General features: G+C 38.1%; 1 protein-coding gene across 9 annotated transcripts; it reads right to left on the bottom strand.

Annotated features, from left to right (window-relative positions):
• Positions 1–74,354: 74,354 nt before the first annotated feature.
• On the bottom strand, positions 74,355–138,347 carry LOC124144551 (protein sidekick-2-like). 9 transcript variants are annotated; one of them, XM_046514008.2, is made up of 35 exons: positions 137,705–138,347; positions 117,903–118,172; positions 116,877–117,173; positions 115,622–115,733; positions 114,833–115,056; positions 113,418–113,568; positions 112,964–113,091; positions 110,157–110,273; positions 109,138–109,305; positions 108,351–108,644; positions 107,880–108,020; positions 106,901–107,089; positions 105,773–106,396; positions 104,625–104,723; positions 103,688–103,879; positions 102,232–102,602; positions 101,638–101,878; positions 100,812–100,927; positions 100,138–100,324; positions 99,422–99,709; positions 98,849–99,047; positions 98,248–98,351; positions 97,750–97,820; positions 92,386–92,611; positions 90,806–90,921; positions 90,040–90,220; positions 89,452–89,589; positions 88,811–88,969; positions 87,889–88,014; positions 87,315–87,488; positions 86,656–86,664; positions 82,986–83,117; positions 79,746–79,896; positions 79,007–79,136; positions 74,355–78,745 (listed from the first exon to the last, which is right to left on the bottom strand). In XM_046514008.2, the coding sequence occupies exons 1-35, from the start codon at positions 137,826–137,828 to the stop codon at positions 78,470–78,472; spliced, it is 6,525 nt and encodes a 2,174-aa protein (XP_046369964.2). In that variant the 5' UTR covers positions 137,829–138,347; the 3' UTR covers positions 74,355–78,469. The 9 variants fall into 9 exon arrangements, 2 of the variants coding, with proteins under 2 accessions (XP_046369964.2, XP_046369965.2); XM_046514009.2 differs by lacking the exon at positions 86,656–86,664; XR_007219909.1 differs by lacking the exons at positions 74,355–78,745; positions 79,007–79,136; positions 79,746–79,896 and adding an exon at positions 85,569–85,898 and having other exon boundaries at positions 83,030–85,375; positions 86,028–86,664.
• Between the last annotated feature and the right edge of the window lie 5,832 nt (positions 138,348–144,179).

The following is a 144,179-nucleotide window of genomic DNA, read 5'->3' as shown; positions in this document are numbered from 1 at the left end:
ATTATCCCACTTCTGGTCAAGCTGATATGAGTCATAATATAGTCAAAAATCTCTTAAAATTAGAAATATTGACCCATTACATTCAGACCTTTGTTCATAGGTTTGAAATGTTATTTACTATCATCAACCGACAAGAAATCTTAAGATTCCATTAATTGTAGATTTTGCAAGGCATTATTCCACTTTTGGTCAAGGTGATACGAGTCATAATATAGTCAAAAATCTCTTAAAATTAGAAATATTGACCCATTACATAAAGATTCTGCTCACAAGTGCGAAATATTATTTACTATCATCAACCGACAAGAAATCTTAAAATTCCATTAAATGTAGATTTTAAAGGCATTATCCCACTTCTGGTCAAGCTGATATGAGTCATAATATAGTAAAAAATCTCTTAAAATTAGAAATATTAACCCATTACATAAAGATTCTGTCCACAAGTGTGAATTATTATTTACTATCACCAACCGACAAGAAATCTTAAAATTCCATTAAATGTAGATTTTAAAGGCATTATCCCACTTCTGGTCAAGCTGATATGAGTCATAATATAGTCAAAAATCTCTTAAAATTAGAAATATTGACCCATTACATAAAGATTCTGTCCACAAGTGTGAAATATTATTCACTATCACCAACTGACAAGAAATCTTAAAATTCCATTAAATGTAGATTTTAAAGGCATTATCCCACTTCTGGTCAAGGTGATATGAGTCATAATATAGTCAAAAATCTCTTAAAATTAGAAATATTGATCCATTACAGTCAGATTCTGTCCACAAGTGTGAAATATTATTTACTATCATCAACCGACAAGAAATCTTAAGATTCCATTAATTGTAGATTTTAAAGGCATTATCCCACTTCTGGTCAAGCTGATATGGGTCATAATATAGTCAAAAATCTCTTAAAATTAGAAATATTCACCCATTACATTCAGATTCTGTCCACAAGTGCGAAATATTATTTACTATCATCAACCGAGAAGAAATCTTAAGATTCCATTAATTGTGGATTTTAAAGGCATTATCCCACTTCTGGTCAAGCTGATATGAGTCATAATATAGTCAAAAATCTCTTAAAATTAGAAATATTGACCCATTACATTCAGACCTTTGTTCATAGGTTTGAAATGTTATTTACTATCATCAACCGACAAGAAATCTTAAGATTCCATTAATTGTAGATTTTGAAAGGCATTATTCCACTTTTGGTCAAGGTGATACGAGTCATAATATAGTCAAAAATCTCTTAAAATTAGAAATATTGACCCATTACATAAAGATTCTGCTCACAAGTGCGAAATATTATTTACTATCATCAACCGACAAGAAATCTTAAAATTCCATTAAATGTAGATTTTAAAGGCATTATCCCACTTCTGGTCAAGCTGATATGAGTCATAATATAGTCAAAAATCTCTTAAAATTAGAAATATTGACCCATTACATAAAGATTCTGTCCACAAGTGCGAAATATTATTTACTATCATCAACCGACAAGAAATCTTAAGATTCCATTAATTGTAGATTTTAAAGGCATTATCCCACTTCTGGTCAAGCTGATATGAGTCATAATATAGTCAAAAATCTCTTAAAATTAGAAATATTGACCCATTACATAAAGATTCTGTCCACAAGTGCGAAATATTATTTACTATCATCAACCGAGAAGAAATCTTAAGATTCCATTAATTGTAGATTTTAAAGTCATTATCCCACTTCTGGTCAAGCTGATATGAGTCATAATATAGTCAAAAATCTCTTAAAATTAGAAATATTGACCCATTACATAAAGATTCTGTCAACAAGTGTGAAATATTATTTACTATCACCAACCGACAAGAAATCTTAAAATTCCATTAAATGTAGATTTTAAAGGCATTATCCCACTTCTGGTCAAGCTGATATGAGTCATAATATAGTCAAAAATCTCTTAAAATTAGAAATATTGACCCATTACATTCAGATTCTGTCCACAAGTGCGAAATATTATTTACTATCATCAACCGACAAGAAATCTTAAGATTCCATTAATTGTAGATTTTAAAGGCATTATCCCACTTCTGGTCAAGCTGATATGAGTCATAATATAGTCAAAAATCTCTTAAAATTAGAAATATTGACCCATTACATAAAGATTCTGTCCACAAGTGCGAAATATTATTTACTATCATCAACCGAGAAGAAATCTTAAGATTCCATTAATTGTAGATTTTAAAGTCATTATCCCACTTCTGGTCAAGCTGATATGAGTCATAATATAGTCAAAAATCTCTTAAAATTAGAAATATTGACCCATTACATAAAGATTCTGTCCACAAGTGTGAAATATTATTTACTATCACCAACCGACAAGAAATCTTAAAATTCCATTAAATGTAGATTTTAAAGGCATTATCCCACTTCTGGTCAAGCTGATATGAGTCATAATATAGTCAAAAATCTCTTAAAATTAGAAATATTGACCCATTACATAAAGATTCTGTCCACAAGTGCGAAATATTATTTACTATCATCAACCGACAAGAAATCTTAAGATTCCATTAATTGTAGATTTTAAAGTCATTATCCCACTTCTGGTCAAGCTGATATGAGTCATAATATAGTCAAAAATCTCTTAAAATTAGAAATATTGACCCATTACATAAAGATTCTGTCCACAAGTGCGAAATATTATTTACTATCATCAACCGACAAGAAATCTTAAGATTCCATTAATTGTGGATTTTAAAGGCATTATTCCACTTTTGGTCAAGGTGATACGAGTCATAATATAGTCAAAAATCTCTTAAAATTAGAAATATTGACCCATTACATAAAGATTCTGTCCACAAGTTTGAAATGTTTTTTACTATCATCAGCTGAAAGAAAATCTTAAGATTCCATTAACTGTAGATTTTACAGGTGTTCTCCCTTTTTCTGGTCAAGGCCATATAAGTAATAATATATACTGAACAACAAAAGTTCCTGTGACATTAAATAAGATTTAATGCAAAGTTATGTTTTTTACCAAATCTGAAACAATTTCTGTTTGCAACAGAACAAAAGACTCCTGTAAATGTTCAAATGGTTTAATTTGTCATACTAAATGTTTCTGAATCAGCTCCAAGTCATATGGTCTATGGCGAATGTGGTAGATACCCGTTATATATTTGTTCATATTTACGTTTACTCAGATACTGGCTCAAAATAACAGAGATGTCGCTGGAACGAATCCCAAGAAAATGCTACGAAATGATTGTCTATCGTGAAAGTGTTGGTTACGTAACCTGGGCATCAAACATTAAGCATTTACTCTTCTCTCTCGGATTTGGATATGTTTGGCTAAATCAAAGCGTTGGAGACAAAATGTATTTTCTTAGCTCTTTTAAGCAGGTAGCAATTGATATGTTTACTCAAAACTGGAGGTCGTCACTAGATAACAGTACACGCTACGACGTCTATAAAACCTTTAAATATTGTCTAACACCAGAGGTTTACCTGCATACTATAACAGAGATAAAAATTAGAGACACATTTATTAAACTCAGGCTAGGGTTAAATGATTTGATGTGCAACAGGGGTCGCTTCTCCTCTATTCCTAAGGATATGCGTTTTTGTCCATTCTGCGAAAACCATATTGAAAACGAATTACACTTTTTGTTTATATGTCCAATTTACGACAACCTAAGATTGAAATATATGCCTGATATCACTAAGAACCACTATTCCATGAACAAAATATTATCTTTTAATGGTATCCCTAGTAAAAAATTAACTAAGATATTACAATACATCTATCAAAGTCTACGAGTGCGTAGTAAATTACTTAGTAAATCCGATATGTCCAGAAATAATTAGTTGTTTTGAAACTTTCGCATCTAGATCAGGAGTATCTACATTTCATTTTTGTCTGTTTGTTTCTACTAGAAATGCATATACATTTAAATTGTCAAATTGTCATGACATGATGAGTATATTACTGATAGATCCTTTTGTATTGAACGTCGCGCTATGGCTGAAAGCCTTTGCGACGTAAAACTTCATATTTCCATTCCATTCCTTTTGTATTTTATACTACTACTGCTGCCACTGTGGTTATTACCACTGTTATTACAATACCTCTATTACATGTCAAGCATCATATTAGTTATCCAATAATTATATAATGCGCTGTACAGCTGTAAATGATATTGTTTATCTGTATGTGTATATGGGCCAATGGCCTTTCATACAATAAAGATTGATTGATTGACTTCAGAAAATGTGTGATTTCATAAATCACTTTCAAAACACTTTCAAAACACTTTCAAAGACATGTTAGGAGGGCTTACTTTGATCAGAAACATTATTCTTCAAGGTCAAATTGTTGGTTCTCAAACTTGCTCCAAGAGAGCATTGCTACCTTTTATTGGTGCATTCTCACGCAATTTATTTGGTGCCGCCCTGACAGCGACGTGAACATAATACGACAACATATCAATATCTTATCAAACAGAATGAGAGCTGAAGAAGCAGCTTTTAATGTGTCACAGGATTACATGGGTTCGTACATATCTAAGGCTAATGACAGAATGGATGGTTTGAAGCAAGGTATAATTCAAATAATTCCAGTAAAGTAAAATTATTTTTTTCTGCTACAACATTAACAATATGAGCTTATGACCTTGCTTAAATTTACACTGAAGTTCTCACACCCTTCATAGAGATAGTTCCTCCTTGGAATTCAAGTATCAACAATCTCCTGAGCAGTAAGAGATCTGAACAGACAACTACTCAGTAGTAATTAGGGAATCATCTTGTGACATGTTTATGGCTAGTGTGTCAGGTCAGTGCTAGCAGTAGCTTGCCTGTATTCAGTTGTTTGAGCCCTCAACAGACCAATGAACCCTTCAGTATAAACTATCAATTTCCACTTTCCCCAGTTTGGCTTTAGCAAGTCTAGAAATAGACAAATACACATATCCATGGAAGGTGGTAATACATCAATCTATACAGATGTTCACAGGTCATAATCAACCTATGACATTTTATACACAATATCATCATACAATCTACACTTAATGGAATGTTAAGATTTCTTCTTGGCTGATGATAGTAAATCACATTTCAAACTTGTGAGCAGAACCTGAGTGTTATGGGTCAATATTTCTAATTTTAAGAGATTTTTTGCTATTTTATTACTCATATCCCCTCGACCAGAAATGGGATAACACCTATAAAATCTACAGTTAACGGAATCTGAAGATTTTCTTTTGGCTGCGGATAGTAAATCACATTCTAGCTTGTGAGCAGATTCTGAATGCTATGGGTTAATATTTCTAAGTTTAAGAGATTTTTTACAATATCATTACTCATCTCCCCTCAGCCAGAAATGGGATAAAGTATATAAACTCGACAATTAATGGAATCTTAAGATTTCTTCTTGGCTGATGATAGTAAATAACATTTCTAGCCCGTGAGCAAAGCCTGAATACTTTGAGTCAAGATTTCTAATTTCTTGTCGGTTGATGATAGTAAATAACATTTCAAACCTATGAACAAAGGTCTAAATGTAATGGGTCAGTATTTCTAATTTTTAGAGATTTTTTTACTATATTACTATTCATATAACCTTGACCAGAAGTGGGATAATGCCTTTAAAATCTACAATTAATGGAATCTAAAGATTTCTTGTCGGTTGATGATAGTAAATAATATTTCACACTTGTGGACTGAATCTTAATGTAATAGGACAATATTTCTAATTTTAAGAGATTTTTGACTATATTAATACTCATATCACCTTGACCAGAAATGGGATAACACCTTTAAAATCTACACTTAATGGAATCTTAAGATTTCTTCTTGGCTGATGATAGTAAATCACATTTCTAACTTGTGAGCAGAACCTGAATGCTATTGACCAATATTTTTAATTTTAACAGATTTTTTGCTATTTTATTACTCATATCCCCTAGACCAGAAATGAGATAACACCTATAAAATCTTCAGTTAACGGAATCTGAAGATTTCTTCATGACTACTGATAGTAAATAACATTTGAAACTTGTGAGCAGAATCTGAATGCAATGGGTCAATATTTCTAATTCTAAGAGATTTTCTACAATATCATTACTCATATAACCTTGACCAGAAATGGGATAACGCCTTTAAAATCTACAATTAATGGAATCTTAAGATTTTCTCTTGGCTGCTGATAGCAAAGCACATTTCTAGTTTGTGAGCAGAATCTGAATGCAATGGGTCAATATTTCTAATTTTTAAGTGAGTTGGGTTTAACACCACTTTTAACATTATTCCAGTTATATCACGGTGTGTCAGCTTAATGTGGGAGGAAAGCCCAAAGTGATGGTGCTGACAAACCTAGAAGCATTATTGGGGTGAACCGGGATTCGAACCAACCATCATGGTTGCTGGCGGATCCAAGGGACGCAACTCTGCACAGACACGGCCACCTGTGCCCCCTCTAATTTTAAGAGATTTTTAACTATATCATCACTCATCTGCCCTTGACCAGAAATGGGATAACACCTTTAAAATCTACAATTAATGAAATCTTAAGATTTCTTCTAGGCTGATGACAGTAAATAACATTTCAAACCTGTGAGCAAAGCCTGAACACTTTAAGTCAAGGTTTCTAATTTTAAGAGATTTTTTTACTATATTACTATTCATATAACCTTGACCAGAAGTGGGATAATGCCTTTAAAATCTACAATTAATGGAATCTAAAGATTTCTTGTCGGTTGATGATAGTAAATAATATTTCACACTTGTGGACTGAATCTTAATGTAATAGGACAATATTTCTAATTTTAAGAGATTTTTGACTATATTAATACTCATCTGCCCTTGACCAGAAATGGGATAACACCTTTAAAATCTACAATTAATGAAATCTTAAGATTTCTTCTAGGCTGATGACAGTAAATAACATTTCAAACCTGTGAGCAAAGCCTGAACACTTTAAGTCAAGATTTCTAATTTTAAGAGATTTTTTTACTATATTATTATTCATATAACCTTGACCAGAAATGGGATAACACCTTTAAAATCTACAATTAATGGAATATTAAGATTTCTTCTTGGCTGATGACAGTAAATAACATTTCAAACCTGTGAGCAAAGCCTGAACACTTTGAGTCAAGATTTCTAATTTTAAGAGATTTTTTTACTATATTATTATTCATATAACCTTGACCAGAAATGGGATAACACCTTTAAAATCTACAGTTAACGGAATCTGAAGATTTCTTCATGACTACTGATAGTAAATAACATTTGAAACTTGTGAGCAGAATCTGAATGCAATGGGTCAATATTTCTAATTCTAAGAGATTTTCTACCATATTATTATTCATATAACCTTGACCAGAAATGGGATAACGCCTTTAAAATCTACAATTTATGGAATCTTAAGATCTTCTCTTGGCTGCTGATAGCAAAGCACATTTCTAGTTTGTGAGCAGAATCTGAATGCAATGGGTCAATATTTCGAATGTTTAAGTGAGTTGGGTTTAACACCACTTTTAACATTATTCCAGTTATATCACGGTGTGTCAGCTTAATGTGGGAGGAAAGCCCAAAGTGATGGTGCTGACAAACCTAGAAGCATTATTGGGGTGAACCGGGATTCGAACCAACCATCATAGGTTGCTGGCGGATCCAAGGGACGCAACTCTGCACAGACATGGCCACCTGTGCCCCCTCTAATTTTAAGAGATTTTTAACTATATCATCACTCATCTGCCCTTGACCAGAAATGGGATAACACCTTTAAAATCTACAATTAATGAAATCTTAAGATTTCTTCTTGGCTGATGACAGTAAATAACATTTCAAACCTGTGAGCAAAGCCTGAACACTTTGAGTCAAGATTTCTAATTTTAAGAGATTTTTTTACTATATTATTATTCATATAACCTTGACCAGAAATGGGATAACACCTTTAAAATCTACAATTAATGAAATCTTAAGAATTTCTTCTAGGCTGATGACAGTAAATAACATTTCAAACCTGTGAGCAAAGCCTGAACACTTTGAGTCAAGATTTCTAATTTTAAGAGATTTTTTTACTATATTATTATTCATATAACCTTGACCAGAAATGGGATAACACCTTTAAAATCTACAATTAATGGAATATTAAGATTTCTTCTTGGCTGATGACAGTAAATAACATTTCAAACCTGTGAGCAAAGCCTGAACACTTTGAGTCAAGATTTCTAATTTTAAGAGATTTTTTTACTATATTATTATTCATATAACCTTGACCAGAAATGGGATAACACCTTTAAAATCTACAATTAATGGAATATTAAGATTTCTTCTTGGCTGATGACAGTAAATAACATTTCAAACCTGTGAGCAAAGCCTGAACACTTTGAGTCAAGATTTCTAATTTTAAGAGATTTTTTTACTATATTATTATTCATATAACCTTGACCAGAAATGGGATAACACCTTTAAAATCTACAATTAATGGAATATTAAGATTTCTTCTTGGCTGATGATAGTAAATAACCTTTCAAACCTGTGAGGAGAATCTGAATGCTATGGGTCAATATTGCTAATGTTAAGAGATTGTTGACTATATTATTACTCACATCCCCTCAACCAGAAGTGGCATAAATGTTATGCTTTCAAGAATGAAAGGAATCTTGAGAGTTTTGTTTTCTGAACATTGTCAATCACATTTACAACCTTTGAGAAACATGTACTTTGACAATAAGCTTTGAATATGAAACTACATAGTTTTAAAAAAAGCTTCGTCCCCTTCACAGCTGTAATAGGCTAACTGATCATCATGGAGGGACTGACTGCACAATGTATGACATTGTGCTAGGTCTGTATCTGCCTTGATAGAAACCACAGAAAAAAGGTAAAAAGTAAAGGTATAATGACTTACCTACACATTCTCGTCTTTCAAAGAAATATTATCTTAGAAACTTCAGCCACTTGGCCTTCAACAGCAAGGACCAGACGACCATTTTGATCAAGTTGTAAAGGGAGGATAACTCTTACTGTTGCTTTGTCTTGCAAATTTTAATGTCAATGATGACAGAGCATGAGATAACAAGTTCAGTTCTCTATTAGTAATGGGTTTATTAAATATATGTTATCTGTCTTAAGTTGGTAATTTTGAAACCTTTCTAAATATTTCAATCATATTAAATAATATCATTTAGATTCCATATGGTCTCCCCAGAAATATGAGGGCATTTTGCTGGCAAAACGGTTTTGAAAGCTTCAACGTATATATGTCAATAAGCTACCAGGAATGGTTCAATGAGTTTCCCAGTTATTTTAATACTGACCAGGAAGGAGATTTTATCATACCGGTTATTACATATGTATTTTTTCCTTTAAAACAATGAGAAAAAGAATAGTGTTGTGGGTGAATCAAAGGAACATTAAAGAAATCTTTTTTTAACAAGAGAAATCTTTTTCAACAATTTCTACTCTAATATTTCTATATGTAATTAGTTTCTTTTATTTTTTAAGTTAGACTTCTAAGATGAAGCACAAACTTTCTCACATCCTGCATCTGCTATGCCTGGAAGCAGTTACATGTACCTCCACCATTAATATAAGAAAATAGTTGCTTTTATCATCATGTACACAATAATCAAATGGAGTGATTTTGAATAATTGTTACCACTAAAATCTAACATGATAATGATAGTAATATTTACAAAAAATGACTTTGGGACTTGAGAATACAAACAAAAATACACACATCAGTTGCCAGAGGGCTGTGAGGTGATGGGGCTTAGAAATCCCTTGAACAGTACAAATTTAACTGTACCCCTTTCAACTCTGACATGTTGAGTATTCATTGTTTGATGTTAAATGACACACTTAGTTATATTCAAAATAATTAATATTATTATATTGATGTACATACCCTCCCACATATATTTTGTGAACATCATGGCCTATTGTACAATGTCATGAGTATTTATTCCTAGACATTTACCTGCTGTTTTACTGTGTATGAGAAGAAATATGTCGAACTCTCATAACTCTTGCAAAATTGCATAACACAAACATCCTAGGAACTTGAATTATTACGCTTGTATCCCCACCAATGAGTGGCATAACAACTTTAAAATACATAAATTAGAGAATAATTTTATTTTCATTTGGCTTTTGCATTTTTGTAGGAAACACTGTGTTCAGAAGTGGCCAAGATAGCTATTTAACAGAAAATTTACTCTGTTATTAAACATGTCACCACCTCACAAAGGTTATGATATGATAGACAATTAAATAATACATTTGGGAGTGATATCATGGTTAGAAATTAAACATGGCAATGGGCAGTAATTACAGATAATAAGCAACACGACCATATTTACAGGAATTGCATTTTGTCATGAGCGATATTGTATTCCGCTTTAGTTCCGCATTACCACTTTTATACGCTGCTATATTTAGCTGCAAATGTCGGACATCGAGTCAGTAGCATTGCCATTGGCGCACTTTGCAGAACGGAGTAAAAATACAAAACACAAGAAGTACAGATGATTTTGCTCTTATTAAATGTTTGTCAATTAAACACATAGTTGCATGCCACAGATATAATTCTCTACGGTGTTTATCCCAGTTCTGGTCGTATCCCAGTTCTGGTCGCTACATACGACCAGAACTGGGATAAACAGTCCACAATTTCGCAAAACCCCATTTACTGCGGTAATGCTTTCGGTTAGCTCTAAAACACATGGCGATATATATGCGGAATATGATTTAGTTTATATTTTGGGTGGGACCGTACTGAATATGATCTTCTGTATATTTCCATGTCCCATTCCAAATAAATAACGCACATTACATTCTTCACTATAAATTGGAAACATCTTCAGGTATTATTATTATTTTGTTATTTTGTACTTGACAAATATTCACACGCCTTTCTGTGCGGCAATTCACATTTATGCACAAATGTCAGTGTCTGTGCGATATTTCTTTTAACAAATTATGTTATAATTAGATCAATAATTGAAATCAAGGATGTGTTTCTACATCACATTGTGGTCACAATAGTATATAGAATGGAATGGAATCGTCCATATTAAAAAAGTAAAGGCGGTGCTTGAGGGGTTTCTGAAATATTTCGGATTGTGGCCGTTAAATAAAAGAGCCTCGACACATTATGCATTCCATTTAGATTTTGTTTTGTTTGTAACTGTAAACAATTTTCCGTAATTCTGTTGTTTGTGGCCCAAATTAACGTGCGTTCTCCTCCAATCCCACGATGTGAATAGAAATGCAAAACATGTATCCTCATTAATTTATTTAATGTAACTGTGCTGAAGGGAATCCTTGTAATTCACACATGAGTAGATGTGAGAAATCATATTTATATAATTTCAAAACAATTATTTCACTTGCCTCTGCATTTAGACAAGCTCTTTCCACTTCTTTTAATTAGTTCGATGGGTTAATTGTATATGGTTTGCCAGAAGATTGAGGCGAAAATTACACAAGATGAAAGTGTTTTATCATTCCTCTTTACAAAGTTACGGGAAAGTACACAGGTACATCGGACATAAAATATACATTACTCAGAATGAAACGCGGGGTGTCAGACATGTTATATACATCATTATAAATGAAAGACGCGGGGGAGTTTGTATATCGGATATAAACTATACATCACTCAGAACGATAGATAACGATAGAGGGTTTGTATCGGATGTATTATATTATACATACTTCAGAAAGCTGTAGATGCAGACCAATGTAAGCTTTGAAACATGCTAAGAAGTATGCAAGCTGGATATTGACGATTGTTTCAGAATGGCATTCTACCCACATATACAAGTTAGTGGTAACCTCAAATACCTCCTTAACTTAACCCTATCACATATACATGATGCAGGTAATGCGAGCTCAGAAGTTTGGTGTGCAAATTTATAATAAATGTATAAATATAAATGTATAACTAACAGATATAAGCGGTAAGACGGATATGACTCCTCATGCATGCATGCACCGGTAATCCAGACCTAACAGAAAGGAGTATATAGTTACTCCATAGTGTTTTAGGAACCAGGCAGCTTCGATTTGAAATAAAGGAAAGATATATTGAAGCAAGTCGAAATAATATATTTATATATCTAGCCTAAAATCACGATGATCCATGGACAGTGCATTGTGTATGTCTATGTTGGGCATTGCTTAAAATATACCCACCGCTTCGCTTGTCATGTTAGGCGACAATCGATGGTTGGTTGGTTGGTTGGTTGTTTAACGCCGCACTGAGCAATATTCCAGCTATATGACGGCGGTCTGTAAATAATCGAGTCTGGACCAGACAACACGGACAATCCAGTGATAGACATCATGAGCAACGATCCATGCATTTGGGATACGATGACATGCATCAACCAAGTCAGTGAGCCAGAACACCCGATCCCGTTAGTTGCCTTTTACGAGAAGCATAGTCGCCTTTTAGGGCAAGCATGGATTGCTGAAAAGACCTATTCTACCCCGGGTCTTCACGGGCACCACAATCGATGGACCGGGTGGGCATGCTTGTATAGTGACTTCGTTAATTGTGTGTCATGTACCCCGATATAAATACATGTAAATAAACGATTGGTTTAAGTATGAACAACGTCCCACGCCGACATGTACGATGTCTCGCAATCAACCAAATAACAAACCTGACTACCCGAGGCTCGTTAGTCGCCTCTTATTATACGATTCTAAGCCGGACTCCCCATCCGATCATGGGAATATTACCTGCATGGTCAGCTTTGCTGTTACTGGTTCTTGCAGTAAAATGTTGGTCCACATGGGCAGAGAGCAAAATAGTGATTGATATTATAAGCAAACATCCAGCACGTCGGAGGACGTTGAACCTCCGATCCATGAAGTCATCTAGTAAGACAATTAAAATTAAGCATGTGTTGCTGGGGACCACTTCTACACGAAATCAACTGCCTGAGTGGTCTAGTGGATAGACGTCTGCATAAGGAGTGAGTAAGTGGGTGAATATGTATTTACACTGCTTTTAGCAGCATTCCTGGAGTATCATGGCACGGGACACCAGAAATAGGGTTTACTCATTGAACACATGATGGGAATCGAACCCGGGCCTTCGACGTGACGAGCGAACGCTTTCACCAATAGGCTAACCAATCGCACCCCTGACAGCGGAAGGTAAGGTAAAATACACGGAATAAGATAGTACCCGTGCTTGGCGATTGGCTTTACGTGGATAAACGTGGATAAACACAGTACATATTCTGTTTTACAAAACTCATGTAAGAATCCATGTATTACCTTCACCCTCACTGGGTAAATACAAGAATTTCTGAATTCTGACACTCCTTGTGTAACACACTTACTGGTATAATATTCCCTATAAAAGTACCACTCATGACCTCCCTCAATATTTGCTAAGTTTGTGGTCCTAATCACTTTCAAAAGCTAAAATTAATTATAAATATTCAACAGTTAATAAATTTTAAAGGTGTTATGCCGCTTCTGCATGGTTTGATTACAGTAATACAAGGGTAAATATCTAATCGATAATTAATAAAAATCAGCTACAAGTATTCCATTATTTGTACATGTGAAAGGGCTATCCCATTTCTGGTCAAAGGGACATGAGTGATTATATAGTAAAAGGTCTCTTTTAAATAGCAGTATTGACCCATTACATTAAGATTCTGCTCATAAGTGCGAAATATTATTTACTATCATCAACCGACAAGAAATCTTAAAATTCCATTAAATGTAGATTTTAAAGGCATTATCCCACTTCTGGCCAAGCTGATATGAGTCATAATATAGTAAAAAATCTCTTAAAATTAGTATTATTGACCCATTACATTCAGACCTTTGTTCATAGGTTTGAAATGTTATTTACTATCATCAACCGACAAGAAATCTTAAGATTCCATTAATTGTAGATTTTGAAAGGCATTATTCCACTTTTGGTCAAGGTGATACGAGTCATAATATAGTAAAAAATCTCTTAAAATTAGAAATATTGACCCATTACATAAAGATTCTGCTCACAAGTGCGAAATATTATTTACTATCATCAAGCGACAAGAAATCTTAAAATTCCATTAAATGTAGATTTTAAAGGCATTATCCCACTTCTGGTCAAGCTGATATGAGTCATAATATAGTCAAAAATCTCTTAAAATTAGAACTATTGACCCATTACATAAAGATTCTGTCCACAAGTGCGAAATATTATTTACTATCATCAACCGACAAGAAATCTTAAGATTCCATTAATTGTGGATTTTAAAGGCATTATCCCACTTCTGGTCAAGCTGATATGAGTCATAATATAGTCAAAGATCTCTTAAAATTAGAAATATTGACCCATTACATAAAGATTCTGTCCACAAGTGTGAAATATTATTTACTATCACCAACCGACAAGAAATCTTAAAATTCCATTAAATGTAGATTTTAAAGGCATTATCCCACTTCTGGTCAAGCTGATATGAGTCATAATATAGTCAAAAATCTCTTAAAATTAGAAATATTGACCCATTACATTCAGACCTTTGTTCATAGGTTTGAAATGTTATTTACTATCATCAACCGACAAGAAATCTTAAGATTCCATTAATTGTAGATTTTGAAAGGCATTATTCCACTTTTGGTCAAGGTGATACGAGTCATAATATAGTAAAAAATCTCTTAAAATTAGAAATATTGACCCATTACATAAAGATTCTGTCCACAAGTGTGAAATATTATTTACTATCACCAACCGACAAGAAATCTTAAAATTCCATTAAATGTAGATTTTAAAGGCATTATCCCACTTCTGGTCAAGCTGATATGAGTCATAATATAGTCAAAAATCTCTTAAAATTAGAAATATTGACCCATTACATTCAGACCTTTGTTCATAGGTTTGAAATGTTATTTACTATCATCAAGCGACAAGAAATCTTAAGATTCCATTAATTGTAGATTTTGAAAGGCATTATTCCACTTTTGGTCAAGGTGATACGAGTCATAATATAGTCAAAAATCTCTTAAAATTAGAAATATTGACCCATTACATAAAGATTCTGCTCACAAGTGCGAAATATTATTTACTATCATCAACCGACAAGAAATCTTAAAATTCCATTAAATGTAGATTTTAAAGGCATTATCCCACTTCTGATCAAGCTGATATGAGTCATAATATAGTCAAAAATCTCTTAAAATTAGAAATATTGACCCATTACATAAAGATTCTGTCCACAAGTGCGAAATATTATTTACTATCATCAACCGACAAGAAATCTTAAGATTCCATTAATTGTGGATTTTAAAGGCATTATCCCACTTCTGGTCAAGCTGATATGAGTCATAATATAGTCAAAAATCTCTTAAAATTAGAAATATTGACCCATTACATAAAGATTCTGTCCACAAGTGCGAAATATTATTTACTATCATCAACCGACAAGAAATCTTAAGATTCCATTAATTGTGGATTTTAAAGGCATTATCCCACTTCTGGTCAAGCTGATATGAGTCATAATATAGTCAAAAATCTCTTAAAATTAGAAATATTGATCCATTACATAAAGATTCTGTCCACAAGTGTGAAATATTATTTACTATCACCAACCGACAAGAAATCTTAAAATTCCATTAAATGTAGATTTTAAAGGCATTATCCCACTTCTGGTCAAGGTGATATGAGTCATAATATAGTCAAAAATCTCTTAAAATTAGAAATATTCACCCATTACATTCAGATTCTGTCCACAAGTGCGAAATATTATTTACTATCATCAACCGAGAAGAAATCTTAAGATTCCATTAATTGTAGATTTTAAAGGCATTATCCCACTTCTGGTCAAGCTGATATGAGTCATAATATAGTCAAAAATCTCTTAAAATTAGAAATATTGACCCATTACATTCAGACCTTTGTTCATAGGTTTGAAATGTTATTTACTATCATCAACCGACAAGAAATCTTAAGATTCCATTAATTGTAGATTTTGAAAGGCATTATTCCACTTTTGGTCAAGGTGATACGAGTCATAATATAGTCAAAAATCTCTTAAAATTAGAAATATTGACCCATTACATAAAGATTCTGCTCACAAGTGCGAAATATTATTTACTATCATCAACCGACAAGAAATCTTAAAATTCCATTAAATGTAGATTTTAAAGGCATTATCCCACTTCTGGTCAAGCTGATACGAGTCATAATATAGTTAAAAATCTCTTAAAATTAGAAATATTGACCCATTACATAAAGATTCTGTCCACAAGTGCGAAATATTATTTACTATCATCAACCGACAAGAAATCTTAAGATTCCATTAATTGTGGATTTTAAAGGCATTATTCCATTTATGGTCGAGGCAATATGAGTCTTAATATAGTCAAAAATCTTGTAAAATTAACAGTATTAACCCATTGCATTCACATTCTACTCACAAGTGCGAAATGTTATTTATTAACATCAGCCGAGAACAAATCTTAAGATTCCATTAACTGTAGATTTTAAAGGTGTTATTCCATTTATGGTTGAGCGAGTAAGTGACTATGGTTTTATGCTGCTTTTAGCAATATTCCAGCAATATCACTGGGGGACACCAGAAATGGGCTTCACTCATTGTACCCATATTGGGAATCAACCCAGGTCTTCGGCGTCACGAGTCAATGTTTTAACCACTAGGCTACCCGACCGCCCCCACTTATGGTTGAGGTGATATGAGTGATAAATAGAGGTTATCACGCGAGTGTGTTTTGGGATGGTAAATATCCTGTATTAGGAATAAACATTGTATTTAGTGAGCCTTGGCTTGTTAAATACATAGTAATTGATATTTCTCCAGATTCCCGATGGTTAATTCTGACTTGATCCCCGAATGACAAGGGCGATGCCATGTTTGTTTATAAACAGTGAAAGTAGTCCCAACTTGACCTTTGACAATTGCATCTCTATCCGCATATGACCCCAACGGATATCGTTTTTATCCATTGGCTTTATTCTGCTGAGAAACCTACCCATTATATGATAATACAGTATAAAATCTCATAAAATTAGAACTATTGACCCATTACATTCAGATTCTGTCCACAAGTTTGAAATGTTTTTTACTATCATCAGCTGAAAGAAAATCTTAAGATTCCATTAACTGTAGATTTTACAGGTGTTCTCCCTTTTTCTGGTCAAGGCCATATAAGTAATAATATATACTGAACAACAAAAGTTCCTGTGACATTAAATAAGATTTAATGCAAAGTTATGTTTTTTACCAAATCTGAAACAATTTCTGTTTGCAACAGAACAAAAGACTCCTGTAAATGTTCAAATGGTTTAATTTGTCATACTAAATGTTTCTGAATCAGCTCCAAGTCATATGGTCTATGGCGAATGTGGTAGATACCCGTTATATATTTGTTCATATTTACGTTTACTCAGATACTGGCTCAAAATAACAGAGATGTCGCTGGAACGAATCCCAAGAAAATGCTACGAAATGATTGTCTATCGTGAAAGTGTTGGTTACGTAACCTGGGCATCAAACATTAAGCATTTACTCTTCTCTCTCGGATTTGGATATGTTTGGCTAAATCAAAGCGTTGGAGACAAAATGTATTTTCTTAGCTCTTTTAAGCAGGTAGCAATTGATATGTTTACTCAAAACTGGAGGTCGTCACTAGATAACAGTACACGCTACGACGTCTATAAAACCTTTAAATATTGTCAAACACCAGAGGTTTACCTGCATACTATAACAGAGATAAAAATTAGAAACACATTTATTAAACTCAGGCTAGGGTTAAATGATTTGATGTGCAACAGGGGTCGCTTCTCCTCTATTCCTAAGGATATGCGTTTTTGTCCATTCTGCGAAAACCATATTGAAAACGAATTACACTTTTTGTTTATATGTCCAATTTACGACAACCTAAGATTGAAATATATGCCTGATATCACTAAGAACCACTATTCCATGAACAAAATATTATCTTTTAATGGTATCCCTAGTAAAAAATTAACTAAGATATTACAATACATCTATCAAAGTCTACGAGTGCGTAGTAAATTACTTAGTAAATCCGATATGTCCAGAAATAATTAGTTGTTTTGAAACTTTCGCATCTAGATCAGGAGTATCTACATTTCATTTTTGTCTGTTTGTTTCTACTAGAAATGCATATACATTTAAATTGTCAAATTGTCATGACATGATGAGTATATTACTGATAGATCCTTTTGTATTGAACGTCGCGCTATGGCTGAAAGCCTTTGCGACGTAAAACTTCATATTTCCATTCCATTCCTTTTGTATTTTATACTACTACTGCTGCCACTGTGGTTATTACCACTGTTATTACAATACCTCTATTACATGTCAAGCATCATATTAGTTATCCAATAATTATATAATGCGCTGTACAGCTGTAAATGATATTGTTTATCTGTATGTGTATATGGGCCAATGGCCTTTCATACAATAAAGATTGATTGATTGACTTCAGAAAATGTGTGATTTCATAAAAAACATGAACATGCCAAAATGTCAATTTACAAATCAATAGGGTGTGTGTCCACCTCTGGCTGCAATGCAAGCAACATGTCTTTGTCTCATGGAATAGACCAGGCGTCTCACAAAGTCCTGTGGGATATCTGTCCATATCTGCTGGAGCATGTTTGAAGTTCCTGCTGTGTCTGTGGAACACGTGGTTGACGTCGAAGGCGCCGATCCATCTCATCCCATATGTGCTCGATTGGTGAGAGATCTGGGGAGTGAGCCGGCCAGGGGATGACAATTACGTTGGTTGGTTGAAGAGAATCCTGAACAAGTCGAACAATATGAGACCGAGCATTGTCATGTTGAAAGGTAATGCCTGGGCCATGATGACGACAAAACGGTAGAACAACAGGGCCAGTGATCTCGTCGCGGTAGCGCTGTCCAATGAGATTTCCCTCTACCACTATCAAACAGGTCCTCTGTCTTGCTGTAATCCCACCCCATACCATAATGCTGCCGCCCCCGAACCAATCTTCTTCCATAACACAACGATTGAAGTAACATTCACCTTGACGTAGGTACACACAAATCCGTCGATCGCTTTGGCTGAGGTGAAAACGAGACTCGTCAGTGAATAGAACTTGTCCCCACTGCATGGCCGTCCAGCGTAGACGCTGTCTACACCAGTGTAGACATGCTTGACGGTGGTTTCCTGTCAAAATGGGACGTCTGGCGGGTCTTCTGGCGACAATCCCTGCACATCTGAGGTGGTGAGGTACGGTTTGTGAAGATATTCATCAAAGGCCAGGGATGCTTCTTGCAGTCACTGTTGCTGGCTGGAATCGATTTCGTAGGTGTATTGTTCAAATCAAGTTGTCTTGTCGATTACTGGTTACGCATGGCCTGCCACTCTGAGGATTGTGTCTGACTGCATTCGTCTGTTGCCAATGTTGCCATAAACACCAAATTGCTCACAGGCACTCATTTTCGGACAAGCGTGGCATTTCGTAATGTGGAATAATTGCGTAATTTTGTTGTTTTTCTGAGTAGTTGTTGTCAGCATGATGCTAAACAATGCACATGGAATCCAGTTAACGCACATGTTTTTATACCCATTCTTGGGTAGTGAAATGCATGGGGCTTGCATAAAAGTCAACTTTTGCATCGAATGCATGCTTTTCTGTAGCAGTTGCGTTTTTGTGACTAGATTCCATACATGTACTACAATATTGAAAACCAAACTTTACTTGTTTGAAAAATACACTAAAATATTGGTGTCACAGGAACTTTTGTTGTTGAGTATAGTACCTGGCAAATGAAACGAGAACAAAGAAGTACTGCTTATTACCATAGTTAATGTAGAGATCTACTTGAATGTTGAGGTAAAATGTACATATTGATAATCTATGTCAGGCAGAATAGTTTCTTTTTGTCTTTGCTTCAGGAGTTCAGACATGGTGTACAAAGTATTAGTAAGAATTAGTCTTCAGGCTAATCATATGTCCTGTGATGAAAATATGAGGGCTATATTGAATTTTACTTATCGCGTACATGACGACACTTTCAAAGACATGTTAGGAGGGCTTACTTTGATCAGAAACATTATTCTTCAAGGTCAAATTGTTGGTTCTCAAACTTGCTCCAAGAGAGCATTGCTACCTTTTATTGGTGCATTCTCACGCAATTTATTTGGTGCCGCCCTGACAGCGACGTGAACATAATACGACAACATATCAATATCTTATCAAACAGAATGAGAGCTGAAGAAGCAGCTTTTAATGTGTCACAGGATTACATGGGTTCGTACATATCTAAGGCTAATGACAGAATGGATGGTTTGAAGCAAGGTATAATTCAAATAATTCCAGTAAAGTAAAATTATTTTTTTCTGCTACAACATTAACAATATGAGCTTATGACCTTGCTTAAATTTACACTGAAGTTCTCACACCCTTCATAGAGATAGTTCCTCCTTGGAATTCAAGTATCAACAATCTCCTGAGCAGTAAGAGATCTGAACAGACAACTACTCAGTAGTAATTAGGGAATCATCTTGTGACATGTTTATGGCTAGTGTGTCAGGTCAGTGCTAGCAGTAGCTTGCCTGTATTCAGTTGTTTGAGCCCTCAACAGACCAATGAACCCTTCAGTATAAACTATCAATTTCCACTTTCCCCAGTTTGGCTTTAGCAAGTCTAGAAATAGACAAATACACATATCCATGGAAGGTGGTAATACATCAATCTATACAGATGTTCACAGGTCATAATCAACCTATGACATTTTATACACAATATCATCATACAATCTACACTTAATGGAATGTTAAGATTTCTTCTTGGCTGATGATAGTAAATCACATTTCAAACTTGTGAGCAGAACCTGAGTGTTATGGGTCAATATTTCTAATTTTAAGAGATTTTTTGCTATTTTATTACTCATATCCCCTCGACCAGAAATGGGATAACACCTATAAAATCTAAAGTTAACGGAATCTGAAGATTTTCTTTTGGCTGCGGATAGTAAATCACATTCTAGCTTGTGAGCAGATTCTGAATGCTATGGGTTAATATTTCTAAGTTTAAGAGATTTTTTACAATATCATTACTCATCTCCCCTCAGCCAGAAATGGGATAAAGTATATAAACTCGACAATTAATGGAATCTTAAGATTTCTTCTTGGCTGATGATAGTAAATAACATTTCTAGCCCGTGAGCAAAGCCTGAATACTTTGAGTCAAGATTTCTAATTTCTTGTCGGTTGATGATAGTAAATAACATTTCAAACCTATGAACAAAGGTCTAAATGTAATGGGTCAGTATTTCTAATTTTAAGAGATTTTTTTACTATATTACTATTCATATAACCTTGACCAGAAGTGGGATAATGCCTTTAAAATCTACAATTAATGGAATCTAAAGATTTCTTGTCGGTTGATGATAGTAAATAATATTTCACACTTGTGGACTGAATCTTAATGTAATAGGACAATATTTCTAATTTTAAGAGATTTTTGACTATATTAATACTCATATCACCTTGACCAGAAATGGGATAACACCTTTAAAATCTACACTTAATGGAATCTTAAGATTTCTTCTTGGCTGATGATAGTAAATCACATTTCTAACTTGTGAGCAGAACCTGAATGCTATTGACCAATATTTTTAATTTTAACAGATTTTTTGCTATTTTATTACTCATATCCCCTAGACCAGAAATGAGATAACACCTATAAAATCTTCAGTTAACGGAATCTGAAGATTTCTTCATGACTACTGATAGTAAATAACATTTGAAACTTGTGAGCAGAATCTGAATGCAATGGGTCAATATTTCTAATTCTAAGAGATTTTCTACAATATCATTACTCATATAACCTTGACCAGAAATGGGATAACGCCTTTAAAATCTACAATTAATGGAATCTTAAGATTTTCTCTTGGCTGCTGATAGCAAAGCACATTTCTAGTTTGTGAGCAGAATCTGAATGCAATGGGTCAATATTTCTAATTTTTAAGTGAGTTGGGTTTAACACCACTTTTAACATTATTCCAGTTATATCACGGTGTGTCAGCTTAATGTGGGAGGAAAGCCCAAAGTGATGGTGCTGACAAACCTAGAAGCATTATTGGGGTGAACCGGGATTCGAACCAACCATCATAGGTTGCTGGCGGATCCAAGGGACGCAACTCTGCACAGACACGGCCACCTGTGCCCCCTCTAATTTTAAGAGATTTTTAACTATATCATCACTCATCTGCCCTTGACCAGAAATGGGATAACACCTTTAAAATCTACAATTAATGAAATCTTAAGATTTCTTCTAGGCTGATGACAGTAAATAACATTTCAAACCTGTGAGCAAAGCCTGAACACTTTGAGTCAAGATTTCTAATTTTAAGAGATTTTTTTACTATATTATTATTCATATAACCTTGACCAGAAATGGGATAACACCTTTAAAATCTACAATTAATGGAACATTAAGATTTCTTCTAGGCTGATGACAGTAAATAACATTTCAAACCTGTGAGCAAAGCCTGAACACTTTGAGTCAAGATTTCTAATTTTAAGAGATTTTTTTACTATATTATTATTCATATAACCTTGACCAGAAATGGGATAACACCTTTAAAATCTACAATTAATGGAATATTAAGATTTCTTCTTGGCTGATGACAGTAAATAACATTTCAAACCTGTGAGCAAAGCCTGAACACTTTGAGTCAAGATTTCTAATTTTAAGAGATTTTTTTACTATATTATTATTCATATAACCTTGACCAGAAATGGGATAACACCTTTAAAATCTACAGTTAACGGAATCTGAAGATTTCTTCATGACTACTGATAGTAAATAACATTTGAAACTTGTGAGCAGAATCTGAATGCAATGGGTCAATATTTCTAATTCTAAGAGATTTTCTACCATATTATTATTCATATAACCTTGACCAGAAATGGGATAACGCCTTTAAAATCTACAATTTATGGAATCTTAAGATTTTCTCTTGGCTGCTGATAGCAAAGCACATTTCTAGTTTGTGAGCAGAATCTGAATGCAATGGGTCAATATTTCTAATGTTTAAGTGAGTTGGGTTTAACACCACTTTTAACATTATTCCAGTTATATCACGGTGTGTCAGCTTAATGTGGGAGGAAAGCCCAAAGTGATGGTGCTGACAAACCTAGAAGCATTATTGGGGTGAACCGGGATTCGAACCAACCATCATAGGTTGCTGGCGGATCCAAGGGACGCAACTCTGCACAGACATGGCCACCTGTGCCCCCTCTAATTTTAAGAGATTTTTAACTATATCATCACTCATCTGCCCTTGACCAGAAATGGGATAACACCTTTAAAATCTACAATTAATGAAATCTTAAGATTTCTTCTAGGCTGATGACAGTAAATAACATTTCAAACCTGTGAGCAAAGCCTGAACACTTTGAGTCAAGATTTCTAATTTTAAGAGATTTTTTTACTATATTATTATTCATATAACCTTGACCAGAAATGGGATAACACCTTTAAAATCTACAATTAATGAAATCTTAAGAATTTCTTCTAGGCTGATGACAGTAAATAACATTTCAAACCTGTGAGCAAAGCCTGAACACTTTGAGTCAAGATTTCTAATTTTAAGAGATTTTTTTTACTATATTATTATTCATATAACCTTGACCAGAAATGGGATAACACCTTTAAAATCTACAATTAATGGAATATTAAGATTTCTTCTTGGCTGATGACAGTAAATAACATTTCAAACCTGTGAGCAAAGCCTGAACACTTTGAGTCAAGATTTCTAATTTTAAGAGATTTTTTTACTATATTATTATTCATATAACCTTGACCAGAAATGGGATAACACCTTTAAAATCTACAATTAATGGAATATTAAGATTTCTTCTTGGCTGATGACAGTAAATAACATTTCAAACCTGTGAGCAAAGCCTGAACACTTTGAGTCAAGATTTCTAATTTTAAGAGATTTTTTTACTATATTATTATTCATATAACCTTGACCAGAAATGGGATAACACCTTTAAAATCTACAATTAATGGAATATTAAGATTTCTTCTTGGCTGATGACAGTAAATAACATTTCAAACCTGTGAGCAAAGCCTGAACACTTTGAGTCAAGATTTCTAATTTTAAGAGATTTTTTTACTATATTATTATTCATATAACCTTGACCAGAAATGGGATAACACCTTTAAAATCTACAATTAATGGAATATTAAGATTTCTTCTTGGCTGATGACAGTAAATAACATTTCAAACCTGTGAGCAAAGCCTGAACACTTTGAGTCAAGATTTCTAATTTTAAGAGATTTTTTTACTATATTATTATTCATATAACCTTGACCAGAAATGGGATAACACCTTTAAAATCTACAATTAATGGAATATTAAGATTTCTTCTTGGCTGATGACAGTAAATAACATTTCAAACCTGTGAGCAAAGCCTGAACACTTTGAGTCAAGATTTCTAATTTTAAGAGATTTTTTTACTATATTATTATTCATATAACCTTGACCAGAAATGGGATAACACCTTTAAAATCTACAATTAATGGAATATTAAGATTTCTTCTTGGCTGATGACAGTAAATAACATTTCAAACCTGTGAGCAAAGCCTGAACACTTTGAGTCAAGATTTCTAATTTTAAGAGATTTTTTTACTATATTATTATTCATATAACCTTGACCAGAAATGGGATAACACCTTTAAAATCTACAATTAATGGAATATTAAGATTTCTTCTTGGCTGATGACAGTAAATAACATTTCAAACCTGTGAGCAAAGCCTGAACACTTTGAGTCAAGATTTCTAATTTTAAGAGATTTTTTTACTATATTATTATTCATATAACCTTGACCAGAAATGGGATAACACCTTTAAAATCTACAATTAATGGAATATTAAGATTTCTTCTTGGCTGATGATAGTAAATAACCTTTCAAACCTGTGAGGAGAATCTGAATGCTATGGGTCAATATTGCTAATGTTAAGAGATTGTTGACTATATTATTACTCACATCCCCTCAACCAGAAGTGGCATAAATGTTATGCTTTCAAGAATGAAAGGAATCTTGAGAGTTTTGTTTTCTGAACATTGTCAATCACATTTACAACCTTTGAGAAACATGTACTTTGACAATAAGCTTTGAATATGAAACTACATAGTTTTAAAAAAAGCTTCGTCCCCTTCACAGCTGTAATAGGCTAACTGATCATCATGGAGGGACTGACTGCACAATGTATGACATTGTGCTAGGTCTGTATCTGCCTTGATAGAAACCACAGAAAAAAGGTAAAAAGTAAAGGTATAATGACTTACCTACACATTCTCGTCTTTCAAAGAAATATTATCTTAGAAACTTCAGCCACTTGGCCTTCAACAGCAAGGACCAGACGACCATTTTGATCAAGTTGTAAAGGGAGGATAACTCTTACTGTTGCTTTGTCTTGCAAATTTTAATGTCAATGATGACAGAGCATGAGATAACAAGTTCAGTTCTCTATTAGTAATGGGTTTATTAAATATATGTTATCTGTCTTAAGTTGGTAATTTTGAAACCTTTCTAAATATTTCAATCATATTAAATAATATCATTTAGATTCCATATGGTCTCCCCAGAAATATGAGGGCATTTTGCTGGCAAAACGGTTTTGAAAGCTTCAACGTATATATGTCAATAAGCTACCAGGAATGGTTCAATGAGTTTCCCAGTTATTTTAATACTGACCAGGAAGGAGATTTTATCATACCGGTTATTACATATGTATTTTTTCCTTTAAAACAATGAGAAAAAGAATAGTGTTGTGGGTGAATCAAAGGAACATTAAAGAAATCTTTTTTTAACAAGAGAAATCTTTTTCAACAATTTCTACTCTAATATTTCTATATGTAATTAGTTTCTTTTATTTTTTAAGTTAGACTTCTAAGATGAAGCACAAACTTTCTCACATCCTGCATCTGCTATGCCTGGAAGCAGTTACATGTACCTCCACCATTAATATAAGAAAATAGTTGCTTTTATCATCATGTACACAATAATCAAATGGAGTGATTTTGAATAATTGTTACCACTAAAATCTAACATGATAATGATAGTAATATTTACAAAAAATGACTTTGGGACTTGAGAATACAAACAAAAATACACACATCAGTTGCCAGAGGGCTGTGAGGTGATGGGGCTTAGAAATCCCTTGAACAGTACAAATTTAACTGTACCCCTTTCAACTCTGACATGTTGAGTATTCATTGTTTGATGTTAAATGACACACTTAGTTATATTCAAAATAATTAATATTATTATATTGATGTACATACCCTCCCACATATATTTTGTGAACATCATGGCCTATTGTACAATGTCATGAGTATTTATTCCTAGACATTTACCTGCTGTTTTACTGTGTATGAGAAGAAATATGTCGAACTCTCATAACTCTTGCAAAATTGCATAACACAAACATCCTAGGAACTTGAATTATTACGCTTGTATCCCCACCAATGAGTGGCATAACAACTTTAAAATACATAAATTAGAGAATAATTTTATTTTCATTTGGCTTTTGCATTTTTGTAGGAAACACTGTGTTCAGAAGTGGCCAAGATAGCTATTTAACAGAAAATTTACTCTGTTATTAAACATGTCACCACCTCACAAAGGTTATGATATGATAGACAATTAAATAATACATTTGGGAGTGATATCATGGTTAGAAATTAAACATGGCAATGGGCAGTAATTACAGATAATAAGCAACACGACCATATTTATAGGAATTGCATTTTGTCATGAGCGATATTGTATTCCGCTTTAGTTCCGCATTACCACTTTTATACGCTGCTATATTTAGCTGCAAATGTCGGACATCGAGTCAGTAGCATTGCCATTGGCGCACTTTGCAGAACGGAGTAAAAATACAAAACACAAGAAGTACAGATGATTTTGCTCTTATTAAATGTTTGTCAATTAAACACATAGTTGCATGCCACAGATATAATTCTCTACGGTGTTTATCCCAGTTCTGGTCGTATCCCAGTTCTGGTCGCTACAGACGTGTCGGCCTCTCGGATCGCATCGTTTCACTATACGAACTTAAACATTTCACGTTTACGTTTAACATAAACGTTTATTTCACCTTACATTAAAATTGGTTAAGGATCGGGCAATTATTTTCCAGGTAGCCCGCTCAAGTATCCGTTCATGTACCCTGCTGAGAAATCAATCGGGATACCCCTTACGTAACTTGCTTATCTCGGATAAGTGTCGTTGAGCTGAAATGAACCGATGTTTACACGAATGCATTGGGTAAAGGGAAGTACATCGGTTCGTTTGCGTCGAAACGTTTTACTGACGGTTCGGGATATATAAGCTCACACACAGGGTACATCACACCATATAACCCTCGAGATCGGTTGACAACTTCAATTGACAATATCAGTATCCAACACAATGGCTTGAGACTTTACCCTTAAACACAAACCCACCAAGGCAATGCTGTGTATATCAATATCCAACGCAATGACTTGAGACTTTTACCTTGATCACAAACCCACCAAAGCAATGCTGTGTATATCAATATCCAACACAATAACTTGAGACTTTTACCTTGATCACAAACCAACCAAAGCAATCAATATCCAGCACAATGACTTGAGACTTTTACCTTGATCACAAACCCACCAAAGCAACGCTGCGTATATTAATATCCAGCAGTGACTTGAACCTTTTACCTTGATCACAAACCCACCAAAGCAACGCTGCGTATATTAATATCCAGCACAGTGACTTGAGACTTTTACCTTGATCACAAACCCACCAAAGCAATGCTGTGTATATCAATATCCAACACAATAACTTGAGACTTTTACCTTGATCACAAACCAACCAAAGCAATCAATATCCAGCACAATGACTTGAGACTTTTACCTTGATCACAAACCCACCAAAGCAACGCTGCGTATATTAATATCCAGCAGTGACTTGAACCTTTTACCTTGATCACAAACCCACCAAAGCAACGCTGCGTATATTAATATCCAGCACAGTGACTTGAACCTTTTACCTTGATCACAAACCCACCAAAGCAACGCTGCGTTTATTAATATCCAGCACAGTGACTTGAACCTTTTACCTTGATCACAAGCCCACCAAAGCAACGCTGCGTATATTAATATCCAGCACAGTGACTTGAGTCTTTTAGCTTGTACACAAACCCACCAAAGCAACGCTGCGTATATCAATATCCAGCACAGTGACTTGAGTCTTTTAGCTTGTACACAAACCCACCAAAGCAACGCTGCGTATATTAATATCCAACACAGTGACTTAAGATCTGTCCCAATGTCATTTCAAAAGTCAGGATATCAATTACAGCAGTGGTGTTTGAACGTCGGTTCTTAAAATAACATTCTTGTCAGACGTTCATCAAACGCAAAGATGTTCAAGGTAATACGTGGCCTTCAGGTAAGAAGACGCGGCGTTAAACAAAAAACATATAGTATGTTACCATAAATATTCTCCTCATTTGAAATTGTTTATACATTTTCATTGTTTGACAATTTTCATATTGTATTGAAATCTAAATATGTTGAAGAGGTATATCAACAAAAGTGTTGACCTTGACTGTGGCTATAAGTATCTTCAAAGAACAAAACATGGAAAGATACGAGAGATAATTTTATACATACATAAGGTTTTACGATTAGATAAAACTGTAAGCTGTAATTTTAATGTCGGGGTCTCGAAAAGAGCTTTACCGATATGAGATCAATATCAACGCAATCCTGTTACTTGATTTGCTGAACAACCACACTCAATCTCGGTTAGTTTAACACAGCTTGACAAGGGTGAGGCGGATTATAAAAGTTTCAAGAACTCTGTTTTCTTTATGTAGAATGTCAATGTATTTCTGTTTAATTCCGATTGACAGTCACATAAAAATCATATGTTTCTTTGTAACACCCATGAGTATAAAATAATCGTGTCTGAGTGTTACTGTCACCGTCAATCCTACAGAAATGCCACACGGCAACAGACATTGATCAATTAGAGGGCAACTGCGCAGGATAAAAGCGATCGTTGAGAAAAATAGAAATTATCCATTGGAGAACTGGTCTGGCGAACCCTCAAATGATTTAAATCAAGTTGACACTCAGAATATGAAGTTTATTTTAAGATGTAATGAAGGCCAAATCCTGGCGTCATCCGTTACTGGAGCATGTTGATAACTATTTTCCCATAGAACTCCAGATATAATCCCTATGCGCGGATCCATAGAGGTACAGGGACGCGCCCCAACATAATTTGGTTTTCTAGAGTAACTATATAAAATGTATAAATGAATTATTTGGAAAAAAAACGTTCCCATGACAAATAACACCTCGACCAAACGTTGGGGTTTTTTTTATCTGTTGATCGTATGACTGGGCATTGGTTGAAGTAAAACTGGCATCACCAGAAAGGACTCTTGAGCTTCCGAAGTGTCAACAGGTTTGTTTCTTACCCTTTGTGCAAACACCTGGAGAGAAGTCTAGGCTTATCATTCTATGGCGTTGACGTTTTATATTAAACCATCAGTCGCCAGTCGTCATCAGGCGAATTAAACAGTGCTTACATTCATGAAGAGAGCCTCTGTTCACTTCATCAGTCTGAAAAGGGTTCGTGAGTGTGGAACTTTCTAAACACGGCAGTCAGCTATATTCAGGAAAGAGCACATAACATAATCGGATCTGAACCTGACTACGAACCAGTGACTAAAAGTCTGAACATACATCCTCGCCATCTTGACACGATGACACACAATCAGCCTCGTCACCAAGTCTGGACCACTGATCCTCATATGGTTGTCAAGTGATTCTGGGGCAATTAATATCTTTCCCGGATCCCTGCGGGTCAGCAGTCTGGGGCAGAAGGAAACTGAAGCTTGTCCCAGAAAACGTAATGCTATCATTTGTGTGCAAATAATATTATCGGACTAAATAAAAGTGACAAAACTATAAAAGCAGAGTCCATTGTACCATTGCGAGTGTTTTATAAACGCATTGGTGATTCACTGCTGAATATATTTAGGGGGTGTCAATAAAGTATACACCGTCAAGGCCAGACTATCTGCCGAAAGCGATATTCCAATGGGCAACATGGCGGTGAAAATTATATTAATGGATCGCACAAAGTGATGACACCAGTTGTTCGCGAAAAGGATTAGGTCCACTCACACAATTTGCATAAACAAATTGAGTAAAGGCCTGTTTGTTGCCTGACGCCGCACAACAGTAAACCTGCCTTGCACATAGTCCAACTATGTCCAGACAATCAAGTGATGGACCAGTGAGTGAGTGAGTGAGTACGGTTTTACGCCGCTTTTAGCAATATTCCAGCAATATCACGGCGGGGGACACCAGAAAAGGGCTTCATTGTACCATGTCGGGAATCGAACACGCGTCTTCGGAGTGACGAGCGAACGCTTTAACCACTAGGCTACCCGACCGCCCCAGTGATGGACCAGACCTACCAGTGATATCATAGCGTATTGTCAATTTTGAATTACGTCTGCTTTTCAACGATTCTGTCGCTTATTACTAAGGTAATTTTTAAGAAATATTTTTGTTTTGTGCTTAGGTGGCGGGAGGGGATGGCATTTTTAATTACTCACTCCAAACATTTCTTTTGTTGTAGACTCAGCATAGCTGATAATTGCTTGTGAGCTTTTGATGAAACTCGGAGACTTATAAACAAGTTACTTGTAACTAATAAATCCCTCAACGTAGAGGCTTGTGTATGTTAATCGGTGCAATTATATAATACTCTATGCCGAATTGCTCAGGGGTGCTTATAATCGTGTTTGGACTATCTACGCCAACAGCAGATCTGGGTTTAAGTGCAGAGGGAGCCTCTGATTACATTGACCCCTAGACACACACATACACACAAAAGAGAGAGCGGAAAAGAAGCTACAATTGCCTAGACATATTCAAGAATGAATTAATGAATTAATTTCTTTATTTCCTCCAGATGTTACATCTGAAGATTTACAAAATCGCTGATATTCTCAGAGCAAATGCATAGTGTTAGTATTTATACAGATAGGTGCATTAACACATGAAATACACAGACACACACACACACACACACACACACACGCACACACACACACACACACACACACATATTTTATATATATATATATTATATATATATATACCTATCATTACCTATGTTCACAAGTGAGCACTATTGCAATACAACGTGGTAAATAGGAGTTAATCTAATACATTTCTGAATTTAAGACATATTCACAGATATTAATGTTATGTTTTCCCATGTACATTGGTTCCTAATTCCAGATTGTATGTTTACTGAGCCCCAGAATAGTGAGGGTATATCAATCATTCTCTTCCAGAAGTTCAATTAGAGACCCGTGAAGATCCGGGGTAGAATAGGTCTTCAGCAACCCAGTTAAAGCAGTTAATATCACTGTGTCACATATGCCAGTTCTAGTTTTGATATTATGAGCATTCACTATGGCTAAGTATGCAAATATAATATGTTTCATAGGAGAGTTTGTGCACAGTCTTCCGAGGAGTAGTAGCCTAGTCTATGTATCCTGACAGCGTCCACATTCCAAGATTTGCTATGGTTGAATCAGGTTGTTTTTTTGTCTAGACCTTAGATGATTCTGGCAAAATACGGTTGAACATTCTCTATCTGAATCGTATCTTTACCACGTATGCTGTTTAGCAGCTCACACGCATAGAAGCTAGTAGAGAGAGTCCTTCGGTGGCATATTTTAACACATACAATAGGGTGGTGATCATAATTATTTAATCCTACAGATTTAAGTGAGTGTACTGTGCGCCTTGCGTTTTGGCAACATCGCACTATTATATTTGTATATGTCAGTTTAGTGTTCAGAAAGACTCCCCCCACATGTTACACAATCTGATGTTTTAATAGGAACACTACCCAGTTGAAATTTGAAGGGATTATGTTGGGTATTCAATCTACTGAATATAACAGTTTGGCTTTTAGGGGCATTGTAAAGTTCCACCCCTAAGCATACTGTGTAACAGTGTTAAGAGCAACTTGTAGACCTGCAGGTGTGGCGCTGACTAATGTAGTGTCATCAGCAAGCATAACAACTGGGGCTTTTAGTCCGTATACAATTATACCACAATCTTTTCTTCTCAGTTCACAGATCGGATTATTAATATAAACAAGAAAGAGCCACCAAGAAAGTAGTCGTCCTTGCCCGACACCCTTCTCAACAGGAAAAATATGTGATATTTCACCACAGTAGGTGACATATGCACTACTAGTGCTGAATCATTGATAGAGAAAATGCCACATCTTCCCCTTAATGCATAAGTCATACAGTTTTACAAATAGACCAGCATGCCAAATGCAATCAAATGCCATTTCATGTGATAAGTTTCGCGAGAAGATAACTGCTTGCAAACAACAAGTTTTCATTGCACACGTTATCTGGACCTGGACGTTTATTCTTACACAGACTGTGTATTTGTAAGCAGATTTCTCTAGGATCTATTCTTTTGTATTACTCTTCATCTATATCAGTTTGATCGCCATCCTGATTGTCCTTGATCTCCTTAAACTTGTCGCATATGTGACATTTGAAATTATCATTAAAACTATCAGAGTAGTAAGGCTGTGATAGGTCAGCGTAGTAGTCTCCCCAAAGTTTGCATATGCCAGAAGTAAGAGGGGCGTTCAATAAGTTTTGCAACTTCAACATAAGACCAAGTCGCAGAAAATCTTTTGCACTTTTATTTTTCAATATAATCTCCATTCACCTCAATACACTTATTCAATTTGTCCTTCAAGCTTTTAATACCACTTTTATAGAAATCCACAGATTGGCCCTCTAACCACGCCTCTGTGGCAGCCTTTATGTCCTCGCCATCCTGGAAGCGTCTTCCACGTTGGGCAGATTTCATTTGCCGGAACAGGAAATAGTCACTGGGGGCTAAGTCTGGGCTGTACAGTTATATCACCTACCCTACAGCCCAGACTAGGGGCTGAGATATCTTTTTTCTTCTGAAAAGAGGGCTGAGCTTTTTTGTACAGCACATTTCAAATTCAACCTATGGAAAGAATGCTAAAATTTTCTCACCGTCAATTAAAACATTATAACTGTACAGCTGTAGGTGATTTTGAAACAGAACAATGGAAAAAGCAGTATAATAAAAAGCATTTTTATGAAATAAAATACCGTTTTTACAACCCCATGTAGAACAAAGCCCAGTCAACTTGACATGTTTCAATTACTAAGATTGTGGATGATGGACATAAATAGCATAACTTTTTTTGTAAACTGACGAACAAAAAAATGTTTGCAAACTCAAAGTTGGATATGTTGGGTCCAAACCCAGGATACTAATACAAAATGGTTGAGAATCAATTGCCCAAACACAACCAAAACAGTTTGCTGAGTGATGCACGTGCTACAGTACCAAGATCAGTGGAACCTGAATTTAAAGTGAAACTTTTGCAGGATGCGAACCTACAAAGATATGGATATAAAAGGAACGATGTATTGTTCATTCACACCCAAACTGTTGGACAGTGACAAACAACCTGCTTAGATTAAGGGTACTGAAAGAACAAGCCATTTGTATGATACATCAAGAAGCAATGCATGACCAAGTTTTGGCTGTAGCCGAATGACATGTACAGTTACCAGGCTGATGGTCTGTTATAGGCACTTAGGATGGACGGGGGACAGGCGATAATTCATCGTCGACGTCGTTGGTGACTAGCCGTGCGCCATAACAATACCCCTGAACATCGTGGAGCTTTTGTCCCCAAAAGCATATTTAAAATATTGAAAGTCCAAGTATACAGTAAAATGCATTTCTCCAATCACAAAGATCAGTTTTTGCCTCAGATAGGTCAGAATTAGGACACGCTCACTTACATCATCACAAAATAGAAACAGGTGACATCAGACCCATAAGACAGGTGCAAGAAATGTTAGAAGGCAATATCATTCAGCCCTGTTCTTCTGAATGGCACTCTCCCATTGTCATGGTTAAGAACGTGATAGCTCTTGCCGCTTTGCAGTAGATTATAGACGCCTCAATGCAGTTACCAAGCCTATATGTTTCCTTCTACCCTCTACCTGCCTAAATGTTTAGCGTCCTTGATCCATCCAGATACAAAACACAAGTCGGCCTTCATTACACCCGATGGTGTTTTTTAATGGAATTGCACCCTTTCGGTCTAAAAAAGTGCTGCAATGGCATTTCTGCAAACCCTTTCAGAGGCAATAAAGAAATGAATTGGCGTTATTGAATAAACTCAAGGCAGTATTCCAAAAGATCAAAGAAGCAGGACTCCCTCTAAAACCAAGCAAGTCATCTGAATATCTTCGGCAAAGATGGCATCCATGTCGATATTCTGATGCATCTCAAATTGCAATAGGTGTCATTTAAGGCCAAAGTGATTCTCATGGAGTATCTTGCAATGGTGATGTTAATTCATGACTTTTGACCATGCAAGTATATTCCTGTCCTGTTTTTAGGAACAAACAATGTCGATTGGGAATGTTTCTTTTGCTCGTCAGTTTAGGTTATTGCAATAAAATCTTTATATTTTATATATATGATTACATAGTTGGGTTTTTTTAAGTAAGGGTACATGTAACTGTTATGGCCTCTTGCAATGGAAGACTTGAAATGATCATTAATAATCAAGTGTTACATGCATACTCTCTCTCTCTCTCATGGCTATGTCTCTCTGTCAAAGATTATGGTGAAGTACTCTGTATTGATGAGGATGGCCACATTGTGGTCGAGACTTTTTATTGAGACTTAGTTAAAAAGAATTCAGACAGTTGGAGGCTGAGTTTTCTATTTACACAAAATTATGAGCTGTCTAGAAATCAAATGGTCCGCCCCTCAGTATCTCCCATCTGACAACGTAACTGGTTCTTCATAACATGTGTTTGTGTTCAACTTTTTGTTGTATATACATGGATCGGCCACACACAATTGACATCGTACTTTTAACATGAATTGTATAGCAATGACGTGTATAATATACTATTTATGGACTTATATATATATAAATAGAATCGCTTTTCAGTTCACTTATCAATGGTGGAATGTAGAATGCCACTAGACCAGCTTTCCAGTTTAGAGTCACAGGAATTGCATTTCTCCATATGTTGAAAAATATCCTTTGTGTTGACATTCATCAACTATTTCATAAAGTGTAATTTGTATATGATTTACACAAACATGAAAATCAGTCCGTTATACTGCGCCCCATGGCTCATTCTCGTACACCGGGACAATTCAAATTAATATTTCTGATAACTTAATCGCATGACGAATGCAACTTACAGAGATGCTTTTCGGGTGTAAAAAATCACTTTTAACTGAATCCCCCGCAATTAATACCAATCATTCTGAGATGACTCTTAAAGTCACAGATTCTGTTTCTGTTTTAGCCCATGTGAGGAAACAATGATTCGATTGGCCTTTAGCTGTCATGGGAAACCTGAATATGCCGGGTAAGACAGACAGCAGATATATGGGCTTTTAAACAGGAGCAGCCATAAGTACACTTACAGCTATGGAAATAAGGTCAGAAAATAATTGATTGTGTTTTATCTGGTTCAGAGTCACAGACTGAACAAAAGCGACGACAACCCTTTCCAATATCATAGCTGTCTCTGCTGAAAGCAGGGTCCTTTGCATGACAAAGACTATATAACGTGTTTATTAATCACTATCAAATTGTGATGAATCCAGGTAACTGCCCTCATAGTGACGCCCGTCACAAAAACACGAAAGACAAATCAAGGAACAGAAACATAAGTATGTTACAATTCATCATTTTTATCACGGGTGCGTCAAATTTGGAAATGGCCTCCATATGTCCACCATAAAATGTTTTGAAAGTTTTACTTAGGTCTTGGATGCTGTAACCCTATCAAAGATCTTTTGAGCAAGAGTCGCATGACGTTCTTTGAAATCTTCGTCGAAAGTGCATACTCGATTGTACCTCAAAGGCTGTGAAATGTAGACATCAAAGGCTGGAGATGCTTGAATATTGATAGACATGAAGGGTAAGTTGAGAATAGGAATATTGAAGACATCCTGCTTGTTATACAGACTTGTGGATAGTTTTTTGTCGCTCTGAATCTTAAGATCTAAATAGTGAATAGTGTTAATTCACCATTGTTGATCATCTTTATCAATCAACAAGTGTCTGAAGTAGGGACAAGTGAATGCCAGGGAGTTTTTGTCAGTGAAGTTACTGAAACAATTAAGCTGTTGCTCTTTGCAGATGATGTTGTCCCACTTGAAGACTCGGTGAAAGAATTGCTAAGACAATTAGATACATTAGAATTATTTTGCAATAAGTTGGCAATGGACGTTAATGTGGACAAATTAAATATTATTGTTTTCAGAAATGTCGTGTATCTCAAAAAGTAAAAAATGGTTTCATAAAACTAGAAATGTCAGCAACTTCACATTATAAATACCTGGGCATTATATTTTCTTCGAGATTAATCTGGTCTAAAGCTATTTCAATACATTATTTCAACTTGTGAAAACTTATCCAGATATATCTTTGAAGACAACGGTTGCTTTATTTGACTCAGAACTTGCACCACTCCTATGTTATGGCATCTGGGGGTATAACACAACACAGAAAACAAGCATCTACCAGTGCCGCTTTGGGCGAAGTTGGCCGTGATAACCTGTGTATAAACTATTTCAGTAGGTGTTTATAATATTGGTGAAGACGTATTTGTATGAATCCAAAGCCTTACCCCCATGCATGTTATAAAGTGTTAATCTCACATGATGCGATTGGGGCTTTACAATGGGTTTCACGTGTCAGGATGTATTATTTCAAACAGGTTTGCATATGTCTGGATTGCACAGGATTGTGGAAACACTTATGGTTTCATAACTATGTTTAAACAAAGATGTTTAAATATAATAGTATAGAGATACAGAAACGGTTTCAAAAGATAACTAGCTCACATTTCCTGCCACATTTATAGTTCATACAAGTCAGTACTAGCGCCAAAGATGTATATCACATCAGGTGTTTGAGATAAGATTAGATCTGTGTTTTAGCTAAGTTTCTCACTTTTTCATAGTTTTAAAATACAGATTATTGTAAACATAGTTAAAAAAAACTAATGTTAACCAGCTGCTACTATACTGTGACCATTGTGATAAATTAGTTGTTGAGGACGAGTACTATCTTCTACTACTCTGTTCATATTATAAGCAAATTAGAAATACATTCCTACCACACTATTACCATAAGCATCATTCTCGTCAGAAATTAATTGAACTTCGGTCAAGTACAACACTTTCATCAATCAAAGGTCTTCCTTTGTATCTTAAGAGAAATGTAAGTAAATTTTATATATACGTCCCATCTAATACTCTAATAAAGTTGAAATATGAAACATATGAGGCGGTTTCACTGGTCTCTTTTTATTTCTAGCTACTGAGCATCACTGAACGATATAGCTGAAGCATAAGTTGAACTCCATGGCCAAATTACCTTGTTGTGACTTTGCCAATCCGACATCAACGTATCAAACAGATTGTTTCAGGGTTTGAATTGTCGAGATCTGAAGCAGCAGGAATTGACTGTAAACATGACCAGACATTAGTACAGATACACCCACAGTAGTGGAAACTATAACAGAAAACATCTGTTTTCGTTCAGACAGAAGCCATTTGATGTCAGTCCTGACGCCTGAAAAGAGTAATGGTGGGATTAGTAAAATATCCTAACAGACTTAGCCCGAGGCATACCTACCCCCATTACCGTATCAATCGTGGAATAATATAGCCTACGTAATCTCGGTAAAGTGTCACCAGTACACAGTGAGATCAATATTACATGTAGTCAGCAATCTTTCTGAGATGATTCCTCCCAGATGGCTCCTGAGGTTGACAAGAAGGATGCTAAGCTCTATATGTTACAGTGCACCATCGGGACAGAATGCGCTCACGTGCGTGAACACCTGGTATCATCACTTTTAGGTAGTGATTCATAAACACATACTACTGATATAATCGAAATGGTACAGTGGACCCAGCTTTTAGCAGATATTTCTTATGATTATGGAAAGGGTTTTGTGGTTATATTACATAGAATATGAAGTTTTCTGTAAGGATAAGTTATAAAATGCCCATTATCTTTTAAAAGCGTTGAAGATGAATTACACTTTGTGTTCTTTCGTGAGGTTTATGAAGACATGATTCTGATTTCTACGATCGATAACAACGATGATGTTTATCTTTTATCAATCTCACTGCCAAGTTATTTATGTGATGATTCTGTAGTCCTCCCACATGGTTCCTGAGTTTAACGAGAAGGACGCTAGGCTGTATTTGTACAGGCAAGGCGACTCTAGACTGTGATATACAAGAAGGATATCGTTAGTCAATCTTGTATCAGCAGTGTTGTAGAAGATGAGATACTCGAACGGTTTAGTGATTAATAGGCATCTGAACAACAAAGTTATAGAGTTCTGAAAACAAGAACACTGTCGTCATAAAACTGAAAATTAGTAAGACTGATCTCATGGGTTGTGGAACTCATCACATTTGATACGGTAGCAATAAACTGCGATCTCAATGCTGAAGAATACGGATCACTTAAAGTCTCTCACACACACTATTCTAACCTGATTTCGCAGTACAGTTGTGTGGTTAATGGTTAAATACAAATGTATTTAAATGGGATGAATTAGTTACTTGTACAGACATATTTTATGAATGTGGTTTTAAAGATCCAGGCGATTATGGTCTATATGTATTGCAATCATGAGTGAGTGGTTTTAAAAATCCAGGCCATTATGGTCTATATGTATTGCAATCTAGAGTGAGTGAGTGGTTTTAAAGATCCAGGCCATTATGGTCTATATGTATTGCAATCTAGAGTGAGTGAGTGGTTTTAAAGATCCAGGCGATTATGGTGTATATGTATTGCAATCTAGAGTGAGTGGTTTTAAAGATCCAGGCCATTACGGTCTATATGTATTGCAATCTGGAGTGAGTGAGTGGTTTTAAAGATCCAGGCCATTATGGTCTATATGTATTGCAATCTAGAGTGTGTGAGTGGTTTTAAAGATCCAGGCGATTATGGTCTATATGTATTGCAATCATGAGTGAGTGGTTTTAAAAATCCAGGCCATTATGGCCTATATGTATTGCAATCTAGAGTGAGTGAGTGGTTTTAAAATTCCAGACCATTATGGTCTATATGTATTGCAATCGTGAGTGTATGAGTGGTTTTAAAGATCCAGGCCATTATGGTCTTTATGTATTGCAATCATGAGTGAGTGAGTGGTTTTAAAGATCGAGGCGATTATGGTCAATATGTATTGCAATCATGAGTGTGTGAGTGGTTTTAAAGATCGAGGAGATTATGGTCTATATGTATTGCAGTCATGAGTGTGTGAGTGGTTTTAAAGATCGAGGAGATTATGGTCTATATGTATTGCAATCATGAGTGTGTGAGTGGTTTTAAAGATCGAGGAGATTATGGTCTATACGTATTGCGTTTCATGAGTGTGTGGTTGAGTCTTCAAGGGTTCTAGCAATGTTACAACGTTACTTAACCACAGATCATGGGGCATGGGCTTCATATATTGTACCTTAGAAGGGTGCTGACGGATATAAGATCATCGATATACCTGGCGCATAAGTTAAACTTCTTGGACAAATTTTCTTTTTTAATTTTGCCTAATTTTTAACATAAACCTAAGAAACACTTGTTTACATCAAAATGATTCTCTTCAGATTTTATATTGTTCACCGATTGTTTCAGGGTTTGAATATGTCAAGATCTGAAGCAGCAGGAATTGACTGTAAACATGATCAAGCATCAGTACAGATACACCCACGGTTGTGGAAACTATGTCAGAAACAACTGTTTGCGTTTTAGCTAGTCCACTCAGAAGCCATTTGATGTCTGACGTCTGAAAAGATCATGATCGGATTATTGAAATATCGCAACAGAGGCATGCTAACCCTATCTCCTTATCAATCTTGGAATATTATATTCTACGTAATATCGGTAAACTGTCCCCAGTCCAATTGACTGTAATTTTAGTAGAGCGTTCTTCTGATTATGGAAATGTTTTTGTCGCTTTTATTGATGTGAATTGCAATATCACATAGTTCTGAAGACACAAACACTGATCTCATGAAACTGAACATAGGAGTACCAATTTCATTTGCTATTGAACGCACAATTAATTATCCCGGGGCATCCTGATTTCAAAGACTGATCTCAAAGAATACTGAGCACATGGCCACTGATGCTTTTCCACATGAACATCATTATAAACACTGTGTTATAAAATTCTGCACATAAAATATTATTTGCCGAGCTGTAGTATACTGAATATGTAAAAACTTATTTGCTATTACCACTGATGTAATAAATAATGACCATATCGACACCGATGAGCTGGAACGCTGCACTGATGTCTTGGAATACTGAACGTATAAACACTGATGTCCTGGAATACTGAACATATAAACACTGATGTCCTGGAATAATGAACATGTAAACACTGATGTCCTGGAATACTAAACATATAAACACTGATGCCCTGGAATACTGAACATATAAACACCGATGTCCTGGAATACTCAACATATAAACAGTGATGTCCTGGAATACTGAACATTTAAACACCGATGTCCTGTTTTACTGAACATATAAACACTGTTATCCTGGAATACTGAACATATAAACACAGATGTCCTGGAATACTGAACATATAAACACAGATGTCCTGTAATACTGAACAAATAAACACTGTTATCCTGGAATACTGAACATATAAACACTGATGTCTTGGAATACTGAACATATAAACACCGATGTCCTGGAATACTGAACATGTAAACACTGATGTCCTGGAATACTGAACATATAAACAGTGATGTCCTGGAATATTGAACATATAAACAGTGATGTCCTGGAATACTGATCATATAAACACTGATGTCCTGGAATACTGAACATATAAACAGTGATGTACTGGAATATTAAACATATAAACAGTGATGTCCTGGAATATTAAACATATAAACACCGATGTCCTGGAATACTGAACATATAAAAACTGATATCCTGGAATACTGAACATATAAACACTGATGTCCTGGAATACTGAACATATAAACACCGATGTCCTGGAATACTGAACATAAAAACACCGATGTCCTTTATTACTGAACAAATAAACACTCATGTCCTGGAATACTAAACATGTAAACACTGATGTCATTGAATACTGAACATGTAGACACTGATGTCCTGGAATACTGAACATATAAACACTAATCTCCTGGAATAATGAACATGTAAACACTGATGTCCTGGAATACTAAACATATAAACATTGATGCCCTGGAATACTGAACATATAAACACCGATGTCCTGGAATACTCAACATATAAACAGTGATGTCCTGGAATACTGAACATTTAAACACCGATGTCCTGTATTACTGAACATATAAACACTGTTATCCTGGAATACTGAACATATAAACACCAGTGCCCTGGGATACTGAACATGGAAACACTGATATCCTGGAAAACTGAACATATAAACACTGATGTCCTGGAAAACTGAACATATAAACACCGATGTCCTGGAATACTGAACATATAAACACTGTTATCCTGGAATACTGAACATATACACCGGTGCCCTAGAATACTGATCGTATAAACACTGATGTCTTGGGATACTGAACATGTAAACACTGATGTCCTGGAATACTGAACATATAAACACTGATGTCCTGGAATACTGAACATATAAACACAGATGTCCTGGAATACTGAACATATAAACACAGATGTCCTGTAATACTGAACAAATGCAGTAGTATGTAATTATGTATATATCATCAAGTGTATTTTAAGGTCACCTCTTATTTTAATACCTAAGTTTTAGTCTGCCCTTCAATCTAACCTGCTTCACTAATACAATAGCACAGTCACCCATGCGCTTGCCTTCTCTATTGTTTCTCTGGTTTCTATTGTTTAGCCTCAGCCCCTTACTTTCAGTGACAGGGTGCATTATGGGACTGGTCAGTTTAAATTCACACTTGTAGTTGATTATGTATGGAGTTGTCGGTTAATCGCTGATAGAATTGAGTCAATTGTCACAGGTGTGTCCCAGTAAAGCAAATGTCTGATGTTGTGACATCATAGGGCACAGTGCCATACACCTGGGCCTGTTTTATTTATGTATTAAAACAACTGGCATCCACAAATCAACCTGCGTTTAGTGATTCATTCACCTAAACCACTCCGGTTACATTGGCGTCGTCGGCAGGATTGTTACAGTTGTTACAGTAAGGTACCCAGTGACAAGTGACAACGATGGACACTAGCTGTCCATGGATGAACGTGACATAGATCTGTGTGCTCCAGGACCCGTGATGTGCAAGTAATGTAACACCACATAATGTATCAGTTACTTTGTGCCATCATCTTTTCACGAGCTTGCCTCTTAGTGTATAGACAGCGATAAACTTGTATTGTGCAAGAGCTTGATTGACACTTTCGTTCCATTGTATTGTGCTTTCTGTGGATGACAGTTATTCATGTGAAGAGAAGAGGATACCACTGCTGTGATCATGTAAAACAGACATTTATCTTGTTTATATATAATGGGTTGTCTGTTGTCTATTTGACATTTACATAAAATATTTACTGCATAGATTTGTACAGTGCACTTGGTAGTCTTAATCATACCGGCCGGTCATTAGTTAGTTAGGACATAAGTTAGTTAGATCATTAGTTAGTTACCACATTAGTTAGTTAGATCATTAGTTTGTAATAACATTACTTAGTTAGGTCATTAGTTAATTATTCCTTTAGTTGCTATACAGAGTTGTGTCCCTTGGACACACAAGAAACCTATGATTATGGGTTCGAATCTCGGTTTGCCCCACTTGTGTTTCTAGATTTGGCAGCACCATACCAGTACTGAGGGTTTAACCAGCGTAGGTGTCTAAGATCTGCCTCACTTCGGGATTTTCTCCCACTTTGAGCTGACATGCCGTGATATGACTGGAATTTTGTTCAATGCGGCTTTAAACCCTCACTTACTCACTCATTTACTTAGTTAATTAGTCTACTGATTTTTATTTTATGGTTAATTTGTAAGTTTCTTAGTTAAGTAGTTAGTTAATTAGTGTTATAAGTTTAACTTGTATCATATTAGTACCCTTTATCTAGTTATGTAATATATCTGTGTTCGTGTGAAAGAAGTATGACTGTTTAGCACTTATATATTACTCAAACATTATTATAAGCAATAAAATCATAGCATAATTTAATAATAAAACATTTAAATCAGCTTATATATAATAGATAGGTCATAATTGTGTTTGGTTACATTCAGTTGGTCATAGAGTTATTGATGTTGTCTTGGTAAAGTTGTACGTGTTGGGACCTTGTCTCTATACATCTTATCTTCTTCTTCTTCTTTTTTCTTTGCGTTTGCAGCGGTCGCACAGCTTACACTTGCACATCGTTACTAACGTTTGTCAATATACAAGTATTTTATATCTTGTGTTCCATTCAAAACAACATTGTTTTGTTATAAGTTAGAATATACATATGCAGTTGCAATGTTGGAGATCCAGTCCAATCACTTCTCTGCTACTAGTGTCATAGATATATTTTTATTTTTTATATTTGGCGCTAGTTGTTAATACTATACACAGGCATGTCTGATCAAATGTCAGAAGAGGAAATTTCGCAACTTGTTGCAACATTTCAGCAGCTAAAGGTCAAACCTAATGCTGACTCACCAGAAAACTTGATAAAGTGGATGTCTGAGTTTTCAACTGGCTCTGTGAAAACAGGGGCGGTCGGGTAGCCTAGTGGTTAAAGCGTTCGCTCGTCACGCCGAAGACCCGGGTTCGATTCCCGACATGGGTACAATGTGTGAAGCCCATTTCTGGTGTCCCCCGCCGTGATATTGCTGGAATATTGCTAAAAGCGGCGTAAAACCATACTCACTCACTCACTCACTGTGAAAACAGAAGATGTTTCCCATGCCTTTGGAACTCAGCATCTTAGTCACCCAACAGCAGCTCAGGTGTTTACCGTATCTCACCCTCCAAGTTTACCCTGCTTCTCGGGAGATGAAGGTAAAAGTAATGTGTCATATGACTTGTGGAGATACGAAGTGGATTGCATATTGAAGGACAAAGCACATTCAGGGGCGACAATTGAACATTCCATCAGGAAATCTTTGAGAGGGGAGGCCGCCAGAGTTGCTTTGCGATTAGGTTCCACAGCTTCTCTTTCATCGCTTTTAGATAAGCTAAGGTGTGTTTATGACACAAGTGATTCTCCCGTCAACTTATTGGCAGCCTTCTACACAGCACGACAGCGGGACGATGAGGACGTCAACACTTGGTGTTGTCGTCTAGAAGACCTACTTAGTAAGGCTGTAGACGCTGGTGAAGTTATCTATCAAGACACCAACAAGCTCCTTCACTCCATGCTTTGGACAGGACTCAAGCCATCAATCAAGGATGTCAGCGGACACAAATTTGATTTATTCTCCGATTTTGATGTTTTGCGAAGAGAACTACGGCAGATTGAGCGGGAACACAATCAACGCAGAGGTGACGGAAAGGTCAAAGGTAAACAGTCTGCAACAAGTATGGCGGCTGTAACTGAGACAACCACCCAAACAGAGTTGAAGGAACTTCGAGGAATGATCAAGAGCCTTACTTCTGAAGTTGCATCTCTCAAGAAACAACAGCAACAACCACCACAGGATCACTATCAACATCCTACAGGAGAACAAGCTCGATTTCAATCGAAGTCTTATGATCAAACAGACAGGACCAACACTGGATGGTATCCTCAATCGACTTTCCAGACGCAACGATATGACCAGTCACAATATAGAGGCAGATCTAGAGGACGACCATTTGAGAGAGATGTGCTTTCGCTGTGGACAGTTTGGACACATAGCTTCAGGATGCAGGGTCAGGATGGACCATAGTCGTCAGCATTTAAACGGGAGATGGCCTATGCGATGAGTCAGGCATTCTATGATCAATATCTCTCCAGTATTCCTATCACCCCCATTACAAGTGTTTTGGATGTTGAATGTGCTGATGGACAGCCTCTTCCATATACAGGTTATATTCAGGTTGACCTTGAGGTCAACGGTATCGATGCTGAATCTCAGTCATGTCTTCTACTTGTAGTTCCTACTAGTAACTATAATTACAAGGTACCAGTTCTACTTGGCACCAATATATTATCTGTTTACTTGGGAACTTGCAGACATAAGCATGGGGAAAAGTTTCTTCAAGATGCGAACCTTCACACGCCTTGGTATTTAGCTTTTAGATGTATGGTGCTACAGGAACGCGATCTTGTAAGAAGACATTTTCAGCTGGGATTAGTCAAGTGCACAGGAGTTAAGAAGGTTATCATCCCACCCAACTCAGACGTCACTATCTCGGGCTATATTGACAAGGCGCTTCCCTATCGCAGTACATGTGCTATATTGCAAAGTATTGTCCGTTCAGCTATCCCTGATGACCTTGACATCTCACCCAGTTTGATCACTTACAGAGAGAAAGGATTCGTGGATGTCAACATTTCCAACATTACCACAAGGACAGTAGTCATTCAACCTCATGCACTTCTTTGTGAGATCCAGCCTGTCTTTGTTGAAGAACAGCCTACCTTGGAAGACAATTCTCAGGACAGCACTTCTCTCTAAGATGGACATAGAATCTTCAAGAATTTCAACCACTCAGCATGAAGAGGGATTGAAAGTCATCTCAGACTATTTAGATATTTTCTCTCATGGTGACCTTGACCTTGGACACACTAGTACAGTGAAACATAGGATCGACCTCATTGATGAACGACCTTTCAAACAACGACATAGGAGAATTCCACCATCCATGCATAACGAAGTAAGAGATCATCTACATCAACTATTAGCTAGTGGAGTCATTCGTCGATCACGATCACCTTGGTCTTCTAATGTAGTGTTAGTACGCAAGAGGAATGGATCTTTAAGGATGTGCATTGATTTTAGACAGTTGAATCAAAGGACAGTAAAAGATTCATACGCTCTGCCACGGATTGAAGAGATGTTTGACACCCTCAGAGGATCCAGATTCTATTCCACAATGGATATGAAGAGTGGATATAACCATGTCGAATTAGAAGAACATCACAAAGAGAGAACAGATTTTTCTGTGGGACCCCTTGCATTCTATGAATTCAACGGGATGCCCTTTGGATTATGCAACATTCCTGCCACTTATCAACGCCTCATGAATGACTGTTTTGAAGATATGCATCTCAAGATATGCCTTATCTACATGGACGATATCATCATCTTTGCTGATACATTTGAAGAATATCTTGACAGGTTGAAGAAGGTATTTAAGAGACTCAAAAACTGTGGATTCAAGCTTGCTCAAGATAAATGTAGTTTCTTTAAGGACAAGATCAAGTTTTTAGGTCATATCATTTCGGAACAAGGCATCGAACCAGATCCAGCTAAAGTTGAAAAGATAAAGTCATGGCCGCCACCAACCGAAGTGAGACAGTTTCTTGGATTTGCAGGGTATTATCGGAGATTTGTGCAGAACTTTGCTGCAATCACCAAGCCCCTGTCAAGTCTTATGCCTCCACCAACGCAGACAAAGAGAACAAGAAAGAAATTGAGTCAACAACCATGGACATGGGGACCTGAGCAAGACAAGGCATTCCAATACTTGAAAGAACTTCTGGTTTCACCTCCTATTCTGGCCTATGCAGATTACAGTCTACCATTTGAGCTCCATACAGATGCAAGCACACATGGAATTGGCGCTGTTCTCTATCAAGAGCAGGGTGGACAGAGACGAGTGATTGCGTATGCTAGTAGAGGACTGAACAAAGCTGAGAAGAACTATTCTGCACATCGTCTAGAGTTTCTAGCTTTAAAGGAGGCAATTACTAAAAAGTTCAACGATTACCTCTATGGTACCAAGTTCAGAGTTTATACAGATAACAACCCGTTGACCTACATTCTCACTTCAGCAAAGCTTGATGCGACAGGACATCGGTGGTTAGCAGCCTTGGCAGCCTATGACTTTGACATCAAGTACCGTCCAGGGATTAACAATGCAGATGCGGATAGTATGTCACGTTTACCAGGAATAACGACACTTGAAGACCAGGAGCATATGTCGGGCGAATCGGTAAAGGCTGTATGTAGCATCATTCATGTCCAACCTTATGTGGAGAGTTTATGTATGCAGGCGGACGTTACCCACGAAGAGAACCTCGACACTATTGGTGTTCCTCTAGCAAGGATGTCACATAGGGACTGGAGGAAAGCGCAGTACCAAGATCCTATCTTACGACAATGGACAAGATGTTTACAGTCTGGCAACAAACCAAGGAGACATGATTTCTGTGATTCCACTGATCATTCAGCTTTGCTCAAGATCTCAAGTAATCTCCGTCTTCAGCAGGGAATTATCTACAGAGAAGTAATAATCAACGGACAAACTAGACAACAGTTGGTATTACCGGCAGACTACATTGAAGATGCATTAGAAGGTCTTCATAACAGCGTGGGTCATCCAGGAAGAGACAGAACCTTGGCACTCTTGAGAGACAGATTCTTCTGGCCAGGTATGTCTAAGGATGTTGATGACTGGATTAAGAATTGCAGAAGATGCATCTGTGTGAAGACTCCAACCAACCAGAGAGCTCCACTCATTGGAATTGAGACTACTCAGCCACTAGAGCTGGTGTCCATGGATTTCTTGGACCTTGAACCATGCAAGGGAGGGAAGCACAATGTGTTCGTTGTTACGGACCACTTCACTAGATATGCACAGGCATATGTTACCAACAACATGACAGCCAAAGCCACCGCTAAAGCCTTCTTTGTCAACTTCATTGTTCATTATGGGATTCCACAGCGGATAAACTCTGATCAAGGTGCTAACTTTGATGGGAATCTCATAAAGGAATTGTGCTTACTTACCGGCATGAAGAAGTCAAGAACCACACCGTATCATCCCATGGGCAATGGCATGTGTGAGAGGTTCAATCGCACTTTATGTGACATGTTGGGAACCTTATCACCTGACCAGAAGAGTGATTGGAAATCACATATTGGGCTTCTTTTACATGCCTATAATTGCACAAGGCATGAGTCAACTGGACAGTCACCATTCTTTTTAATGTTTGGTAGAGAGCCACGTCTTCCTTTAGATCGTGCTTTTGGGCTAGAACTTGGTTTGACACATTCACTTGCAGAGTACACCAGATTACTCAGAGAAAGATTGAAGAAATCTTATGAACTGGCTGTGGCCTCAGCTAAAACATCTCGAGAGAGGCAGAAGAAAGGCTACGACATTAGAGTGAGAGGAGCCACACCACAGACTGGAGACCGCGTTCTAGTGAAAATATTGGCATTTGATGGTAAACACAAGCTCTCAGATAAGTGGGAAGAAGATCCTTACATCATTCTGCAACAGCCCAATCAAGATGTGCCCGTCTTTGTAGTGCAGAAAGAGAATGGTGAAGGTCGACAGAGGACTTTACATAGGAATCTTCTCTTGCCCATTGGTGCTCTTCATGACCCTGGAGAGATTGAAACATCACATGAACCAGAGCCTATATCATCCAGACCTGTACCAAGGCCAAGACGGTCTAAGCCACAACCAAAGCTAGAGACAATCCCAGATGAAGACATTAGTCAGGAAGACATCATTGTAGAGATCCACACCCCAAATAGAGATGCTGCAGCTGCTGGTATCCCCACAGATACCAATCAGGATCTTCCTGCAGATGTGGATACTGCTACTCAGGCAAGTGGTGACGATCATGAGGCTGAGGCAGCAGTGGAGAACATTTCTGGTGACGACGGTGACATCCCAGGAGAGGGAGAAACGGAGGTGTATCCTACTGATGATGAAGTGGATGAAGATGCTGGTGCTACTACTCCAGATCTACACGAAGATGATGTCATTCCTTCAGCTGAAGACGAAACTAAAGATGATGATACAGTTCTGGATCAAGTTCCTTCAGCTGAAGCAGAACATGTTGACGAGATGGATGTCACAGGTGATGCTGTTCCAGATACAGACGGAGCTGATGTTGTTCCACGAAGGTCAACACCTGAACGACACCCTCCAAGTTGGATGCATTCAGGGCAGTATGCGCTTAGTCAGGCAGCAGTAGAGCCAGATTGGATGGTTAGGGTTCGTTATCTGGAGCATTTAACGAGCGCTGGAACATAGGAACAGACTACACCGGACATCACGAAAGCATTTATATCTATTTTAACTCGCCAAAACTCAGAATGACGAAGACGTCATTTCCGTGGGGAGGGAAAAATGTAGTAGTATGTAATTATGTATATATCATCAAGTGTATTTTAAGGTCACCTCTTATTTTAATACCTAAGTTTTAGTCTGCCCTTCAATCTAACCTGCTTCACTAATACAATAGCACAGTTACCCATGCGCTTGCCTTCTCTATTGTTTCTCTGGTTTCTATTGTTTAGCCCCAGCCCCTTACTTTCAGTGACAGGGTGCATTATGGGACTGGTCAGTTTAAATTCACACTTGTAGTTGATTATGTATTTATGTTTTAAAACAACTGGCATCCACAAATCAACCTGCGTTTAGTGATTCATTCACCTAAACCACTCCGGTTACACAAATAAACACTGTTATCCTGGAATACTGAACATATAAACACTGATGTCTTGGAATACTGAACATATAAACAGTGATGTCCTGGAATAATGAACATGTAAACACTGATGTCCTGGAATACTAAACGTATAAACACTGATGCCCTGGAATACTGAACATATAAACACCGATGTCCTGGAATACTCAACATATAAACACTGATGTCCTGGAATACTAAACATATAAACACTGATGTCCTGGAATAATGAACATGTTAACACTGATGTCCTGGAATACTAAACGTATAAACACTGATGCCCTGGAATACTAAACATGTAAACAGTGATGTCCTGGAATACTCAACATTTAAACACCGATGCCCTGTATTACTGAACATGTAAACACTGTTATCCTGGAATACTGAACATATAAACACCAGTGCTCTGGAATACTGAACATGTAAACACTGATATCCTGGAATACTGAACATATAAACACTGATGTCTTGGAATACTGAACATATAAACAGTAATATCCTGGAATACTGAACATATAAACACTGTTATCCTGGAATACTGATCATATAAACACCGGTGCCCTGTAATACTGAACATATAAACACTGATGTCCTGGAATACTGAACATATAAACACCAGTGCCCTGGAATACTGAACATATAAACACTGTTATCCTGGAATACTGAACATATAAACACAGATGTCTTGGAATACTGAACATATAAACACCGATGTCCTGGAATACTGAACATGTAAACAATGATGTCCTGGAATAATGAACATATAAACACCGAAGCCCTGGAGCACTGAACATATAAACAGTGATGTCCTGGAATACAGAACATATAAACAACGATGTTCTGGAATACTGAACATATAAACTATGATGTCCTGGAATAATGAACATATAAACACCGATGCCCTGGAGTACTGAACATATAAACAGTGATGTCCTCGAATACTGATCATATAAACACTGATATCCTGGAATAGTGATCATTTAAACAGTGATGTCCTGGAATATTGAACATATAAACACTGATGTACTGTTATAATGAACATATAAACAGTGATGTCCTGGAATATTAAACATATAAACACCGATGTCCTGGAATATTGAACATATAAACAGTAATGTCCTGGAATATTGAACATATAAACACTGATGTCCTGGAATATTGAACATATAAACACCGATGTCCTGGAATACTCAATATTTAAACAGTGATGTCCTGGAATACTGAACATATAAACAGTGATGTCCAGGAATGCTGAACATATAAACACCGATGTCCTAGAATACTGAACATATAAACAGTGATGTACTTGAATAATGAACATGTAAACAGTGATGTCCTGGAATACTGAACATATAAACACTGATGTCCTTGAATACTGATCATAAAAACACCGATGTCCTGGAATACTAAACATGTAAACACTGATGTCCTGGAATACTAAACATGTAAACACTGATGTCCTGGAATATTAAACATGTAAACACTGATGTCCTGGAATACTAAACTCATAAACAGTGATGTCCTGGAAAATTGAACATATAAACAGTGATGTCCTGGAATACTGATCATATAAACAGTGATAGTGATGTCCTGGAATACTGATCATATAAACAGTGATTTCCTGGAATACTGATCATATAAACAGTGATGTCCTGGTATACTGAACATGCAAACACTGATTTCCTGGAATATTAAACGTATAAACACTGATGTCCTGGAATACTGAACATATAAACACCGATGTCCTGCAATACTGAACATATAAACACCGATGTCCTGCAATACTGAACATATAAACACCGATGTCCTGGAATACTAAACGTAAAAATAATGATGTCCTGGAATACTGAACATATAAACACCGGTGCCCTGGAATACTGAACATATAAACACCGGTGCTCTTCAATACTGAACATGTAAACACTGATGTCCTGGAATACTAAACATATAAACACCGGTGCCCTGGAATACTGAACATGTAAATACTGATGTCCTGGAATAATGAACATATAAACACTGATGTCCTGGAATACTGAACATATAAACACCGACGTCCTGGAATACTAAACGTATAAACACTGATGTCCTGGAATACTAAACGTATAAACACCGACGTCCTGGAATACTGAACATATAAACACTGATGTCCTGGAATACTAAACGTATAAACACTGATGTCCTGGAATACTGAACGTATAAACACCGGTGCCCTGGAATACTGAACATATAAACACCGGTGCCCTGGAATACTGAACATGTAAACACTGATGTCCTGGAATACTGAACATATAAACACGGGTGCCCTGGAATACTGAACATATAAACACCGGTGCCCTGGAATACTGAACATATAAACACCGATGTCCTGGAATACTGAACATATAAACAGTGATGTCCTGGAACACTGAACATATAAACACTGATGTCCTGGAATACTGAACATATAAACACTGATTTCCTGGAATACTGAACATATAAACACTGATGTCCTGGAATATTGAACTTATATACAATGATGTCCTGGAATACTGCACACAATTGTGAAATCAGTGAATAACCACACAAGACCACTGCATAATCATCAAGTTGTATTCCAATTCACAGTTAACAGGCCCGTCTCGGGTCTTGAATGCGGACTGTGTTAGAAGACAAGAATTCGGTGTTTTCAAACCGGAATCCAATCAGCGCTTGGCAAGTAGATAAGACGCAAGTCAGGCCGTGTAATGCCTCGAATCGCCAGCGTGTCGCTTTCACAAAGGTACAGACACCTTTAAACTGTCACATCACTTCATTTTACCAGTGCGTCAATCATTAGCTGCCACTGAAAATGACCACAAATACAACAATCGCTACTGCCTTAAAACTGTGTAGGTACAATGAAACACAGAAACAACAAATATCCAAACTGTTTCCGTTCCATAAATATATTATTTATGTAAGGAAATATTGTTAGTATTGCTAGCTTATTGCTAGCCTATAGAGAGTCTACTATTGTTTATTCTTAATTCATGTATATGATGTTGATGATGCCGAATCTTGTTATAACACATTGTCAACAATATTATACTCGAAATTTAAAACGTGACTGACACTAAAACAAGTACTGATCGGCTATTTGTGTTAAACTGCGGCATGGCATCTCAGTGGGCTGGCACTATAAAATCGGCATAAGTCCGGACTAGTACAAACAGCCAAACACACACACACGCGCGCTGAACTCCATTTCACCTTCAGCCTTCAGCCTTTCGTTCACTAAAGTAACATATATTACATACACTAAAACATGGTCAAATGAACCCCATAGGACTGGTAAAATGTGTCAGCCATTTTGGATTTCCCAACTATACATACAGGTATCATTAATGGTCCAGTATGCACAAACTTGCATAAAATATAGATTCCAAATTCATATACCAATTTGTAGTGCCAAGTGATTTGAAACGATGTCACTTTACACTGACGCATCAGGAACCCACAACAAAGCATATCTACTCAGCCATATGTGCATATTTATCGGAAAGTGATCGTCAGTTCACCGGATTGGTTTATAGGATCGATAGCACTATATACAGTATGTATGTTTGTCCTCTAGTAAATTCAAAACGTGTACGTTAGCAACAGAGAATTATCAGAAAATCCCATATTGCCAACTCGAGGCAAATTTTATGAATGGATCAGTTTAAATCAATGATGGCACCAGGTGCTCGCGAAAAGATTTGGCGGGTCTACCTCTTCAGGTAGCACCAGCTACTAGCTCCCACCACTTGTAACTGATGGACACCCACCTCCCCACGAGGTGACTAGCTTGAGCGACATTTATCGATCGTCAGGCTAGCACACGCGTGACTCAATCACCAAATGCTCAAACAGATTAATGATGAATTATATATGAATCTCAAATGAAAGGCAATGAGATGATGAAAGAGCCTTTTGTTCATGTCAATGCGCTCCCCAAAGTCTACCATGCCATTTCATAGACACCAGTTCCATGTGAATTGGTGAAATCAGCACATTTCTTATATTCTCTAACAAAGTTAAGCTTAACAAAGTCATGTGATGAAAATAATTTCATTACTTTTTCATAGTCATGTGATAATTGGTTTTACAATACACTCAAGGTAAAGCTATTTCTGAAATAGCAGATGAGGCATATGTTCCATTAGCTCCAGTTTCAGTCTCTGCAACTGATTAATTCATGCACATGAAAGTAGGTTTCTTACTTGTATGAGGAAACTGAATTATTTGTAACTTAAGCTTGGGCGTTAACCAAATTATTTATTCAACTTGATACGTTTCGACATTATATTACCAGCACACGTTTTGTCCATAACCTACTTGGCAAACAACTAAGTGATTAATTTTCTTTCAAAGAATCTGTTTCAAGTTCAGAAGGTTAAGGACTTCATTAAGGCAACTTTAAATGACATGTTGGGCCTTAAACTGCTGCAAGTAATACCTTTTAAACATTCCATAAATTAAAGCACGATACTTGATCACATTCCTGCGAGAACTTATAATGGTAACTTTATCATGCAAGGCACAAGACAATAATAAACACGTAGGAAAAGCGAATATCGTGTATTCATTGGTAATTTCTTCAACACGTGCCCAGAAAACACATCAATGGCTCAGTTTCGAGAACTATGTTTATTAATGATCTCATTTCCAAACACGAAATGAGGCAAAACAATTCGGAAACAAATTGGGAGACAGTTTATCAATGTGTGAAAAGGTTCCGAAGATTGAGTCAGGGAAAAATTGACTTAATGCCTCTTTGGACATACTTTTAGTGCAATTGTTAAAACTTGATGTAACAGGAATGCTTAAAGTGACGCAGGTTACAGAGATATAAAAAACAAACATATATTCAATATTTTCTGGCCTTGTGGCCATGCAAAGATCGAAGTCATCTAGAGTTCCCGTTTGTTCAGCATCACATATCGGTGTTGAATAATGGTTCTTTTTCTCCAAAGCGGACCTTCAGACTTAGCATCTGGTCTCAGCCAATTTCAGGGAATATGTCAGCGCAGTTCATGGGACGGTTCGTCAAATACTACAAATACCAGAGGTCGCTGGCTCAATCTATATGTCAACTCGTTTCTTGATCAGATTCATTTTCTCATCTTCCAGAAATAGATCCTCATTTTTAAAACTGTTCTTGCTGAATCAATTTGCAGAGTTGAATAAAAGATTTGTGATATTTTGGTCGTGTAGGTATTAGTAGTTGCCACATTATGAACGATGTCAATGGTTGGAAGTGACAAAAGGAGGGAGAGAATTAAGAGACATGATTAGTTTTATCCATGAAACCATTTCTGCATTTCAGTCCTAGTTCTTCAGGAACCTGTTTAATGTGAAAGCACTGAAAATACAGTTTTCCAATTACATGAAAAACAGGAGGTTGGTGTCAATTGAAGAAATCCATTTCTGACAGTGCCTCCTCGTGTGTGATGCAATATAGACATCTTTCTGTTTTTCTCCTTAGTTTAAGAGGCTGCAGACAAGGGGATCAGATTTCAACATATCTATTTTGTTTGAAGCAGAATTAAGAGAACATAGATATTAAAGGAATATGCTCATTGATAAAGAGCACAAGCTAGGTCAATATGATGACGATACCAAATGCTTTAGATACAAATCCTACATTGCGTTTTTATTGAATTAATGATGAAACCAAGGCAGTACGGTTTCGTTTAATAACAGGTAGTAGTATTAAATTAAGATTATTTTAGATTGGCATTCGGGTGTCTAAGTCTAGATGACTTGCGAATTATTAAGCCTAGCAAATAATTAAAACAATTCTAAATATTTTGGTCAGTTGGAGGAAAACAAATCTTACTTTAATTGCAAAATAACTGTTAAAAAACATTACCACTTTCAACTTTAGTACTCCTTTATTTCTCAGCCCTTACTCGTCCTCATAAAACATTTATTGATGGTCTAGCTATAATCTCTTTTTAATTTCACCCTGAATGGCAAACCTGATCACATTAAAATAATACATCTGAAAAAAGATTATGATAAAGGAGAAATTAGAATATTTGGTATTAAAACATTTATAGATTCATTGGGAATATCAAGCATTGGAAGATATTTCTTTTTCAGTAATGCAAATAATATTGAAATATTCGAACAAGTAATATTCTCTTATATTCACTTACAGAAGATATACCCATGAGACGAGAACACATCTTTGACTTCAGTGAAATAGGTATGGAATGAACTTGATTTCTTTTTCTAATTACATCTTGGAATTGGCATTATCCCCTCTGACTTTGCATTACTGCTGGGAATTGAAAACTGTATAAGATTTCATTAATCATATTACCTAGTCTGATATATGTATATTTCTGGTATCAAAGACAATACACTTTATCTTGATCTATTTCTTAAAGGTATTAAGGATTATATTCATATTGAGATGTATTGCAAAACACAACCAAACGTACGCACAGTTTGAGAGAAAATGGCCAATGCAACTGATAACTTTGATCTTCTCTGATAAAAGTCGCTTTTGTGTCTCCCATGCAGACGGAAGAGTAAGAATTTGGCAGCGTCGAGGTGATCGTTACGCTGACAGAAACGTTGTGGAAAGGGATCCATGGGGCGGACCTAGCGTCATGATATGGGCAGGGATTGGACTTAATGCGAGACTTGGACCCATGTGCTTTCTGAATGTTGGTCAAGGTCGGGGACACGGCGTCACTGCTCAGCGGTATATCGACCAAGTGATCAGACCCCACGTTGTTCCATTCTTTGCACAACATCAACAACACATTTTCCAGCAGGACAACGCTCGTCCCCATGTTGCCAGTGCTACCATGGCCTTTCTGCAACAACACAACATCCGTGTTCTACTGTGGCCAGTCCTCAGCCCTGATCTGAACCCCATCGAACACTTGTGGGATGAGGTTCAAAGGCGTCTGCACAATGTGCGCCCAGTCCCTACAACTGCCGATGAACTACTCACAGCTGCTCTGGATGTGTGCAGGAGGATCGTCTGATCCACTCAATGTACAGGAGTTGTGTGGCAGTGATCAATGCTAATGATGGTCACACCAGGTATTGACTGACATTTTGGGTATTGACCCGAAACTTTGTAAGCCCTTAACATTTGAAAAAAAACAATCATGTCATCTGCCTTTTAATCCATTAAACTGTCTTCAGTCAAATTTTTGTCAATCTTGCCCTATTAGTATTGCTTGTCTTTACTGTTGAAAATAAATAACATATATACTGCATACTCGACTTGCGTTTCTTTTGCGTGTGAGTATATAAAGATATTTGAAAAGAAATCATCTCTGACAATAATGTGTACCTTTTTTGCGGGTATATGTGAAAATACACAAAACTTTATTCAAGCATTGAAGGCGTTTGTCCATATGTAGAGAGGGGTGAACCATTACGGAACGTATTTTATCGCAAAACTAAGCCAACCGTAGTGCGAGAGTGGGTGTTCTTTTATTTTCACGGCTGTGGTTGAGATCATTCGTCCACGCCATCAGGGCTCGTTCGCGTCTTCGTAAAGGAACAAAATAGTTGACAGCGTGATCAAGGTCCCGGCACGACGGCACACAATCAGCCAGGTCACACACTGTAGCCACCCAATCCACACTATTATCGCTCATACTACACGCATGCTAGATTGGGAACCTATTTTGCTCCAGAATCCCCAGGGTAATATTGTGATGATGCATATATAGCAGTATTTGATACACCATTGCCATTTGATACAATATTTGTTTGAGCTGATGTTTTGTGATACATTATTTCATAAGAAATGTAAACGGATGATATGCACTGTAAGACGATTCGGAGTATCTTCACTGTGATGCTGTCATTGTAAGGACAATGTCGTGGGTATAATCTCCAAAGGTGGGTTTGTTTTCTTGATAGTGCGTTATTTAGAATGGGTTTCCTACTATTGGGATTTGACGCAAGCATGTAAAAATCTTGTTTTGATCATCAGTCTGTTGAGAATATAAAACCTCCACGCTAGAGCATAACAGTCTCGATCATCCGCCCAAACAGATCCCATTGGCTGTAAAAGGCAAAATTATGACTACTCGGAGTAAATAATGGTTGCTCCATACTCATAAGGTGAGTGAGTGAGTGAGTTGGGTTTAACGCCGCTTTTAACAGTATTCCAGTTATATCACGGCGTGTCACCTTATCGCGGGAGGAAAGCCCGAAGTGATGCAGGTCTCAGACGTTTACCACTTCGGTGAAACCCGCAAGCACGGGTATTGTGCTGACAAACCTAGAAACATATTCGGGGCGAACGGTTATTCGAACCCACAATCATAGGTTTCTAGCGTGTCCAAGGGACGCAACTCTGCACAGCGAATCGCGGCGCCTTAGACGACTGGGCCACCCGTGCCTCCCATACACATAAGGATGATACTTTACGTCAAGAGCCTGTTCTCAATTAATTAAGATTATTGCTTTTGTAGTACTGTATATATATAGTACTTGAGCAATGCTAATTACTCGTTAAGTAAATAATCTGAAACAACAGACATATTTCTTGATTCGTTTGTTTTTCATGTTTGTTTGTTTGTTTGTTTAACGCCGCACTCAGCAATATTCCAGCTGTATTCCAAACTGCGTCTGTAAATAATCGAGTCTGGACCAGACAATCCAGCGATTGATATCCTGTGCATCGATCCACGCAATTGGCATGCATCAACTAAGTCAACGAGCCTGACCACCCGATCCCGTTAGTCGCCTCTTACGACAAGCATGGGTTGCTGCAGACCAATTCTACCTAACCCGGAATCTTCATGGGACACCAGATATAGCCGACACGTACAAGCGTGTGTGGCTTTCTCCGGGGTTAATTTTCTTGTGTAACTTAGCCTCTTAGTTTCCTCCTCTGTACACAGTTATAAGTGTACCAGGGACATGCAGCATTACGTTTTCCCAGATGAAATCTGAGCGCCCTAGTAAGAAAGTCGGTATTTTAGGTGTTCATTGAATGCTGGTAAACCCTTTGATCTTGGCAATGAAAATTACAGATTAGTCTGTTGCGACACCTCATCATCTGAAGTTTCATTACATTTTCAGGCGCCATGATTGACATCAAATGGCTTCTGTCACTTTAAAGCAGATGGAGATCAAACACCTGTTTTCTGACCTAGTTTCCACACTGACGCCTGTTGTGATTACAGGAAACTACATCTGTGCTGGTGAGTTGTAACGTTTACAGGCAACTGTAGCTGTAGTCTGACTTTCCCGGCAGAGTCACCACCAATGGCGACCATAAACACTTCATTGTTTCTTCACATGACCCAAAAACTAGAGCCGGTGCTATCAAGAGTTACCTCTTCTTGTTAAACCAAAATACAATCTGAAATCATCATTGGCAGCTTCATCTTCAAAGTGACCAGAAACATATAATTACCACAAGGAACGAGAGTCCTAGATTTCCATTGATGCTAATATAGTCAGTTATTATTTTGGTTTGGGAAATTACAAACAAATTTGACTTCATGAAATATATAACATTCTTTGCAAACACATGGTAAAATTCAATTTCTGTAACATTGAACTATCAGTGACCTCCTCGTGTAGCAATGAATGAAAGTACACCCGACCTCCATGTTGATTATATATTTTAGGTCCGGTGATGAATGTTGCAGCCCATACATGAATAACAACCGAACGGTCGAAACAAAGCATTGAAAAGACCGTCATAAATCAGCTCCATTGTCACTGCCACATCACCAACATGGTCGAGGGCACGGGGATTGGGCCTTCATTGCACTTGAACCTAGACTCCGCCGATTTCTAATCCGTTTAAGTACCGACAGTGTCAGCTTGTTGATGCTGTATCTGAAATAATTGGAGGGTTTCTCAAACCAGTTCTCAACTGGAGTCCTTATATATTTTTTTCCAAGAGTTCTTGCATCCTGCGCAACTGCTTTCTGTAACTGATCAACGTCTGTTCAAGACTAACGCTTCCTTGATACCTGACCTGGCATATTATGGATGACAGTGATTTATGAGTATACAACACTCAGGCACGAATAATACTCATATTTCGAAGGAAACATTTGCACTTTTAATATGAGTGTTTGTCAGTCGGAATTAAACAGAAATAATTTGACGGAATAATTCCACCAAAAGAAATAAGGTTCTTAGAACATCTTTGACATCAGAGTCCCATGATCAGCTCAAAAGGGATTGTGTGTGATTTCCAACAGCACGTGTAATAGGATTATTACGAGGAGATTATCAGGTATATCATTATAGAGCTTCCTGGGACCCCGACGTCCTTAATTAGAGTTTACTCAATTTGATATCAATGTTATTGATTTGTACATGTAAATCATAATGTCACCTGCTATATGGATAAACTTATTTGTTTTCTTCTTCTGAAGTTTTCTTGGAAGTTAATTGGAGTAAATAGATAATCAGGGGATGAACTTGCTGGGGCTTTAGAGATCTCCATTTCTCGATATGTAAGGGTCAGTACATAGCAAAGCATAATCAATAATTGAAAATTAATAGCTGTAGAAAAAAGAGTAATCCGAGGTTAAAAAGTTTAATGCAATTATATTGGCATAGCTGATATAGAATTTTCTAGGACAGTCTGTGCAGTGTCACTTGTCAAGACACATATGTTGTATTGTGATTAATTAAATATGTACATATATTTGGCAAACACTGAAAAGAAAGTATTCCACCGAACGCTATCATATTTCGTCGAACCACTTTACCTTTAATAAGCAATATGAAGCAGCCTGTCACGGAACCAGAATCTCTTCCCGAGGGCCAGTTACTAATGTTCCAACAACATTGTTGGCAGGATAGTTCTAATTATAGGGCTCCTTTGAACGCAGGTCGATGTCATTTGGTCTTTATGTTAAAAGCTTAATGTTAAAATGTGATACACAGAGCAGACTGGCTGTTGTTGCTTGGTCAGTGTCTCGTTGTGTTTAAAGTTTAAAAGGTATGGGGTAAAAGGGAAGTGATGCGAAAGGGCGACAAACTGTGGCGGGGATATATCAGGAAGCACACCTGAGAGTGTCGGGGATATACCAGGAAACATATCTGACAGTGTCTGGGAAACTTCAGTTACCACTACCAACTGTGTAGTTATTATATATATAGCATGAAATGTTCAGGTGTATAAAACATAATACCTGAAAATTTGCCTAAGATAATAAGAGAACACAATTAAAACATCAATCCATTAAAAGTAAACATGATCTGGCATCTGAACGACAAAGTGATTGCCCGAATTATTGGAGTTGAAACACCTGACTTTACGGCAATAGTGTACATGTTATTGTGCAGGCATACACTACGCTCACGGTGTAATCACTACAGCAGTCAAACACCATATACAATTGATATACAACACATAATTTCACGACCCGTGAAGATCCGGGGTAGAATAGGTCTTGCTTGTCGTAAAAAGGCGACTATGCTTGTCGTAAGAGGCGACTAGCTGGATCGGGTTGTCTGGCTGGTTGACATGGTTGATGCATGTCATCGAATCGCAATTGCTAGGATTAATGCTCATGATGTCAATCACTGGATTGTCTGGTTCAGACTCGATTATTTACACACCGCCGTTATTTTGCTGGAATATAACTGCGGCGTTATACAACAAACAAACAAAACATAATTTCACACAGTATATATACTGTATATACACTACAGTTATACACTACAATGAAAAAATAACTGTAGCAGTTATACACTATCTACAATGTATATACACTACAACAATTATAAACTACATACAATGTATATATACTGTAGCAGTTATACACTATCTACAATGTCAAACACTACAACAGCTATACAATACATACAGTGAATATATACTATAGCAGTAATACATTATCTACAATGTATAATTATACACAACAACAGCTATACACTACAAACAATGAATATATACTACAGCAGTTATACACTATCTACAATGTATATACACAACAACAGGTATACACTTCATACAATGAATAAATACTTCAGCAGTTATACATTATCTACAATGTATATACACAACAACAGGTATACACTTCATACAATGAATATATACTATAGCAGTTATACACTATCTACAATGTATAATTATACACAACAACAGCTATACACTACACACAATGAATATATACTATAGCAGCTATACACTTTCTACAATGTATATACACAACAACAGGTATACACTTCATACAATGAATAAATACTACAGCACTTATACACTATCTACAATGTATATACACAACAACAGGTATACCCTTTATACAATGAATATATACTATAGCAGTTATACACTATCTACAATGTATATACACAACAACAGTTATACACTACATACAATGAATATATACTATAGCAGTTATACACTATCTACAATGTATATACACAACAACAGGTATACACTACATACAATGAATATCTACTATAGCAGTTATACACTATCTACAATGTATATACACAAAAAACAGCTATACAATACATACAATGAATATATACTATAGTAGTTATACACTATCTACAATGTATATACACAACAACAGTTATACACTACATACAATGTATATATACTATAGCAGTTATACACTATCTATAATGTATGTACACAACAACAGGTATACACTACATACAATGAATATATACTATAGCAGTTATACACTATCTACAATGTATATACACAACAACAGTTATACACTACATACAATGAATATATACTATAGCACTTATACACTATCTACAATGTATATACACAACAACAGTTATACACTACATACAATGAATATATACTATAGCACTTATACACTATCTACAATGTATATACACAAAAAACAGCTATACAATACAGACAATGAATATATACTATAGTAGTTATACACTATCTACAATGTATATACACAACAACAGGTATACACTACATACAATGAATATCTACTATAGCAGTTATACACTATCTACAATGTATATACACAACAACAGGTATACACTTCATACAATGAATATCTACTATAGCACTTATACACTATCTACAATGTATATACACAACAACAGCTATACAATACATACAATGAATATCTACTATAGCAGTTATACACTATCTACAATGTATATACACAACAACAGGTATACACTTCATACAATGAATATCTACTATAGCAGTTATACACTATCTACAATGTATATACACAACAACAGCTATACAATACATACAATGAATATATACTATAGCAGTTATACACTATCTACAATGTATATACACAACAACAGCTATACAATACATACAATGTATATATACTATAGCAGTTATACACTATCTACAATGTATATACACAACAACAGGTATACACTACATACAATGAATATCTACTATAGCAGTTATACACTATCTACAATGTATATACACAACAACAGCTATACAATACATACAATGAATATATACTATAGCAGTTATACACTATCTACAATGTATATACACAACAACAGGTATACACTACATACAATGAATATATACTATAGCAGTTATACACTATCTACAATGTATATACACAACAACAGGTATACACTACATACAATGAATATATACTATAGCAGTTATACACTATCTACAATGTATATACACAACAACAGGTATACACTTCATACAATGAATATATACTATAGCACTTATACACTATCTACAATGTATATACACAACAACAGCTATACACTACATACAATAAATATATACTACAGCAGTTATACACTATCTACAATGTATAATTATACACAACAACAGCTATACACTACACACAATGAATATATACTATAGCAGTTATACACTATCTACAATGTAAATACACAACAACAGGTATACACTTCATACAATGAATATCTACTATAGCAGTTATACACTATCTACAATGTATATTCACAACAACAGGTATACACTACATACAATGAATATCTACAGACTGATATACATGTTACACGTTTAGATACAGTTGCATGATTAGCTGGTGTGGAAAGAGTGTTGTATATATGATATTGTATACGGATTGAGTGAGGGAGTGGTCAGCTAAATGTTTCTGAAGAAGCCTTCAATCTTCGATATCAGTGTTGGCGTCTAATAAATTCATTAGCAACAGAACTGATTAACTTACTTTCTAAGAATCAGTTTACTAAGTCATATACCTTTGAGCATTGTAATCAAACAGTTTTTATGATTCTATTCAAATATGTAACAGCATTTCTTCAGTTGGTATTATTTTAACTTATCCCAAGCAATACACATATCAGACAAATAAGTGAACATGTTGGCTTTAACGCCGCTCTGAACCGCATTTTTTTTAATATTCCGGCATGTTGGCTTTATTGGCAAGAAAAAAAAAAGGACACAAATCAAGTTGTAGCCTTGTGCTTCCAGTTTGTCTTGCAATGTAGAATTATCAAACAGATGGGAATCATGTTGGCGCCATGTTCGAGATTGGTTTGTATTATGTTCAAGTGTTGTATAATGATTCCGTTTTTCGGTTGACCTTTTACTTTAGCATCAGTTTCAGGAAATGTCAGGTTCATTTGTGAGATGAATCGTCAACAATTGCAATCCACTGGCTTTAATATTTATCACGCCGTTTTATAATCAGTTTCATTTTTGGTCGTTGGTAATCTGCCTATGTCTAAAAGTGGAAACACCATAAGCTCTTTTTTGGGTGGTTCGTCAGATTCAGTTCTCAAGTGGAATCATGCTACCTTATATTGGTGGACATCTTTCAACACGCGCTAAAGATTCCTTGAAACCTTGACACTTGACCTGATTTATTGACGACAGCATCCCATTATGAACACTCAGACGCGATGTATACTAGTGGATTGTTTGACACTTTTATGTGACTTTCTATCACTGAAACAACGCTCATTTTCTGGAGCCTTGACTTTACAAATCGTGGTGTAGATAATATTGACAATTCAGTGGCAATGTTATCTATCTGATCTTGATATACTAGAATGCCAATGTTCCTGTGTATACGCGAACGTGCTCTCTTTTGACTGATGATGTTGTGTTCTTCGAGGATCTTTTCAAACATCCATTCCAGGAACTAATTGTCCACGCAGATAGAAGTCAACAATGGCTGTTTTCTCAGCGTGGGAAATCTTTCGGTTCACGATGCAGATGTACCCATGGCCGTCCGGAATTGGAAAACGTTCGTAACAAAGGCATAGAGTCCCATACGACATCGGATCCCCACACAATACACCTATGTCTGTAAACTTTAGGCTTTCGTCATTTCTGAAATGCATTTTCCGTAACTCAGTCAACTTTTATTCAAGTCAAGTACGAATGATTTTACCATTTCCCCAGTACAACTTAGTGTTGTAAATCGTCTTCTCGCTATGCCTATGAAACAAAGTCATCAGTTCAGCATACACTTCGCGTGACTGTGGGGAAGGCGATTCTTCAGGAGCCCTATCGCCATCGTTACCATCAATCCTAGTGTGCATTACGCTGCCTGACAGAGACGTCTGTTCAAGTGTGAATAATCGCTGTGATAGTTGCGGAACTCAGGACAGCCTGGGCTTTGCCTCACAGTCATAAACACACATGCTTTCTACTAATCTCGAATATTACTAAGTTAACTACATCTACACTAAACAAAACTAGCAAGAAGCATTGCAAATTCGTAAGCACACTTTTCAAAATGAGAATCTATTTCTAGAGGGTGAGAAGATTAATCTGAATTTGAAACCAGCGTGATATATAGATTGAGTCAGCGTGTTGCAGTCGTTGACGAATCATCCCATGAACTGACCTGACATATTCCCTGAAATTGGCTTAGAACAGACGCTGATCTTAAAGGTCAGCTTTGAAGAAAGAGACTCGATATACAACGCTGGGCATGATACTGACATGAACCAGCAATCTAGAATACTTCAGTTTGACAGGGCGGAATGGAAACAGGAGGCCACAACAGATAGATCATCGGTTTTTAGGATATTTTTGACAAAGTTGGTTGGTTGGTTGTTTAAAGCCGCACTCAGCAATATTCCAGCTATATGACGGCGGTCTGTAAATAATCGAGTCTGGACCAGACAATCTAGTGATTAATCATGAGCAATTGGGATCGATGACATGCATCAACCAAGTCAGAGAGCCTGACTACCCGATCCCGGTAGTCGCCTCTTGCGACAAGCTTTGTCGCCCATTACGGCAAGCGTGGGTTGCTGAAGACCTATTCTACCCCGGATCTTCACGGGTCTTTTGACAAAGTAGCGATAAGGAAGATGAAACTATTGTTCTGTATTTTTATGTGTTTGGAAATGATAATATTTGCACCTTCCAAAACTGAAACAGTTCGATGTATTTCTTGACACATGGTTCTATAGCTCATAGATTAGCTTTTGCTGGTTTTCTTATTTAGGTCTTCCCTCTTCTGAACCCAAGGTCATCTCCCCTTTTCAAATATGTCTGCTAAACAACAGTCAGACAAGAACTAATATAAGTGAGTGAATGTAAATTCAAAATTTGGAGAGGTGGTCGACACGCATGCCTGTCTCCATGTCAACATTTCTCACACTCTCTCACTCGTGATCTCTTATTTGATATTTTACAATCAGGACCTACAATGAATAGAGATTAGACAACATACTTGACTAATTATGCTTTTTGTGATCATTTCTTGTATGCGATAAATCTTTGCGTCAAGGATAAATACTTTGGTGTTCAGTTTAAAATCCATCAGTATGTGAGAGTGTGTTTAATATTCTAGGAGGTCGGCCTTTTGTGTTTAGTGTATCATGATCAACATTATTTCTAGTTCACAAAATATGAAACATAAATTCGTCAACATAAAACTTGCCTGTATCAAGAGTGTTCCATTGCAAAAATGTCAAAAAATGTGTGGTCCACGTGCAACACTGAAATTCCAATACATGATTAACAAGGACTAGAACTTTTTGTCAATTTTTTAACAGTTAAAACCACTTGTAGTATTATGGCTAATAAACACGTAACTATTTCAGGTAATCAAAGTACTTTTGTATTTAACCATTGATGATACAACTGTACTGCTTAACAAAACGGAATTAGGATCCAAACCCTTATGAGATCGATCTTTAATTAATATCCTCTGAAACAGGTGAGAATCTGTATTTATGTCTTGAATGTTGTCATTGAGATCTGTCTCCTGTTACTGTTTCCAGTTCAATGACGTCAGTGTTCGTGTTTTCATAATTCTAAAACATCGTTGTTCAGATGCTTATTTACCACTAAACCGTTCAAGTATCTCATCTTCTACAGGGGCGGTCGAGTAGCCTAGTGGTTAAAGCGTTCGCTCGTCACACCGAAGACCCGGGTTCGATTCCCGACATGGGTACAATGTGTAAAGCCCATTTATGGTGTCCCCCGCCGTGATATTGCTGGAATATTGCTAAAAGCGGCGTAAAACCATACTCACAAACCCATCTTCTACAGCACTGGTGTTCCAGTATCGGCAACTATTGATATCCGTCTTGTATATCACGGTCTTCAGTCGCCATGCCTGTACAAATACAGCCAAGCGTCCTTCTCGTTAAACTCAGGAACCATGTGGGAGGACTACAGAATCATCACATAAATAACTTGACAGTGAGATTGGTAAAAGATAAACATCATCGTTAAATCAGGGGAATTCGGGTTTTAGTTGTTTTGAAGTTTCATCAGCCATCAGCCATCATCTTAGTTATCAGAATCATGCCTTCATACACCTCACGAAAGAACAAAAAGTGCAATTCATCTTCAACGCTTTTGAAATATACTGAACCGCAAAGGAAACGTCACCACGGATGGATATATGAGAAACCGTATTTGTCCAAACACTGTAAACATACTTTGAGACATATCAAAAAGATGAACCTTGGCCATACTGACCATCAAGGTTGAAATTAAAGTGTCAAATGTTCTTAAAGTGAAACACAACACTAGTTTCCTAGAAAATAGCATCACAAGTCAGTATCTCGTGTGTCCGCCATGTGCATTGATGACTGCCGTGCAACGTTGATACATGGAATGGATGAGGCGGTTGATGAAGGCCAGGCACCTTAGCCCACACTCTGAGGAACGCCTGACGCAGTTCAGCTGCAGTTGACGGCCTTGGTCGGACGTCATTCAGCCGTCTTTGAATCTAGTCCTACAGCTGCTCAATGGGATTTAGATCCAGACTGAGGACAGGCCTCTGCATGGTTCCGATGCCATTCTGCTGGAAGAAGTTTCTTGTTGTTCTCGCAGTGTTGGCACGGGCGTTATCATGCTGAAACTCGTGGTTGCGGCGACATGCCAAATGGGGTATGGCGTGTGGTCTCAAGACTTGATCAATGTACCGAGCTGCTGTGACACAGTTGCCTCTTCCTCTCTCTCTCTCTCTCTCTCTCTCTCCCTCACTCTCTCTCTAACATCTGCTGTTGAGATACAGTAACGGCTCTCGTCTGAGAAGAGGACTCTTCTCCACTGATGGTGGCGCCAATGCTGGTGCTGTGTTGCCCACTGAAGACGGTCCCGGCGATGACGTGGTGTCAGAATGGGTCCTCGGTGTGGCCTGTGACAGTTGGGGTGTCTGCTCGTCAATCGTCGACGCACGGTGTCAGCACTAATGTGTCGCTGGTGTGTCCCCATGGTCTGTCGAGCAGTTTCCGCAGCAGTAACAAAGCGATCTTGGAGATGCTGTCGCACAATCTGACGATCCTGATGTCGGGTGGTAACCCTTGGTCTTCCACTACGTGGTCGGTCATCTGTAGTGTTGGTGGTCTGGTACCGTTGCTGGAGCCTGTATATGGTCCTTACGTGGACTTGAAATGCATTGGCTACATGCCGGGCGGTTTGTCCAGCTTCCAATCGTCCAAGGGCTTGGTGTCGCTGATTTCTTGTCAATCTTGGCATGTGGTAGCAATTCAGTAACGAATGAATGTTATCCGATCTGGGTGGATTTGGGCAAGAAATGAGGGAACGCATGTGTATTTCAATTTGCACGGAACTCTTAACTCATGCATCGCGTTACCATGGCCGTTGCCGTGATGCGTTTGGGCGATCGGTTTTATTGTCATCTGCTTTGGGGTTTTTTATCATCAAATTTCATTTTTCCGGACAAGGTAATGTTAAATTTTAGAAACTTTGACAAAAATTACCCAGATATTTAAATGACAACTTTTCATGCAATGTTACTTGGGGTGACGTTTCTTTTGCGGTTCAGTATACATAGGCATTTTATAACTTATCCTTATAGAAAACGTATTCTTCTTGTATTTAAACATTGTAACAAAGTCTAGCATCCTTCATGTCAACCTCAGAACCATTTTGAAGGAGAACAGAATCATCTCACAAAGATAGCTAACGAGGTCGGTAATATTGATCTCCCTGTTGACTGATGTCACTTTACCGAGATTACGTAGATTATACAATTTCAAGACTGATACGGAAATGGGGTTGGTATGTCTAGGGATAAGTCTGTTTTCATTAATATTTCATTAATCCGATCATTACATTTCAGGCGTGAGGACTGACATCAAATGGCTGTTGACACTTTGAAACCAGATAAAACACAAACAGTTGTTTTCTAACCTACTTTCCACAACTGTAGGTGTATATGTCCTGATACCTGCTCATGTTAACAGGAAAATATAGCTGCTGTCTGTCTTTCCAGGCATATTCAGGTTTTCACCTGATGGTCACATTACATCATTGTTTCTCTACAAACAGAAACAGACTTAGTGTCTTAAAGAGTCATCTCAACATCATTGTTATTAAAGATGGAGAACACCATTTTATTTTTTTTACAACTGAAAAGTATCTTTGGACATTGAATTAGTCACGTGATTTAGCAATCAGAATCATTCATTTTAAGTGTTCTCATGAGCAAGGAAGAGACCCTGAGTTCAGAGTGAGTCAGTTATTTTCCTGGTTGTGCAAATCACATACAAATAAAACTTTATGAAATAGTTGAAGAATTTCAGCACAATGATTACTTTTAAACACATATTATAATCAAATTGCTGTCACAGTGAAATAGAAAGCAGGGCTAGTGGCAATGGAATTTTATATCCAGAAATCGTTACAACCATTGACAACAACCAAACCCAGCCACATTCATGTAATCATGTGTGTACGTTAATTTGCAACAATGCCACCAACATGCAAGATCAAGTCGACTGACATCAAGATTCTTCACCAAGTGCCTCCCGATATTTGTTGTGTGTGATAATATATTTGAACTTTTATTCGAACTCTCAACGTGTACTTTGTTTAAACATATTCTCATGGACATTATTGTTCATATAAGGTATGTTATCTATCATCGTGTCATTGTAGTCGTTTGTGTTCAAATTTTCTCATGTTTTCATACACTGAGTGGCTATTGCAATCTATGTGTTGTTATCAGAGGTACATCCTTATCAGACTAAGCTTTTGAAATCGGCTAGGCTTTTTCATTATTACCTATCCTACACCCTACACCCTACACCCATTTAGTGCAGTTCCATGTTATCTGCGGGTTCCGAGTCTCTTCCCCCCCCCCCCCCCCCCCCCCCTTTGCAAAACAGCCTTCCTGTTTCAAGGGTTTTTCTTTATAATTTGTGGTTCTCTAATCATTACTATAGATAATAACTTTCCACAAGTTATCCAATACCCTATCATTTTCTGCTTATATCTTCATTTATTCCTTTCTGAGTATGTAAGCACGGAAATTATTTGTACTCATTGTAAAAACTGATGACATCACACAAAATACGATTCGTTCAAATATCTTCAGTTCAATTTCAAATGGTTGAATTTTTCATTACATTCCACTATAGATTTTTGAAGTTGGTTAGATTTTTGCATACACATTCTACTTTTTAGCGCAGATCACATCCCACATCTGCTGGCCTTGCCGACTCTAGGCTCTCAATTTCAATGATGTTACTGTTATCATGAAAATATTACTTTCCTATGAAAACGACAAAGCTTTATGCACATTATGTTTTTGTCCCTACGTCATCTGTGTACTTTACTCTAACAATGTTTTTTGTCTTTTTCAATGTGATACCTGTGATACTAAATGAATCAGGATGGGCAGGATGGGCCGATCGGTGGAAACGTCCAATATTTGTTTCATGTATCAACCGGAATCTCCTCTCAACTGTATTTTGTGTATACGAGCCGTAACCTACGCTCAACTTATTAATGTTATGTTTAAATGTTTGACCGATGTTGACAATGTTGTTATTCATATATTTACTTGTACGTGTCTGTATATCTTATCTAATGCCATTTCCATCCTCTATCTGTAGACTTGTCAACCTGTCCATGTCACATGCAATTTACTGTCTACTTGACTTTCAATATTGTCGCTATTTCTAAAACACTTTTGGGCACAAAAGCTCCATGACGTTCAGGATTATTGTTAAAGTGCAAACCATTTCAATACTTTTTTTTAAAACTTCATTTATCTAAACTACCTTATTGTTTCAATACGTTTCCAAAGTGCACCGAAATTTTATCCCTTTTGTATGCAGCAAAAACTCGGCGTATCCCTGATATCCCTAATCATGAGCCTCCTCCAGGCAGGACCCTTAATCTTCGGCGCTATCATAAATCTGAATTAACACCTCCTCGCGTCGCCAGATCTTATGTATGTACACGTACGTTGGTCATTGACCTTGCCCCACTTTATGTAATACCTCTATCTACATCACCTGACTGATAAGGGCAATCAGGGATACGGGCTCAGGTCATCGACAGAAGCGGACGGATTGCGCGGCTAGTCGTGGCGTCGGCCAAAGCCGTCGACGATGAAGAATCGCTGCCCTACTTCCTGCTGTGTGTAAGTGACAGAGCGGTTCTCCGCACCCGGGAAACATTGGCTACTCGGTCCTGGTGTCCTTTCTGTCACGTTATTGTCAACCTGAACCCTTTCGACTTATTTCAACCCATCAACAATAAACATGGCTGCTGTCGTTTTTAAACTTCACCCCTGAGTTTTGTCTTTTGTCATAACCCTCAGCTACCATCCAATGGCGAAAACGTACGCTCTTGGACATATGGTGGAGCCATATCCGATAGCCTGAGTATGCTGTGACTCACGCACGATCCCCATACCCTAACTGGCAGCAAAGCAAATGGCAGCTCAGAGGTGATAGGGGACAAAAGAAGCGTCAATCCGGCCACCATCTTGGCAGGAAATTGAAGAAGACAGACAGCAGCCCAGTCTACTCGATCCTCAGCAATAATACAGCAGCCTAAAATCAGCAATCGTGACAGTCATCGACAACAACAGCCAGACCAAGCAATATTCTTGTAATCACGAGAGTACGACAATTTGCAACAATGCTACCAACATTCAAGATCAAGACCACCAACACCAAGCTACCATCTGTGGGCGAAAACGTACGTTCTTTGAAAAAACTATATCGGTGATATCAAGAACGAATACATAACCAACATGGTCAAGCAATCGAGGATTCGGGGTTCTGGTCTTCGTTACATCTGAACATTGATTGCTATCCGTTTATTTCCTGACTTTGATATTGTTCTATGAGAATAATTAGAGGGTTCGTCAGATCAGTTCTCAACTGGAATCGTTTTCGGTTTGCCAAGTGCCTCTTTCATCCTGCACAACTGCATTCTGTAATTGATCATTGACTCTTCAACTCTAATTATACCTTGATGCCTGGCCTGGCATAAGTTGACAGTGACTCGTGCTTATGCGTAAACTCGTCAATGTTCAGGGATGTTTACAATTTCAGTTAATCTGTCATGACATGACAGATTCATTATAGTAATATGAAAACATCGTGTGGTCCGTAACTTCTTTTGAATAATATAGTTGGGGGGGGGGGGGGGGGGGGGGGCGGGGGGGTAAACATTTCACAAGAGGCCATATTCAGTAAGATACACAACTTCAGAAATATATCATCAACCGCTAGCAAACGTTGAAAAATATGATTTAGGATAGAAATGGTCTTCGGTGACAGGGATTGTTAGTAAGGAGAATGCGTATTCAACAATTTACTATATACACATATACATATACTACTCGAAAAACGTTATTAGGACCACCCGATTCTTTCATATTACTATATGTCATGGCATGACAGATAAACTATAGTAATATGAAAGAATCAAGTGGCATGACGATCAACTACACTGCTATGAAAGAATGGGGTGGCATAACAGATCAACTTCAGTACTATGAAAGAATCGGGTGGTCCTTAATTTCGTCTGAGTAGTATATGTAGGGAAACTTCAGAAATAGAATGATGAACATATCGACAGTATTTTATGTTACCAACAACATTGGAGTCTTGGATAAAGCAGCTTTCCTTCCTCGTTTGCGAACATTCTATATCTCTAAATACCAGAAGGTGAAGAAGGTTAAACTTAAATCGGCGTCAGATGAAAGTATAACGAAAAGTCACTTTCAAATCCTTCTGTTATACAAAATGTGCTGTGTTAACGTTTGTTTATAGCACCCGTTTTATATCGACATTACCTTTCTTTATTGACTTTATAGTTTTAAACCCTTTTGTGAGAATACTGAATTCGAGAATTCAGACTGTAGCAACTCATTTTCCAAGACTTTCATTGCAAACACACATCTGGTTGATACCAAAAATGTCAAACACAAAATAAGCATTGATAACGAGTGTCGATAGTTTTAGACCTTTCGGTGAAAAGGACTTGACATTTTTTTTCTGTGAGCTCATAGATATAAAGAAAGAGATATTTTCTTGGCACTCATGATCACGTGGAATTCAAGATGCAGTAACCAAATATTAAAGAGGTTCCATGGCCTGTGTTTATTTCCAGTAAAGGTCTCGACATTGCAACGAGCATCCTTAGCGAAACTCGGACACTGGCTCTTTGTAACTGGCATTTACTGTACCATTTATTATTTAACATTCAAGCTGAATCAAGTCGAGTTGGCTGTGTTTGACTATGTGTTGAATCAAACTTCCTCGTTCTGACAGGTGGCCAATGTGCCTTCTCATGATTTCTTCCGTTGCACCGGCTTAACAGTTTGTGTGACTGGGCGTTTTTGGTTTAACAGCGTGCCCAGCACAATTCCAACGGCCTGTAATCCAATCTGTACCTGACAATACAGTGATTGACCATCCAGACCACTAATAGGAAAACTTCAAGCTTTTCAGTGTAGAGCCGTTTTATCAGAATATTTGATAGGCCTAAAATGAAAAGTGTAATTGACTTACGCTGTTTCCGGACAAACCCATTACAGCGAGTGACTGGGTAAGGCTTCTTTGAATAGCATTTCAAGTCCGCTTTATGCGGGGGGAAATCACAAAATGATGCCTTTACCACTTTGGTACCCACGAGTATGACAAGCCAAGAAATCAGGCAGAACGACAATTAAAAAACATGATCGTACATTAATGGTACATTTGAGGGGAGCAACTAAGCACTGGGATTTGGGGTGCCTCAGATGACTGGGCCACACACCAATAATGATCAGATCACCAGTAGCAAGATGGCAAGCAAGGTAAATAAATCATCATCAGTGACGTTGTGACGCCACATACTGACAGCTTTCATAACATGCATGGTTCCAGTGTACCATAGTTAATTATTCAACAACAAGAAACACTGACAATTTATTGGTCTTTTATTTATTTATATGAAAAACAGCTCATGCATTGTTCCATTCTCTCAAGCACATTTTTCACAACCACCAGTTTTCAATATTACATACAAAAGGTATTTCAAACAAAACACTACTATGGATTATTCTAGACAAAAAAAGAATATATCTTCCTCCAATCCAATATTCTGACTATTTCATCCTAATACTCCTAGGTTGTATTTCAAAGGAAGCCATGTCCTGGGAATGGAATGCTGAATTATTTCATGGAATCATATTTGATAGTTTTCTTCCAACAGAGACCGGACAGGACAATCATCATATTGCACTAATTAGGAACATGTAATTACTTGCTAATGACATATATTCATGATGATATATTCACCATTACAATGTACAAACTGTTATGAATAATTGCCATTGTTCAAATTTCATTTCCTACATTGATTTTTATATGAGAGAAAGTTATGTCCAAAAGCTCTTTGTCCCATATATATACATGGGTATTATTGACCATTATTTAAGTATAGTGTATTGACTATTGTTTAAGTAAAGAGTGCATATTTAGAAAACATAAAAGTACTGTAAAGTCTGTTTAAGAAATATATTAGATAACAAATATGACATGCAGCCATACTCATACCAACATAAGTTTGTACTAGAATAGGCATAAACAACAGGCTTCTAATTTATCCTTGATTACCAGTTATTAACAATTAAGAAGAAAAAATCATTCACTAATTTCTTTGAGATATTGTCCAAACATTAAATGTACTTCAAAACTTAAGTGTACAGCACTGATGGTAAAGAAAGTTTCTTGTGCACAACTATATCTTGGAAATGCTGATATGAGTGAGTTAAAATTTAATGCTGAATCAACATCGTTTCATCCACATAGAAACAGGAAATGATGAAGTTGGTAATATTTTATGCATGTACAACATTTGTGCCATATTCAGTACTGTATCGCATCTGAAACCTTTACCAGACCGCTTACAAGCATTTGTATATGAAAGATGTGACATATGAAAATGACACAGTATAAAGATAAGGATCATAGAAGCTACATTTACATTTAGGAAAGATATCTATGGCAAAATTCTAATGAAAATTGGAGAACTAGAAAAACACAGTTCCAGATAAATATTCAGAAAACATACTTAATTAAACATGTCATTCATTGAAGAAGTTCATATTTCATGACTGACTTCTATTATTAAGAGTCTGTACATTTCATCATATTTATCAAGTTTGAATCTGATATCAGGAGTCAAACCTGGTCATTCTATTTGACAAGCAAACACCCTAACCACTGTGCTATCACACAGCCACTCACATGATACTATTTACCATGACAGTCATATCATACAGTCTAGCCATCCATTACTACTGTCTTATAAACACGGGTCATATATTGTAAAAATATTGCTTCTCTTAGAGCATAAAAATATCAGTTTCTATCATGTCTATGCAACTGTCAATGAATCGATGACAGAATATACTTTATCAGAAATAAAAAAGTCATGAGAAAAGAGTAAAAAGACAAAAGAATTAAGAATCTAAATAATTTAAGTAACAATAATACTTCAAACAGCAATGTAGTTTGTTCATGTACACCACAGTTTGTGAATAAAACAAACTGTAATATATTGCTGTTACATATAGGAAATCAAATGGTAATTGAATGGATATTATTTCTAATGTCCCTTCAATAGATATGCAGAGTGAGAAGAAGAAACTATTCTCACAAAATCCATTACGTAGTTATCATGTGAAACAAAACATCAATAATAGTTAAAAATTATTCATACCTTAATTTTGAATAAACTACATCCTGAAAATGATAACATTTAGCAATGTTTCATTCGGAAAGATCATCATGAAATATCATGGCTACTTGGCATAACATACAACTGAGGCCATTCTGTATTGCTTGGTGTAAATATTGGTTGAAGTAAACTATATTTGTGTAAGTGATCACTTAAAGAATTGTTGTTGTGTGAATGAATGACAGGTCAAATGGTTACATCCACCTTTTGATTTATTTTTATGTGTATAAATTACTATAATAATAACCTGACAAAAGATGATTTCTGTCCACATTTGTGTCATTTGTTTAGCGTAACTATACATAAACCAAGTACTAATGAATACACCCAACATCGTTCTGGTGACAAATTGTCATATCATTACCTTGGAGTCAGTGAGTTGGGTTGAACTGTACTGAAGTAATATCCCAGTCTGTCAGCTGGATGTGGGAGGGTAGCCCAAAGTGATGCAGGTCTAAGACATTTACCACTTTGGTGAAACCCACAAGCATGGGTATGGTGCTGACAAACCATGAAACAATCAGAGGTTTCTTGCAAAAAGTCACACTGCATGTGTCAAGGAACACATTTTCCATTTTATACTTTAATCTCATTGAGGTAACAAATACCATTTCACATTAGGCAACAAACCAAGAAACCTTGTGAACTGCAATCAAGAACAATCAGTGAACATGACAAGAGTAATTACAATAACATAAGTCTTCTCACTAAATATTTTATCACTCTATGTGTATCTGTGGTTATATTTGAGCAAACACACCCTAATGGTTTTATCTTACAACAATTGGACCGTGTAGGTCAAAGGGAGACAACTCCAAGAAAACTGGCAACTGTAAGGCTAATTCTGGGTATCCCCAAACGAACCACTGTGGTCTCACTATCACAATTACATCAGAATTAACTTAACATTCATATTCATGAATACAGAATAATTTGATTGTACAGATATATGAAACAACGTTTTTAAATCACACTAAGAGATTGAATTTAGTCGAATATATGACATACATAAAGATCCGTTTTGGGGAAAGTACTCTGATGTTAAAGTTCATAATAGGGGATACCCATGAATGTTACTCCTCCTCCAACTCCATTGAGACACCTGATGTATTCTTTCATCGTATCACAGGTAGACTTGATACAAATCTTATGACATTTGTGAGATCTAAAATGTTCAATATAGGTATTCTAAAATTAGTAATCTGAATCAAACTGCCATTCACATTAAACCCATGGCAACTATGTGCAATATGTATAAGTAAAAATAACAATGATATGAGAAAACTAAAATCACAACCTTGATGAGTGACTCAATGGTTATTTACAAATGTGTATGAGATGTCATGTATTCAGTGTTGTAGTACTGAAGACATGCATGACTGTTCAGGATACACACATCCTCAGGTGTGTCCAAGCAACAAATCTCCTAGCAACTGTTTCCTGGCAACTTCCTTGGTCCTACTTTTGCAACATGAACTGGTCGGAATGATGATGTCCTCTGAATGAGTATACACAAAGATGGCTAGATATTTACAGGAGGCACCGATGGTTCGTCTATCATGTATGGATTTGCATACACTCATCGTGAGAGTTAGTATCCACATAGCATATGACATTTTCTCCACACATGCTAAGATGATTGTGTTGCCCATTGTCTCAGAATTAATCCCTACATCAGGGTCTGAGCTTTTATTCACACATGCTCTTTGAATAGGTTGCAAATTGGACTGTTATCTGAGATATGGTCCATTCATATCCTTCTGATTAGTGTCCATTTGTCTTCTCAACTATCGTTCACATATATCCCTCAAAATTGTGTCCATGTATCTTCTGAGATATCTTCCATGCATCGTTTAAGATGTTATCTTTGATGTCTCAGAATCTTCTGACAGGTAGTCAATCACTCATACCTCACTGTCTTCATCAAGCGCACAGTAGTCTCATACTGACATAAGAACTCACTCATTTTATATAAGTTTTTGACATTTGCTTTAAGCTTCAATTCCTAGGGAATCATTTCTAATGACTTCTCGTTCACTCTGTACAACTGTAACAAACTCCCAGTTATCCTACCTTGTGACTCAACAACACACAACATGACTGTATTCTGCATCAGTCCACTCAAATGTGTACTTGACATAGCCATAACACAAACACACTCAGACTCTACCAGCACCATCTCGGTAGCATCGGTCCTCCCCACATTATTTGGGACTGGCTTTGATCATTTGGCTTTGTGAAGCACACATCTACATATATACATACACAAGTGTTAAAGAAGAAAGGTCTTCGTCATACAAATGATGAGAATCCTGTAACAGGCGCACGTGACCCAGCACGGTTGCTGAGCAAGTCCCTGTCTCTGAGAACATGTCCACCTTGTAAACTTATGCCATAATGGCTGCTCTCAGCTTCACTGTCAGTATATGCATAAGCATTGGAATTGGTGGGGTATTTCCAGGACTGCCGCACATCATTGTTGACGTAATGGGCGCCACCAAATGGCGGTGGGGGAGGAGAAGATGGACTCTTCTCGCTGTCATCAAACTCGCTGTCATCATCCGATGGCTTGAAGAAGAAACACATATTATATAATTTCAAAAATATTGAAAACATCCAGAAATTACTCTCTTTCTTTCCCACCTGAAGAACAAAGCCAACATACTGGGTGCAAATTCATTTCTTCAAAATTCATTTATTTCAATTTAAAAAATTTCTAGGCCCTAAAACTATTAAGGGCATTTAGATAATTTTTTGTGTCAACATATATAATGTGTCATGTTTTCAAAAACAGATTCCCAACTTCATTTTAGATAATAAAATACTCACTTCATCAGAATCCTCAAAATCTGACGGCTTCTCTGTGATGCTGCTGCAGTCATCATCAGGAAGAGGAGCCTTAGCAACAGCATCATCATCGGAGTATGTCACACTGGCAGGGCTAGGCCGCGGCGGCGATCTGGAACAGTCAGACTTCCGTGCAATATCATCCATGGTGAGTGTTTGATTGATCATGGTTTAACGCCAATTTGAACAGTATTTCAGTCATATCACAGTGTGTCCAAAGTGATTCAGATCTTAGATGCTTACCACTTTGGCGAAACCCACGAGTAAGTTGCTGACAAACCTACAAACATAATCAGGGCAAACCAGGATTCAAACCCACAATGATAGGTTCAGGCAGACCTAAGAAGGGACACAACTCTGACTTAGACAACTGGGTCATCTGTGCACCCTATATCATCCAAGGAAAATATATCTTTTCATTTGCTGTCAAACTTTTTACAACCATAATTATCAAGAAACATGTAATCGGTAGTGAATGAGGAAATGACATTGTTTTACACTTTGTCAGCTCTACCAAACTATTCCAAGGTGGCCTGTAAAAAGCGAGTCTGTTGAAATGGATGACGCTTAAACAAACAGGTCATGCAAAATGACCAGTCAGTCATCCTTTTGTCTTTTATGATAAGCATTGCATATCTGGAAATATTTCTGCCCCCAAATCCCCATGGGCTGTCTGTAATTAAGACAAACTTAGCTATGTCCATCAGGCATTCACACTTACCTTGCATAGATATTCTTGGCAGTGCCATTTCTGAGGTGCAAGCTGCGCCTTGAAACTGGTTGAGTCAATTCCATCGAGGGAAAGCCTCCATCTTCTGGCTCCGCTGGCTCTGACATCACAGTGGTTGAGGTGGCAGAGCGCTTCATCTTGTCTAGAGGCAGGACAGACATGTTGCAAAATAAGCATCAACACTAGTTTACTGGAATGTTTTAAAGTCCGAAGGATGTGTGACTTAAACACTTCTAGTTTCTTTGTAAGTTATATTTGATACATGTGCAAACAAATTAGAAACTTCTCACATAAACAAAAAATGAGACCTAACCATCATATTTGCCACCTCACCACTATTTTTGTCACCTAACACTCACGTTGGGCACCCATGCTACACATCCATAGTGGTCGCCTTACACCGATACTCTTCACCTTACACCACAGTGGTCACCTGACACCCATAATTGTCACCTTACACCCATAATTGTCATCTTACACCCACAGTGGTCACCTGACACCCATATTTGTCACCTTACACCAACAGTGGTCACCTGGCAACCATATTTGTCACCTTACACCCACAGTGGTCACCTAACACCCACATTTGTCACCTTACACCAACAGTGGTCACCTGGCAACCATATTTGTCACCTTACACTCACAGTGGTCACCTAACACCCATATTTGTCACCTTACACCCACAGTGGTCACCTGACACCCATAATTGTCACCTTACACACATAATTGTCATCTTACACCAATAATTGTCATCTTACATCCACAGTGGGCACCTGACATACATACTGGTAATTTTACACCCATATTTGTCACCTGACACCGATATTTGTCACCTTACACCCATAATTGTCATCTTACACCCATAATTGTCATCTTACACCAATAATTGTCATCTTACACCATGGTGGTCACCTTCCACCCATAATTGTCCCCTTACACCCATAATTGTCACCTGACACCCATATTTGTCATCTGACACCCATATTTGTCACCTTACACCCATAATTGTCATCTTACACCCATAATTGTCATCTTACACCCACAGTAGTCACCTTACACCCATAATTGTCACCTTACACCAATAATTGTCACCTTACACCCATAATTGTCATCTTACACCCACAGTAGTCAACTTACACCCATAATTGTCACCTTACACCAATATTTGTCACCTTTCACCCATAATTGTCACCTTACACCCATAATTGTCATCTTACACCCACAGTAGTCACCTTACACCCATAATTGTCACCTTACACCCATATTTGTTACCTTACACCAATATTTGTCACCTTTCACCCATAATTGTCACCTTACACCCATAATTGTCATCTTACACCCACAGTAGTCACCTTACACCCATAATTGTCACCTTACACCCATATTTGTTACCTTACACCCATATTTGTCACCTTACACCCATAATTGTCATCTTACACCCATAATTGTCATCTTACACCCACAGTAGTTTACTTACACCCATAATTGTCACCTTACACCCATATTTGTTACCTTACACCCATATTTGTCACCTTACACCCATAATTGTCACCTTACACCCATAATTGTCATCTTACATCCACAGTAGTCAACTTACACCCATAATTGTCACCCTACACCCATATTTGTCACCTTTCACCCATAATTGTCACCTTACACCCATATTTGTCACCTTACACCCATAATTGTCATCTTACACCCACAGTAGTCACCTTACACCCATAATTGTCACCTTACACCCATATTTGTCACCTTACACCCATATTTGTCACCTTACACCCATAATTGTCATCTTACACCCCCAGTAGTCAACTTACACCCATAATTGTCACCTTACACCCATATTTGTCACCTTACACCCATAATTGTCACCTTACACTCATATTTGTCACCTTACACACATATTTGTCACCTTACACCCATAATTGTCACCTTACACCCATAATTGTCATCTTACACCCACAGTAGTCAACTTACACCCATAATTGTCACCTTACACCCATATTTGTCACCTTACACCCATAATTGTCATATTACACCCACAGTAGTCACCTTACACCCATATTTGTCACCTTACACCCAAAGTGGTCACCTTACACCCATATTTGTTACCTTACACCCATATTTGTCACCTTACACCCACAATGGTCACCCTACACCCATATTTTTTTACCTTACACCAACAGTGGTCACCTTACACCCATAATTGTCACCTTACACCCATATTTGTTACCTTACACCCATATTTGTCACCTTACACCCATAATTGTCACCTTACACCCATAATTGTCATCTTACACCCACAGTAGTCAACTTACACCCATAATTGTCACCTTACACCCATATTTGTCACCCTTCACCCATAATTGTCACCTTACACCCATATTTGTCACCTTACACCCATAATTGTCATCTTACACCCACAGTAGTCACCTTACACCCATAATTGTCACCTTACACCCATATTTGTCACCTTACACCCATAATTGTCATCTTACACACATATTTGTCACCTTACACCCATATTTGTCACCTTACACCAATATTTGTCACCTTACACCCATAATTGTCATCTTACACCCACAGTGGTCACCTGACACACATATTTGTCACCTTACACCCATATTTGTCACCTTACACCCATATTTGTCACCTTACACCCACAGTGGTCACCTTACACCCATATTTGTCACCTTACACCCATATTTGTCACCTTACACCCATAATTGTCATCTTGCACCCACAGTGGTCACCTGACACACATATTTGTCACCTTACACCCATATTTGTCACCTTACACCCATATTTGTTACCTTACACCCATATTTGTCACCTTACACCCACAGTGGTCACCTTACACCCATATTTGTCACCTTACACCCATATTTGTCACCTTACACCCACAGTGGTCACCTTACACCCATATTTGTCACCTTACACCCATATTTGTCACCTTACACCCATAATTGTCATCTTACACCCACAGTGGTCACCTGACACACATATTTGTCACCTTACACCCATATCTGTCACCAGTCTCAATTAGCCACCAACATAGATTCCAATGGGCTTAAAAAGCAAAATAGGTATGAACATTCTATGAATGGATCACTGAAAATCAGTGTGACACTAGGTGTTCGCAAAAACCTATACCCATACAGGTCACGATACTGGTACACGAGAATGAAGTCAAGATCTATAGAGTCCTGGATCCCAATGCTATTTTCTTACCTTTGGAGTTCTTCCTTCGTCCAATGAGGCAAAGCAAAGAGATGATGACGAGGATGACGATGACCCCAGTCAGGGCAATGATGACCAGGAACCACCACTCGGAGTGGAAGGGTTTACCTACTGCTGCCACAGCTGGGGACGAAGAACAGCATGTCACAATCAAGTATACGACAATTCCCAGCCCATGTCAGGGGCTAGTTTATGGCATGGATAACTACTGCTGTGAAACAAACACCAGAAAGGAGCACATACTGAAATTGCTTACTGCTTATCACAATTATTACTGTGGAACATGTATGTTTATCATAGTATCTGCACAGGTGTTCATATAATTAATCAAATCATGACATATGCATGGTGATCGTTCAACTGCACTTTACATGATTGCAATAACAATGATATCTTCTATTATCTGTAACTATTATTTCAATGCATCTATTTGGGCAAGTGGATAAACATATTACATCTTCAATATTGTTGTTAAGACTGACAAAGATCACTGCAGTATCTCATCAATTTGATCAATTCCTTGTTAGACTTCTACAACTATGGCAGATGGTGTGCAGGAGCTGCTTGTGCATATAAAAAAGAATGAGTGCAAACTACACTAGACTCACACATGTTAACAATAAGTAGTTTTTGTGCCACAGCATTTAGATCTAGCCAATCACTTCCATGTCTAAGTAGGTCAGGAAACATGTTTTGCCACTTAATTATTTTACTAATCAATGGAAATTGGAGCCATTTGGCAACTTACATGTACCAGTGTGCATTACTGAACTTAGTAAAATGGTGTAACAAAAGGATGAATGGAAACTACTCTCACATGAACTCTCAGAATCTTTAAAACAGATATATTACAAGTACATCACATCAGTTACCAACATCAAGCCATGCATTCTTGATACCTAGGCATAATAATGATACCCATAATAATAAATTGAAAAACTAGCAAAATTTAAGTTTTAAGTTTTGATTTAACAAAACTTATGCTGCACACTTTCTTAAATGCATGTTAAGTGAATGCATATCACATATAGTCCTAACTTCTTCTCATTCAGACAGATAATTATTATTTATATTCAAGCTTGAATGACAATTTGCACACTTATCATTTTGCAACAATAGTCACAACAAAGCAAAACAACAAAACTTCCCTTGATATGTAATTTGTATATACATTGTATCAATATTTCTTAAACAGTAGAAACTTGACATTACAAAGTGTATAAAGTACAACAATCGAGCAGCACCAGATACAGCCTACACATATTAGTAAGTCGATATCTATGGTGTGTGAGACGATGCTGCGAATTAGTAGTGTTACAGCAATACACAACTGTACTGAATAACCAATATTATGAATAAATGTAAAAGGCATTAGGCATACATTTATCATTAACTGAGTTACAAACTTTTAAAGTTTTAAATTCCGTTCGTTTGTTCATTCGTTTATTTGTTCAATTGTTCGTTCAATCGTTCATTCATTCTGAAATGACTTGACTGCATAATGGCGGAAGGTCATTCAAAATACACTTTACTGTATAATATATCTCAGTCTACCTCAACATACAATTTAGATCGGAAGCATTAAAGTATATAATCCAAGTCAAAGATTTGTTTGCTGTTAACAAATTAAACAAATGTTAATCTTACTGTCTCAAGGATATTGATAGAACAGACAGATACCGAACAAACTCAATCAGGACAAAGCCATGCAGAAACCTAGGTCCTCTCACACGTGCAGTAGGGATGAAAGTAAATCAAATTTTTTTGGTGCAAGCTGAGACATTAAATATTACATAATACACAGAAAGTTATCTCAAACTTTACAGACATACTTTGATAACAAGCTAGTGATTGTTTTTTTACAGCTATAAATGTGGCCTTGAAATTGACAAAGCAAACCAGTGGTTGACGGCATGAGGGGTGACCAATATCAATGGGGTGAAATAATCAACTAAGTCACACTAAAGCAAGCATGGGACTTAGTCGGCCCAGAATGGCCACAGGGAGACCAGTGTACTGGGAACCTGTCCTGGATCAGCCACAGGGAGACCAGTGTACTGGGATCAGCCACAGGGAGACCAGTTTACTAAGATGAGCCACAGGTAGACCAGTGTACTGGGATCAGCCACAGGGAGACCAGTGTACTGGGATGAGCCACAGGTAGACCAGTGTACTGGGATCAGCCACAGGGAGACCAGTGTACTGAGAATTTGTCCTGGATCCGCCACAGGGATACCAGTGTACTGGGATCAGCCACAGGGAGACCAGTGTACTGGGATCAGCCACAGGGAGACCAGTGTACTGGGATCAGCCACAGGGAGACCAGTGTACTGGGATCAGCCACAGGGAGACCAGTGTACTGGGATCAGCCACAGGGAGACCTGTGTACTGGGAACTTGTCCTGGATCCGCCACATGGAGACCAGTATACTGGGAATTTGTCCTGGATCTGCCACAGGGAGACCAACGTACTGGGAACTTGTCCTGGATCTGCCACAGGGAGACCAGTGTACTGGGATTGGCCACAGGGAGACCAGTGTACTGGGAACTTGTCCTGGATCTGCCACAGGGATACCAGTGTACTGGGATCAGCCACAGGGAGACCAGTGTACTGGGATTGGCCACAGGGAGACCAGTGTACTGGGAACTTGTCCTGGATCAGCCACAGGGAGACCAGTGTACTGGGATCAGCCACAGGGAGACCAGTGTACTGGGATCAGCCACAGGGAGACAAGTGTACTGGGAACCTGCCACAGGGAGACCAGTGTACTGGGATTGGCCACAGGGAGACCAGTGTACTGGGAACTTGTCCTGGATCAGCCACAGGGAGACCAGTGTACTGGGATCAGCCACAGGGAGACCAGTGTACTGGGATCAGCCACAGGGAGACCAGTGTACTGGGAACCTGCCACAGGGAGACCAGTGTACTGGGATTGGCCACAGGGAGACCAGTGTACTGGGAAGTTGTCCTGGATCAGCCACAGGGAGACCAGTATACTGGGATCAGCCACAGGGAGACGAGTGTACTGGGAACCTGTCCTGGATCAGCCACAGGGAGACCTGTGTACTGGGATCAGCCACAGGGAGACCAGTGTACTGGGATCAGCCACAGGGAGACCAGTGTACTGGGATCAGCCACAGGGAGACCAGTGTACTGGGAACCTGCCACAGGGAGACCAGTGTACTGGGATTGGCCACAGGGAGACCAGTGTACTGGGAAGTTGTCCTGGATCAGCCACAGGGAGACCAGTGTACTGGGATCAGCCACAGGGAGACCAGTGTACTGGGAACCTGTCCTGGATCAGCCACAGGGAGACCTGTGTACTGGGATCAGCCACAGGGAGACCAGTATACTGGGAACCTGTCCTGGATCAGCCACAGGGAGACCAGTGTACTGGGAACCTGCCACAGGGATCCAAGGATAAAATACTGGGGGTCTATCCTGGAATTTCCATATTTCCACAAGGATCTACTTTAATAGGTAAGACAGGTAAGTAGGGAAGGTGTCTGAGCAAGCTCCTGGAGCCAGCCTACCTTCACACAAGTTGCTCGTGAAGAAATCTACCTCTTTCATCCCTAATGTGCATATACACACATAAATGCCAAACAGAATTTCACAGAAAAAGAAAGAGGAGTCACTAATACTGTGTTGGAAAACTCACAACTCTGATCTGGAAATTAAACAAATTCTCAAAATCAGTTAGTGAATGGGTCAGTGTGAGGGGAAGGTTAGGATGGCCAGAATAGACAATCAGAGATGGCTGGGAGAAACAGACTGGTATCTGCCATTTGTGAACTTGGAGACAACTGTTCAAAGGAGTAAATTCAGTTCACTTCAAACAATATTTCAGTTACATTATAGTGTATCAGCATTTTGTGATGCTTCCAAAGATGTTTGCCACTTTGGTAAAACCAAATAGTGCTGAGAGACATACAATAAAAATATCTGTAGCATGTAAATTTTATTACACAGATGCTTAATTTCATATTTAACTTTGAAAGTAGGTATGGAATTTGAATCAATGTCAATCAACTAACAATTGAAAATCCTTGAATGAATACTGATAGTAACTTTAAAGTTGTATTAAACTGATGTCAGATACCAGAGTGAACTGAATCTGGGAGGTACAAAACAGTGAAGAGCAACGATCCCCACTAGCCCAACGGGAGACATGAAGAGAGTACATCAACCTATTCTGCACCTGAATTCCAAAAGGGAGAAACATATAGGGGAACTATTTAGCCTTGGCATTCCCACAGGCAATGTATTCTGGAAATCTCCATAGAAGTAAACATCAGAGACAAAATTATGAGGACTCACCTGGGCCAGGGGTGCGCCTCAGGGCAGAGGGTTCACTGGGGGGGCTGATTCCATCAGAGTTGATGGCGATGATGCGGAATGTGTACTCTGTGTTGGGGGTGAGGCTCTGGAAGCTTACTTTGGCCGTAGATTCTCTGGAGTTCTTCTGCATGATTGTACTGTACTTCTCCTTACCTTCAAACAAAATTATTAAGATATAAATGTTTCCATACCAGTTTGTGCATTCACTATAAACATGGGTCAGATGTAAGTCCAATATTACAAGAGCATAAACCACATGTGTGTCTGGGTCTATGAGTGTACATTCACGGAACAGGATCATTGCTATGATTAACTACCTTTTGTGTTCCTTACACTGTTTACTGTTGTGCCGAAAACCTGTCTCATAATTTATCACATTAATTTTCAAAATTAACTGCATTTGTATAGAACATACATAGAATTCAACCAAATTTTGCCTTCAGCTACCAAATGTACACTATGCATCATGGTCATCAACATCAGCTGCTTCAGCACCTGTCAATTCAAACATGTAAAGCTAATGCAACATAGTGTACATCCACTGGGTACCTACTTTCTGCTTTGGCTTGAATCATGTATCCATATATGGCCGTGTTGCCTTCAGCCCCATTGACCCATGACAGGATGACCAATTTCTCCTTCTCCTCCAAAGTGGGAGCACTCGGGGACCCCGGGGAACCTGGAGGGCAGCAAGGATGCACATTTAGTTTGGACAATATCATGCACAGACAAGGCCAAGACTGGTCCTCATTCTGGTGCCCACATCAGTAAAACACTCCAGCACATGGTATATTCATATTCACAATACATTCTGAGGCTCCTTTGGCTCAAGTGTACATCTTCTTAAGTTGCTGTGGATTGGATTGTCTGTGTTTTACGGCAAGGCAAGTAGCATTGACGATAGGGGTGCGGCATCAATTCACATAAAATTATAACATGATGTGGGAGTTGCTTCATTTACGAAAGCATTTGTTACATCTTGCTAAGCAGTTGATTCATTTCACTGGCAATTTGTTCAAAGAAGGTGATGTGTCCAGCACAAGACTACCCCACACCTTCCACTGGATGAGATTGTCTGAAGACGGTGATGTGCTTTAAGGCAACACTACCCCACACCTTCCGCTGGATGAGATTGTCTGAAGACGTTGACGTGCTTTAAGGCAACACTACCCCACACCTTGCAATAGATGAGTTTATCAAAAGGAGGTGATGTTCGTTAAGGCAACACTACCCCACACCTTGCAATAGATGAGTTTATCAAAAGGAGGTGATGTTCGTTAAGGCAACACTACCCCACACCTTGCAAAAGATGAGTTTATCAAAAGGAGGTGATGTTCGTTAAGGCAACACTACCCCACACCTTGCAAAAGATGAGTTTATCAAAAGGAGGTGATGTTCGTTAAGGCAACACTACCCCACACCTTGCAATAGATTAGTTTGTCCAAAGAAACTGTCCCCCTTCAAGAGTGGCTTACCTGGCTGAGGCCCTGTGCTGACAGTGCCGTTGGTCTTGCTGCCAGTACCCTTGGCGGTCCTGGCACTGACTTGGAAGGTGTAGCTGCTGTTCTCCTCTAGGCTGTCTATGGTGATGTGGTGCTGACTGCCATCCAGGGTCAGCTTCACCAGCTTCGTTTCTATTTGAGTAAGAGGGTAGAGAGGTCGAGGTCAAAGTTATCTAGGCATAATGTCACAAACAGGTTGTATCAGTTACACTAAAATAGGATGAAATGTTGGCAGTTCTGGCTGTAAATGTCCCTTTTAAGTTTTAATTCATTCATTTTTGGACATATTTAAAAGCAACTTTACACCAAAAAATGCATAAATCACTTCTGCTTAATATTTGTACAAGAAAATGGTAACAACTTCTGAACCATGTAATTTGTTTCCAATGCCTACCACTATGCATGATACACCAAACAAATCAAGGCACATTCAACAGTTGGGTGGTAATAATGTTTCACACCATTATTATAGATATTCAAGCAATATCATGGTCAGGAAACCAGGATCCAATGTCACACATTGTTACCATGTTGGAATCAAACTCAAGTCTTCAGGGTGACAAATAGATGCTTCAAGTCAATGGCTACCATGTAGAAGGAAGAGCAGTTCTTACCTCCATCTACTTTCTGTAGGAAGTAGACCAGTTCATAGTTGAAAATGACACCGTTGGGGCGAGCTGGTGGGGACCACTTCACCGTCATCTTTGTCAGGGTGATGTTGGTAAACATCAGTGCACCTGGTGGACCTGGAACTGCAAACAAAAGGAGTGTTAATAAAAACTGCATTAAAAAAATATCTGTACTTCATTAAAAATTACCTACAGATTTTGAATGTCTGCTGGGTACAATCACAGGTTCAGAGACACATTCACATGAAAACCTTTTATCTCCAATTAAACCCATAGAAATACCAATTCTTATATGACATCATACTTGTATTTTAGTATTATAAGTATTGGCTTATGATGATGAATCTAATGACATCATGACATATGTTGTTTGATTGGTGTTTAACGCCGCACTCAGCAATATTCCAGCTATATTACGGCGGTCTGTAAAAAAATGAGTCTGGACCAGACAATTCAGTGATTGTCATCATGAGCATCAATCTACACAATTAAGATATGATGACATGCATCAACCAAGGCACCAAGCCTGACCACCAATTCTAACCCAGAATATGACATATGTTAGTGACATACTTCCTTCCAGTGTCCTGCCCCTGAATACGGAGGTCTTGGGCCCCTCGCCGGCCAGGTTGTAGGCCTGTACTGTCATGTAGTAGGTGGAGAATGTCTCCAGGCTGGTCAGCTCCGCCCTGCTCTCCACCACAATGATCTGCTCCGCATCAGATGGCAGAGTCCCATTCAGCCAGTACAACACCTGCACACAGAATTACCAAGTGAGTTGGGATAATGCGTGTTTAAAAAGTATCTCAATATATAACAGCAATAATCTGGATATCACTAGAGCTTGAGTTAACTGGACATTGAGCTGACTTGACGGAGGGCAGGAAAAATGTCTTATCCCTATTAATGGTGTTCCCAGTTTACAACCTTTCATCACAACCATTTATTGTAGTGAGCCTGTTACGCACCTGCTCTGCAAAAACAAACATGGAACTGTACTGAAATATCCCTAGCTGACCTGATACTGTGTATCATTGGTGGGAACATTGCCAAGGAGAATACATTACAATAGAAGGCATTAACTTTGTAGCTGCACTAATATATACAGAAGGAAAACAATAAGTGAACAATGAAAAATATAAGGACATAAGCTTTAATGTCAGTACATTTGAAATAGCGAGCATGCAAATTCAACATGTTAGAATCAAATGTTGAGATGTGTTTGTGTTTCCAACACGTATTTGGTGGACAAGGATGCATATCAGTTTACTGTGTTCAAAACTAAGTGTTCCCTTATTCATTTCCTTCAGTATATAATCATGTTATCAATACATGATACCTTATAACCAGAGAGACCTCCATTTTGTGTGTTGGGAGGTGGAGGGTTCCAAGACACGACAAGCACCGAGGGGCTCTGGGCAGCGACCTGCTCATTTGAGGGGGGTGCTGTCGGTGCTGTAATACATACATCATACAGTGTAATTGTTGGCCTGAATAGGAATTCATGGCTATGACGTAATAGAGGAAGGGTATTTCAAGGATTATATACAGCATACACAGCCATAGAGGATGGCAGAGCCGAAATGTCTGAAGTCTCCAGTACATTGAGGAAGGAACAAGATTTCCTTGACAAGACATGCGAAACTTTGGAGTCTGTAGCCTTAATTTTTTGCTTATTTTTTCTTGTTTAACTGTCCACTCAGCAATATTCAAGCTATATGACAGCAACCACAGTCAACCAAGTCACCAAGCCTGACTACCCAATCCACTGGACATATCCACCAGCAAGGGTTGCTGGGGACCTGTTCTCACCCAGGATCCCCATTGGGCCTTATATTTTCTTCCAGCAATAAAAGCACATGTTTTTAGGCTTACTATATCAACCTTTTTAAAGCTGACTTTACCAGACCAAAACACATCTTCTTTGACTCAGATTTATATTCAGTTTACTGTCTCAATAGCTTATCATTACAAATACCCCATCTCCTCAGGGCACACAACGTAATTTTGCTTTAGAATACCTATCAAGTAACTAGCTGACGACCCATCAGCTCCATTCCTCCATTTGAAAGTCACATATAGACACAAAAACATGAACACATAATACATACACATATTTAAAATGAAACTTGTGTCTTTGTATTCTTGAAATACACATTCACATTATAAAGTAACTTTACAGTTTATCTTTTAGAACATTAATTTCACACTTCATGATATCAAGTACTGCCCAAAGCCTATTCTTGGTCAGGCCTCGACATATACTGATAGGTTGGGCTCAACACCATTTCTAACAGTATTTCAATTGTATCATGTTGTGTCATCATAATGTGGGAGGAAATCCCGAAGGTCATATAAGTTTCCCTTTTTTCGGTGCTTACAGACCAGGAATCATAATCAGAGCAAGTCTTGGACTCAAACTCATGATTAGCAGATCCCGACAGCTAAGAGGGATAACTCTGTATAGCAAGTTGTAGGCCAGTGGGTCACTCAAGGTAACAGAGATAAGAAATATGATCCATCACTGAAACTAAGATTTGAACGTGCACACAATACAGACATATGCAAATAAATGTGCATGCACTGTCTGGAAAAGAAGATTGGTGATATGTTGTGATTGTGATGTGAAATAATGACACATCATAACAAGAGAGAAAAGAAAAATTAGCAGAGCATAGGTGTTTAAAACGGATCATGCAACGGCCATAGCTTCAACGATTACTTTCTATTTCCACAAAACATAACATAACATTAAAGTCACAGATACCATCGCAGTTAAACTGTACAATTTTTTTTTTTTTCATTAAATTCAAAGTGATTTTGTATATAATAGTGTTGCAAAACAACATTACAGTGTCGACTTCCTGTTACAGTGACTACAGGCAGGACAGTATGAATGAAGCATTACACAGATCTTACCCGCTTCTCCAACGTATATTGTCGCGGGGGTACTAGGAGGGCCCTGACCTATTCCGTTGAAGGCCAGGATTCGCACTTCATAGTGCATCGACACAATGAGATTCTGGAGAAGTATACTATTTTGTTCAAATGGTACCGACTCCTCCTGATAGTCTGGGAGTTGGAGCTGGCGGTACTGGATATTATAGCCTACAATCTGGCCGTTCCACGTGTTCCGTTCAGGTTGCTGGACAACAAAAAAAGCAGTGTGGGTACACACGTCACATGACAACACCTAGCAAGGACCAGATACATGATAGACAACAGCAGAGACGGAGGGTGGCCGTCCTAGATGGCGCAATCCTGTGTGATTCCACATCTTGGTTTCTTGCATCTTTTTTTGTTAATTTCTTTCTTATTAATATTTCTTTATCAATTAAAAATGTCATTCCATCCGTCTAAAACAAACAAGGGGTGGACAAATGTATTTCTAAAAAATGAATAATTCATTTTTAAAAACCGTTGGAATAAATTTGAGTAAACTGGACAACTTGACACACAATCCATGGGAGAAGACATGAAATTGGTTCTGTGTTGGGGTTGCAAATACTCATTAAGAATAACAGTGCCCATTTCCAGTCTTGGTCTCCAACTTGGGTCTAGATGTTGTTGAAAGTGCCCTGTGTGAAACTGAGACACTGATTGTGTAATTAGGATAACCAATAACAGCTAGGTTGAGAAAAATTAAACAACTTGACTTTGCAGACAAAATGGGTTTTGAATATCTTGATCAAAACGTGGGACGTCTTGCCCCGTCATCTCCCCCATTAAACATTCCCTTCATTGGCATACACAATAGTAAACATGCATCTACCCCCTCTGTGTTATACTGATGAAATAGATTTCAAAGTCGCACTTTTTACAAAACTTGGATACAGTTGCTCTGGGGGTTTCTTCAAAAGCATATTATCATATCTATGCCCTACCAAAATGGACCCAAAAATATTATATTTTTGTTTTGATTTCAAACTACATCATCATATCCTCATGACCTCAGGTGTCAAGTTTACAAATATATGTGTATGTTCATGCAAAATGTCACCAAATGCACAACTGTTACTTAAATTAAAAAAAAGGCTTCATACATTTCACAAAAGATACCAACAACAAGAATGTTCACAACAAGCTCATGCGTCAACTACGACGGCCATGTTCACACTATACTCATGCAGATCTGGCCATACCAAGTTCAAGGATAATGAACTCGCTCTTCCCCCATGGGCCACTGCCATTTGAATTAAGGGCCTGGACAGCAAGCTCAAAGGTATATCCACGAACCAAGTCCTCGATAATTATAAACTTTCCCTTCACAAAACGGAAACTCCAAATCCTAGCTGAACGAGTTTTGTATCGGAGCCTGTACTCTATTTCCAAACTGTTCCAAGTAACTTCCTTTGGCGGCTTGGAAATACAATAGGTTAATTTGAAAACATTATCTATGGCATATTAAGCTAACATCTATAGGATAATGTGTTGCTGTAACAGAAACATAATATTACTTTTTCAAGTTGACGAAACATTAATGAACTTAAATAAAGGTTCATACAGATATAGAACACTAATATACAAGGCCTTAACAAGGCGTTCAACTGTCATATTCAAGGCTTTTTCACTTGGGTTATTAGATTTAGTCTGCCAATATTTTATTGAATCAAGGAAACTATATATTAGTCATGAGAGGCAAGCACTAAATTCTGTGCTATATCCACATGGAATGCTGCACATATGTAGAGTTTGATGTGGTGTAATGAACAAGGGTTGTTCTATTACATTAGAGACCATATTTTATAATGTGATGGATTAGAGGGTAAATGGTCAAGGGTGAGCTGGACAATCCGGTGGATGATAGATGGCATGAGCAATGATCCACAGGGAATGATGACACATGGTTTGTCTCAACATGCACTGTGTCCATCTAATCCACATTTCAATCAGCTTTTACAAGAAGTACAGGGCATACTGGAGACACATTCTATCCCAGAATATCCATGGGAGACACATTCTGTCCCAGAATATCCATGGCAGACACATTCTGCCCAAGAATATCCATGGCAGACACATTCTATTCCAGAATATCCATGGCAGACACATTCTGCCCCAGAATATCCATGGAACATACTGGAGAACCATTCTGCCCAAGAATATCTATGGCCGATACATTCTGCCCCAGAATATCCATGGAACATACTGGAGAACCATTCTTCCCCAGAATATCCATGGAACATACTGGAGAACCATTCTGCCCAAGAATATCCATGGCAGACACATTCAGCCCCAGAATATCCATGGAACATACTGGAGAACCATTCTGCCCCAGAATATCCATGGCAGACACATTTTGCCCAAGAATATCCATGGTATATACTGGAGAACCATTCTGCCCAAGAATATCCATGGGAGACACATTCAGCCGAAGAATATCCATGGAACATACTGGAGATCCATTCTGCCCAAGAATATCCATGGGAGACACATTCTGACCCAGAATATCCATGGCAGACACATTCTGCCCAAGAATATCCATGAAACATACTGGAGAACCATTCTGCCCCAGAATATCCATGGCAGACACATTCTATCCCAGAATATCCATGGAACATACTGGAGAACCATTCTGCCCAAGAATATCCATGGCAGACACATTCTATCCCAGAATATCCATGGCAGACACATTCTGCCCAAGAATATCCATGGAACATACTGGAGAACCATTCTGCCCCAGAATATCCATGGCCGATACATTCTGCCCAAGAATATCCATGGCAGACAAATTCAGCCCCAGAATATCCATGGAACATACTGGAGAACCATTCTGCCTAAGAATATCCATGGCAGATACATTATGTCCAAGAATATCCATGGTACATACTGGAGAACCATTCTGCCCCAGAATATCCATGGAACATACTGGAGAACCATTCACTCAAGAATATCCATGGCAGACAAATTCAGCCCAAGAATATCCATGGTACATACTGGAGAACCATTCTGCCCAAGAATATCCATGGAACATACTGGAGAACCATTCACTCAAGAATATCCATGGCAGACACATTCAGCCCAAGAATATCCATGGAACATACAGGAGAACCATTCTGCCCCAGAATATCCATGGCAGACACATTCTGCCCCAGATTATCCATGGAACATACAGGAGAACCATTCACTCAAGAATATCCATGGCAGACACATTCAGCCCAAGAATATCCAATGAACATACTGGAGAACCATTCTGCCCATGAATATCCATGGCAGACACATTCAGCCCAAGAATATCCATGGAACATACTGGAGAACCATTCTGCCTAAGAATATCCATGGCAGACACATTCTGCCCAAGAATATCCATGGTACATACTGGAGAACCATTCTGCCCCGGAATATCCATGGAACATACTGGAGAACCATTCACTCAAGAATATCCATGGCAGACACATTCTGCCCAAGAATATCCATGGTACATACTGGAGAACCATTCTGCCCCAGACTCCATGGAACATACTGGAGAACCATTCAGCCCAAGAATATCCATGGAACATACTGGAGATCCATTCTGCCCAAGAATATCCATGGGAGACACATTCTGACCCAGAATATCCATGGCAGACACATTCTGCCCAAGAATATCCATGAAACATACTGGAGAACCATTCTGCCCCAGAATATCCATGGCAGACACATTCTATCCCAGAATATCCATGGAACATACTGGAGAACCATTTTGCCCAAGAATATCCATGGCAGACACATTCTATCCCAGAATATCCATGGCAGACACATTCTGCCCAAGAATATCCATGGAACATACTGGAGAACCATTCTGCCCAAGAATATCCATGGCCGATACATTCTGCCCAAGAATATCCATGGCAGACAAATTCAGCCCCAGAATAGCCATGGAACATACTGGAGAACCATTCTGCCTAAGAATATCCATGGCAGACACATTCTGCCCAAGAATATCCATGGTACATACTGGAGAACCATTCTGCCCCGGAATATCCATGGAACATACTGGAGAACCATTCACTCAAGAATATCCATGGCAGACACATTCTGCCCAAGAATATCCATGGTACATACTGGAGAACCATTCTGCCCCAGAATATCCATGGAACATACTGGAGAACCATTCACTCAAGAATATCCATGGCAGACACATTCAGCCCAAGAATATCCATGGAACATACTGGAGAACCATTCTGCCCAAGAATATCCATGGCAGACACATTCTGCCCCAGATTATCCATGGAACATACAGGAGAACCATTCACTCAAGAATATCCATGGCAGATACATTCAGCCCAAGAATATCCATGGAACATACTGGAGAACCATTCTGCCCAAGAATATCCATGGCAGACACATTCAGCCCAAGAATATCCATGGTAGACACATTCTGCTCCAGAATATCCATGGAACATACTGGAGAACCATTCTGCCCAAGAATATCCATGGCAGACACATTCTGCCCAAGAATATCCATGGCAGACACATTCTGCCCAAGAATATCCATGGAACATACAGGAGAACCATTCTGCCCAAGAATATCCATGGCATACACATTCTGCCCAAGAATATCCATGGTATATACTGGAGAACCATTCTGCCCAAGAATATCCATGGCAGACACATTCTGCTCAAGAATATCCATGGTATATACTGGAGAACCATTCTGCCCAAGAATATCCATGGCAGACACATTCTGCCCCAGGAATATCCATGGAACATACAGGAGAACCATTCTGCCCAAGAATATCCATGGCATACACATTCTGCCCAAGAATATCCATGGTATATACTGGAGAACCATTCTGCCCAAGAATATCCATGGCAGACACATTCTGCCCCAGAATATCCATGGAACATACAGGAGAACCATTCTGCCCATGAATATCCATGGCAGACACATTCTGCCCCAGAATATCCATGGTATATACTGGAGAACCATTCTGCCCATGAATATCCATGGCAGACACATTCTGCCCAAGAATATCCATGGTATATACTGGAGAACCATTCTGCCCAAGAATATCCATGGCAGACACATTCTGCCCCAGAATATCCATGGAACATACAGGAGAACCATTCTGCCCAATAATATCCATAGCAGACACATTCTGCCCAACAAAATATCCGTGGAACATACACATTCTGCCCCAAAACTCAAAAACATGAAACTGGATAGGTACATTAACCTACACTTCTGTTGCCTGTATTTATTCATAATAGTCAATGTTCTACCAAAAGTCTTTTTACACGATTATTATCAAACTCTTCTGTAACTACTGCTGTTATTCACATGCAGTTCATCACAGCCATTACCTCCCAAGTTGCATTGATAGATGTTGTTGTTACTGCTGCCACCTTCAAGTTCCTTGGTGCTCCCTCAGGCTCTGCAAGACAGTTATGGAATTTCTTTTCAAAACTGTCATTCAAATTGTATGATTTTCCTTTTCTTTTCAGGATATTCCAGAATACACAAACTGGTAATTGCATTTTCTTTCGATAAAAATCTTCATCACATTAAGTTCAAAGTATTTTGACAGAGGTAAAAAAAATTGTAATACAACATTACTGACACAGGAACATTTATATACAAAAACAACTTTGTCTTGTCTACAAAGTTCAAATGGGTCATGAAGACTTTACTGCCTTGTCAGTGAGTGAGAAGGTCTTTCACACCAGGGACACCAGGAATGGACTTCAGCTGGTCATCCATATTAGGTATCAAAGCCAGGTCATCAGCATTGACAGCGAATGTTTAAACCAATATATTCAACCCACACACCTTCAAAATGATGAAAAAAACAACTGACTTACTGGCAGAGAGAGTATGGACTCCAGCAGATGCATTGCTATAGTCACTGGTACCAACATCATTTGTGGCCGCCACTCGGAACTTGTAGCAGGTGTTGGGGCGCAATCTGTGTTGTAAATATAATGATAAATAAAAACAGTTCCATAATGAAAAAAACATTTTAAATTACGGTACATGTCCTTCTTACTGCCTTCTTTTAACAGTAATTCAGTTATATCATAATTGGCAGTAAGATAATAGAGTGAGGATGAAGAAACTATGGGGCATTTGGGTAATATACTTATGCAGAAGGACCTGAAAACAAAAAATATATCATTAGTCTTGATATAGTAAATACTAACTTTCTGACAGAGACAGACTACAGTATATCTACTTTATATACATGTACTTGCCCAAAAGATGGATGGGGGAAAGAGGTTTACAGTCGACAATAACAAGAACACACACCACATAGTCGCCAAATGTATTCACAGGTAATGGAGGAAGTGACAGTATACCAAAGAATAAGCTTCAAAGTATTGACAATGAGAAGAAACATAAAATCCATCAAAAGCAAGAAAGCATGGAATTAAAATGGATTTTATTCATCTACCATCTACTGACCTTGAAACAATATGGGAGGTGGTGTCTGGGTGTACGGCATCAGGAACAGTGGTCCAGTCACCCCCGCAGGACTGATACTGGATGGTATAGTTGCGAAGTGGGCCGTAATTGTCATTGCCAGGACTCCAGCTGATTGTCACCTCACGGGCTGTCACTTGAGAACCACCAATTGTTGGCGTGGAGGGGCTATCAGGACGACCTAGTAGGAAGAGGGAGCATGTTGATCAGTCATAATAAGAGACAAAATTATGATAAGTAGAAAACTTTACTTTATATGTTCCACTTTCTTCCATTCAAAGCCAGTATCAGACAGAGTGAAACTTCATCACCTCGAAGTACCGGTAATCATGAATAATACTGAAAACCCTTCTAGTCCATACTTCGATACAATCAGAATGTCAAAACCTGACCACTACTTGCAGGACCAAATTATTCTCTCAGAAAATAACAAGTAACATTGTGTCACATAATATATCAAGTTTGAGTTAACAAGGTCTCTCTGTATAAAGAATGAAAAGTAAAAATACTAATAAGAAATAAATTCCACATGCATTTGAACTATAAAGTTCATACTCCTGTCATTCATAGTGTAGACTGTGACATTGGCTGTCTCTCCCCATCCCAGTCTTGTCTTTGCTGTAACACTGAAGACATAGTACGTTTCTCTGATGAGGCCAAACACTGTATGCTCCAGAACCCCTGATGGCAGCACGATTGTGCTCAGGTTACTGGACTCCTGGATGGAGTAGGCTATCTTGTACTGGGTGATGATGCCGTTAGGCTCGGAGGGTGGGCTCCACACAATCTTAGCTGAGGAGTAGGTGACATCAGGGAAGTAGATTATGATAGGGGGACCAGGAACTGAAATAGTAGTAAACCGGTAAGCAAGATGGGAGAAAGCATTGTCAACACTGGCAAAGTACATGACACATATGGGATTTAAGACTGGCACTTTTCTCTCTAATTTTCTGTCATGATTGTCAGTATATTTCAGTCCTATCACACAATATGTCAGCTTAATTTTGGAGGAATACCCAAAGCAAGGCAGATGATAGGCCTTTTCAATTTGGTGTAAGGCAGGCAACTGGTGAATTATCATCAGGGTGAAAATGGGATTTAAACCCATGACCAGTGTAATCTGACACAACAAAGGGATACAACTCTGCACCTTATATTGCTGTACCAAATACCACTGGGCCACCCCATGTCCCCAAGAAAGGAGTCTAATCTCTAGCTTCAATAAAAAAAGTATCACATTCATCGCTAGAATAGCTGCAACATTTACTCACAATCTTCAAAAGTCTTGTCAGTTTCCACATTGCTGAGGACACCATCGCCCATCCTTGTGTAAGCCAAAACCTGAATTTGATAGGAAACAAACTTGCGTAGGTTGCTGAGGAGAAAGTGTGTGGTTTCGTTATGGTCCACCACCTCAAACTTGGCATCTATCCCTTCTGTTGGGGCAGAGTACTTTATCTGGAACACAATGCACATAATGAACAACAACATCATAACATTCAACGTACTTAATGCATTTCATCAAATATACTCCTCTTCCAACCCCTTTAATCATTCCCATTCTGAATTTAAAGATAGTTAGAATAAAGAGAATGTTCTTGAAACCTTAGACGCTGGCATATAAAAAACACAAGCACACAAGCAACAAGTCTTTTCCATCCGGACAGTTATGTCAGTGTTTTAGCCTTTTATACCTTTGATTCCAGGGTATGCAATGTTTAGATTTATGATAAGTAACATAAACTGCTATGTTTGACTGCAAATACAACTAATCCTAAAATATTTGTGCTTGTTTTCTTATATAACTTGTTTTCAAGAGGCATTTTAAAGAATAAGCTCAATCTTACTCTTGAAAAGTTATTATTTTCACTTCCTGCATTCCAGCATATTGACCATGCTTAAGAAAGACAAGATTGGTCTGATTTTCCTAGATGAACTGATGTACCTTGTATCCCAGTATCATGCCGTTCTGCTGCAGGAGGGGCACTTGGCCCCAGGTGATGTTGATGCTGGTGGAGGACTTAGCAACAGCCTTCACACTGCTGGGACTAGCACTCGGCACTACAAGCACAGCCAGAGAATCAGATATATACACAGGACCTGCTCACACCAAAACACTAAATAGAATTGCACTGGAATGCAGTTGTGTTTGTTTGACAGTATTATTGCAGGCAGCAATATTCCTGTTATGTCAAGGCTGCCTGTTAATAATCAAGTTCGGCAAACCAGTAACTGAAAGAATTAGCAACATCCTGAACTGTCAGGACATGATGACACACGTTTAGTCAGAGAGCTTGACTCTAATAACAGCAACAGGGTACTGGAGAAACATTCTAACTCAGATATTTGACAGTTGGTCTCCATAGTGCCTTTCAGCACCATACAAAGGCAACAGTTTATTAAACTAGAGATCATAAACTTACCTATGCTAGTAACAGCATTTTCTTTTACATTTTTAACAAATTATTTGAATTAAAGCACTAACAAAAGTTTCAGGGAGCGTTACACACCAATCAGCAATATTTTGGCTATTTCATGTTAGCAAGCTAGAGCCTGGTAAACAAGAATTTGCATGAGCAATGATTCATCTGGGTATGATGATACACTTTCAGTTGTGTCAGACAGTGTAAGTATCTTCTCCTCATTAAGTCAACTCTTATATTACATTAAGTAAGTTCTTAGTAAATGGACTGGGTAAGTGTGATCTATTCTTCCCTGAACTTCTCATGAAGGAACACCATTTTGAGCAATGGTGTTGTGGTGTCACTGACCTGACTCCCTCGTCCTCTCTTTGGCCACAGGACTGTGGCTGCTGACTCCAACATCGTTGTAGGAGGTCATCTTGACCTCGTACTCCACCCACTCCTGCAGTTGGCCCAGGATGAAGCTCTCCATGTTCATGCCATTCTCCAGGGGCAGCACAGTAAAGTCAGCTGTTGGGTCAATCTCTTTCATCCTATAGTACAACTTGTAGCCCTGGGGCTCTCCGTTCCAGTCCTTGCTGGGAAGAGGCTGCACAATACAGAGGTGGAGACTTTCATCCATGAGTAGATATTTGGATGATAACTTGCTTTATTTTTCTTTATTGCATGGGTGAATCACAAAACATGTAAGAAAGTCTGTTGCAGTTTTTTCTACAAAGCCAGTTCTCTACGAGTGAGTGCATATGGTTAAACTTCACCTGTATTAATATTCCAGCCATATCACAATTGGGGACACCAAGAAAGGGCCTCACACGTTAAACAAGCGTCCACATGACGTGAAGAGAAAAAAGCTAATTTAACCACAAGACTACCACACCACTCATCTTTCAAAATTAGACAACAGTGAAGTTAAATGTATCTTTTAACAAATGAGAAACTTACAATCCAGCTGATTCTGAAGGCTGTAGAATTCAAGGCCCTGACTGTCACATTGCCAGGGGGGCCACCAGGAGCATCTTGCAATGTCTCAAAGATCCTTGTGGGTAAGCTAGCGTTGCTCCTGCCCACAATATTCTCTGCAATCAACCGCAGTTTATACTGCGTGTAAGGCCGCAAATTCTGTACCAGAATCTCACGAGCATCAGGATCATTCCGTGTGTAAATCTCCCTCCATGTGCTGCTGGTTCCTTCACAAGCTTCCACAATCCACAGGGTTATGGAAGTCTTACCACTGGAGCCAGGCAGGTACTGCAGCAGCACTGACCGGGCCTGCATGTTGGTAATGCCAAGGTTGTAGGGGGCCGTCGGGAGCTCTGGAAATAGTAGGATCATGTAATCACATAAGGCCAAAAAACTACAGAGCATTTAGATTCTGATTAAGACTGACATTTGAACAGCTTACTTTTTCAGAATCAAATAAAGAAATTGGGCCTAAATCAGAACATTTCACACCTCTGGATTGTGCAGTATGATCAGTCTATTCAATAAGCCTCACCATCCATCACGTTATAATCAACACTTATGACAACCATAAGCAGGGCTTGGTTTAGCTATATAATTACATGCACCAGTGCAACCTACTATTGAAATATGCAACCTAGCTAATATTTATGTCTGCATGCACCAAGTACATGTCAAAACTGTAACAGAAAGTAATAACTGTATAAACACCATGACACAGTCATCAGAGATCTGAGATTTTATCTATTCAGACTAGTTCATGCATCTAGGTTTCAACATTGAAAATATTTGCTTGTCTGGTGCAACTGGGTTTTCATGTCAACATGCACCTGGTGCAAGTTAAATGAAGTTCCTTAACTTGAGCCCTGATGGGATATTGAGGACCAATTTCAGCCTTGGACACCTAAGGCACAAAGCTGAACAAGTGGTATTGAAGTGGTATAGCATGCATATGAATTCCACTTAGGAGGAGGTCAACACGGGCACAGAACATACAACAATTACCACTTTACTGTCTATGAGTACAGGCATGTAGCTTAAAGACCAAAGATCCTATTTGTCATGGAGATGACCTTGAACTTAAACCTCTGACCTGAGGATCCTAGCTTGTAGTGGACCATTTGGTCACCCTGAGCATTGCCCACCTAACACTTGTGACAGGGATTGCCTGTAGTCTAACGTTTAGTCTATGAAATTTTATATAACATGATACTCTTCTCTCCTCTAAAATTAAAACACATTTTTTTTTTTGATGCTGAATTCATGTGGAATAGAGCAAGCTAGAGCTGGCTGGACTTGCTTTTGTGTATATCTATCTTTTGTTTTCATAAAATAAATATATTCCCCAGTCATGGAGCAGGACTAGGATTGCCTGGTACAGCCTGACACTAGAAGGCCACCCACTGTATTGTGGCTTAACACATGGGAAAGGCATTACCTGGTGGTACACCAGAAGCAATGTCCGCTGAGGAAAATGGCCCCATCCCCTTCCTTGTCAAGGCAGCAACAGAGATGTGGTACATCGTGGTCGGCATGAGTCGCTGGATGGTGTAAGATGACAGGCTGGGTATGAGGTCTATTTCTGTTCGTGTGGCTGTCTGGTTCTTCTTCTCATACACCAACTTATACCCTGTAGAGACAAGACATTACAAAAACAACTGTCAACATCGCAAGTGAGTTGATTTCATATTATCAACATCTCAAGTGAGAGAGTCCATATTGTCAACATCACAAGTGAGAGAGTCCATATAGTCAACATCTCAAGTGAGAGAGTCCATATAGTCAACATTGCAAGTGAGTTGATTTCATATTGTCAACATCTCAAGTTAGAGAGTTCATATTGTCAACATCACAAGTGAGAGAGTCCATATAGTCAACATCTCAAGTGAGAGAGTCCATATTGTCAACAGCTCAAGTGAGAGAGTCCATATCGTCAACATCACAAGTGAGAGAGTCCATATTGTCAACATCTCAAGTGAGAGAGTCCATATTGTCAACATCATAAGTGAGAGAGCCCATACTGTAAGTGATAGAGTCCATATTGTAAACATCACAAGTGAGAGAGTCCATATTGTCAACATCTCAAGTGACAGCATTCACACTGTCAACATCTCAAGTGAGAGAGTTCATATAGTCAACCCTGAATCCTGATTCTAGTAATACTGTGTTAAATCTAGTAAGCTCTGTTAACAGTTGTCCATATAATAACATGGAAATCAACTTAAAAGCCAGCTAGCAGACACAACAGTTTTTGGCACAGACTGCTACATTGGCAAATCAAACATCAATAATTTTAGAGCCATTCATGTTGTCTTGTCTGACCAATCATTCCAACTCAGTGTTCACGTAGGATACCAACTGATGCTACATCTCACCTTGAAGGATTCCATTCACCTTCAGAGGCACAGTCCATGACACACGTAACGTGGTGTCTTGAATGTTATCAAATCTCAGGTCACCAACTTCTCCAGGAACTGAAATGGAAACACAGCCATTTAGTTTTACTGATGGGTGCTAGTACATGTCAATTGAGTGCAGCATAACAAACATTTATACTAGGATAATAAACAGTTGCAGCAATGACTTGAAACCATATAGTACTGTTAGACAAACTGGATCTATATATATGCAATTTTGAGAGTTTGCAATCTCATTAAAATCAAATCTAAGTTCTCGCTGCCGCTAAACAAAGATCTGAGGACATCCCATTACGGGTCACGTCAGAACAACCTTTTGCGAACTTTGACCGACCACTGAAACGATTAACAAGAAGTTAATATCAGGCCAATGAGAAAGCAGCTTTCTCGAGCTTTACGGCACTCGTTTCAACCTGGCGACTTCCATCTCAGACTTAACGCTTGAAAAATATGTTGACACAGTTCTCAATTAAAATTTTGAAAACTGAACAAAAGAACAATCCGGAATGTCTAATTGTATGGCAGTGCTTCCCACGTACTGTGCAGCGCCTCCTCTGTTCAAATGTTTATCCTACGGAAGTGAGAGACAGACAATAATTTTGACGGAATCAGTCGTACGGGGCGTAACTGTCGTTCGGAATACCCTATTTTAACGTTTTCGAGGTTGCATGTTTAGAAAACACATTCCGACTGTCACTTTCATGATCTGGTAAGCGACGCTTTGATTGGTCGGATGAAAGGTCGTTCTGACGTGACCCGTAATGGGATGTCCTCAGATCTTTGTTTAGCGATAGCGAGAACTAAGATCTGATTTTATTGAGATTGGAGAGTTTGAGGTAGATGTGATCATAGATATTGTGCCATGATGTTTTTGATTTGATTGACCTAAAGATCTACAGAGTCAAGCAGATCCATAGTTGATTGTGTGAGTCTCTCTACCATACAAATGATGGTGCCTGAGAGTTTCTGGGATTACATGTACAGAGGCCTTGGCACTCACAACAGCTGCCAGCTGGGACATGTTCAACAGTTTCAGTGATTTAGACAACTGGGCCACCATGGCCACAGATGCCCCCTCCCATGTGAACTTCTCAGGTAGCACTCACCATCCTCCTGTGTCCTTGCAGTTTGTGGAGGGCTGGCAGGACCAGGGCCAGCTGTTGTCCTGCACACGATAGTTGCAACATACTCCGTGAACTTCCTGAGATCAAAGATCAACTTCTCCTGAGTGTCGTACAGGTTGTTCGGGTCAGACGGAACGAACACTGCCTGCTCTGTCTGTGTGATGGTTTTCCGTCTCAGCTCAATGGTATACCCTAGATTGACACCATTTATCTGAGAAGGGTCTGGCGGTAGCCAGGTGACCAACAGTGTGGTAGAGTTGGGAGATGTCAGAGTTACATTTGTTGGTGGAGCCGTAGGCCGACCTTCTACTGTCCATACTAGGAAGGCATTGCTGTAGTTGCCTGTGCCCTTGGTGTTAAAGGCAGCTATCTTCACCTCGTACTGACTGTAGTATACCAAGTTATCTAAGAGGTACTGCGTGCTGCTTTGGCCTGTCACATTACGGAACTGAAGTGCCGTGTCGGGGTAGTTGGCGATCTTGTAGCTGATGGTGTAACCAAGAAGGGCACCATTCCATGTACTTTCATCTGGAGGCTGCCACTGGATTAATATAGCTCTATCTGGACGAGGGGAGCAGTAGAAATTTTTAGGTGGAGAACTTGGTGCTGAGAAAGAAATAAACACATGTGTGAGCATAATGAAGTTAGCAGTAGTCCAGCTTTACAAACCTGTGGTTCATAGCAATACCAACAATCAATGTTATGAGGGTAAATGACATGCTGTAAGCCAGGGCCCACTTGCACAAAGCGATCTTAGCGCTAAGATGATCGTAACTCCCATACTTTAACATAGGCTTACAATAGTCTCAGCGCTAAGATCGCTTTGTGCAAGTGGGCCCAGGTTATATATCCCCTTTTTGACACTTCAGACTGAGAACTATAATTCCAACTGGTGTGAATAAATTACACTTATTGACATGGCAAAAGTCCATCTTATTAACAACAATTATGACATCACCTAACATAATGGTACTAGCAACAACTATCATAGCATCAACTCTTAATGACCATTGAGCTTCATTTCACAATACAATTAATGAACTGTTATACAGCTATTTAGTAATGGGGAATCCCAGTGAGATCATTCACACAACATGATGGTAATCTTACGTTGAGGAGGCATCTGTAGAGCTTGATCTGGTTTGGGCTGACTAGAGTTGCCCTCCCCAACACTGTTGACAGCACTGATCCTGAACTTGTAGTATCTGGCAGCCTGCAGACCGGATACGTCTTGACTCGTTTTGTCAGGAGAGATGTTGACTGGGTACACCACCCATCTCGCATTCTCATTGTTTCCATCTGTTACAACATCAATCGTTGCAGTCAAAACAAGGAACAACAATTAATGAGTTGAATAATAATAGGGAATCAGAGTATTCTCCTTATTAATATACTTATCCTGACACAACAGTATGCAATATTCCTTCTTGCTTTGATCATATTACAGTGTAGACAATAATCACTGGACACCCTCTGACCACCTCGTTGATGCCGAAAACAACAAGTGATGTCAATATTATAATGTAACACACGAGGTGAGGTGAAATTGGGTTTACAGTCGCGTCCAAGATTATTGCACTTATATAGCGACATGCATGCACATGTGTGTGTGTGGAGGGGATGGTAGCTTGTACTAGTCCGGACTGATGCTGATTTAAAGTGCTAGCCCACTGAGATACCATGCCGCAGTTTAACATGAATACCCCACTCAGACACAGTATACTGACTCCGAGCTGACCAGTCCTTGTATTAACCCTTTAATAAAGAATGGCTGGGGATGTCCGGGCGATGAAAGAAAAAGTTATGAGTAGTACAGGAGCATGCTGGGAGCGAGGTGGTTGGAGGGTGTGTTCCGGTGATTATTGTTTTCACAGTGTTCTACACCGTTATGTGATGGAAGCAAGAAGGAATATTTCATACTGTTGTGAAGGGATAAGTTAACAAATATATTACTTCAATTCTGGAAAGACAAGCTTTTAAGTAGCTATACTCAACCTTCTAGAGTAGCCCAGCATGATGATCTCAACGAAGGCAACCTTGCAATGGGTTTAACCATGGACCTATATAACAAGTCCGTGGGTTAACTTACTTTGGACTTCATCTCTGTAGCTGATGATATACCGCTGTATGGGGCTGTTACCGTCATAAGCTGGTCGCCATTGGATGGTGACCGTGTTTGATTTGGTTGCATGCAACACAACAGAGAGAACTACAGGGCGGCGGGGAAGTTCTGGAAAGGGAAATTTATGGCAACTTTAACAAATGTTAGTGACAACTGAAGAGTTACAAACATAAAATCCACGTGTTTCCTGAAAAGTTAGAATCATGAAAAGGATGTTATACAAAACAAAACTCTAAAACCACAATCTTAAATCATCAAGCACTTATAACTGAAAGTAAACAGAAGTAATTGTTCACATCCCTCTTTCAAAATAACATCTATTTTTCAAGTTTCACACCATTTTTGACATTTTATATCACATCCATCTTTCACATATGCATTCACATTTTACATTCATCTTCCACATACATCAGCTGCAAAACCTGAAATTCAACTCACCAATGACCATGAGTGTTGCTACCCTGCTGTCATTGCCCCCTGGTGAGATGACCTGACACTTGTAGCGACCTATGTCCTGACCAGCAACTCCGCTGATGATAAGGCTTCCCTGCTGCGTGATGAGATGCCGACCACTGTTGCTGATTGGCTGTTCCACATAGTCCGGCTTCTTGTAGAAGTACCACTTCCATACAACCTGGACATTTTCATCTCGGGTGACGCCACACTCCAAGGTTGCGCTGGTACTCAGGATGGCAGTGATATTCTGTGGCGGACGCACTATCTGTGTCTTGACTGCAAACACAAGGTGTTCATTTGATACAGAGGTGTATCAATACGCTTTCCAATTGGTCAGTATTTGAAACTTTTCTTTGAAAAATATCAACTTTTTGTGAATAAACATTTCCTAATTGACATATTCTCCATATGTTAGTTTCATGTTTTGTCAATAATATTGGGCAGCCCTAATTGCATGCAGAACAAAAAAAACATATCTGATGAATTTGTGTTAAAATATTCCAGGATTTTCAACAGATAGATGTTTTTTTAATTTTTCGAAGACAATCTTTTTTCAATATTACTTTAAATGGGTACTAAACACGGCCATGTTACATTCAAGCACATTCAAAAACATTTTATGATTTGTAGCATCTTGCAAGGATGATTGCCCTAATATGGAGACTATGAGTCAAATAACTGCTACCGCAAGAGTTGACATATAACTGAGTTTAGCAGATGCAGTCTAGTCGCCCTTCAAGGGTCATCACATATCACAACAAACACATACTGATGACTTGTAAGGTGGCCTCTTCGGAGGCATTGCCACGGATATTGGTGGCAATACATCTGTAGACAGCCGAGTCTGACTTCAGGGTAGTAGCCATCAGTAGCAAGCCATTGTCAAGGATCTGGAAGCGACCACCACTCGAAATTGTCTCTTCACCGCTCGGTGTCACTGACAACACAAAAGAAAAATGAGACATTGTCAATGGCTAATATCTTCAACCAGGAGCATGACATACAATCACATGTTTTGTTTAATGCTGCATTCAACCATATTCCAGCCTCATGATGGTGACCTGTAAATAATCAAGTTTGGACCAGACAATCTATGAGCAACAATACACATTGTGGAGGTACAACAACGCACTATGAACTAAGTCACCGAGTCTGACCACCCAATCCATTCTTATGACCATCATAGGTGGAAGTGGACCTGTCCTAAACAGAATCTCCACACAGCATCTAACATGTGCCCGTATCGAAAGAAAGAGGATATGTCCCAGAGCCGCACAAGCAACCTTTTGAATACAACAAATCCATTTACCCCCACCACCAGTATTACTATCAAATATAGCATCATTGTGTGTGAAACAAAAGGCTGCCAGAGTATGATTACACACAATCAGGTCCCCATTCATTAAAGCGATCATTGTGCTTAGATCTCTTTGTGGAATGGGGCCAATTCACAACTGACAGTGACTATGTGGTCCGTTGCACAACATGCATGGAGAACTGCAGACCTAGGGAAACAGCCTAATGTTGAAACAGAACCTCCAACCGGCAACAGAGATCAAATGATGTATCAATCTATGTATATATGTATTACAAAAAAGGGAGACAACTGTGGTCATTCTAATTCAAAAGCCACAGCACATATGCAAAAACATGCATCAACAGCTTCAGTTGGACAATAATTTTGACACATTAATACACAACAGGGAGCAATAATACATGGCCATAACATATAATCATGTACAGTCAACTGTTATGAATTACAAAGAAAGTACTATATATGCTGACTACCTTTCTTCCAGGTGATGACAGGCTGGGGGGCTCCAGTCACTTCACATGGAAACCGGGCCTCGTTAGTCTCTACCACAGTCAGATCCTGCGGAGAGGTCACAAACCTGGGTGGAGAACCTAGAAACAAACACAGAGAGACTTGTAATCTGTATACACTAAAATTCTTTCTTAAATGCACATTTCAAGCTTGCCGCGGTCGATGGATCCCTAAACCTAAATATTAAATATTTGTCATCCCTTGTCACACAAACAACTTATTCTGATTTTGATCAGATTTTGTAGAGTACCATTGTCTATTGGAAAATTAACATGGTTTGTTTTGTTTAGTGCTGCACTCAGCAATGTTTCAGCTATATGACAGCAATAACTTTCTACCTAAACAACCTGCAGAACGTAAGCTGATCAGTACTTAACGCATTATAGAACTATATTCAGTGCTTGATATTATAAAGGAATCTATGAAAACCATTTTCACAAAAATATCCTCTCCCTCACTTTGTTTTCAAAATAATTCATAAAGTTGTTTTTTTACCAATAACACTATTTTATGGGGGGGGGAAATACCTCAAAGAGTTTGAATCTTCCTTAGATAAAGTCCATGCAAAATGATGGTGGGTTACCATCATGACTGTGACATTTAAATGTTGTTTTTCATAAATCCTTCACAGACAGCCAGACTGAAACTGATTCTAGTACTAAACAGCTGGATGTACTTGAGAGAACACATCATTACCCAGTTAGCTGTGTAATGCATGTTGCTGTCACGATAAGAACAGATAAACAATATCTATATCAAACAAGCCCCTATCAAACATTGCTCTCTAATCAAAGCAATAAAAAAGGAAGAATTGAGTTTCATTAATGATTTACAGAAGAATTTGTTTTGAAAACACCTCCATGTTTTATCTCAAATATATATGGAGAAGCATTTTGATAAAACTAAAGTACACTATAACTTGAGATAGTACATCAAATAGTACTAATGTCTCTCAGATAGAAAAACTGAGGAAACAGAAAACTGATTGGCATGTTTCTCCGGTCAGTCATTTAAGGATAAATATTTTATACTTGACATAAGAGAAACAATAACTCAGATGATTTTAGCATTTAAGTGGATTATCACTGTCAAATGCTTTTTATGATGACAAATTTCTTTCGACATTAAGAAAATTAAATTTTATCATAAAAACTCATTTGATAAGACTTTTTATGACCAGTTATTAATTATTCAGTGTACTTTGACTTCTCATAAACCATGACATGTTTCCGGTATTGGTCACAGGCATCTGGACAAATAGCTGCTGATACAGCACCTAGGGATAAGTAGTAATGTCATTAGTGATATGAAGTGCCATCAGTGCTGATTTCTGGCAAAATAACTGTTGTGATACACAGAAGTACAGTAGGCATGTAACTCACACATGCGATATTGTAAGGTATGCAGTTGCTTCCTAAGGATATTTTATTAAGATTTGGTTGTCTTTTAACTTATTTAATTCATGAAATTTAAAGATGAAACACACCGGGTTATGCTTAACATTTCAAATTAACATCAAGGACATAATCCTAATCTGATTTCATTACTAATCCAGTACACACAAATATTATTGCAAGACGTATTTTCCATTATTATTTAACTGATACCACAATTAATAACAGTCTGAAAGATGTTCACTGGTCTGTATTAACAGGGTATAACTATTGTCAATACCAAACTGTCCCAATACAAAAGGAATGGGGTTAGTGTGCATTTTATTGCTAGACATACTTGTTAAAAACTGCGCAAAATTCATACTTTACTATAGAGTCACATAGAAAATCATTCTCTGTGTTAACAGTTTCACAAAACAAAGAAATTAATCAACAATATTGAAGGTTTTTTTTAAATTCCACCACTCACCAAATATAACAAAGGTTGATATGAAGACATCATACTTTATAGCTGTTTGTGTGTTATTGTGTTCGTATATAAATAAAAACACTCCCATCTACAAAGTTCCCCCACTTCCTAACTTGCAGAGACACTGAAGACATCATACTTTATAGATGTTAGTGTGTTATTGTATTCGTATATAAATAAAAACACTCCCATCTACAAAGTTCCCCCACTTCCTAACTTGCAGAGACACTGAAGACATCATACTTTATAGATGTTAGTGTGTTATTGTATTCGTATATAAATAAAAACACTCCCATCTACAAAGTTCCCCCACTTCCTAACTTGCAGAGACACTGAAGACATCATACTTTATAGCTGTTAGTGTGTTATTGTATTCGTATATAAATAAAAACACTCCCATCTACATATTTCCCCCACTTCCTAACCTGCAGAGACACTGAAGACATAATACAGTACTATGATGTCAGACAATGATGATGTCATAGCTAAAAGAACGTTGCCACACTATTCACATTCGGCTTTGGAGAAAAACATGGGAATAAATTCCCTTTTTGTTTTGTATCGAACACTGTATCTTTGAGGATTTGATCTTTAGTCTATGATTCTCAGCTATACTGCTTCATATCACTAATTGATTTAATATGAAGTAGAGTCACATAATCAAAGCTAAACCATACCAGCAGACATTCTTAATATTTACCTTTACATTATTGTACTAAATGCAGTGGTCAAATGCCTCAAACTGTGCCTGCAACAGACACCTTGTCTGGAATCCTAGGTAAATTCGTGTAATGTTCCCATACCTTTTGCCACTTGACAAAGAAGATGTCATACAAAAGTACTGGAACATATTCAGGCTATACATTCACCATGTGAAAGGTAGATTCCAGCAATGCACAACACTTACTGTTAACTTTGAGCCATGTTGATGCAGACACCTCCCCAGCCCCATTACTGGCTATACATTGAAACACACCACTGTCTGGCAAGTCGATGCTTTCAATTATCAGGGTGCCATTTCCCAGGTCCCTGTATCTGTGGACAAATCAGTTTACCGATGTTGACGAGAACATACAGAACAACCACAAGAATTTAACAACATTATGTAAAGGCCTTGTATGCTAAAGACATACCATTCAGAAATTATAAAACCTTTGACTTATTCTTGAATGAGTGATATTATATTTAAAGCCAGAAAAAAATGAATAATGTTTTCCTGTATATTTAAGTTGTATTTAAAATTATTGTGAAGTTAATCCCCCATTGCCTCCTGCTTCTTAGTATGTTGACTGAAATAATTTGTAAAACAATTCTGAAACTGGTTCCGCCATAGAATGATTCAATGCATGTAATCTGAGTACCTTGCATTGCCGAGCAGTTTGACCTTTCTGCCATTGTAGTACCATGTAAAACTGGGAGCAGGCTGCCCCACCGCCTCACAGACCAGCTCCACTGTCTCACTGAAGTCCTTGTCCAGTGTTGTAGGCAAGGGCGGGGTGATGAGGGGGCGCTCTGCAACAAACATTCAGGTGTACAACAGCATCAACTAATTTCCTCAACACGTCAGGGAGGAAAAATATTCATGCCGTACTGAGAGACTGATAGAGGACCTGAAGATACTCTAGTAAATGTTGTTTATCATATAATGGGTAGGTTTCTCAGCAGGTTAAAGCCAGGGGATAAAAACGATATCCATTAGGGTCATATGCGGATAGAAATGCAAATATCAAAGGTCAAGTAGGGACTACTTTCAGTGTTTACAAACAAACATGGCATCTCCCTTGTCATTCGGCGATCGAGTCAGAATTAACCATCGGGAATCTGGAGAAACTACTGGGATAATTGCTGTCATTATCAAAAGAATAGTCAAATATACTGAAAAATCAGTGTCTAACTGTAACATAGCCAAGGCAATTTACAAGTTTTTGCAACTTTGGAGAAACAATTTAGCAAGGACACTAGTCTATCGGGATCAGTGTCCATATCTGTACTTGCCGACCTATGTGGTTTGGAACCTTTTCCCCAAATTAAAGCCGAGAGGATAGGATATTGCCAAAACATGTCCGAATCGTTACCTTGTTTCGTTTTATAACTGTGTGCACATCTGACTGCACTTCCTAAGGTTATGACAGGAGAGGCAGACTCTAAACAAACCTGACGTCTAATAGATTAGGGTAGTTACTCTAGCGGACAGAAAGGTAAGTTGAAACAATTTGCATTGGCAATTGTTGTTTTGCCTACATGTGGTTACGCCACTGTATAAGAAACAGATTCAGTTGGAACAATACTGACTGTTGTCACTGTCCGATGGACTAGTCAGTTACCTTCTGACGTAATATATTTTAATGCACACATTCCAGGAGAATTTGCAATGTTTAGGTAATGTTTGTGAGAGATGGGAAGAGATTTTGAGCACAGCATTGAAGAATGACATTATATGATAAAGATGTTACTACACTAGTGTGTTACCATCCCCAAACACACTCATGTGATAACCTCTATTTCTCTGCAGTTCGCAATAGTCAACCTGTTTCAGTGAGACCTGTAAATAATCTTGCCTTGACTAGAGAAGTAAATAAATGATAACATGAGCAATGATTCATGTCCATCGGGGTATGATGACATACTGTAAAGCATTTTAACAACCAAATCACCATTACAGATGCTCAAGCTTTGGGCACTGGAACCTATTGTGCACCAGTTTTACCACAGGGTAATTAGCAGACACATCTGAATGATGGAAGGTTAAATCCCCTCCATACCACAGGCAGCCTACCTCTGATGGTGATGTTGGCCCTGTTGGTAACGCTGGGGTACTGAGGGCCACCAGGTATGGACAGTTTGCCCTCACACTCATACACTCCATTGTCAGCCCTCACTGGAGACTTTATCGTCAGAACTCGCTTGAATGGACTGATCAAGTATCTGCCCCCACGTTCTATCTCCGTCCTGGAGTCATCTGTCACCTTAAACCAGCTGATACTCAGATAGTTGATAGGTCTGAAACAGAAGACAGTAGATAAGTAACCCTGAGTGAGTGAGTGAGTGAGGGAGTGAGTGAGTGAGTGAGTGAGTGGGTGGGTGGGTGGGTGGGTGAGTGAGTGAGTGAGTGAGTGAGTGAGTGAGTGAGTGAGTGAGTGAGTGAGTGAGTGAGTGAGTGAGTGAGTGAGTGAGTGAGTGAGTGAGTGAGTGAGTGAGTGAGTGGGTGGGTGGGTGGGTGGGTGGGTGGGTGGGTGGGTGGGTGGGTGGGTGGGTGGGTGAGTGAGTGAGTGAGTGAGTGAGTGAGTGAGTGAGTGAGTGAGTGAGTGAGTGAGTGAGTGAGTGGGTGAGTGGGTGGGTGGGTGGGTGAGTGAGTGAGTGGTGAGTGAGTGAGTGAGTGAGGTTTAAAAGCTTTTTTTCAAAATATTTCAGTCACATAATGGCATGTCACCTGAATTTGGGGGTAAAGTTTGCAACCATATTTGTTTTTACAGTAAGTACAATCAGCATATTAGAAGACACACCCCCAAGGCATCATTATATGTGTTTCAGACTGACTACATAATGGTCTAAGAAACCAACACACCTTGCATTGATGACACACTCCACTTTGACATCGGAGTCCCCTTCATTAGCTATAACAGACACTGGTGGAGATATCATCTCTGGGAGAAGGTGAGCTGATCGGTTGCCATGTTCTAAAAGAGAAGGTTACTCTCATTAATTGTATGCCAAAATTGCATGATAACACAGGAATGGATTAACATTTTTAACACAACAGCTTAACAATACTGATTATTTCTGAGCATTTATATTTATTGTGAAAAGACATTGCAATGTTTTGTTATCAAAATTATATTTCAAGGTCAGTTATATGAATATATACAAATCTTTCTTTCTAAAACACTGCTAATACCCTCTCATCAATAATGCCCAAAATATAAACATCAACTACATAAATCTAAAAAATTAGCAACTATTTTCATGCAAAAATCTAGAAACATTTCTTTTATTCTTGTGATAGTCACTATATGAAGAACACTACAAACATCTTTGCAATGGGCCACAATAAATTAATAATAACATTTCATCCCAATTTTGCAAAACATGTGAAGTTGGTGGCATCTTATTTTTATTAAAATAAAACTGTGTACTTTACTGGCGACTGATGTGATTCCCATGAAGCATGAATGTTTGGTAACACTACATATGTGGTGATTTTCATTTAGAAAAGGAAGAACTCATAGTCTCTGTTTGGTCAAGTATGATATCAATGATTACTTTATCATGGCTTTACATGACAAAATCAAAACCATCCACAAGACATGACTGTGCCCAAAATTACATACTGCAATGAATACTGCCTTTTACATCACACATCTTATGACATTACTTATAAGTTATTATCAAAGATTACTAAAACATGTTGAACATGCTTCTGATCTAGTAAAAAATCTTCACTTTGACCTTGACCAGAATAGGATACACAAGTCCTGCCGTAACTTTTTGAAGACTTCTACAAAGTATCAATTGTCTACCTAAAGGTACTTCATTCATATAGGACATATAGCTGTTATCCGAACTTTGAGATCTTTTACAAGTGCTTAACTTTTACAATGTACGTAGGTCACAATGACCTGACAGTTTTTTGATAGGTTGCCATTATTTGTTATCAATAAAACATGCCCCAAACTCACAAAACGAGCTGGTTCAACTTCAACTGAACATGACGCCAAAGGACAAATTCGATCTTAATACACACTTCAGAATGGATCACAAGTTCATCATATCTGGTAAACTGTCTTCATTGTTTGTTTTGACGGCACTTCTTCAACACTCACCAACTATATTGATCACAAAAATATGGCTCTGGCTTTGACTGCCAGCACCGCTGAAGCCATTGACAGCCCGTGCTTGGAACTGTCTTCCTGAATCAGATATGGAGTTGGACAACAAGACCAGGTTCTTCTGGAGAGTCACATGATGGTAGATGGACTCAGCAGACAGGGTGGAGTTGTTCTGCTTCCAGTCGATGTCTGGGTCAGGCACACTGTCAAGTGGGGGCAGGTTGAGGATGATGGCCCGACCTTCATTGACTTCTTTTGGCTCAGTGTTTCCCGGTTGGAACATTTCCATGTCTGAAAAAAACATCACAACACTGTAGGGCATATCAAGGTGGTCACTATACTCGATTTTGACACTTTTAACAAACTTTATCATAGTCTGTTATTAAAACCATATATCAATATTTCAAAAGTAAATGATGTACATTTATTTTCATGACCCTCCCCAAATCAAGGCATTTTTGTAAAATATTCGTGTGACCCTCTGTTCAAAAATACTGATGACGTCCAAGCCAAATAAGCAAATGCCAGGTGGACCAGTAGCTCTTCAATAATCCAGTAACAATCACAGTAACAATCATAGGACATCAAGGATTTGGATGACTGGCCAAGACTGGCAACAAAATCTAGATAATTTGTAAATGTTTTCTATCTATACATAGTTAAAGCAGTGATAGTAGCAGTTTATATTTAACCATACAGACTGGGTAAAAGATTACCAGACCTCCTAAATTACTACTGGCCATACAATAATAGTCAAGAAACTGTTTTAAATATTGTCCAAGTACCAATAATACATTACCTATCCCTTTACCACACAAGTCCACATACCAGGTACAGGCACAAGAGCGAGTCAGTGAGTTTGGTTTTACAGAGTTTATCATGGCAGGGACACAGAGAATGGCTTCATCATGTTCATAAATTGTACCCGTTTAAAGAATCAAAGCCAGGTCAAGCCACTAGCCACTAGCCCACCTTAACCACTAGCCCACCCCACCACAATCATAAGAAACCAATACATACAAGCCACAACAACATGGGCTGGTTGACTGAGGAAGGCTCCCAGCTTGTTTCCAGCCAGACATCGGTACTCCCCCGCATCGCTGCGCTGTAGGTTGGGTATCTCATACACGTTCTGTGAGGTGTTTCGGAGCAGGAAGGTGCCATCCTTCAGCCAGCTGTACACTGGCGTCGGGTAGCTCGAGGCCTGGCAGGTCAGCCGTTTGATCACATTCTCCGGTTTTGGGTCACCGGAGGCTGGCTGTTCCGTGATCTGCTGGGGAGGGTACTCTTCTGCAAAACAAAACCCCGACATCAACAGACAGGCCACATTGCAGGGATACACAAGATACAACATTGGTACACATGACATACAGTTACACTGTTCACAAGTCTCTGTATTTTGTTATCTTTGTTTTCCTGTAGCCTGGAGCATTTACTATGTTTACAATGGTTGCCTATCTGTGCCAGCCTATCCAATTGGCAAATAAATTTACACTAGATGTGTAATTCAATTAAAAGTAACAATCTTAAGACTTGACAATATGTAAAATTTAAAATTTAGCAGCAGAAAGTAGTAGTAGTAGTAGTAGTAGTAGTAGTAGTAGTAGTAGTAGTAGTAGTAGTAGTAGTAGTAGTACATGTAGTAGTGAAAGAAAACGACTTTGGGAGTATTTATATACATATGCTACTGATGTCTTATGAAAGAGGCTACAACCTTGACGTATGGTAAAGGCTATCCTGATGTTGTGACATATATATACCATATGTCCTATCAACAGATCTAGAACTGAGAATAGACATCAGTAACATAAAAACAACTGTGCCAGCTTCACGGCTCCCTTCATTAATTCCACAATGAATTATCACCAAATGATAAAAACGAACACATTCAACCTTCATCTTGTAAATTCCTCTCCGTGCTAGAAATGCGTGTGGTATCTTTTTCCTGCTTGTCACTCAAAATAGAAGATAACAATTGTGTCTGGCATCTGGCATCACAAATTAACAAACTTTTGAAACTTTTCATTTCCCTGTTATCATGATACTACTATCCTCATTAGTATCATAATCCTAACTATACCTAAGAAACAAACACTATAACCAACTTATTCACACATCTTCAACATGCTCAAACAGGATGTTAAGGTATAAATCAATATTCATTTAATCCCCTCATCAACTCAACATGCTTAAGAGATTGAGAAGTTAAACCCATTTTAGAAAGTTATTAAACCAATCAGTATTTATACTGATATCAGTCTTCTCATATTCTTGTACTCAAATGAAAAGGAGTGCCTAATCCCAGATGCTTCACATTCCATTCACAAGCATATATATATATTCCTTCAGATGAAATTCAAACAGAACACAAAAGACTGTTGTGTCTGTCATATTGATCAAGTCAATGTGACTATTATCATCACTCTTACAAAATATTTTCCATAATTTGCACAAAGCGTGTGTGTTGCCACTGTGGCCTGTGTAAACGGTGTGTGTAGTACAGCTGTGCGGGTGTCAAACCGTCACATTGAGATGTAATTATGGGCTCCAGCTGGTGTCTACGTCTACCGCGTGGTAATTCCATTAACTCCCTACCAGACACCCATTTCTTACACCAACTAAGAAGACAACCAGAGACGAAAGTACACTTATTTAATCAACACTATTTAGAGAATTGCATGTGTTTGTAGACTTCGAATATTGACGTTTTCTTACATGTCGTTAAACTCTTTTGAGACTGAATATCCACTTATGTCTGTGAAGTGTTCAGAATAGTCCATGAGAACAGTACACAGTGCTGCATATGGCAGCTAGGTTGATCAGCATCCAAGACACTCAGTTTCTATCAGTTTGTCGTAAAACAGAATTTTATTATGTTGGTATAATGTTTTCAGTGATCTACTTCACTGGTTGTTCAACTTTCAAAGCTTTACATTTGACAACTATCTCAAGACAACAAACAGGAAGACATATAAATAGCAAAAGCCTTGACATGGCTCAGATTTGACAGGTTAGGATATACCAACATCACTGATTTTCAACTGTGGACAAAGCAATTCTGGTTTTTTTCCTATTTCCATGAAACATTTGTTTGTTTATTTGTTGTTGAATGCCCCATTCAGCAATATTCCAGCTATATATAACGGTCGTCTGTAAATAATCAAGTCTGGACCAGACAATCCAGTGATTGACATCATGAGCATCAATATACGCAATTGAGATACGATGACATGCATCAACCAAATCAGCCAGCCTGGCCAACCAATCCCATTAGTCGACTCTTACGACAAGAATGGGTGGCTCAAGGCCAATTCTAACAGTTTCTTCACGGGACTTCAGTGAAAGCTTAAGAGAATGATGTTTAATGTTGCAGTCAGCAATAGTCTAGCTAGGCCTGTAAATAATTCTACCTGGGCCAGGCAAACCATTGATATCAATGACACTTTTGATAATTCATGACACAAATAGGAACCACCAAATCCTTATTTAAGCCAGCCCTTAGCACACCTAAACATGGGGATACATATTTGGCAATATATATCACTGTTCCAACTTGACATTACAAGTACACATTAATAAAGAATTCCTTCAACAGGACAGTTTGAGGGTCATAAATCTGTTATGTCATATAGTATTAATTCCATTGATGATTGATTATCCCATATAAGTCACATTTCTTCAAATGTGTCCAAATGAAAACCATAAAGATTAAGTATCAAAACTCATACTTCGTGTGCAAATAAGTTTGTGAATATTTTGCAACACACTTATGAAACTACAACATGTACAATGGCCCTGAATGCACTCATAAAAACTAACTTGTCTACTAAATATGATTGTCAAGACAAGGATGAAGAGTTATTTTTAACACAACATACACAAGAAAAATTCTCTCTTCATGGCTGCAAGGAATATCTATAAAAAATGAACCAAAACTAACCCCATTTGCTACTCCACTGTTTAACATAAACTAAAAACATTGCTGAAGCTGAACAGACGGTCAACAAACTGCCCACTTTTCATAACATTGGCCCCTGTAAAAGCCCTACATGTTTGTTGTCCAGTGTACACGACATCATTGCCACCTGGCCCCTGAGCTCTCAAAGGGTTAATTTGGGGCCACTTCATCTCCAGTACACAGTCCCCATCTCCATCACATGCAAATCTATTCAATCCATATTTCAGGATGGCCAGAAGCAGTAATTCTGCGATTTCCTATCAATACAAACGATTTCTTGTGATGCCAAAGCTATTTGGGAATTCAGATTACGCTTAAACCCCAAAAACATGTTGAAGTTATTGATCTGCCAAGATTGACAGTGTCACACAGAAAAGCAGAATAACAATGAATCTGTCAGATGTTTCTAAATATTTGACAAATGACTGAGAAATGGTAATCTTTTCCCCCAATTTCTTTAAACACACTTGTAATGGCAACAGCTGAGAAAGCTGAAAGCTCTTGATGATTACCTGTTTAAAAAATGCATAAATGATAAATGGACATAGGGCTATGTTTATATCATGTTATATTGCAACACTGATTTTTTTCTGATTTTTTCATTAACCCAGAATGTGATGCATGGTCGAGGGAATTATCAAACATTCTGATTAACCATATGAACAAAGAACAATGTTATGCATGCTGTATAAGGCCTAAAGTGTGTTTCTAAAATCTACTTTTTCTGAAGTAAGGCCCAAGTGATATATTTGCAAGTAGACTTTGAATTATAACACATTAATACATTAAAAATTGGTTGATATCCATAACATCATAAACATTAACATACAAACAAATGCAACTAAAAAAATAATTTGGTCCAGAAAATTATGGAAAACAAAAACAAAAACATACAAAAAGCTATTGTACATTGAACATGCTTGTTTTTAGGAACAAACCACAGCATGTTGAAGACACCAACTACATGTACTACATCAATACACTACCAGCCCCCAGTGATTACCAGAAAGGAACTGTCTTGATTTTGTCCTGATTTTGATAGGTGTATGCTCATTGTTCCAGTTATTATTTTAATTATCAGTACCTATTTTAGTCTAACAAATTCTCTAAATCCTCTATACTTACCAGGCATTATGCTCTCAGTGGTAGGAAATGCCACTGCTTTTTATCAAAAGCATAGAAAGAAAACTTTCTATCCAAATATCTATCATCATGCAGCATATAACATGAATACATAATTGTTCCAATTGTCAAATAACAATGGAAAAACAATGCTGTAAATTATCAGAGCACTGTATAATGTCCAGCCAACTGAAAGAAATGACACATTCTTCCTTTTCCAAAGAACACTTCACAGATACAAATGATGAAAAACAATGCAAACAAAAAATCATAATGTAAAATGTCAAACAACTTTTGATGTGTTACTGTAATTACTAACATGATTAAAGTATCTTATGTAATGAAAATTTTTAAAAAAGAAATTTCCTATTCATGTTTGACATGATAACAATTGGACATTTTACCATTTTTCTCTCTGTCATGTTATATGATATCACGATACAGTGTATTGAAACATCTAGATCTGAGTAAGAGATAGCAGGGAGATGTGGATGTGGTCTTTTCAGTGGGAGTATGTGCATGGTTTTACACTTTTTCATGGCGGGGGATATCAAGATTGGTTTTTACACATTGTACCAATGTTTGAAATATAACCAGCCTGCGGATTAGTATTTACAACAAATGCTTGAACCCTTTGGCTACCCTAATGCTACCCTAATGCCCTAGTGCTGCAGGTCAATCTTTTGTACCACTTTGGTGAAACAAATCACTGGGATCATATCTTAGGTAAATCTGGGATTCAAACCCATGATCAAGAAAGAAATCCTGGCACAGCTAAGGGAAGCAACTCTGCACAGCAAACTGCTTCTTTAACTGCTACCCATGGTCCCATGGAATAACAAAAGTTACCATAAATATACAGTATGATGAGCAAGAAGTTGGAATTGATCAGCTTTGATTTAAGAATCTCCCACAGAAACATTATTACCCAAGGTTAATCATAAATAAGGCCAATGTGAAGAGAGATATATCAGCAAGATCAGCAACTATTACACCTCAATAATATCTCATAGTCCTGTATCATTCAGGCCCTACGGCAAAACCTGTTTCAATCTATAAAACCTTAGTAACTATGGAGACACCAGTTTGAAAGAGGACATGCTTCTTCCCCCCCCCCCCCCCCCCCAACATGATCCAATATTCATTTAATAGTACACACTATGCACACTGGACCCCAAGAACATTTCTCCATGGTGCTCTCCTCCCTTTTCAGCAGGTATTGAGTGATTACACAATGGAAACGCAATGCCTATTTATGAAGGTGTACTTTGGTAATTGTCCATTAACTTATTTATGATATCAGGTAGTTCTTAAACATTATTTTGTGATGTGAAGATTTTCATAAGAAGTTCTCCCTTCTTGCATTTTGGCAACTAACATTGTGACAACACAGAAGTAAGAAAAAACACATGATAAAGGAGGTACTTGAAACATGTTAAACATGTTTTCATTGTGCACAGACACAGAATGGCAGGTAGAATTTTGTTTCCTTTCTGAAACATATACTAGGTCATTGATTATTCACCATGTTCACAGCAAAGAATGTCAAAATCCGACATTTTTCAGTTTAGCAAAAGGATCTGAATGTCAGAACTTCAGACAGAGAATAACAATATAATACTTCCCAGTACGTGCTGAAAAATATGTGTGAAAGGTATAGGGTTTCTAAATTGACAGACACTGACCTACATCTTGCCTCCAACCTGCAGGCTGTGTTGGGTCTATTACTGCCTAACTATAAACATAAGTGCAGGTATGACTGTAACTAATCACGCAGATAACCCTCGGTCAGTTGCCCTCAAGCAGTGGCCATTTTGTGATCGATTTGTTATTGATTGAGAAACACTGTTGATGAAGCTTCTCAAACAATGTGGATGAATTGTATTCATTAGGATTTACGCCTACAGACAGACAAGTATCTTTCATTTTAGCTCTCCACTAAATCTGTCACCCGGCCTTGCTTAACTACAAGCTGATGACGCATCAATAGTCCCTTACGTTCATAATATCAATATTTCATAAGACACTTAAAGAGTTGGGAAATCATTATTTTGGGTAAGAGCCACTGAGTAGGACATTGTCCATTGATAATGATTGATTTGTATACAAAGGGATAGACATTACAGAGGATTTTATTGGCATGGAGATAATGATGTTTAAGGTCATTCAATAGGATTGTGGCAAATTAAAACAGTCATTCACATCATCCCAACAGCTAAAGTAAACTCAAACAATCCATTCAGCAAAGCAGCATGCCTTAGCTTGTATGAAGAGAAAGCACCAGAGGAACACTGCGCTGATTTGAAACTATTAGTGCAAATTGCTCCTGTCACGTTCTTCACTTTTCAAGTTTGTGTTTAACTTGCCAAACAGTATTACAATGTCACAGAGTGGTCTCATAAGATACAAATAGAAATCTTGAGCTTATTAGTTCTTTGTCAATGCACTTTTAACAAACCTGTTATGACCCAAAATAATGAATGAGAGCCTGGTAACAAATCAGATTTAACACAAAATTAAACCAATTTTTCTTCTGACTGTCTGTGTGCAGTAATGCTGTGTACTCAACCCGCAATGTTGTAGAAATTCAAATGAATGTTAAAGATTTACCAGTGGTGTGATTTAGAGTAACTGATAAATTTCTTATTTCACATTGTAAGTACAGTTGCAGAATGCAAATAAAGCGTAATATTTTATAAAAAAAATATAACTAAATTCAGATCTTTTACAATGATTCGATACCTCTCTCCATCAAAATCTTAGAAACTCTCCATAAGAGTTGTTTATAAATTTGTGTTTTGACAAGGCCCTTACACTTCCATTCTTATTTCAAACATTGTTGTTTTACATACACTCTGTTGGTTCTCATGCAAAATGAATCACTCTGCCCCTACTCCACTGTACACCAGATTGTAAGACACTTCCACTAGTCATATACAGCGGATGCTGCAGTCATCACATTGAAATATTCTATCAACAAAATGTCACAATACACACAACATGAAGTATGACCTTACAAACCCATAATTATAACTTTGTTTTCTGTCATTATAGGCAAGTTATGTTGATCTTCATATACTTTGAAGTCAGCTCAATCACATTCAGGATTTGGGGTAATGTCACTACAATCATTTATCAAAATCTTTCTGTCTGACTTTAAACATGTTAAATTATAAATCATGAACATTTAACCATGTTAACCAATAGAGTTAAACAGTTTTTTTATCTGTCACAAAACAGTAAATCAACTATATCAGCTGCACCATAGGAGAGCTAAATCCCATGACAAGTTCATTAGCCAGTAATTACACAGGTACCGAGTATAACTATTACATTTCTAGCTCATATAAGATTTGACATGAAAAGAAATCATATTTGGCGCCAACCGGGTATGACATCTCATCATTAACCACAATATCTAATTTCAAATGTAAAATTAGTCCAAAACTTTCAACATCCTTCAAAAGATGAATATTGCTTGGCATACCCCCTATTGCTATGGACAATCTTCCAGTCAAATGTCTGAACATGAAAAATGAGTCTGTCACGAACAGGATGGTGTATAACTAATATATCATCCCAATGGAGCAATATGAATGGAACTAAATGAGTCTCATTATACAGGCACTAACATGGATTTCTAAAGTAGTCAGCTTCAGATGACAAAATAAGATCACTGATTAGCTCTAATCAGATTTGCTGGGTTCATATAAAATCAGATGTTGAGATTCTTTATCTCTATAACCATGATGATTTCTAGCTTCATCTGTTATTTAAGAAAAATAGTGGTAAAATCTGGTAATGAAATTTAAAGCTTCTTCAAGCACGTCAATGGTGATAATGAACTTAAAATTTCTTCTCAAGGTTGCAATGGTTGCTGTAATATCAAAAAGTCCAAGAAAAGAAATCTGAATTTCAACTGTAAACAACTGGTTAAGACAAACATTCTAAATGTGTGAGAGAATGTTGTTTACCATGTATACGCAGCAGTCAGCATGGTCAGTAATATTCTAGTAGTAAAACAGTGGCAGGGATGCAACTTAACCTGAAACATTCACCAGCCTGAATAGTGACATCATATAAGGACACCTTAAAGCCCTTAAATATCTTGACATTCGACCCAATGACTCAGGTTAACAGGTTAGTGCCACTAAGTTGCATCCTAGTCGGATCCAGACAACAAGCACAGATCCTGAAAGCCCAGTCAGATCCACATAAGCAAGGAGTCCTACAGACCTAGTCAGATCCAGACAACAAGCAGGGGCCCTGTAGACCTAGTCTGATCCAGACAACGAGCAGGGGCCCTGTAGACCTAGTCTGATCCAGACAATGAGCAGGGGTCCTGTAGACCTAGTCTGATCCAGACAACGAGCAGGGGTCCTGTAGACCTAGTCTGATCCAGACAACGAGCAGGGGTCCTGTAGACCTAGTCTGATCCAGACAACGAGCAGGGGTCCTGTAGACCTAGTCTGATCCAGACAACAAGCAGGGGTCCTGTAGACCTAGTCTGATCCAGACAACGAGCAGGGGTCCTGTAGACCTAGTCTGATCCAGACAACAAACAGGGGTCCTGTAGACCTAGTCTGATCCAGACAACAAACAGGGGTCCTGTAGGCCTAGTCTGATCCAGACAACGAGCAGGGGTCCTGTAGACCTAGTCTGATCCAGACAACAAACAGGGGTCCTGTAGGCCTAGTCTGATCCAGACAACGAGCAGGGGTCCTGTAGACCTAGTCTGATCCAGACAACAAACAGGAGTACTGAAGACCTAGTCTGATCCAGACAACGAGCAGGGGTCCTGTAGACCTAGTCTGATCAAGACAACAAACAGGAGTACTGAAGACCTAGTCTGATCTGGATTCCCCATGGAAAAAAACACTGAGACAAAGTTTGCATCTTAACCACAAAAAGATATGTAAAATGTTCTTTCTTGAAAGTTGTGCATACATCACAACAATAATCTCACATTATTCGGTGCTTGAAGGCATAACATTCATAAATTCCTGCCTCTCTTCTCATCTGCATCCAAGGAGCAATACAATTCTTGCGAGCAACACTTGGATGAAGATTGGTCTGTTTTAAAGTAGTCAACTTGCACTGAGCACAATGCTTTTTATGACTTTTAATTAAATTCATTTGACCTGAAGTCGAGGGGCCATACATTTTCATCATCTCACAGTGTCTTACTGATGCCACAATGACCTAAAGGGCTAGTTTTTTCCTATTTCAGTACATAACATTCAGCTGAAATTTTCCCTTCCTTTTATTATTTTATTTTTTTACTCAACGTTCATGACAGGGAGTGAGATTAGGAGATTATCAGACATTGACGAAGGGCAAAACAATATGAAATATGTCTCAATTGCATCAATTCCACCCTAATCTCCTTCCTGGTGAAAGCTTAAGCTTTATACTTCAGAGGTAATCAAGGCCACAGAGATCTAAGATGTATCATTACTTGTCAAAGAAGAGTGAAAGACGTGCAATGGAATTTAAAAGGAACACAGGGAGCCTGGTTATAAGGTATCTCTTGACTATGCTACAAGTATTCACTTTTTGAACAGTTCAACTGATTCAAGCACTTGCTGTAGAATTTAACAGCCCTGTTAGGTCATGGACTTACAGATAGATCAATATGAAAACAATTCCATTTTTTCAGACCTCACATAACAGTTGGCATATGAATATTGTGGTGTCTTCAAAAACCTTAATCAAAATGCCACTACCAGTATAGTTTGCTGAAATGCACCCACTATGTTTGGAATTTAAAGGATTGAGCCATACATTCCTAAATCTCTGAACATGCTGAGGTTGAAAAAAAGTGAAAAGAAATTTAAAACTTAAATTTATTTCATTATTGCCATACCATTAACTGATTAGAGCAATAGCAGGGTTTTTTCATTTCTCTGATTTAGAAATTAAAATCTTACAGCATATTCCTGACTGAATTAATTCTTCAACATGTCCAGAGACAATTAATTTTCAGTGCATTAAGGATCTTAATTATAATCAATATGGCTGGAAGATTTCAAATAAATCTTTATATTCTATCCAAAATATTTTCTTGCTAATGAATGTGCCTCAGAACTGAAAGGCAAAAGCATCTTCAAACAGCATGTGATATAATCAAGGTAATTATTCTATTGCCAACAGCACATCGAGAGCCATGGTATTAACGAGGTTGGGTTGATAAAATACTGGAAGATGAAAATGTGTTGTTTTTTCCCTCCTTTCCCAAGGCGCTAGAGAATGATTGAATCCCATGGGGGATAATCAAAATGTGAAAAATATTTGGATTTGTCTATAATTAGTCCTCATCATGCTCAAACTTAACTTCAATGACAAAAGTTTATTATGTTCGACAAAGTGAAAGAAAGGCTTGATGAAACTCATGTTCATTTCTTGACACCTACATTTATTAAAACAAGCATGAAATACTCATATCCCCTGCCAATATGACATGTTCGGTTTTGTGCAAGGAATGATCCCTGTGAACTATGTTCACTGGACCTTTTCGTAAATGGCCTAATTGCAAGCACTAAAATGATAGAATATGATGAAACAGTATTTGTGATGTGTTGTGTTATTCCTTAAACAATGATCAGAGAAGTAAGGGAGTTCTTACTTTACTTTGAGATCATTGAGTGCAAGGGTAATCATGAGGGTACTGAGAAGTACAGCCGCAACCATCTGATGATCTGAGTAGTAGACTGGAGTCTGGAATGCTACAGTACTGGCAAGATCAGTTAACAACAAGTCCAGTGTAGCTCCAAGACAGTGAGTTCTAGAGTGAATGAGTTGAGTCATTTTCTGCACATTAAAGAAATCTTCAAGTGTCAGTTTTTCTCTCAGATCACAGTTGAAATCCCCAGTAACTAGGACATGTTTACATACTTGCTGCTTGGAGAGATCCTGAAGTTTCTGCTTGAAATCAGTAAGTGAATGTGACAACCATGACCACGGCCCTTTAGGAGGAACATGCACTCAAGCAATGCAGAACTTGCCAACAAGAAAGGAAACGTATGCAATACTGTGAGATGACATTACATCACACTGGACACTGTTCTTGAAACTTGTTGAAACATACAGAACAATACCACGTGTAGAGTCTCCTGTATCATGTGTATGGACTTGACATCCTTGGAGGTCTCTTTCACTGTAATCATTTATGTGAGTTTCTGTGAAACACAAAACATGAACCACACCGACAAACTTATCATTCTTCACATCTTCAAAATGAGCCCTGGGTGATCAAACATTCATTTGAGCCACTTTCAGTGCATCACCATGACTGTCCTCTACAGGGTGTGTCCAGGTGAACAGTCTTTCATTCTGCATTCTAGTCATCTGATCCAATGCTTTTTTTGTTTACTACAATTGTGTGTTCATCAAAACCTACGAGTATTTGGCCTTACCTTGATTTGACCCAACTGAGCATTGCATACACTTGACCAGACTGGGCTTTAAATTTCAAGTCAAGTGGTATACATCTCAATTAGGTAAGTATGGTAACAGTTCTCAGACAACCCTGCGTAGATCTTTTTGCAGAATGTGTAAACAGTTTCCGAGTTATGCTCCAGAAATGAATGCAACATGTATTTGGGCCTAAGTCCAGTTTCTTGCCAAGGAAACATTCTGAAAAAGTCCTAAACTATCAAAAGGCACCAGTTCACCATGAGACCTATGTATGTGCCAGGTTTGGTGAAGAAATATTGTATGGTTTTCCAGATCTGCTCCATAAATGAGCGCAACAGCCATTTTCAGTCTAAGTCAAAGTAGTTGCTTTGTAAACTAAAAAAAAAAATTGATTAAAATACCACACTATCAAAAGGCACCAGTTCATCACTAGATGTAGCTATGCGGCAAGTTTGGTGAAGAAATATTGTACTGTTTTCAACATCTGGTGAGTGAGTGAGTGAGTGAGTGAGTGAGTGAGTGAGTGAGTGAGTGAGTGAGTGAGTGAGTGAGTGAGTGAGTGAGTGAGTGAGTGAGTGAGTGAGTCCTCTCAACATTGTTCCTTGTAGATCCTTGTTCCTTGTAGCATGTTTACAACAAGTCCAGTGACTAATTCAAATTAATCAAACTGAATCCCAGGGTAGTTGCAACCTAATTTTGCTAAATACTACCACTGGTAAGTTCAACTGAAAGTAATGGGTTTGTGAGTCATCCCCAGAATGCCTCTTTCCATAGTGACATGATCAAATTCAACCCAACATATAAAGCACTAAAATATTACAAAAAAAGAACAGTTGTGATGTCAAAAATTATACACAAACTGACAAATGTAATGAGTAGGAATCTTGCTACTCATTACTTCAAACCTGGAAGAGATCCCCCAAAATTACATATTTTTAATCCTGGCATAGACTAATAAGATGGGATCTGCACCTCACTGCCAGAAGGCACAGATCAAAGGATCCTTATATTCTTACATCACCTACAAAATCAACAGCATAACTACACCCAGAACCACAGAACATCTCCAGCTTGTGGAGGTGGCAAAGAAGAAGTTATTTTTAATACCATGAGTGTCCTTCAGGAGCACTTGTGAGAACAAACACGGCTGAACTTTAACGGCCTCCAACCCGACCGATCTGCAACCTCTGGCAGCAACATGGGGAATGAACACCAAGTGCTCTACAAGTCCATTCTACAGGCATAGCTGACAGGTACCATACAACAGAGCTTCTGGTACCAGTTAATGTCCAGTAATTTGGTATGCTTAACGAAATCTCCCCAATGAGGGAGAGCTGAATCATATGGTTCTTTGTTTGATCCTGATGAAGTCCATCTAAAGAAGAAACCTGTCAATTGGTGTTGGCTTCGCTGGTAATCTGCCTCTAATCTGTCTTCATTAGAGCCGTTTTCAACAGGGAATATTTGTGGCAAAAATAGGCAAATCAATGTATCCAAGCAAACAAGAACCATCAGTAAAGATTACATCGAAAGGAAAAGATTGTATGACACTGCATTGCTAGGTCATGTGAAATAATATTTACTTCTGCCTTGGGATAAATAACCTGCAACAGATGATTTCATTTCCAGAAGAAATGAGTGTCTTGATGACAGGACACATGAAACCAAGGAATCAATTGATAAATGAAAATGGAGCACACATCAGCATGACTATAGCTTCCGTAGTTGGGAGATCTTGGCATTGCTTCGTGGTGCACTTAACATATTCACATTAACATTTGCTCTAAAGTCAAGGATGTTAAACCAAATCGTTGATTAAATGAGTTAAGCAGCCTTCGCAACATGCTCAAGTAATTTCAACAAAACCTCTTATCGATTAAACCACATAAAATGATAAAATTAAGATATATCAGTTATCTAAATCTAAAATTCTTCATCTATCCTCTCTACTGCCAGATACTTGGGATTGATGATAGTTTGCTATTACCTTTATACATGCAGTAAATAATACTGTATTCAACATGTCTAACACTGTATCCGGATATGACCACCATTCCACATACCCACCACAGTGTCATCCCCTCTTGGGCACAAACAGTTCAAGTGTTCTTTATTCAAACAACTCTTTGGAATTTCCCACCTGGTCATAGTTTTTAATAATTTCTGTGAAGTGATCAGAATCTTAACCTACTTAAACATGCTACATAACTTTGAATAGGATGAAGCTCCATATGGCCCAGGGCACTTAATATATCGAATGAGGTACTTGTTAAAGAAAAGTGATAATCATGCAGAAAAAAATATTCAGTAATGGATTTGTCACTTTCCTCCAAACCCTCAGGCTGCTTTCAAAATGTTATGAAACAGGCAGTATGCCAATACAACTTATCAAGACCAACTTGAACATGTTTCAATTCATATTAGGATGGAAACACCCTGCTTGGCAATATTTACCCTGTGGAAACTTGCCATACTCAAACATCAATTCAACACTTTAGATTCTGCAGATATTTCTGTCCACAAACTTACAATGTCTGGATAACATATCCACTTGAACATCTTAAAAAACTTATTATGTGTCCATTTTCTTATACTTTTTCTCCAGTAGTACAACATTACTTTTTCCTTATACCATGTGCATAGTACAGACAACTATATGCATCTATCACTGTTAATACATCAGTGTACATACAGAGTCCATACTGTGTACACAGACAGTTATTAGTTATAACACATCAAATCAAAGTATTAACTTTACACACACATATCATGGACATGTAAGTGCCTATTTGCGTAACATTGTTAAAAGGGGCTATACTCAGGAAACTCAGCAGTCCCAGAAACTATGAACTTGGTCATTCAAACCTGGTCATCAGCCTGGCTGATTGGCAGATTACCTTCATTACACATGACACACTATGTCTCAATTTCAAAGGGACTAATAACACTTTCCAGAGATGGACCTACAATGTCTAGATCCTGTAGTCTGCCATCTCTTTAGAAAATATAACGTACTCCAGACAAATCATACATTGACAAGAGAGGTGAAGTTGAATATAACTAGATGGACAAATATGAAAATATACTGATGGAAAAGTAAAGGATCACAAAGAAACATTGACATTAATGTTTACTGATGCGTAAAGGAAAATGCTTCATGTTTTCAAACTTGGATACTGAAAACACTGTTATATCACAAATAATCTGTTTTTCTCATGAGTACATACCAAATTTCATGCCGAACCTTGATTTCGTTAATAAAACCACTGTTTCGTTCTTTCAATCAGTAAATATTAAAGAATCCACCATTTTGCAAAACTGGGATGGTGCACTATGTTCTACAAATTCAATCCATCCATTTTAGGAGGAATTGTGGTGACCTTGAGATTAACTCCTACAGTTCAAGTTATTGTCAGCATTGATCCTACAACAGACAGGCATGGCTGAGGCACATACGTATTCTTGTGAAAAGTAGTCATATAATTACGTCTTTATAATTATGTCGATGTTCATAATTTGTGTCAATACAATTACAGAATAGTACCGGTAGCTTTCAGCACATTCAGGACAAGCTAACTGTGGTTTCTACTTGACTGAAGATGTGATCATTTTTTCGACAATCATAAATCAATGCATTTGTTTTTGATTACAGGTTTAACACAATGTTTGAGTAATCATGGTAATCACACTGTCCAAAAGGAACAAAACAAAATATAGAAAGCTTATTTAATGAGAAGACAGGAAAATGAATATATGGAAAAAATATTAAGGCCCCTACACATTTGACATGTTTGACAACAGAAGAAACTATAAAACCATTATCTCTGATCAACTGCTGATAACATCTGGTTCAAAATATATTGCAACACTAGACACAGCAAAGTCATAGTTTGATACTGAACTACAATCATTGATTTGTGCATGAAGTGATTGCAATCTATCATCACACTAGTTATCTGGAAAGCATGCATATTCTGCCAAAATGATGTATGAGAAAAACCTGATCTCAGTCCCCACCATGATAAATGTTGATGATGTAGCATGTTTTATATTTTAGTATTATGCACAAAATCAACAAGGTGCTACAAACATTTGCATCCAAAGTCAAATACCAGCAGTGATGCCTTACTCTCAATACGACCCATTGATATTTCACGGCATCAGTGGCTGAATACTGATCCCCGCTTCACAGGAAGCCCATCATCAGGGCTCATGATTCCGAGGAAAGTCTCGGAGAATTAGTGTCACTGCTCCATCCAAGATCTCCATCAGCAATATTCAATGATAGGTGGATTTGAGGTGTTACTCTCTGAAGGTGGAGATACAACAACCAGCGTACTTGATAGAAACCTCCCTGAGTCACATCCTCATGTCAAATCACACTGAAGGATCAGGCATGAAGCGTAAAAGTATCTGAAATTGTTTAACTAGACTTAATTACTTAGTCAAGCAAACTTCAGACATTTGCAGTCTAAAAGTAACACTATTAAGCATAAATAAAGTCAGCTATTCCCTTTCAGTTGATCAGTGTTATGCTGATGTGGGGAAAGCACTTAACTCGGTCTTCACTCCAGTTAAGTAATGATCCATGTTGTACTCAACATAAAGAAACGAACACATATCAATACTCATTATAACAATCCCTTCTTTAAAGCGTTTATGGTTAGATATCTGATAATGTATTTCATGCTGTATTGCTTTCTTTCATAGCAGTGCCAAAAATATGTTCACCTTCTAGCCTGAACTTGTCTAACGGAATGATAAATTGTAATACAAAATGTAATAGCGTATCAACAGGACTAAGTAACGGGTCGATGGTAGACGGAACAAAGTCATCTTCTCACCAGTCCCCCTGATAGGCAGTTGAAGTGTAGTTGACCACGTGAACTGGCTGATAAACATGGAGACAAGGTGTTTTGGCATGGCAGTTACCATGTTTATGGAAGAGACTCATACACGTTCTTATACTTTGAAACAGATCTTTGACATGGCAAACCCTCAAAGTGTTGATTTATTGTTTTCCAGTTTTTATTGATACAAAGAAAAACATTTCATTTGGTACCTTGTAACATTGATGTAAAGTATCTATACTTAAATGCAAAGGTTGATTATTCTCTATATATTTTTAACGTGTTCTTCACATAATTGGTTCAGTTTGAATATATGGTACTGATGAGCAGTTTCAGATATGTCTACAATTTCTTTAGGTAGTTGATAACGGTATTCATTAAAATCTTAAATCATTTTGTGTCTTGGCACCAATACCCATCAAAATTGGCATATTTGCCAGAAAAATCAATTGCACCACAATACACATTTGTCATAAAAAATAGAAACAAAAAATAAACAAAAATTCTTGTAATCAGAATTATGCTTTCATTGTGTTTTATTATATTGATCGCAATACATTATAACATAATATGTTCTTTCCCAGTGTTTCTTCCGTCTATTTTATACTGTGGTTTTGTTGTTTATCTATGGCTGTTTACACATGACCATAAAACATGTCTGAGAGCACCCCCTGTTCACTAATTCTGCTGCCAATAGATCTCCAACCTCCCTAGAGCCTAGACATGTTAAATGCAATGTCCATGCATCAGGTGTATCAAGGGTTGAAACAAGTTGAACGCATTTATATTCAGAGACACAATCCCCAACAGGGAATGCGACAAGAATTTAATGACAATAGAACACGACTGAATGTCCACACTCTCTGCGTGTTAGTCAATTATCATGGGTGCCCATAATGACGGCCTCTTGACAACATAACTATGTTTAATGATGAACACAACCAAGGACACCAATTAATGTGTTAGGTTTCTTTGAACTTTTCCATAGTTCACCCTAAAAATAAGTGTAACTGTTGAGTGGTCTTACGACCTTCTGATAATGACCACCTCGTGAACCATCCCAGTACACTTATCATATTACTGTCTTCATCATGCTTGTGAACTTGTTAATCTTTCATCATGACATATGCACACGATTAAAAATTATTCATTATTTCTTTGCACAAGGGACACCAAGTCAATTTTCGAAGCACTTATCTTGTTATATTAACAACTGACATATAGGCATGCTACCACATAATAGGATGCACTTGCCTACATAAACATGATAAAGGAACAGTTAGTGAGTGTAGGAAACCTATTTCCTATTACCGCGATCAAAATCAACTAATTCACATTTGTTATTATTATTCTACCTTGATGGCTGTCCAAAATGCACCTTACAGTTACCAAGGTTAGTGTACCCTAATTTCAAAAGTTTTTTGAATATAATACAATATTATGTGAGGTCACTGTACTCACTGTACTTCAACGCTTAAATTTCCTCAGCTTACAAATTCTCCTCAGTATTAGTATGGTATTCTTATCTTAGGCTATCAATTTCACAAGTTGTTCTCAGTCCAATGTCAAAGTAACTTTCTGAAGCTTGTAGCAACCTCTCTTGATAAGTTAACTTCTTGTTGTACCAATGTAGCACCACTTGGTGAATGGACTCTTGCTCATTGTTGTTTGTTGGTGGTGGTGTTGGTGGTGGTGTTGTCGTTGTTGTTGATGGTGGTGGTGTTTCCATTAGTATTAACTCAACCCTAACTTTGAAATGTAAGGACATCAATTACAAGCTACTTATAAAAGTCTCTGAACTTCCCAGTGTACATATTATAAGACCCCAAACATGCTGGAGGAACGTCTAGCAGCTGAGTACAGTGGTCTGGTTCATGTGTTTTTGACAAAGCAAAGTCTTTAATACTTATCCAGAAGTGAACTGTCACAAAAGTTAGTGTCTGAGTCATCTTTGAACAGTAATGCAGATATACCAGTGTGTGAGTTTGACAACAGACATTTGTCGTTGTACATGACCCAGTAAATGATGTATCTTGTTGGGCCTTGTTCATATTGTAGGGTATGGTGGTCATAAATGATTATTCTTATATGTGTGTACAGCTATCAATTCCTGTTGTTAGAATTTGGAGGAAGATAATTGTTATAGATCATCATATTATATTTTTAACATGGCTCTTTGCATCAGTTTCAGTAGATTTATTGTGATTGTTATTGTCTGATTTATTGTTATTATCTGGAGTATTAATAGCTGAGCTTTCTAGCCTAAAGTGAATTTTACTAGACTCTGGCTTCAAACTAGTGGCTAAAGTCTTAGCCTGACACTCAAGTAGGGCTGGGATGAGTCCAAATTTTCTACCCGGGTACCCACCCACCTATTACCCGACCCTACCCGGTTATCCGCTGTAGGTCTCAAGAGATAGGTACAAAATGTCTGATTGGGAAACGTTTGACCATCATGACCATACTCCTGTCAAATTGTATTTAGATACAGGTATAAAATGATCTGGTCATGGATACACTGAAGTTGACTGCAGTTTTATCTTTATGCAAACATATAAAGTCAGAATGTGTGCAGAGTCAGAAAGAAATGTGATCATTTGTCACTTATTGTGTAACCATAAGAGTTCTAGATAATTGTTACCAATAAACAATATAATCACGTGACTAACCACGGGTCCGGGTAGTCCTGTGAGCATGGTGAGTACCCTACTCAGTACCCACGTAACCCGTCCCAGCCCTACACTCAGGTATGGAAATCATGGAAATATCTTCTCTGATCGACATACAAACTCATAGTGGATGCTTGACCAATCTCAAATGTGATCAGACAATTTCAGGTTTTGCAAGTTACACCACAGCTATCAAAACAAATTATGCAATAATTCGATTGAGAGGTATTGTTTATGGTAGAGTCTGTTGCTCTCTTATGACAGCTGCTGCGCTTCCAACGTAATCTGCTGACACTTTCCAATAGCTATCACCTGAATGCTTCTTCTTGAATAACAAATAACCTGCACACTTGAATGTATGACCTAGTTTAAATAACTACATTCTCTTAAAAACCAATGCTACTTACACACATAACAAGCTTTTCATTGAAAAATAATTATTCATATTTTTAAATATTAATCACAAACACAAGTCAAATAGGAGGACCATGCAGGTGCAGGCAATATTATTTATACACTATATTATATTATCATTGGTGACTCACGTGTTGTATGGAAAGTCATGAACTATAGCATGATGGAAATCACTGTTGATGTAGGGCCTAGGTCAATATTGATATATTTCCCTACTAAGTAAACAAATAACGCCATTAAAATTTCTTATGTCAAAAACGATGAAGTGGCTGGTGAACCGTACATTTGTTGATATGTTGATAAGTGTTATCATCCAATCAGACACTTAAAATATCTGTAACAAATAAAGGACAATTATCCATTACTGACATGGGCCACTGTCCCGTCTCTTACCTTGTGAAACTGTTGTTGAAGTGAAAATGGCCAACACACAAACAGCCACTTTCACAAACAATATGTGTGACTTTTTCCATGTATATCCGTTGCTTAGTGTGTAACTCCATCTTTCTGTCTTCATCTTCACAATTTACATCATCCCCCGTTTGTTTGGGATTTCAACGACACAAGCTCGATTTACCACTGTTGATTTGATTAGGCCGAGGAAGACGAGATATATGCACAGCGATCCTGTCCAATATGCAACCGTGCTCTCTGGCTTCGAGACACACGCTAGAAAGCAGCCAATATATGAGCAACAGACAGTTGGCTCTGCTAGTGCTTACTGGACTATTTCACAGTGAATCGTATCAACTAATCCGAATATACGACAGTTGTACTTGGGTTCAACAAGTTTGATCGGAAGTTTACACCGACGCCATGATGTGATCGACTCTGGATGGTGTCACCAGACGACCGATTACCTTTCACGGGTGATCATTCCTTGCTTGATATCTTTCGTTACCTGATGAAGAATACACACATAATCCAATAATTCCTTCCCAAAATGATATGTAGATCTTGTGTTTCAACTCCACTGTTCACACGTTCATTAAACACGGCAGGTACTCGTGCTTTGTGTTCGAATACAATGAGTCACGTGACACCTACGACATTTCTGATTGGCTAATGTCTCAGGTAAAAGGGGAGTGGTCAAAGTGGAGGTATACACAGTGAAATACCAGTGCAGTGACGTGTAGAGCAACACTCATTTCATTTACTGCTTATGTCAAAGGCGTTTTAAGAATTTGGTCTGGATGACATATACATTCTGTCAAGCCTACTGTATAGCTCAAAGGTACTTTGAACGTTTTGCTGGCTATTAGGGACACCTGCCGACAGGTAATCGTCCGACAAGTGAGATATTTTGTTGATTCGTTGCGTTATGGTGTTACGTAACACAACACGCTTATGTTTTAACGATTTACAGACAAATTGATGTATGCAATCCTGTTGTTTCCTTTCAATGACTATACTAATCTCTTTCTATGAATTAGATATATATTTAATATACAATTATGTTCATATGTAACACCTGTCATAATCAATTTTGACACTTAATGTGACGTGCATTTCATTTGAGACTGCACATATACGCATATTTGGATATGTTCGTTGTTTATTGACATTTGACAGTTGGTACCGATGTTTGTACAAAATTCATTTTTTTAATGTCATTGTTGACATTTACTCCCGTCAGAAAGTCCCCCACAACAAATGTCATGACAGATAATGTGTGCCACGTGTTAAGTCAAGGAGTCTATCTCATGTAGACGTCCTGGTCAAATACATCACCTGTAAGCGATCGTCCAATGTGTGATATCGTGGTACCCACATGCATACCGAAAGCCTGTATACGTACCCTATACACAGACCTAAAGCTTATATCCATATCACACCTGTATGGCATTGAAAACCTCGGACATTCACGCCGGTCGTTCACAGGTGGCAATAAACGCAAGATACAGTGGTACCCAGAGCCATAAAGAAAGACTCATTTAAACTTAAACGGTTATAGCAGACCATGGAGATTCGGTATCTAATTACCTTATTTTAATAAGCGCCATAACACACGCCGGATACATGTCATATTCATATACCAGACCGTTAGTGTTTAAAGTTTATTATCCATTCAAGCGATCGTTAGCATATTATTATTTCTTATTTACTTATCGGTATTTTATTATCAAGGGATCTGATATCACGTTCTTTTATTGAATTTACAAAATTCCCAGAAAATGTCAAAGTGTCAAATTGACATTATAAGTCTGGAAGATCGTACATTGTCAGATTAATTTGCACGATTATGTCGTGGAATATCCCAAATGTGACACACGTATACATCTGTAGGCGTAATTGCCTGTCGGGTAATGGAATCCCGACATCTTACTCCACTTTAATCCCAAAGGTCCATATGGCATTGTCGGTATGCATTTGGCTTTGATTTGAACTTCGAATTGCCACTTGAATAAAGCTGTATCCTTATTTTCTTGTTGCTAGGATGCGGGGTAAGGCCCCTAGCGTTAGTTTAGTCGATAGTATGGGAGCCTCGGTCTATTGTTTAGGCCCCCACACACAATAGCACCCCGACAACCATTTCTTCTTATCATTTACGGTGTCTGTTTTCTGTCGAGAATTCTTGCTATGGGGAAATGTCAAGGAGGCAGGGGAGTGGGTACAGGGGGCAGGCGAGAGGGTAAAGAGACCAGGGTTCGACTGATAACACCGTCTCATAACGTCCCCACGTACATCAGTAGTGGTAAAACCAGACAACGTGTGACCTGCCGCTTTTAACACTGAATGTCTGTACAGTTGTCGATATCTCATGTATGTCTAACAGCTGATGGCCAATTGCAGGTGTGGTCGTTTTATAGTGAGATAGTAAGGGTGAAGAGAAGGTCAGTATATATACAGTGCAAACTGTAGATATATTCAATTAACCTAGATTCATTCTCCTATTTTTACTTTAATTACGAATATTTAATCGCAAGTTTAGTTGTGAAGGAATTAAACTACACACTGGTGAACCATTAACAGTGCCATAATACAGTGGGTGAGTGAGTAAATGACAGTTTGCACAGGTTAAGTAATTATAATATATTACAGATATACAGGGGGGGGGGGGGGGGGGGGGGGGTGATAAAAATGTAGGCCATTTGATTTAAACATATTTTATTGACACGTCAATCTGGATTGGGAAAAGGTACAGCTTGTTTTCTGGACCCTATTCAAAAATACATTATACATATACACATCATCATAAGCATAGACAAATGATACTATATTTACAAATGTAGCATAAAATACGGAGAAAATATATAATGAATATCGTATCATCAAACTAAGGAATCTTTTGCTTGCGGTGATACATGTATTGTCCTTCTAACTTCGTTTTACACTTTCCGAAATATTTACATTACCCAACATATGTATCACCACTTTTTGAGAATTCAGAAATTAATTGAGAACCGAAATTGGTACACCTTGGGCTTTAAAGAATTTAATGAAAAGCCTGTTCACTTTCTGAACCACAATCGGATGATTGGTTCTAACTAAGATTTACAGGACAATGGTAAGATTTCAGCGTCTTATATTTCAGTCAAGGCAATCCAAACCATTGGTTGAGAAATGAGCCACGTTGTCGAGGTATGATGGAACACAATCACTGAGATCACGTATTGTGAGCCTCATTTCAGTCGGAAAAGAATTGGGACCTATTCTGACCCGGGATACCCACGGTGAGAGAAGTATGGGTTACTGGGGACCAATTCTTCCCCGGATACCCACGGGGAGACAAGTAATAGGGTGTTGGTGATCCATTCTGTCCCCGATTCCGACGGGGAGACAAGCATAGGGTGCTGGGGACCTGTTATTCCCCGTAATCCCCACGGGGAGACGTGTATAGGGTGCTGGGGACCTATTCTGCCTGGGGATCCCCACTGGGAGACAAGTATAGGGTGCTTGAGACCTATTCTGCCTCGGAATCTCCACAGGGTACAATTATAGGCTGGTGGGAACCCATTCTGCCTCGGAATCTCCACAGGATAAAATTATAGGCTGGTGGGAACCTATTCTGCCTCGGAATCTCCACAGGGTACAATTACAGGCTGGTGGGAACCCATTCTGCCTCGGAATCCCTACGGGTAGACGTGTATAGGGTGCTGGGGACCTATTCTGCCTGGGGATCCCCACTGGGAGACAAGTATAGGGTGCTTGAGACCTATTCTGCATCGGAAACCCAACAGGGTACAATTATAGGCTGGTGGGAACCCATTCTGCCTCGGAATCTCCACAGGGTACAATTACAGGCTGGTGGGAACCCATTCTGCCTCGGAATCCCTACGGGGAGACGTGTATAGGGTGCTGGGGACCTATTCTGCCTGGGGATCCCCACTGGGAGACAAGTATAGGGTGCTTGAGACCTATTCTGCATCGGAAACCCCACAGGGTACAATTATAGGCTGGTGGGAACCCATTCTGCCTCGGAATCCCTACGGGTAGACGTGTATAGGGTGCTGGGGACCTATTCTGCCTGGGGATCCCCACTGGAAGACAAGTATAGGGTGCTGGGAACCCATTCTTCCTCGGAATCCCCATGGGGAGACGTGTATAGGGTGCTGGTAACCTATTCTGCACCGGAAACCCCACAGGGTACAATTATAGGGTGCTGGGGATCTATTCTGCCTCGGAATCCCGAAGGGACACAAGTATAGGATGCAGGGGACCTATTCTGCCCCGGAATCCCATATTGGATACAGCGGTGGACCCCCTTTGCCCCGGAATCCCGAGTTTTTCGTTTGTGCAGGGAAAGGAATATTACAAGGGTATGTGTCTTGCCAATAAAATATGTATATGTCGTTAATACGATACTGCTATTAACTAAATTCGTCTCCAATGCTTTCTCAGTATCATTTGACATTTGCAGGGAAAATATAGATAAGACAACTAGGTTTAGGTGAAATTATTATTTCATCAATCGTCCGTTCCGATCAGTGTCTCTAGTTAATAACCGATATGATTTTGATAGGATATACACGACACCAAAGTAGAGTAAATAAGAACACATACAAACTGCTAGGATCTTTGTCTTCTAATAAACACCATTTTACCGATCCAATTTTACGCTAAACTGAAAACACAAAATTTATACTTCGATATTTCTAGAACACACTACAGGTCGACGACATTTACGGTGAATGTTATATAAGAAAACAGATAGAAATTAATTCAATATTTTTATCCTTAAAACGAAAATACTTATGTAGTAGTTTGTTTTGTTTGTTTGTTTGTTTGTTTGCTGTTTAACGCCGCACTCAGCAATACTCAACCGGTCTGTAAATAATCGAATCTGCACTAGACAATCCCGTGATGGACATTATGGGCATCGATCCATGTAATTGGGATACGATGACATGCATCAACCAAGTCAGCAAGTCTGGCCACCCGATCCCGTTAGTCGCCCCTTACGACAAGCATGTCGCTTTTTACGACAAACATGGGTTGCTGAATATCTGTTCTAACCCGGATCTTCACGGGTCTTGTGTAGTAGTAGAAATATTATCCAAACAAGTACCAATCAATAACGATAAATGCAGAAAGAAAATGCATGGCATACTAATAACATTTATTAGCGGGGAATACCATGAAAAAAGCAGATTTACATGCACAGATACATACACTGTACATATACGCACAATAACCTAATATACATACGCGCCATTTGGGGAAGACCTTGCAAAATATGACGTCATGAAAGGAATTTCCGCTGCCATTACTTTTGCGGTGCGTTAAAGTAGGTGCATTGCATTCAAACTGCGGTTTCAGCATGCTTGGTTATGGAAGAAAAACAACGCATAAAGTTAGTGTAACAAATATGGTCGCAGTGTGAATCCAGCCTTAGTGCGCTGACCTTATACTACATCAATATTCAGTATCAGTAAATGACGTGGGTGGGTGAGTTGGGTTTAACGCCGCTTTTAACAGTATTCCAGTTATATCGCGGCGTGTCAGCTTAATGTGGGAGGAAAGCCCGAAGTGATGCAGGTCTCAGACGTTTACCACTTCCCTGAAACCCACGAGGACGGGTATGGTGCTGACAAACCTAGAAACATAATCGGGGCGAATCGAATTCGAACCCACAATCATAGGTTTCTGGCGTGCCAAAGGGACGCAACTCTGCACAGCGAATCGCAGACGACTGGGCCCCCGTGTCCCCCAGTAAATGACGACTGTAATAACTTTTCTAAGGAATATTTGTGAACACTAGAATTGGTGAAGGTGAACGCCGTAGTCAGTTAATGTTACAGCTACGTCATATGGCCTGTAAATAATCGAGTTCTCATTTTAACATAAAGAGTGCTGGGATTTTATTCTGCCGTACTTGCCAGGGGCTACAACATTACATAGCTGTGATATGCATAGGCCCAGAAACAAGACGTATAAAAGAAACGTATATGTTCACTCTATCGCATCGTGGGCTGCCCATAATTGCGATTCATCATTCGAATTATGTTTTGGGGTATCTTTCAATGCACCCATGCATAGTCCGAGTTAAACATGGAGTGACACAAATATCATTTGCATTCTAAGGCCACCTTAAACACGACTTGTTTCTCATACAAAAATGTAGGTTGAAGTTTAATTTGACTTTTGATTTCCTAACCACTCAACTTAAACTCACAATTACACAAAAACGAAAGTCGTCGAAACCTCGCATCTCCTCCTGATTTGCAGAATCACGATCGGCGTGGCTGGTCTGCAGTCGGGGTTACATAAAAAAGTGCAACATTGGAAGGGCAAACATCTAGGGAAATAACTGGGACCGGAACCGAATTAAGTATAGGAAAAAAATATTACAAAAAATAAAACTTTCGGTTCGTGTTGAGTTTTAGGGCCGATCGATGATTAGAGACATGACTGTTTTTCATATGGC

This window comes from Haliotis rufescens, unplaced genomic scaffold (genome assembly GCF_023055435.1).
Source record: "Haliotis rufescens isolate VD_foot unplaced genomic scaffold, xgHalRufe1.0.p SCAF_11, whole genome shotgun sequence".
Lineage (NCBI taxonomy): Eukaryota > Metazoa > Mollusca > Gastropoda > Lepetellida > Haliotidae > Haliotis > Haliotis rufescens.
The sequence above is the reverse complement of the archived record's forward strand: the minus strand, read 5'-3'. Positions and strand labels throughout refer to the sequence as shown.

Coding starts and splice junctions, on each gene's coding strand:
- LOC124144551 (XM_046514008.2), bottom strand. CDS start 137,828: ATGAAGACAGAAAGATGGAGTTACACACTAAGCAACGGATATACATGG. Junction 100,928..101,637: donor AGAGAGGACGAGGGAGTCAG/GTCAGTGACACC, acceptor CTGTGCTTGTAG/TGCCGAGTGCTAGTCCCAGC. Junction 99,710..100,137: donor TGACAAGACTTTTGAAGATT/GTGAGTAAATGT, acceptor CTACTATTTCAG/TTCCTGGTCCCCCTATCATA.